Source organism: Martes martes (assembly GCF_963455335.1).
Source record: "Martes martes genome assembly, chromosome: 7".
NCBI classification, from domain to species: domain Eukaryota; kingdom Metazoa; phylum Chordata; class Mammalia; order Carnivora; family Mustelidae; genus Martes; species Martes martes.
This window is the reverse complement of record NC_137894.1, coordinates 9,678,291-9,822,469: the sequence shown is the minus strand read 5'-3', so window position 1 is coordinate 9,822,469 and position 144,179 is coordinate 9,678,291. Positions and strand designations below refer to the sequence as shown.

The window sequence follows — 144,179 nt, the reverse complement described above, 5'->3', positions numbered from 1 at the left end:
CATGCATTAACTAGGGTTCAGTACAGTTTTACATACAATGAAATCATAAATCTTAAGTATGTGTTTGTTGAGTTTTGACAAATACATATGTATAACCCAAAACTCTTATCAAATAAAGGACATTACCGTAACCCCCCAAAGTCCCCTTCATGTTTTCTCTCCGTCAATCCCCACCCACTTTTAGATTTTTTTCAAGCATAGATTGGGTTAGCCAAATTTTAGAATTCCATGTAAATTAAACCATATATTTTGAGAAGTTCTTTATAGATCTTGGATATCAGCCCTTTGTACTGTCATTTGCGAATATCTTCTCCCATTCCGTGGGTTTCCTCTTTGTTTTGTTGACTGTTTCCTTTGCTGTGCAGAAGCTTTTGATCTCGATGAAGTCCCAAAAGTTCATTTTCGCTTTTGTTTTCTTTGCCTTTGGAGACATATCTTGAAAGAGGTTGTTGTGGCCGATGTTGAAGAGGTTACTGCCTATGTTCTCCTCCAGGATTTTGATAGATTCCTGCCTCACGTTGAGGTCCTTTGTCCATTTTGAGTATTTATCTTTGTGTATGATGTGAGAGAATGGTCGAGTTTCATTCTTCTACACAGTTTCACTTACTTGTGGAGCATAAGGAATAACACGGAGGACATGGGGAGATGGAGAGGAGTAGTGGGTTGGGGGAAATTGGAGGGGGAGACAAACCATGAGAGACTGTGGACTCTGAGAAACAAACTGAGGGCTTTGGAAAGGAGGGGGCTGGGGGGTTGGGTGAGCCTGGTGGTGGGTATTGTGGAGGGCACATATTGCATGGAACACTGGGTGTGGTGCATAGATAATGAATTCAGGAACACTGAAAAGAAATAAAATGAAAAAAGTTTAAAAAACTAAAAAATAAAAAAAACATATAGTAATGACTCCTCATTTCAGCAAAATATTTTTGATAGTCAACACTATTGCTATACATATCAACAGCTCTTTTACTTGTACTGGTGACAGATTACGATACTTTGCTTATACATTCTCATGTTTATGGACCGGAGGACCGTGTCCAGTTTTTGGCTGTATGAATAAAACTATTATATTCTTCTACAAGTCTTCTTTCTCTTCTTAAATATACATTTTCATTGAGTAAATACCTACAGCGAAGTGACTGGATTTACAGGGTAAGTATATATTTACTTTTATAAGGAAATTCCAGAAACTTTCTAACGTGATCGTACTTTATATTCCCACCAGCAATATGAGAGAATTTCAGCTGCTCTATATTCTTGCCAACATTATTATTTAATCTTTCCAAACAACCATTTGGTGGGTGTGTAGTGGTATCTTGTTGTGGTTTAATTTATATTTCTTTTTTCTCTAAGATTTTATTTATTTTTTGACAGAGAGAGATACAGCAAGAGAGGGAACACAAGCAAGGGGAGTGGGAGAGGGAGAAGCAGGCTTCCCGCAGAGTAGGGAGCCCGATGTGGCGCTCAATCCCAGGACCCTGAGACCATGACCTGAGCCGAAGGCAGCTGCTTAACAACTGAGCCACCCAGGTGCCCCTAAATTTGTATTTCTTTGATGAGTAATGATGTTGAGCATTTGTTCCCACTTTTGTATCATCCTTGTAAAGTGTCTCCTGAGAACTTTTCTTCTTCTAGAGGGTGGTTTTCGTTGTTGTTGCCATTATTGTTTTATCTTTTTATTGTCAGGTTATAAAAGAATTCTCCCATACCCTCAAATCTAGTCCTCTGTCAGAAAATGGGTTTATAAATATTTCTTCCCAGTCTGTGGCTTGCATATTCATTGTCTTAATGTATCCTTTGACTAGCAGAAGTTTATATCAATATTTCTGGTAGATCCTGTGTCAGTTACAAGGTATATTTTCAAAAATTGTGTTTATTTCATCCATGTTGTTGAATCTGCCACCTTAAAGTTGTTCATAATAATCTCTCTTTTTTTCGGGTTTTATATATTTATTCAGAAAGTGATTCAACTATGGAATGATGCATTTTTAGCACTATGAAATCCAATGTCTTGAAATCCTTTCTCCCCGCAGTTCTGTTTATTACCGTGTTATAATCCTGAAGAAATTCTCTTATCTGAAGTTTTTCATGCATTCGGGTATTTTGCATGATGTCTGATGTGCTCAGTAATAAAGGCTGCAATGAAGTAGTAGCTATGATCATAACCCTCTTGTAATCTGAAAACAATTGGGACTTTCTTTTCTGTACTGACAACTAAGAAGTTATCAGGTAGTAATTGTCCATCTGTAGGCCACTGGTCACTTTTCCTGGATCAATTAGTATGTCCAACTGAACACCTGGATAGGACTTCACAAGATGGGTGGCATCATCAGCCTTCCATTTACTTTGATCTGTTCCCAAATATCCACTAAAGACTTTTTTTTCCCCCCAAGAACAGAGCGCTGAGTTGCAAATTGGAGCAAATGCTGACACAGATTTGGACTTTCCAGGATTCTTCAAAGCCCATATCAGAGCTCTGTGGCCTCCCCTAGAGTGGCCAAAAATAGACCTCCTTTAGGGGGTCCATTGCAAAGTTGGCATTTATGAGTTGGGGAAGCTCTGTAGTTACATAAGAGTACATTCTATAGTTAGTTTTCCAAGGATTTTCAGTGGCATCCACTTAAAAACCTAGCACCAGTGCCAAAGTCCCAGCTCTTGTCTTCTATAATATTGCAGCCAGGAGGGCTGTCATCTGGAGAAAGGATGATGAGGCCATGTTCAGCGGCAGCTTGATGATAACCAGACTTTGATATAAAATTTTGTTCCATGCGAGTTAAACCAGATAGCCATGCAGTGCAGGACATTTTCCAGTTTCTGCCTCGGGTGGTAAGTAGATAGCAAATTTCACTTTGCAGTTCAGTTCAACACTGTCACGTTCAAAAATGTTCTGCAATCCTCCAAATCACGTGGTGCTGGAAATCTGCTTCAGGGCCGTGTTTGTCCTGACCACTGCTACTTGCTTTTTTTTCTGCACCAAAGGACGGATGATCCTCGGCGATGGGAGGCAGGCAGGGAAATGAGCAGCAGTCGGAGTGGAAAGGTGGGGCCTCGTCATCTAAACTTATTCAGAATACTCTTATCCTCCTTGTGTCCATAAGATCTGTAGGGATAATCCCTCTTTCACTTCTGATATGGAGAACTAGTGTTTTCTCCCCTTTTTTGTATGATCAGCATAACTAGTGGGTTACTAATTTCAATCTTTTCAAAGAGCCAATTGCCTTGTTACAAAACAATTGCTTCGTTAATTTTCTTTCTTTTCTGTTTTCATTTGTCCAGCCTCTGCACTTTTATTTTTATAATTTCCTTCGTACTACTTTCTTCGGGTTTTCCTTGCCTTTTTTGTTCCGCCTATCTTCTTCAGGTCATTAATTTTAGACTTTCCCCCTTTTCTATTATAAGCACATATAGCTATAAAGTTCCCTGTGAGGCCTACTATGGTTGTATTCTACAAATGTTGATACGTTCTATTTATTATCATTCAGATTACAATGTTTTCTATATCCTCCTGTGATTTTTTTTTCTGTGATCCATGGATTATATTTCATCTCCAAATAGTTGAAACTTTCCTAGTTATCTTATTGTTAATTCCTATTTTTTTTGTTTTTTTATTTTTTTAATTTTTATTTTATTGTGGTCCAGGAACATACATGGATGGTTTCAATTTGATTTAAACTATTGCATCTTTTTTTATGACCCAAACTATGACCCATGCTGGTGAATACCATATGCACTTGGAAAAACATGTGTATTCTGTGGTTGGTGAGTATAGTCTTCTGTAAGTTCGATCAGGTTGGTTGATAGTGTAGTTCTGATCAACTGTGTCTTCACTAAGTTTCCTCTAGTGGATGGATTGATTGGTTCAGGGATAGGTATTAAAATCACCAATAAACATTGTGGATTGTCTATTACTGCCTCATGTAGATTGAGGCTCTGTTAGTAGGTAGTTTCTTTTTATCTTTTTTTCAAGTTTTTTATTTAAATTCTAGTTAGTTAACATATATGGTAAAATTGACTTAAGGCATAGAATTTAGTGATTCATCACTTACATACACTCATATACTCATATACTTACATATACTCATCCCAAGGTACTTACTTTTCTTTAATGTCTATGTCTTCCCGATGAATTGACTCTTTTACTATCATGAAAGATCCTTCTTTTTCTTGACTTGTAACACACTTTATTTCATATTAATATAGCTACTTCAGACTTCTATCACTTCATTTTTAGAGTGTATTTTTACAACATGTTTATTTAAACCTATCTGTATTTTTATATTTAAAGTGAATCTCTTATAGACAGCATAGCATTGGGTCTTGGGTTTTTTAATCAATTCTGGCAATCTTGACATATTAATTGGAGTGTGTAATTCATTAACAGTTAATGTTATTAAATATTGATTTACTGGTGATTGATGTGATTGGTGTTAGGTCCATCATTTGCTTTTTGTTTGTTTGTTTGTTTTGGTGTTTTGTTTGTTTTCTGTTTGTCCTCCCAGCTTTTTCCCCTGTTCCCTTTTTCTCTGACTTCTTTTGGAATACTTAAATACTTTTTATGATTCCATTTTAAATTATCCATTGAATTTTAGGTATGTCTCCTTTCATCATTTCCCATTGATAATGCCATGCATTAAAATATGCGAGAGAGGATAAGTTTTAAATTGGATGAGATTTTTAAATTTTGCAATTAAATGGGACAGGATTTCTTAAACCCTGTAATTGTTCAGACAAAATATGGGATGCCAAAGACTTGTTCCAATGGATGGGTAAGAATCAATCCCAGAGCAACTCGGAAGGGTGAGGGAAGAAATAAGCCATTTCTGACTGTTCCTTACTAGATCCAATGCATTTGAGAAATTTTGTATACTGCTATTTTTATTTTTTGTCATTGTTACAATCACTACAGTTATTCCCAGGTGAGAAAATAAAAGTAGTGGAAGCTGATAGTGAGAAAGCAAGAATCATCGAGAACGGCCTTAATGCCTCACTTTCCATTTGAGAAATATGTCAACATGATAGCTTCCCACACAGAGGATTGAAGGGTTTTCCCTCTGTTACGCTTCCTGTTACATTCTGGATGAAAAAATATTTTTTTTCTTTCCATGGGAACCTGTTAGAGCTATTTGAGAACAATGCCAGATCTAGACCAAAGTCTGATATGAGTGGAAATGTATTTCATTTCCTTTTTTTTTTTTTCACATTTCCCTTTTGCCGTCTGAGAAAGAGGTGAAAAAAAAAAATGACATTAATGAAACCTCTACTATGGTCCAAGCTCTGTGTATGGACTTTATGCAGATTATCTCATTCAATCCCCAAAACTACCCGATCAGGTAGTTACTATTACTTCTGCCATTTTACACAAAACATAAAGCCTACAAAATCTAGGAACTGTGTCCAAAACTGACTTAGAAGTCATTAAATCATCAGGAAATTTTTAAAAATTGGCATGTAAATAGGACTTCTAGAAATGTCTCTCGAGGCAATTCTTATACTGATGTCCAAAAACATTTACAGTAATATTTTCCACCAAGTTGTTTACAATAATGGAAAACTGAAAGCAGGTTAAATGCCCATCATTAGAAGAATGAAGTTAATTATTCTATTATTATCCCATATTATAGAACACTGCACAGATGTTGACGGATAACATTAAGTTACAAAATTACATGAGCCCAAGAGACATGTTCAAGAATATTCATCACGTTTGTACATTAACACAAATAGGAAGGAAAAAGCACAGGTTATCTAAAGTGGTTATTTATTGGGCAAAGGGGAGAAGAATGGAAGAGGATTTGTAGTTTTAATACTTTCCGATATTGCATGGTGTCATCTATAGCCTGTGTAATTTTTTAAGTATATTTATGGTCGGCATGATTAGTAGTAGGTAAAAAGACAACAAAATTGCTTTAATAGAATCCTTCTTTTTACCGCAGCTCATTTCTATAGCTAGAACCTTCCCAGACTCTGGAAAAGGAGAACTCTAGAACCAGAAGACAGCAATACTGATGCTGGTGGCATAGGGTTGGAGAAGGTAGTTCTGGGTAGCCAGATTTGGCAGCAGCCCTGCATACCAACCTCAAGAAATCTTGCACTTGACATAGTGCTCAATCAATGAGTTAAATTGAAAAGCAGGTCCATACCAGTTGTGACTTAGAAATAAAGGTTACTTGTATCATCAATAATAAGGTAAAAGTAACATACAACAAAAGAAGCCATTCTACACTCTTCAAGATAAGCAAAAACTTAAAAGTCTAATAATAACACTGAGTAAAGCCAAAACCAAAATGAGCTGTCCAACGTCACTTATAGGAATACAAATTATTACAATGGCTTTAAACAGTCTGTCGATGCCTGGTAAGGTTGGAGACAAGCCTGCCCCACACATTAGCAATGCCTCATACGTAAGAGATTCTTTTTAAGATACCCACGCAGGAATACAGATGGCAATACTGTAGTACTTATGGTGTGCTATGTCCATATGGTAGAATATTAGTCAGCAGGGAAATTAAATAGACTAGAGCTACCCATTTCAATATGGATCAATCTTGGAAAGATAAAAATGAGCACAGGAAGCATCAGCTGTATCTGCAATGTTTTATTTTGCCAAAAAAGGGGGGGGGCACTGAATCACAGAAGAAAAATAAAAGAATCTGAAATCTATGTAGAAAAATATCCATATTTTTGAGACTTTGAGGATGGATACATAAGTGTCAGTTGTGTTAGTCTCTATCTTTTCTGTATTTTTGAAGAATTTAATAGGAAGAAAAAAGACTAAAGATATAGGAAAGAATATTCTGAGAAAATACACCAAAATTTTAATGACTGTTTCTAAATCTGAAGAGTCTAAGTGACCTTAATTTTCCTTTTTATATTTTTCTATGTGTTCTATTTGTATATATGAAACATGTGTTTCATTTATAACAATAAAAGTGGGTTATCCTAAAGTTAATATATACAATTTCTGTGACATATGAGGAAAGTATGAAATACAGGTGCAGCAAAAAGAACCAGAAGTAGACGAAGATATTAACAGTTGTTAATCTTTGAAGTGTGGGTAATGGGTGGCTTTTTGCTCATACTTTTCTCTGAATACCTATTTTTCTATAGTGGGAAAGTACAGTGTTTGTGAAAGTTGGCTTACATGAAAGGTTAGAGGTCTTTTTTTTAAATAGATTTATTTATTTATTTGAGAGAAAGAGAGAGAGCAAGTAGGGGGAGGGGCAGAGGGAGAGGGAGCAAGAGAATCTCAAGCAGACTCCCCACTGAGCACAGAGTCCCACATGGGGTTCCATCTCATGACCCAAGATCATGACCTGAGCCAAAATCAAGAGCCTGTTACCTAGCCAACTAAGCCACCAGGTGCCTCGCGGCTAGAGGTTTTAAATGAAAAGAAATTCGAATAATTTTTTCCAACATTGTAAAATGTTCATGGCCCTAATGATAAACTAAGTTATGAAAAAAAAAATCTGTTCTTAAAGAAGAATTGAATTAGAGCCAGATAATTTTTAAATGAAGTCTGGTATGATAGTGCAATTTATATTGATATTCCATGAATGCTAGCTCTGCTAATCAAAATATTGAGTTAAATAGCATGAGCTATTCCCCAAATAAATTCCAAGAGTGGGGGTTATTGGCAAAGAGGGAACATAAGGTCCTAAGTGGCCCACTGACCTGAGTTGTCTCCACGGAGAAGGAAGCATGAGTCATTTAATCAATGCTGTGTCTTTTATAAATCGTCAGGAACTCTCCCAGGAAGGCTTTAAGAGATAGATTCCTTATTACCACTGATATATGTTCCAATTAAATGTTTCACATCGCCCTCCTGGGACTGCCCAGCCTAAAGGGAAAGAAAGATGTGATCCCTGCCTTCCAACTCCCACTGTCAACAAGATTCTTGCACATTAGGAGGGACTGTGACTGGCCTGTTGACTAAAATCTGTAACAGACACTGACCGCACTGCCCCAGCAATCTTGATGTTCTGCTCTAGAATCAGTGCAAAGCTCTGACCACCTTAGGATCTCCACACACCTGTGCAGAGAGGCCGCTTCCGATAGAAGAGCGATGTTTTCTTTCTGGAGAAAAAAAAAAGAATCCAGGAGAATTCTACCACCCCCTCCTCTGACACTGCTCTCCTGTCCATCCCGTTATGGCAGCCAAACCCCAGGAAGAAGCTGCCCTTACTTGTCAGAGGTTGTCCACCGTCTGTGTTAGGTGATGCATTTTCCAGAGCACATGTGTAACCAATTATCTTAGGGGATCTGAACAGCAATGACTCAAGGTGTGAACATCCAGGATTACTGACCCAAAGTGTACAAATGGAAAATACAGAGAATTGAAGCATCTCGCCAAGGTCACCTCCTTTAGAGTTGATAAGCCAGTGTGGCTGCAGGCAAGAAGAAAGAAGAAGTGAACGTGGTAGGAAGAAGGGATCAGTGCAGAGAAGCAAATGAAATACTGAATTGTTAAATTTACATCAGGTTTAGCCTTTTCTATTTTGCACTTTTCTTGGGTTAATAAGACCCTACAGACACATTTCCATGATAGCTTTATTTCCATTCCTTTAGAGGCTTCTGACTAACCACAGGAAAGGCAGCTGACCTGTTCCCTTGTTGTTCGATGGCCTCATCCTCCCTCCCCTTCCCATTCTGCTACCTCAACACCCATATAAGACATACAAGGATTTGGGTGTCTCAAGACTTTGTATCTTTCTGCTCAGCTAATTACCACCAACTGAAAAATAACTGGTCCACATACTTGGAGCAATACGGTAATCGAGCTACTAAATGCTCCTTTTGCTAATGACATGTTTTTTCAATATGTTCAAATGAGAGGCTCATTGGAAATTATTCACTTTCTTCTAACTTGCAAAGGAAAATGAAAGGCAAATTATGGCTGTATAAGCACGTGTTTGCACGGATCCTATCCCACTGAATTAATTAGCCATCTACAGAGCTATTGATGGGTAGTTCTTTCCTTCAGCCTTTGCACTTACCAGGTGGAAATGATTAAAGATTTAATTTCCTTGAGGGGTCATTTAGTTTGGAGATGTCACCTTTGTAATATAGAAGTCATAACGTCCACCAGAGAGAAGAAGAGAATAGTGGCTTCCATAAGTATTTCAACAGTGGGAAGAGAGGTAGTGGAGTCTTGATTTGAAAGGAACTCAGGCCTGCTTAGGCACTCTGATTTTTCAGATGAGGAAACTGGGGCCCAGGCAGGTTAAGGAGGTTGATCAAACTCAGTCTGCTGGTGTGTAACAGAATTGAAACTAGGAGCTATGTACTGGCCTCTCCCTGCCTCCCCTCCATCCCGTAGCCTACAGTGCCAGTGACATATGGAAGCAAGTTCAAGATAATGTGGCCTCGGGGAGGGGTGCCTGGGACAAAGCACCAATGCACTCTGGCAATTTTCTGCAAATTCTTCAATTGCATGACTTCATTGGTTCAAAGACTTTGCTTCACTCACACATAAGCCAGCACACAGAGTCCAAAAGAGATAATTCATCATTATCTTACTCTACTTATGGTGGGGAGTCCAGCCAGAATGAAGGAGAGGCAAGGTCCAGAGGAGTAAAGAGGGAGCCACCCTCCTTCACCCTCCTGCTCCCATCCGCCCAGGTTGATCCATTTTCATTACATTTCCCTTTGATGCAAAATCCTCAAACCTTGGGCGGGAAGCTCTGCTTATCAAATCTGTTCTTAATAACCCATTTTTATCTAACTTTATCTGATAGAACCAAAATATGTTTGATCTTACTATAAAGGGCACTTATCAGTCCTCCTGCTAGAACAGCACTGCCCAAAAGTGAATGGTATTAAGAGCAAAGTCTTTAGAGTCAGAAAGAAATGACTTTAAATCCCAAATCTATCACTTCCTAGCTGCAGTGCCTTACCCAAGTCACTCAAAAACTCAACGATATCTCGTTGAGCACACTAGGCTCTAGGAACTCAGATACCATCCCTGCCTTCCTGACTTTACACCTTGGAGGCATCACCAGGCACAATACACCTGTTACCCAAATTAATACAACTGTTGTAAGTGCTGAGAAGGAAGGTCCCTGGAACCACAACGGCATCCACCGGGAAGGTTTGTCCTTGTTACAAAGGTCACAGAAGACTTCCCTTAGGAAAGGTAGCTGGAGCAGGGATCAGAAGGGTCAGTGGGGAAGTGAGGGAGAGCCAGCATCCTGGGCAAGGCGCAGCACTGGGATGGGCCATGTCCGGTCTGAGAGATGGAATGTGCATAGCATGGAACAGAGAGGAGGAACACGTGGAGAGGTCCGAGAAATGAAGAGGCACCTGTGGCCATGGTTAGGAGGTTTGCCCTCATTCTGAGGGCCATGGGGGATGTAGGACATGATCAGACCCAAGCACAAACAGACCAGAGGGCAGCATGGACACCGGGACATGGGTAGAAGTCCAGTGTCGTGATTCGTGCAAGAGCTAGTGATGACACGGACAAAAGGAGTGAGCGGAGTCTAGGGGATATTTAAGAACTAAAACCATTTAAGCCTACATGATAAATTGGATCTGAAAATTGAGAGGAAGGGGTACATCAAAGCTGACTCAGAGTACTTTGGCATATAAAACTGGATAGGCGAAAGTTCCATACTCTGAAAGACAGAATTCAAGGAGGGCCTGATTGGAGACCTACACTTGTGAACCTCAGTCTCCTCACCTACAAAATAAAGATAGTAATACCTTCTTTTAGGTGTTCTTACCCAATCCAACATGGGGGGGGGGGGCGGTGAGTCCCCACACACATACAACACCAAGCAATTTTCGAACTCCGAAAGGGAATCCAAGGATTTGCCTCAATTCTGACACTATCTACCCAAGGATAGCATCAGACTCCACAGGGTCAAGGGTGACTGCCCCTACCCCCACTTCAGATGCTGGTCACAAGCCCCAGGCTTACTTGTGCTTTTGACCTACTGGCTACAGACTAGAGGTTCCAATGACCTCCTGCTCAGGTTCAGTGAATGTGCTAGAGTGGTTCACAAAACTCAGAGAAACACCACTTACTTAGGTTTACAGTTTATGTAAAGATGTGGTCAGGTATATGAATCAACAGGTATGTGAAGAGTTGCATCACATCAGGTATGAAGAAAGCGTGCAGAGTTTCCATGCCCTCCCCAGGGTACCACTCTCACCAACCCCTCCATGTTCACCAACTTGGAAACTCCCAATCCAGTCCCTTTGGGTTTTATGGAGGCTTCATTATATAGTCATGACTGGTTAATAAGTCATTGGCCATTGTCTGATTCAACCTTCAGCCCCTCTGCCTTCCCCTGAAGTCTAGGGGTAGAACTGAAAGTTCCAGCCCTTACAATCACAGGCTTGGTTCTCCAGGCAACTAGTCCCCCATGCTTTGGTTACCTAAGAGTGGTCCAAAAGTCACCTCATTAACGTAACAAAAGACACCTCCAGAACCCTTATCATGGGAAATTTCAAGGGTTTTAGGAACTATAAGCCAAAAACCCTAGAGAAGGACCAGATACACAAGGAATATATTTTGATTATTTGAATGACCAAAAATAGATTTCTTATATATCACTATATTGCCAACATAAATCACACTGCTATCAGAAGCATTTAGAAAAGGTTCCTAGAAAGTGACTGGTGTTAAGCACACACTGAGATAAATGGTACATATTCTCAAAGGCTATTCTTAATCTGGTTGCAAATTCAGGATCTCAGACATTTGTTTCTTTTCACTCTCCTTTCTGACCCTTCCTTCAAACTGTCGGTTTACTGACCAAATCATCTTAAGTAGTCTCTATTATGCCACACTAGCAAAACAGGCAAGGTAGCAGTTGCTCTTATAAACTTATCATTGTAAATGTCACTGCTACAGCTTAGCTCACAAGGGCTCACTTTGCCATTCAAGGGAAAACATGGACGGCAAACACAGTTCCCGGGATTAGCCAAATGCTCAAGCACACATGTGTTTATTAAACAAGGCTGTAGTGCTGGGTCATTTAAGGGAAACTGAAAAGCACTGCTCTCAAATGGAAGGGAGGGGAAAAAAAAAAAAAAACCCATGGACATGGCACTTTAGAGTCCATAAAGCACCACTGTGAACACTGCATCAAGGGAACCTCACACTAGAGGGGTAGGGAGGAAGGGCAGGTGTTTTCATTCTTACTTTTACCAATGAGATTAATTTAGAAAAAGTAACTTGCTCCAGCTCACAAAACATGGAAGTTGTAGAAGTGATGTAAACACAAGGCTTCTGGCTTCCCATTCAAAACACCCCTGCCAATGTCAAACCACTCAACAGAGACCCTAAAAATCATGCAGCCACTATACAGAAGAGCAGTACAAAATCAAAACTCATTTGAAATTTCATGCTGGTATTTTAGCAATTCATTATTAGTTCACTATTATTATGGCTGTCATTAACAGACAAGATGAGTTGAGTGATTAGTATATGCCAAGCCATATGTTAAACATTTCTCCTGCATGGTTTCATTGAACCTTTACAGCAACCTATAACAAGGGTGCTTTTATAAATCAGAATTATAAGAAGTACAGATGAAAAGGGAAGGCTTAGAAAATTTAATTTCCTAAATCCTGGTCTCTTTGTACAGCCACTATACTAGACCGGCATGCCTCTACGAGACATCCTTCATGCATAGCAGAGTCAAATATCCATAAAGCTAATAAAGTGAGTAATTTCACATTATCCTAATTTTTTTTTTTGGAAATTCACATGATACCTCCCATCATCCTACCACAAAAGCATGTCATCTAGTTCCCTGATTCGGTAAGCAAATAAGTATGAGCCCTTACCTGGGCCAGGTACCACCATAGAGTCTCTGTAATAGCACCTTTTCTGTACTGAGGTTCATATCTCAAATTTTGATCTTGGCTCTGCTTCTTACAAGCTAGAAAACCTTGGGCAAGTTACTCAGTAGCTCAGCTATTCAATATGTCTGTGAAATGGGGTGATACTAGTCCCAACATCATAAGGTAAGCGGAACCACATGCCTAAGCATTCAGCATGGTGCCTGGGACATGGCCGGTACTCCACACATATTTGCCATGATGATTTTATATTTTGACGATCTTCCAGAGAGCAGAACAGATGTGAGTTTCATTCTATAGAAAGGAAACTGGTTCCAAGATGTAAAGTATTTTGCATAATATCACACAGCTTGTGAATGATAAAATGAAGAAAGGAAATCGAGTCTTCTAAATACGACAGAACAAATTTTTGTCATTAATATCCCCCACAGCTCTCTAAGGAGGGAGGATCCTGGTATCCGGAGGATCTTGAAAGTAGAAGCACGGTGAATCCAAATGGCTCGTCCCACAGGGTTGAGAGGTTAAAAGACCCAGAAGATGATTCAGAAGAAGGAAGGACCAAAGAATAGAGATATGGAGGTAGCATCAGAGAAAGGGGGTGGGAGAGGGAGGAGGTATCAAGAGAAAAAGGCTGGAAAAAAGAGAATATGTCCACAGGGATTTGAGAAATTTGCTCCAGAGTGCACAATGTACCTCCCTCTTCTTTCTATCTTCAGAATCATCGTGAAGATCTAGACTGATGTGGGAAACAAAGGCAAAAGAAAAATTATTAAATATTATTATTAAATAATATTAAAAAATATTAAATTTCCTTACTACCTACAGCCTATTGACAAGTCCTTGAAACAGGCAGAGTAACATTCCTCTAGGGACTCAACTGCCTCGGTGTTGACACTTTGCTAAGGGCAAAAGGCAATCCTAGCCGGAAACCCCCTTCCTGGATCCTGTAAGCCTATTTTACCATATAAAAATTCCTTTAGAAATCTCCTTTATCTCTAAACCCCACAAGATACATCTTGGCAATCATCCTCCAAGCATATGGCCCATGGATATACATCTGAAGGATCTCATGACTGAAGTTTTATTAGGGGATAATAAATTACATTTTCCCAACAATAGTTAGCCCCCTCAAGGTCCTGGAAGTCTTGCTTCCAAAATTCCACAGAGGCTTATGCTCTCCCTAACCCCCTCCCAACTTGAAGGTATATAATGGGCCACTCCTCATGACCAAGTGTAGGTCTTTCTATCCCATGGGTCCTGTTCTCATGCTTTAATAAAACCACCACTTTGCACCAAAGATGTCTCAAGAATTCTTTCTTGGCTGTCAGCTTCAAATCTGACATTCTTTCCTACATCATAGACTACTTATAAATGCTTTGGGATGAGTCTAAAGATGTAAAGAAGAGCCAACCCCCATCTGAAACTAGTTGAGGAGTAAGCAACAGACAGCAGACAGGACCACCCCCATCGAGGCACGCTCATGGGAAAGCAGTGGGGCCCAAGCTCCATGTTACATAGGGTGGATGAAAGGTGTGTAATTAGACTGTATGTATCAGATGTGGCTGAAGACAAAAAAGAAGAAGGTAGGGAGGAAATAACTCAATTCTGCACAATCTGAGAAAATATAACCAGCAGCTATGGCTTCTAGAGTACCATTCTTAGTCTAGCCATCTTAAAGAGGGGACCCAGATCATTATTCAGAAAGCTTTCCACCCTGTCACAAAGCCTGGAAGAGAATCATACATGTAAATGCTCTCTGATGGCCCTTGAAGTGACGTACCTGATTTAGATAGGAGAAGGAATGAAACTAGAGAATGTTCATGTTTGCTCCTAGTTTCTTGTTTCACCATGCTAAACAAAGGCAGACCAGGGGGGTCCTTATAACAGACTGAAAAAAAAAAATATATATATATATAGCCCCTTTAGTTTTGTCCTTCCCTCTTTGCCAAAAATATAACTGATGAAAAACAGAATCTGCATTGGCCACCCATTACTGAAATTCAAATACTTGGTTTGTTGTGTTTTAAAATCCTATCTGCTAAGATATCATTTGCTTTTATAGTCTCTTAGCCTGGACATAGTAATAATTGCTTGAATTTGCAGGTAGTAGGTAGCAAGAAGGGTAGGGAGAGAAACAAGCCTGGGGAGGAAGGAAGGGGCAGTCAGGGAGTAAAAATAGACCAAGAAAGCTGGTCTCTCTCCTTAGAAGAATGAACACATCCCTGCCACGTCTTGTTTGGAAGAAGGCAGACTCTTGGTTGCTCCATTCAATTCTCCATTCTCTCCTCATGCCTCCCTCAACCCCATCCAAAATATATGAAATAATGGGGCACCTCAGTGGTGCAGGCAGAGAAGAGTCCAACTCTTGGTTTCAGCTCAGGTCGTACCATTTGGAGTCAAATGATCTGGGGGTAAGTCCCAACTTCTGCCATCAATTAGTTCCGTGATTCTAACCAGAACACTGTGTCCCATTTGACTTTGCTTCTTCTCATGTACAAAACATGACTATAAGTATCATCAATGAGATAATATACTTTGTACATTTCTATGAATACTTACTAACATTAATGGACAAAAATATATTGGATCAAGGATTTAAACATAAGATCCAAGACTATAAAACTCCTAGAGGAACATATAGGGGGAAAGCTCCATGACATTGGGCTTGGCAATGGTTTTTTGGATTTGGATTTGACATCTAATGTATATGAAATAAATCCCAAATTAGACAAGTGGGACTCCATCAAACTAAACAGCTTCTGCACAGCCAAAGAAGCAATCAACCAGAGTGAAACGGCAAACTGCAGAACAAGAGAAAATCTTTTCAAATCACAAGAAGGAATTACTATCCCAAATACATAAGGACCTCCTACAACTCAATGGCATCAAAACAGATCATCTGATTTAAAAATGTCTGCACTTCACCCAGCTCTCCCACCACGACCTAAAGTGGCATGTATGTTTTTGTGTCTGACTGCAGCCACAAGCCGCCCAGCCTGGGATGGCCAGTGCAGAGGCACATGAATAAAGTCTGAGTCAGGAATTCAAGGAGTCCCCCTACCTGTCCACAGAAGCTCGGGAGCTGAGGGGAAGATGGTCGGAATGGACGTGCATGCTCCCCTTGCTCGTTTCAGTTCTCCTATGTATGAGGGTGTTTCAACACCAAATGTGAGCTGGAAAAGACTATTACGAAGCAGAAGGCTGCTCTGAGAAGTTTGTGTTTCCTATGACCGATGTGCATGCATTTTCCAAGACCACACAGGTAACGATGGTGATGGAATTTCAAGGAGCTACTATAGCATGGGCAGACTATGGCCTATGGGAGAAATGTGTCCCATCACCTGTTTTTAGAAGGCCCATGATCCATGGGATCATGAAGAATGGCTTCCACATTTTTACATGGCTGAAAAAATTCGAAAGAAGAATAATATTTCATGACATGTGAAAATTCTATGAAATTATGTGAAAATTATATAAAATTCAAATTCAGCATCCATAAATAAAGTTTTATTGGAACACAGCCATATGTAATCATTTACATATCGTCTGTGGCTGCTTTCCTACTACAACTGCATAGTCGAGTATTTGCCACAGAGACCATATGGCCAGAAAAGCCTAAAATATTTACAATCTAGCCTTTTATGAAAAATGCTTCTTGACCCCTGAGCTATGACACATTACTGCTTAAAGGGTACAAATTCATTTATCACCAAGTACAGGTCAAGACAAAACTCCCTTCCATTCCGACCTGATCTACTTCATCAGCTATGAACTTATGGCCTTCATTCTTGCCCTTTTTTAAAACACATTTTTCATAGCCCTCTTCAGGCCATCACCCTGTTCAAAAGCCGTGTATATACTTTTATAATCAGTAAAATAAATATTTTAATGTGCTAATGGTTCTCCACCATTTATGGAACAAAGTCCAAAATAGTTGTGATATGCCTATGAGCCCATTCAAGTCTAGACCCCACCTCTCCTTCACTTCTGAAACAAGCATCCTGCTGCCAAGCTCCCCACTCTGCCACAATGCCTTTCACCTTCATCTATGTAGCAACTCCCTTATTACCTTCAAAGTCCACCTAAAATACCACTCCCCTTTTTTCATATCCTCAATCAGAAGCACATACTTTTTATAAACTTCTGCAAAGAGATATATCACATACTACCTTGAAGTGACTTATCGGTACGTCTAGCCTGCCCTTACCCACCATGTCCACCAGCAAGTGAACCAAAAACCAGTCTCTTCCTCTTTTTGACTCCAGCACTTGGCATGAAAAATATAACATGTGTTCATAGAATTTAATAGTAATAATAGTTATGATTCCTTTTGTGGTCTTTTTAATCTTAGTAGTTTAGAACAGGATTCTTAAAAATAAAATATAATCGTAGACATAAGACATCTCTCCACAGATTCATTCTAAGTAGCTCTGTGACCTTAGATAAGAGACTTAACTTTTCTAAGACGCAAATTTCTCATGTGATAGAAAAATAAAGATGGGACCTAACTGGCCGACTTAATCTACTTCATGGGAGAGGATGATAATCAATCACAAAAATAACAACCAGCATGAATGGCATACCTTCACATTTCTTAAGATTACTGGCTTAAAAAGTGCTTTCATAAACAAGTTATTTTATGTTGGCATAAAAAACCAAGACTCACATAACATAATGTCAGTAAAAGCTATTTATAAATTGTAAAATACACATGTGAAATACTAAGGATTTTAGTTTCTATTATAGTCACCACCTGGCATAACTCTAAAGCTCACATCCTAGGCTGTCAGAAGAACTTGTTTGGAGGGCTCATAATGCACTGCAGAGCACAGGTGACTTGATTTTGCATGGTAATGAAACTGCCTTCTGGGCGCCTCTACTTCGGCTTCCTCGTGAGGAGATAAGACAATACCTTACACATGCATGGACCTTTGATTCACAAGACACCTCCATACCCACGATCTGTTTTAACCCTCAGACCTGTCCCCACTTGAGAGCAGAAATCCCTTCTTCAGAGCAGCAAGTGACTTGCCTTAGGTCTTCCAGCAAGTGACAGAGGATTGCAATTTGAAGATGTCCTCAGACTGTCAAAGCTCTGACCTTTCCATCATTTTAAGAGCCTCTAGCATCCCAACACTTGAGGTCATCTAGTCTAACATCTATTCTAGATCATCTATTCAGAGAATAAGAAACGGAGACTAAAAAATTACAAATGACCTAAAATAACACAATTAAGGAGAAAGTTAGGAATCCAGGCAGGACACTTCCTCCTGGGTCCCTAAATAGTTACATTTTTATCTTCTGTGGTAACCAGCCTCAAAGATGCCTGCCAGTGATCTCTGTTGACACTCGTTTACACTCTTGTATCATCTCCTCCCACACTGAAGAGGGCTGACTTGTAGAACTAATAGGATATGGAGGAAGTGACAACGTGTGGTTTCTGATGCTAGGTCATAAAAGACATTGTGATTTGTGTCTTGCTTTCGTGGATCATCTGCTCTGAGGAAAGCCAGCTGCCATATTGAAAGCCATTTGGAAAAGTCCACATCCTGCCAAGAGGCAGCACCAACTTTCCAGCTGTGTGACTGAATCTTTCTGGAAATGGATCCTCCAGCCCCATTCAAGCCATTTAAATGACTGCAGCGCCTGCCAATATCTTGACCATGACCTCCTAAGAGACCCTAAGCTAGATCCACCCAGCCTAATTGATGGCTCCTGAATTCCTGACACACAGAAGTTGTGTGAGATAACAAATGTATACTGCTGTTCAAATCACTTAGTTTTGAAGTAGTTTGCTATGCACCTATAAAGCACTAATATGCTTTCCATTGTGGGCAGTAGTTTCTCTGAGGTATGTGCACCTTCTTCTCTCTTCTCCAGGATTTTCTCCCTAAAATGTAGCCACAGATCCATTTTTCAGTGGTTTCCTCAAGTTGCTCTCGGGGACATTAATCAGATGAAAGATCCTGCTTCGATAACCTGATTCTCCATGGCCTTCACTCAGCTAGATGCCCCAGAAGCTTTCCATCTTGTCCCCAAGCAATTTCCTCATGGTATACCCAGTCTAAAGCCCGAGATAAGGTTGAAAAGGCAGTGTGGGTGTCACGTACTCTTTATCTGATCTGTCCTCTGAGGAACGTGTAATAAGATCTCAGTTACATCTGCTGAAAAATTGGACCCTGAAATGATAGGATCATGATACTTAAATATATTCTTGTTTATTCAGTGCTGATCCCATGTTTCTCTCCTTTTTAAATACTTCTACCATGCTCCTGTCCTCTGTGATTTATCATCCTTATTACTGAGAAACCAAAACCATAGAAACTGGTTGTTAACAATAAACATGGAAAAAAATGTATTTATGAATCAGAACCCCTTCTTTTTCCAAAGCAAATAAATTGTGAAACCTCTCGTCTAGTCCTCCAGAGATGAGATCATTTATGCAGCTCTCCTGAGAAAAGGGGGGAAAAAAAGGGTGAAAATCCTGAATTCATCCCCTCTCTCTCCTAGGAAAATCGAAGATACCTGCCAAGAGAAAGAGAGCAAGATGCCGGCCTGTCAGAGGATGGCTACGTGGCCTCGCTTCCGGACCGGGAGCAAATGTCACCAAGTGTTTGCAGGGGAGGTGAGAAAGAAGAAGAGCCAGAAATACCTTCCAGAAATATTCAGTATTATAATGAGAAACAAACAAGCTGATAACAGGTGCTTCACAAACTTTCAAGAGTATACCACGTATGCAGAGATTTCAGTTAAAGGCAGATTCCCAAGTATGGCCTGAGATTCTGTATTTCGAGCAAACCTCCAGGAGATGCTGATGCTGCTGGTGCAAAGGCCACATTTGGAGGAACGAGGGTATGAGAGAACCATAGCTATTAGTTACGATTCTTGCTGTTGTTAATATGATCTCCACAGCAAGATGAGCTATGCCGGTAAGTGGCCGTGCTAAGGTCTAAATCCGAGATGACCTAACCTTGTCCCGAAACCCCCATCTTGCCTCTGAGAAGGAGCAGGATATGCTCAGAGCAGCAACACTTCCCTAGAGCTATCAAGTCAGTGGTTCACCAGCCCCGCCACTGCCCTTGTGACAGTGCAGCCCTGGTATCTTAAAGGCTCCAGAAAAAAATTCCAGCCGAAGAGTTATGGATTCATTATGGCCTCATCACATTATCACATGCTGAGGACTTTCCGGGTTGCCCAGAAAACATCTGTCAGCAAAGACAGATTCAATCAAAAATAAAAATTGAGGCTTAATTCAGCCTGGGGAGGAAACCGATTAACCAGAAGATGGGAGGTTAACCCCTGGGCCACATCTCAGGGATGAGCAGGAGCTGACTGTTCTGTGTTCATTAGAATCGATTAAGCACTGTCTGCCCCCGGGGATCACAGTGGGGAGGTTCTCTTCCAGGACTGATTGGGCCCAGAGACAGGGGCGTGGGGCTTAACTCTATGGCGTCTCAGGGGAGGGCTGGGCCTGAACAAACAAATATTGGGCTTTGAGGTTGGGATGATGTTGCTGAGACAGGCCTGGCAGTAGTACTTGACACTTACAGCACTTCTGAGGCAAGAGTACTTTGCATTTTTATATTAGTTTATCTTAACCATGCCAGTTGTCCTGGGGAAAAAAGCAGAGACAAATTCTGAGAAAGAGAAAGACGTGGGCCGTCCTTACACTCTAACACCCTGGCACCAGACCTTTCAGGAATTGTGTTCGTTAAAGCTGGAAGCTGGTGCGGGTGTGTCAGCAATTAGCTGCCAAGGTTGAGACCTAGTGACGTACTTGTAATCACAGCTGGTTTAAAATTGGGCGAGTAAGAGTTATAACTAATAAGACCTACTGTTCTGTCTCTGGCTCTATGTTGAGCACAATAAATGCATTATCAGAGTCAATCTTTCCCATACTCTTAGGGAGGATGGATCTGTGCCCCCTATTTCCCTAAGGACTGGGGTGATGCTCCCTTCCCTGTCTCCATAGGCAGAGTCCCTGTTATAAAGGAACCTACCTTCTCATATCAATTGAATCTTTGGTAAAAAGAAAAGACACAGCACCAGTCAGAACACAGACTTTGAGAGAGCATACGGCAGAGAAGAGAATGGAAGAGTCTCGTCGTTATTGAGCAGAATATAATTCCTCTCGCTCAGGTTGTTTCAGTTATACAAAAGCATTCAGTAGAGTACATATAAGCTTTATTTGTGAGCAGCATGCTGGAGGTTCAGACTAGTTCTGGATGCGGCTATAGTTTCTTAATAGTCCTTGTCTCCTGCCTCCACTTAGACCCGCAGCCATGTGAGGAGGGTGATGCTGGTCTGATGGCCTTCTCACGCGGTTGGCATCATGAAGCCAGAGTCTGGGAACTCAGGGAAGCCAATTAACCTTCCTGATCCTGTGTCCTCCTGTGTAAAATGGGGCTAATCCTAGTTACTCTAGAGGACTATTGAGACGAGCAGACAAAATAATACTTGTGAAAATCCTTGAGCACACTGTGCAAGTGTTAGGTATCCTCCTTCGAGCCCAGTCCCGCTCTCCTCCTTCCCCAGTAATCCTGCCCTAACTCAACTGTCTTTAGTTACGACATCCCTCAAAGGAAACTGGAAGGGACACAAGAATACCCAGAGCACACGGTACGGCCTTGCTTTCTCCAAAGGCCTTTCTCCTTTGTCTTCTCTTTCTATTGGCAACAGGACCTTTAAAGACGAGCAATGACTCCAGCTGGCTGGCTCAGTCCTTCATGCCCAGCCAGAAGTCTCTGGGAAACTGAAATGTGTCTCCTTCCAGCACCCACACTGTGAGAGGCAAGGCGCCATGAAGATGATGCAAAATCACAGACAAACCATCCAGTATGATTCTGTCTGACATTTGTTCATAAACGTGTCCTCAACAATCTCAGAAGCAGACACAAACACACAGTCTTACACACCGGCACACAAGATACGCATCCTTGATTGTGATGAGAAACTCCTGCCTTAACGCACGCGCCCTATCAAAGCAGGGTCTCCACCAGCGGGCGGTAACGGCTGGAAGGACAAGAGCTTTCCCCCAAAGTCACAGTGGGGCTATTTACCTGTGGTCTTGGACCAAAGCCCCGCTACCAAAGCAAGAACAGGGTTAGGAATGGGCTGAAGGCTTCCCAGTCTGAGAGCGTGTCGTCATCTCCGTGACTCTCCCCCAGTGCCGAAATTGGTCTTGCCTCTGGGAGTATTGACCTCAGCTTTCCTGGATAAAGGTTGTTAAAGTCATCTCGACGGGGATGTTTCTACTTGCCAGAGGACTTCTCTGGCACCTTCTGGCATTTGTCTTCCTCCTATGGAAGAAAACCTAAGAAAATGTAGAAGAAAGAAAGAGAACGTGGAACCTGCCTTTACCTATGTTTTCCGTTCTCCCAGTTTGTAATTGCTTTAATTCTGGTTTGGTTATGCATCCAAAAGAAAGTCTAAACACAGTAGTATCTCATTTATTTGCATTCCACCAAGTGATTAGTCCCTTATACAGTGTTTTATTTGGGATTTTTCTCTTCTTTGAAAGATTTTACTTACTTATTGGTGAGAGCACACACACAAGCAGGGTGGGGGGGGGAGTGGCACGCAGAGGGAGAAGCAGGCTCCCCACTGAGCAAGGAGCCCCATGGAAGACTCAGTCCCAGGACCCTGAGATCATGACCCGAGCTGAAGGCAGATGCTCAACCGACTAGCCACGCAGGCATCCCTGGGATTTTTCTATAAACAGAGCCTGAGTAAGGAATCCAGAAGGAGAAGCCTAAATACACACACGACGGAATGGAAGGAGGAAGGCAGGTAGGAGGAAAGACCAAGAAAGGTGCATTTCCAATGTCCCTGTGCAGGACAACAGTGTTGGGCTCTGTAGGGAGCCCTGGGGAGTCCATACAGCGCCCTGCAACTGAGCACTGGGGCGGGTATCCCCTGCCTCCCATCCCATCTTGGATAGGGCCACTGGGAGAGGTGTTGACTGCCCCCAACCCCACTCCCAGCCGACTGGAAGAATGCCCTGCAGCAGAAAGTAGAAAGAGCCTTGGTGCCCTGCAGGTGGGAAGCAGTGGCCGCCACACAAGCAGACGCACGACTGTCTAACTCAGCCACAGCTGCGACCAGAGGTGGGGCCACCAAGATGTGACGAGCAACGACAAGAGGGTCTGCTACACACAGACACAGATCATAACCGCCATCTGCTCCTCTCACCTCACGACTTTTGGGAAATCTCCATGGAGGACAATTTAGCAGCGTTTCCAAATGAAAAACGTACATACCGCTTGATCAAGAAGCTCCGTGATTTGCCCTAGGACTACTCTCGCTCATGTGTGAAATGTCATACGTACAGTATTTACTGCAGGAACATGTGTCACGGCAAACACATTGGGAGGAAAATAATTCAGCGTCGGTCAATATGGAACCGATCAAATAAACAATGATATGTCCATGGAACAATGGAATCATGGCGATAGTTAATAATGCTTAACAAGCTGCACGAATTCGTAACTGACAAATTAGACTGGACACTCAATTGATCAGAAACCAGCTGGCACGCCCAGAAGGATCCACAGTAGCTGAACGTCAGTCACGAATAGCAAACCACGTGACCTCCCTCTAGTCACGGTTCTGCTCCTACTTTAAAGTTGATTTTTAGATCATTGTTCAAGGAAGAGGCTCAGGCTGCAAAAGCAACCATCTTGCCCTCAATTCCCCTGGCTAAAGTCTTCTGCCCTGAGCACAGCACAGCCTTCCTATGAACACAAAATGTCCATGTTTATTTAAAGGGTGAATGGAAAAATCCACTCAGTGCACTAGCATTATGATGCATTTATTAGTAGAAGTGGGTTTTTAAATTTTTTGTGTCCCCCCCCACCCCGCCCCCGCTGTTCTGTTCTCCATTTTATTCTAGATTTTTAAGCAGCTGATTGAATTATAAAGCCAGAGTCCTGCATGTGAAAGGCCAGACCTCACAGAGTTAAACTAATTCCCCAGCAGGCCCACTTCATCAAGCAAGCTGATAACTCATCCTCAGCAGGGTTTTGCTTCTTCCTGGTAGCTCTCCTCTCAGCTTTCATATGCAAACAAAATTGCACCGGCCTGAAGACGAAGTGTCCGGAACCTGGAACACTACTCCATCTCCCCGGTGGGAACCAAGAGCCTGGAGAGCTCTGTTCAGCCCCATCCAAAACCAACCTCCCCATCTGGATTCCTGCATTCTCTGTCTTCGAAGACAAAGAAAATTCACCAAACCCGCACCCTGCCTTTTAAATCTCAATAGATTGGTGGGTGCATAAACAACGAATTCTGGAACACGGAAAAGAAATTTAAAAAATAAATAAAAATTTAAAAAAAAAATCTCAAGAGAGGTGCACCTAGAATTCTATGCTTAAAATAGTGCCTTATTCTGAAGGTGAAAGAAATTCTGGTGCTGGATTGAACCCTCCTGGGGAGTGGGTTAACAATTCAGGGTCCCTCCTACACCCACATACGTGGTCATCCTGCTTTCAGCTTCAACATGTGTTCAGCCATGGGCAGGATATCAACAGAGTCAGACGCATGCAGACCGATCAGGACATTTTAGGCTGTCAAGGAAGCAAAAAGCACTCCCTATCTGGTGTCCTGTCTGCCATTCTGCCTTTTTTTTTTTTTTTTTTTTACCCCCAGTGGAAATAAATCCCTGAAGATAAGAAGAAAACTTCCCATATCAGGATTAATTCCAGGAGTGGTGCAGATTACACACAGGGTAGGAGAAACTCTCTGTCCATTAAAAATATCGTTCTTCAGCTGGACGTTTTATGAAGAACTGTGAACAGTCCCATAAAGCAAATGCCTTTCCCCCCTGTCTTTTCCCAACCATGGAGACAAGAGTCGGGATCCACAGCAGTTTAAAACAAAGCACACGGTGAGAAGGCTCATTCATCACACTGACAAGGACTGCAATAAAATTTCAAAGAATTGGGTGCCATTCGGCAATGTTCACGGGGGCTGAATATGATGAAAACCGTGTGGGTTTCCTAGTCTTCAGGAAAGACTATGGAGCCCCAGGAGCCATGGGGAGGTTGGGAGCTGCAGAGGGAGGCAAAGGGAAAATGAGTGTACAGAGCAAAGAGGGGAGGGGCGTGTGCCGATGCCTGGTGAGGGCATCAGTCTCCAGACAGGCTTATCCTGTTTCCCTGTCTCGTCTCTGAGTCTTGCCCAGGACTGAAACAGGGACAGAGATACTGAGCTCACCTCATGAACTCCGAAATGTCCAAAGTGTAGAAATACAGCTTAGGCATTTCCTGCCTAGATCTTATAGCCAATGGAAGGGAACAGGGCAATTGTTGTGGGGTTTTTTTTTTTTTAATTTAAAAATACTATTTAAATTAGTAGAGGCAATGTTCCCTCCATGAGGACCCTTATTTTCTATTAGTCATTTGGTATATTTCAGATACATAAAACAGCCCTGTTCTTACCCATTGCTCGCTCCCCATTTCCCCCATGACACTCCACGTTTAGTTACTACTTTCCCCACATATGCATCCATACATCAGTTACATAGGTATATACAGTTGACCCTTGAACAACATGGTTTTGAACAGCAGGGATCCCCTTATGGGAAGATTTTTTTTTTTTTTTTTAAGAAATGGGACAGCAAAAGGGGGGCCTGGGTGGCTCAGTCGTTAAGCATCTGCCTTTGGCTCGGTTCATGGTTCCAGGGTCCTGGGATCGAGCGCCTCAACAGGCACCCTGCTCAGCGGCAAGCCTGCTTCTCCCTCTCCTACTCCCCCTACTTGTGTTCGCTCTCTCATGGTGTGTCTCTCTCTGTCAAATAAATAAATAAAAATCTTCAAAAAAGAAAAAAAGGAATGACAGCAAACGCCACAAGACATTTATTCACAACTGCCCACCCCAGTGTCCACAGAACCAAATGGAAGGCAACTGCCAGGGAGGTTATCCCTGCTGCCCTCTGAGCACCCCGGGAAGGCCCCCTCAAGGTCATTAGCACCCATGGGGCTGTACCAGTCAGCACTGTAGGATCCCTCTCCCCATGCAGAAGGAGTGATAGAGTCAAACACGGGGATGGAGGCCAGGACACTGGGCTGAAGCAGAACAACCTGTCCAGAGGACAGGGGTCATACTGTGCAGGGAGCCCAGCATCCTCAGCAATCTTGTCCTCTCTCCTCCCATGCTGGCCAGGGCCCCGATCACTCCTGGATTAGGCTTGTGCCCCTCCCTGCTACTGCATGCCAGCCTCTTGGCTTCTTGGAGGCCAGCTCACTCACAAATGGCTATAGCTGTCCATGGCCATGGGCAGGGGGTGCACCTCCAGGCAGAGGAGACAGCTGTACTGTGCCTTCATGCCCTGTAGCCACCTTCAGGGCCGCCCCCCAGCTGCCCACTGAACCAAGACCTCCAGACTGAGGTAAATCTTCATCCCACACCCCCTGCCACATGCCACTGCCCTTTTCCAGCCCACCCAGCTCGGTTTGCCTGCAGGCAGATTTTCTTTTCAATAAATATGCACACAGTACTATACATGTATTTTTCTTTTCCTTATGATTTTCTTAATATTTTCTTTTCTCTAACTTACTTTCTTGTAAGAACCCAGTATATAATACATGAAACATATAAAATATCTGTTAATGGAGTGTTCATGTTATCAGTAAGACTTTTGGTCAACAGTGGGCTACTAGTTAAGATTTTTAGGGAGTCCTAAGTTATGCACGAATTTTTGACTGCAAGGCATCAGTGTCCCTAACCCATGCATTGTACAAGGGTCTACTGTACTACTAATTAATACCTTCTACAGTTTTGCATGCATTTAACTTTTAAAAGATACACATACTTCCTTCTGCATTAATATTCACCCAGATGGATACAACTCCTCTAGTTTGATCTAGCTGCCATCGCTTCCCCTGCTGGTGTGTATTTAACTTGTTTTCAACTTTTCATTATTGTGATCATAAACACACTCAGCAGGGAGCCCTCCATGGGGTTCCATCTCACCACCCTGAGATCATTACCTGAGAGTCGACCGTTCAACAGGCTGAGCCACCCAGGTGCACCACTGTGATACATTTTTAGTGAAACAGTACATCTTGGAGATATTTTCATGCCCGTCCATGTTGTTTAACTCATCGTATAACATCTTCATAGCATTCTAGCTTAGGGAAGCACTATTTCTAATCCAGGCTTATTGCTGGACATTTATTTTATTTTTATCTATTTTTTCTTTAAGTAGGCTCCACACCCAGCATAGAGCCCAGTGCAGGGCTTGAACTCATGACCCAAGAGTTCAAGACCTGAGCTAAAATCAAGAGTAGGGAGCCTGAACAAATGAACCACCCAGAAGCCCCCACTGCTGGTCATTTAGATTACCCCCTCCTTTACTTGTGCTATTAGCAACCATGCTTACACTTATACTTCTCTATGGACACACGTGACAGCTGCTCTGAAGGATGGACCTACAGCTGCAGTCACTTGGTCACAGGGTGTGTGTACTTGCAACTTTGCTACATATTGCCAAGTCACTCTCCAAAGTAGCTCTACTCAGTTGCACAACCACCAGCAGAACATGAGGATATCTGCTGCTCTCCCACCTCACCTTCTCTCAGCATTGTGTATCTCCTATGTTTTTGCCAGTGGATGGATTTGAAATGACATCCCCTAATATTTATTTTCAAATACACGATTAAGATTGAGGACCTTCTCATGTGTTTATTGACCATTAGGTTTTCCTTTTCCATTAATTGTGTGTCCATCTTCTTGGTTCCTTTTCCTTGATGACCCTTAGAAAAGTCTGTTCCAAATGATCCCTATATTCTATTTACTTTAGAAGAGGATAGTCCATGGAAAGCTTGATTGAGAAAAATCTAATAAGTGAATGATAAATAAAATAGGTCTAATTAGGTAAATAATTGAAAAATCCAATAAGTAAATACAATTAATTCATGTCTGCTTCTCGTAGCTCTGGAAACTCAACAATGATGACTGTAATGCATGTGAGAGACAGCCCCCTGAAAAATGTGGTTTTCTGGCCTCACTGATAACCTGACACTGCTTCATGACCCTTGGGCTAAGGAAATAGGGAAGGAACTAACATGGTTGAATATTGACTCTTTACTCAGTTGACATATACCACTTCATTTAATTTTTGGAAGAGGAAACTGTGAAAGAAGTATTATTTCTCTCCCTTGACGATGAGGAAATGGAGTCTCAGAAAGAATAAATGTTCATCCTGAGGTCACAGACTTTGCATTCAGCAGAGCCAGAATTTGGACCCAGCTGTTTCTGCCTCTAAAGCACATGCATTTCCCACTGTTCAAAAGAATCATTATCTTTATGGATATTGTAGTTTGAAGAGAAGGTTCGTATGTAAAGTGTTAGCCATTCTCTCAAAAGTAATCATTTTTTGAGGGGGAACTAAAAACTATGCCTAACCTTTTCTGAATCCAACCATTAGAGATTTTCAGAGTCACACTGTCTCCCCACCACACCCCCAAGAGGAAACTGTGGCCATTGCATTATTTTTTGAATATTGTACATGCCCTGGGAACCGATATGCATTCTTTTCTTCCCCTTCCCTTAGACTACTTGTCCTCCTGCTAAGAGAAGAGTGGTTAGTTTTTCAGGAAACAACATCAGCTGCTTCCTTAGGGGGTTGATGATTTGACAAGGCATGCAAAGGGGGAGAGATGAATCAGGTTTTGATAGAATATAAAACAAGATTTAGTTTCAAAAAATGCTAGAATTTATTCTGAAAAAAAATTAAATCAAACCCAATGAATACATTACACATTAAAAAAAAAACGTGGTTTATTTCTCAACTACAATTGTTGGGTGGCTACAGAAGGAAGGCAGAATGAGCCTGATGTTATGCAACTGTGGGAAACTTCAGGAACTTCTAAAGTGGTGTTCATAGCTCTTAAGAGGTCTTGAACCCTGGCAAACACCCCATGAGGTTTAGGGCAAGGCATTCTTTTTCACCCTACTGGGTAGATGACCAAGGCTCCCTGCATCATTGTACACAGTTACCTTTGATGTGATTTCAGCTGAAGCTCTGCTGGACAGTTCCCACTGCCCCCTCCCACCTCCCAAACGCCTTTCTCGACTTTCTGCCTTGAGATTCTTTCTGAAGTCAAAGAAGCTGGCTCAGCCTTTGTACAGAACCAGAAAGTCAAGAGAGTTCACGTCTCTGGAGATAACCCTCAACCAACAGAAGACTGGGCTGATAAATAAATGTCCCATGTCTGGCCCTTCAAAGGGAATTTGTACAGTGTATTCTACCTCCTATTTACCAGAGCAGTACCAGTTCAGTCTTGCACACTTCTTGGCTTTTCTTCCTTCCCTCTCTCATTCTCCCTCCTCTCTCAAACCTGCCTCCTGCAATCAACTCCTAAATAAACGAGTCCTTTTCTTGGGTTCTGCTTCTGGAGGAACCTAAAGTCAGACCCCCAAATTCTCATATGTACCCCACCTCCAGGAAACCTCCTCTGATCTCTTCTAAGTATAGAAAGTGTAGCTGAACTTCCCTTTTTACCACAATATGTATTAATTTACTCTTTTTTAAAGATTTTTATTTATTCATTGGAGACAGAGTGGATGAGAGAGAGCATGAGCGGGGTGGAGGAGCAGGGGGAGAGAAGCAGGCTCCCTGCTGAGCAGAGAGACTGACACGGGGCTCAATCCCGGGATCACAAGATCACAACCTGAGCCAAAGGCAGATGCTTAAATGACTAAGCCACCCAGGTGCCCCTGTGTTAATTACTCTTTACCCATATTCTTCACTAGCTTGTGAGCTTCCTGAAGATAGGGGCTGCATACCATTGCATGCCTAGCTCCTAGCACATCTAGCACATAACAGGCACTCAGTAAATATCGGATGAATAAACAGAGACAATAATTACAGATACTGGGCTAGGTACTTGTTAGTCATATACCAAGATGAACAATATTCACAGTATTCCCTCTGGTCAAGAGGATTTAGTGCACTGGAAGTGTCAGATGAAGAAGACCAGATAAATTACAAAGCTTCAACAGAGACATGTTTTGAGCTTCAACAGAGGCACCGAAACGTTGCCTAAGCTGGACCTTGAAAGATCAGGAAAAAAGCTCTCAGAAAAGATGTTTGAGCAAAGACTTAAAGAAATCTGATATATATTAATGAAATTAATAGATAAAAACAATTAAAATAACTCACATTTATTGAGCCCCTATTCCGTGCCTGTTGTACAAAGAGCGTTCTAGGCATTATCTCATTTAACCTCTATAGGTAGATACTGAGCAATTCTATTTTCCAATTGAAGGCTGAGGCTCATGAGGTTAAGAATTTTTCTGGATTTGCACAGGCAACAAAGATAAAACCAGCATTCCAGATTATTTAATGCCCAGACTCTTAACCCAGCTTTTATTATAATAAAACTTGTTAATGAAAAAAAAAGAGTCAAATCATGGGTTATTCCTCATATGCCATGAATTCTCATGTGAAACAGCCTATAGCAAAGACAAAGGAAGCCTCAGGCAAAGAGATATGGTATTATCTTTGAGGAATGACAAACACTCCCACACACTCCTACATACCCCCAGTCATATGCTCACCCCACACCAAAGCTCACATTTATCCTTCTGTAGTTGGAGAATTTCAGGGTCTGCTTCCTTCTCTAATTAGAATGGGGTGTATAGATCTCTTTACAAAATCTTCCTAAAATATGATTCCACTTGGAATCAGCTTGTAGTTCTTCAAACCCTTCTCAACCATTTTAAGTTAGTCTTCAGAACCTCCCCACAGGTGCATCTGTGCACACTAAACGCACATACACACAAGTGCACACACATGCACACACACTCAGAAAGAGGCAATAAAGAAAGATCTCCAACAATCACCAGGGTTATACGTATAAGGTGTGATTTAGGAATACTGGTCCCTAATTAGGAGCTAATGCAAACTATTTGAAGGTGAAACTTTCAAATCAAGTCTTTGAATTTCCTCTCAAAACCTGATCAACTCTGCTGTAGAAACAGATTATTTTGGGTGTTTCATTCTCTACAGATTCAGAGTGTTGTTTTGGCAACTTCTCAGAGGTGAAATTATGCTTAAAATGATCTATGGAGAAGTCACTGTATAAAAGTGAGAGAAAGAAAAAGAGAGAGAGAGAGAAGGTGGGAGGAAGGGAAGGAGCAAGGAATGGGGAGGAGAGGAGAGGAGAGGAGGGGAGAGGAAGCTGCTTGTTCTCTAAGGGGATTCAAGGTAGCAACTGAATAAAAAAATAAATTATAGGGAAACAATATCTGTTTTCAAGATTTCTTTTCCATGAAAACAAAGGAGGAAACTTCTTAGTTTGCCTCCGTTCTGCAGGACACCACCCTGGAGGGAAAATTCCAGAGGACAAAAAATATCTTGGCCCCAATTTGAAATGCCGACTGAAGTGCGAATAGATGAAGAAACTGAGATCTTCTAATGGCCCAGAGACAGCAGACTTGATTAAGCCAGGAGATCAGGATGAAATGAGTGACTTCACTGTATATTCTTTAAGAGAACTGGCCCAGGCTCGGCAGATGGCAGGGATACCTGTCGGAGTGGCAGGCAGTTACCACTACCATTGTATCAAGGTTTGTGAATCAGATTGTGGAATGAGAACGGGGCTTCAGGCTGGTTTATCTGAGGGTAGTAAGAACCTCTTCCAGTAAGATGCTAATCCCCACAGGACTGAAGAAAGACGTGGCACTGTGTAAAACATGACCACAATTTATGGCATTTTCTGGTGGAGATCTCAGGCAGCCCCTGAGGGGTTTCACAAAGCTGTGATTCCATGTTAATTGATGCAAAGGGTGCTGCTTTCCGGATGACCTCATGTGTCTTTGAATGAGGCAGACACACCTACTACATGTGATCATATTTATTGCATGCATTATTATCATGTAGCATTTGCCGCCCTTTCCCAGTAGCACAGAACTGTTAAGAGGAGTGGCTCTGAAACCCAACAAAAACACACCCTATAAAAAAAAATAATAACTCTGGGAATTTAGTCATCTTTAAAATGATGGCAAAACACAGCACTCACCGCGAAAGGTTGCTGTAAGTGAAGGAGGCTAATGCATGAAAAATAGAGTATCGGGCATGCACTAAACATTTGTAAGTAGCACTATCATTTGCATTTTCTGAAAGCATTATGGATGGGTGTAGTAGGTAGACTTCGCTCCCTGGGCATATTCAACTGAGATTTTTCAGGCACCTATTTTGTACACGATGCTAAATTCTTCCGCACATGAGTTTCCGTCCTCACAGCATTTCTGTGAGGTAGGCATTATCATTTCTACTTAAAAGCTAGGAAAATCAAAGCTCTTGCCTGACAAAATAATTTTCCCTTCTTCACTGAGCTCTAAAGTTGTAAAACATTTGATGCGTGCTCACGTCTCTGACACATGGACACCTGCACTCCATCATACGGTGTTCAGACCTTTGACATACATGAATTTTTATAGCCCAAGCACATTCTATCTACCGGTGTTCTGATAAACCAGCTCTCCAAAGAACAAGCCCTGATTTGTCATCTTTGCCAGTTTTGGTGGCATAAACACTCTCCCCATGGCTAATTTCAAGCTACCACAGCCACCTTGGAAAAGTCTTCAGTGCTTAACAATCTGTTCTCTCTAGCCGTTATAAGGCGATGGATAGGGAGAGGTTGGTAAAAGCATACAAATTTTCAGTCATAAGATAAATAACGCCTGAGGTTCTAATGAAGAACATGGTGACTATAGCTGATAATACCATATTGTATCATGGAAATTTACTAAAATTTTAGTGTTCTTACCAAAAAAGGGGGGAAGGGGTAAATATTTGAGGTAATGGATGTGTTAATTAACTCAGAGGGAGGACTCTTTTGACAATTATACATATATCAAATCATCACTTTGTACACTTTAAATATCTTATGGTTTTGTCAATTGTAACTCAGTAAACTAAAAAAATAAAATGGGATGATAATAAAAATAAAAAATTAATTATTATCTATTAAAAATAATAAAAACAGGGGCTTCTGGGTGGCTCAGTCAGTTAAGCATCTAACTCTAGACTGTGGTTCAGGCCATGATCTCAGGGTCATGAGATCAAGCCCCGCGTTGGGATCTGTGCCTCACATGAAGTCTGCTTGAGATTCTCTCTCTCTCCCTCTTCCCCAACCTCTGTCAAATAAATAAATAAATCTTAAAATAAGAATAGTAACAATAAAAACCTATCCATTTAGCACTAAAATTTGAACTTCCAACCAGTAGTCCTCAACCTTGACTACAGTACTGTCACCTGAGAAGCTTTCTAAAAATGTTTGTTGCCAAGTCTACACTGCAGTTCTATCAGAATCTCTGAAGATGGGATCGGGTCATCCATATTTCAAAGTGCCCACAACCACAGTGGCGGGAGCTAAAGCCTGACCTGACAGATGCCTCTTTCTATCTATTGTTGGCTGTGTTCTTTCTCGCTCCGGCCCCCTGACCTTGGAGATGCAACACTGGAGCCACCCTGGCAAGGTGGAAATGTGTCAGGGGACCAGATCTGCACCAGGACAGAGCCAGCCTATAAGTCAGGCACAACCGACAGCACAGAGGAGTGAGGCAGGTGACATGAGGAGACCAGTGACTCAGAAACAAGACAAGCACCCGAGAGCAAGGAAGGAGTCCAACAGACGCAGGGAAACGGCCGAAGGAGCTAAGGGGACACAGATGCTAAGTGATGGATGATCAGATGGGGGCTGCCAAGGCTCAGGGTAAGAATCACGTAGATCAGAGATCAACCCCCTGCCCACCACTCCTCATGGTGCACCTGCAGGCAGCTTGTTGAAGTTCTCTGTGCCTCAGTTTCCTCCCCTCTAAACAAGAGCAATGTTACCTCATGTGAAAGAACCAGTGATATAAAAGAATCTATCGTGTAATCGAATTCAGTAATATTGGGCTTTAAAAATGGTCTTATCCCTGCTACAAAAGCCCATGCTGCCTCACACAGGAGAGACTGTTTTTATTTTACTTGATCCCGTTTTTCCAAGCTCAGGCTGAAAGAGATCATGGATTGATTGCGAGACCATTGAATTGACCACCTTCTTAAATATGTGCCACACTGTCATTCATCCACCCGTGCATGGCACTCTTTTCAGCTTGTCTTCCAGCTTCGTTCTTGCCCCAGTGCCGTTCTCTTTCCCAGGTGGACACCACACTCTGGTATGCAGGGTACGGACTTCCAATCTGCACATATGTTTATTCAACAGACCTTGTATCTATGCAAAGTACTAATATGGCTTTACAGTGACATGAATACCATCATCTTAGCTTGGGCTGCCATGACAAAATACCACAGATGGGGTGGCTTCACCAACAGATGTTTCTCACGATTCTAGAGACTCAAGCCCATGATCAAGGTGTTGGCAGTGTTGCTTTCTTCTCAGGCCTCTGACTGGTTTATAGATGGCGGCCTTTTGCTGTGTCCTCACGTGGTCTTTTCTCTGCGTGAGCACATACCCGATCTCTAAATTTCTCCTTCTTTAAGGACCTCACAGATTGTATTGGGGCCCACCCTAAAAACTTCATTTTAACTTAATCACCTTTTTTTGAGTCTTTAGCTCTTAAGATGGTTACCTCCCGAGGCCCTGGTGGTAAGTCTTCAACATATGAATTTGGGGGAAACACAATTCAGCCTATAGTAATCGTTGTTTTATTGTGGTGGATTATGGCAGTCCTGGCAGCCAGTGAACCACACACACACCTCCTTGGGTCCACACTCTCATGTACTCTCTTCTCCAGTGACTCCAGCTTTGGCACATAACTTGCTCTGGGTAATGGGACATGAGCAAACATGATCAAGCAAAGGCTTAATAACACTATGTGCTTTGGGGCTTGACCTCCCTTGCTGCTGGCACGTCTACTGCTACAAGTTGTTGCAAACATGAATGGGGCCCTCCCAGACAGAAGGAGCCAACATCAATGTCCAGAAGAGCAGGTGAAGCATCTCAGACAACCTTATAACCATTGTTCCAATTGCCAGCCGGCTGCAGGCAAATGAGCGAGCCCAGGGGAGATCGGCAGAAATGCCCCGCGCATCCCCACGCAAAATGGGGACTCCCAGCCTTGTGAGCTAATGAACAGCTGTTACAAGCCGGTAAGTTTGAGCTGGTTCGTTAGCAGCAACAGGTCTCATTCTGTGATCTCATTCTATTTCCCACTATTTCTCATTGAACATGATGTATTTGAGACGTTCCTACTTGGAGATCTGTTTCACTCCTTCTGGCTGCTACATGGCATTCGCCAATACACGTGTTGTACTTTACATACTCATTCTTCCAGGGATGGACAGGGCACTGCCTCCAGCTTTTTATGCTACGCATATTCTCGTAGATCCTCATCACCCACCTGTGCGAGAGGGTCTCTAGATACACTACTCAGAAATGAAGTTGTTGGGTTATAGGGAAAATGATTATTTAATCACACTAAATATTGTCGGATTGGTCTTCAGAATAGTTGTAGCAATTTACACTCCTTCCAGAACTGAAGGAGGGTCATCCAGGGGCTTTTATGTTTCTTATTAGAGCAGGAATTATTCCCTGATGGTGGCTATCTTTCGGCATGCAAGAGAAAGTAAGTACAAGTCCCTAGCTGAAACAGCAAAGAGTGGTCCAGAAAGCAAAACCTAGCTATTGCCCTAGGCAGATCCTAACACTTTCCCTCTACTTCTCTTCTTCACTAGCCTTACTCGGAATTGACACACTGTTGGGTTTTTGTTGTTGTTGTTATTATTCACCTGATACATGATCAAATTCAGCTTTCTGTTCTCTAGTGTTAGACTATCATTTTGTGACTTTTAATATTTTTACTAAAAGAACTAAGAGGTAACCAGAATTTACTGGTAACAGACAATTTTGTTAAAACAATTTGTTTGAGTTCTTTACATGGTTGAAATCATCTGAAGCTTTTTTTAAAAAGCAGTTTTTGATAACATTTAGAAAATTACATTATATTGTTAAAAGATAAATATCATGGTAGAGTATGTGGAAAATAACTGTATTATAATGTTAAGAGAAAAAAATCAGTATACAGAGTACGCAATGAATAATCACAAGTATAATGACTAGAGCATTTGCTATAAGGATATTTGTCAATACAAACTGCTTAGACTTGGGTCCTAAGGCTTTGCTAAGCAAGAAGGCAGAAGAAGTTCAGGCCCAAAGCCTGCCTAAGGTTGGGATTATTATAGGAGTTCTTTCTCACAGTAAGCATGACCCTTAAGGATAGGGGCAAACCAGATCAAAACCATCTGCCATCCTCCCACACCACAGACATGCATAGCTTAGCACAGGCCAGAAAGCCTCAGGCTACTAAGGCATTCTGGAGGAAGACACACTTACCTTTGACCTCAGGGAATCTGAACAAATATTTCTCAAGTGCAATGACCAGGAAGTTGGCAAAGATAACCAGCTGTACAAGGAAGCAAGACAACATGAAAGAAAACCAACAAAAGGAATAGACAGCAGAATTACACGCTGATTGTAAAATAACCATGACCATTACACCTACAGAAATAAAAAGCAAGCTTGAAAATACTCAGTGGCAACAGAAAACTGGAAGAAGTGATACAGTATGTCTGGAAAAAAAGACCAAACAGAACTTCTGGATATAAAATACAGAGTAAAAGGAATTAAGAGCTCAGTAGTGGTATTGGACAGCAGATTAGACATAACTGAAGGGAGACTAGGAAATAAGATGACATTTTTCTAGTGTCTGTTATTGGGGCTATTGTAACAGAATACCACAGAAGGGGCAGCTCATAAACAACTGAAATTTATTTCTCACAGTTGTGGAGCCTGGGAGTCCAAAGTCATGGTACCAGCAGATCCAGTGTCTGCTGAGGGCCTACTTCCTGGTTCATAGATGGCAACTTTTTGCTGTGTCTTCACATGCAGAAAGGGTGAGTTAATCCTCTAGAATCTCTTTTGTAAGGGTACTGATCCCAATCAGGAGGGCTTGCTCTCATGAGTTACTTAATCATCTCCCAAAGGCCCCACCTCTTAATACCACCACCATGGGGTTAGGATTTCAACATGTGAATTTGGGAGGAATGCAAGCATTCAAACCCTATAGGCACATACAACACAGAGACAGAAGGAGACACAGAAAGACTGGTGATTATAGTCTCAGAAGGGGAGGAAAGAAAATGGGACCGAGGCAATATTTGAGGAGATAAGATTGGAGACTTTTTCAGAATTGATGAATGGAACTAACTCACAGATTCAGGCTCAGAATACCCAAGCAGGATAAATAAAAATAAATTACTATCTATATGCAATATTGCCAAACTGTGACAAAAGACAAAGTGACAAAAACGAAGAAGGATGGATGGATAGATGGAAGAAAGAAAGAAAGGAAGAAAGGAAGGAAGGAAGGGATAGGTAACTGACTTCATCAGTAACAATGAAACACCCATGTACTAAAAGAAAATTAATGCAAGCCTAAAATTCTACCCTTACCAAAATTATCTTTGGAGAATGAGGGTGAAGTAAACACTCTTCAAATACTCCAAAACCAAATTCATGATCGAACATCTCACTGACAAAGGATGTAATTCAAACAAAAGGAAAGGGATCCCAGATGGAAAGCTGATGTGTAAGAGGGAATGAAGAGCAAAAAAAGTGATAAATATGTAGGTAAGTGCACACCAAATAATGTCTGGTCACATATATGCATATAAATAATGTACATATATGCATATGCATATATGTTAAAGAGTTAAAATACTGGAGAGTTAAAATACCATATAACAATAAGGTAAGGAGAGGGGAAACTGTTGAAGTATTCTAAGATCTATCAAGGAAGAGGGGAAAGAATTTTATTAAATTTTAATTTTTAATAAGCTAGGTGTGCATGTTGTGATTTCTATGGTAACTACTAACATAGTCATGGAAAAATAATAGAATGAAAATAGAATATCTAAATTAACAATTTGATACTTCTATGCATATAAACAGCAGTTGAACAGTTAAGTAAATGAATGGATACTGGGAGTCAGGTTTCTCACTGTTGGAGTATGAGTCGACAGACAAGCAGGGGAAGAAGCTAGAACGATCCATGCAGTTATGCACAAAACTTGGAGACACGAGTAAGAATTCATGTTTAGCTTAATATAGATACTTATGTTTACGTAATAGCAATATTTAGAGATATGTGTACACTGGCTAATATACACACACATATTTCTTTGCTCTGCCAGCTAAGAGGAAGTAAAAGAAATGATACTCCAGTAGCAATAAGCACACATAGAGCCATGATTTTCATTCCGAATATCATTCTCCATTAAAATGACCCAGGGCTGTTTGGAGACACGGTCAATTCTAGTATGAGCAAGGGATATACATAGGATGAACCTGGAATATCTTGTATTGCCAGAAAGTAAGGAAGTGTTCAAACACACACACACACACAAACACACGCTGATAAGATTATGTCAAGGAGACACAGGAGACAACTGAAAGTGTTACCAATGGTCAAAGATGCCATAATTTGAGCCATAAAGTAGTATTGTATTACAACCCAAAATACAAAATAAATATCCATGGAAAATAAGAGAAACATTTGTGCAGAAGGAATCCAAATAATGGCTGTAGCTACTCAACCATGAAAGAGGGGGGAGTATACCTTCCCACTGTTTAGGTACGAACATCCCATAATATGTTCCTTCCAAAGAAGACAATGTAAAAAGAAGGGAAAAAGAGTAACTTTACAGTAATGGAATGATGAATACTTCCTTAGTCAGGTAACCAAGGTCAACATCAACAGTCACAAATCACCTGAGGGGTATATACCTTTTTTTAGATGACATGATGATGGTATCACTTTGTCTCTGCAATCTTCCTCCTCAAAACCCACAGCCCCAATCTAATCATGAGAAAAACATCAATAAAATTTCCAATAGAGGAATGTCCTACAAAATACCTGACCAAGCCTCCTCAAAACTGTCAAGGTCATCAAAAACAAGGAAAGTCTAGGGGCGCCTGGGTAGCTCAGTCAGTTGAGCATCCCACTCTTGGCTTCAGCTCAGTTTGTAATGTCAGGATCCTGAGACGGAGCCCTACATCAGGCTCCACGCTCAGTGCAAAGTCTGCCTGAGATCTCCGCCCCTCCGCTCCGGCCCCCTGCTCACTCTCTCTCTCTAAAATAAATAAATGAATAAAAACTTAAAAAAAAAAAAAAAAAGAAAGGTCTAAAACATTGTCACAGCCAAGAGGAGTCTGAGGAGGCATGACAACTAAATGTAATGTGTTGTCATAGAATGGATTCTGGAAGGACATTAGATGAAAACTAAGAAAATCTGAGTAAACTATGGGCTTTAGTTAATAATAATGTATCAGTATTGGTTCATTCATTGTAACAGATGTTGCATTAATGTATAGTTTAGGTACGCCTGCATAGGTAGTAAAACTATACAGAGAAGTTAAAAAATTACAGTGATTATCCAAAAGGAAGGGAGGAAGTTGCAATCACAAGAACCATGGAGGTATTTTCTGGGGTGTTTATAATATTGTATTTCCTGACCTAAATGATGGGTATTGGTGTTAAACAAATGCTTGATTTAGTAATATTCATTAAATTTTATTAGTATATATTAACCTATACACATATGTTTTATATACTTTTATCACCATAAAAATGTAAAAAAAAAAAAAAAGGTATGAAATGCATTTCTCTGAATGGTGAGATCATGGATATTTTTTCCTTTTCCTATGTTTTAAAATATTTTCTAATTTTTCTGCAATGCTCCTAAATGCCATTTATTATTTGAGAAGAATAAACTCTACTTGTTAAAGAAGGAGAAAAAATCAGCCTGCCAAGGAGTATCTGTCTAGGAATGGTCTTTTTATTTCCAGGTACAGCTTTTTGTTGTGCTAAGAGTTGACTAGAAATTTGCCAGTTTTGGTCACTTAATTGCATACCAAATGGAAATGTAAGGTAGAGTACAATGCCTAAAAAATCTAGAAATGCTATATTATAGTTTGCCATAAGTCATTCTAATGCCTTAAAAGGTTGTTTTCATAATTCCCAGTTTGGAAATCAGCTAGCAAACAACAAAAATACAATGACTTTGGAGAAGACACAATGACCCACAGAAAAGACGGCAAAAAGTTGCTTATCATTTCCCAGCCTCCATTTAGAAGCAATTAAGCATCTGGTGTTGTGCTTTCGTTTGTAATGTCAAATACCAGAGGGGAAATTATATGTGAAATAGACAACAACCTCAGCTTGATATTGTGCAGGCATTCCAAGGGAGCCGCTCCACAAGATGTTCACCCTTACAGAAGTCTGATATTGAAGAATATTTTTGATTATATGTGACCTTCTGCAAGTCACAGAGGTCTCCCTGGGCCTCTGTGTCCTCATCTGTAAAATAAGGGCTCCAAGAAATGACTTCTAAGGACCCTCCCAGCATTACAATCTCTGGCTGAAGCCTATCCAACAGACAGGAGGCTAGGTCTTATGCTAAAATCAATGGTGATGATAATAGCATTGAAGATTCTGTAACATTTTAATCTGTAACAATGTTTTTCAATTTATGTTCATTTTATCCTCTACAACCTCTGTTTTTGGCAGAAATTAAAATGTCATTATATCTGCCTTGAAATGAGAAAGCTGAAATGAAGTAGATATTGACATAATGCAATAAAAAGTAAAATAATACAACATTCCAATGTATTCTAAAAGCTAGGACCTGGGCTCTAAGCATTCTGGACCTCGAGGTTTTTGTTGTTATTGTTTTGTTATTGTTATTTTTGTTTTTCCCCTTCTGTAAAATGAGCAGGTTAAACGAGGCTAGATGATCTCTCTGATTCTCTTATTTTACGACTACAGCAAATTCACATTCAAGTAAACAGAGATGCTTAGCCCAAAAGCAAGATCCTAATTATAAAAATAGCCTTCCCTAATCAATGGGCACCTTATAGATAGCTCAGAAAACATTGATGTGTGTGGAAATCAATGCAGAGTAATGATACCGGCTCCATGTGGTTCTTAAATCTCTCCAAATTTGCTTAAAAATTAAGTTAAAATTAAATTTAAAATTTAAAAAATTAAAAATGTCATTCTTTGTTGCATTACGCTCTATAAATTTGAATGTATCTTCTCTCCCCAATTTGATTATATACCTTGCATACCAAGCTCCATCACTAATTATCTCTTGACCCTGGACAAATTCTTTAAACTCTCTGTGTATCAGTTTCTTCATACAGTTGTTGTGGGGACCAGAATGAGTATGCATGCGTCCATGTACAGGACACAGATCAGTGCAGAGGGCAAAGTGAGCCCTGTATGTATTTGCTATTATTGTAATCTTCTTAAGGAAAAGGACACTATGAATAGATATGTTTAAATAAATGGTTATCTTATAAAGGAATTGATTTCTTGAAGGAACTAAATTCGATTAATAATAGAGGCATATAGCTCATAGAGTTAAAAACCCACAACTGCTCACTTCCTAGGAAAATGGATTGCCCTGACTTAGCAGAACCAACGAATTCAGTGTTTGCTCACACAAATACATTGACAAGTTGCTGGTTTTCATGCTTATTTTTCATTTCCCCAACACCTTTGACCTTCTTCTGACAACTACCTACACCATCTGACAACTCCATCCAGCCGGCTACCAGGAGAGCTCCTAGTCTCAGGTACCTCTCCTGAGTTAAGACAACCAAAGGGCTGACATGGGAACCTTTAAACAGAACTAAGAAAGAAAAGTCAGTCCTTGAGTGGTTTACTGTAGGATGGGGTATGCAGGCTGGATTTATATTCTACTTTTTCATAAAGGAGCCTAAAGAAATGGAGGGACCACTTACACATAAATAGGGGGAAGAAAGAAACTTTTACATGGAGAGAATAAAAGGGCACCCGGGTGGCACAGTTGGGTAAGTGTTTAACTCTTGATTTTTGGCTCAGGTTGTGATCTCAGGATTGTGAAATCCAGCCCCATGTTGGGTTCTGTGAGCACTGAGTGTGGAGCCTGTTTAAGATTCTGTCTCCCTCTCTCCCTCTGCACCTGCCCTTCTCTCCCTCAATAAAGGAAGGGAAGGAGGGAGGGAGGAAGGAAAGGAGGGAGAGAAAATCAGAGATAAAAGAAATAGAAATTGAATTCTGAGAGCATCTGTGTTTCTGATCCCAGAAACTGGTCATATTTGTGTCCCCAGGTTCTGTGAGACATCCCAGTTATCCTTGAAATAAATCCCTCTTTTGTCTAATTTAGCTAGAGTGACTTTCTTCCATTTGTACCTGAATGACCCTAAATAATAGTGTGTCCACCCAAGGCAACTACTCTCAAAGGTCATGGTTCATGTAGGTGTCATTGAGGCTGTACCCAGAATTCTGTACTTACTTAGGTTTATTTTGACTTTAAAAAGATCGAGCCATAAAAGTCTTCATCTGAGATGTAATACCCAAGATGTTCAGTTCTCGAAAAAGAAAAAAAAAAGGGGGTTTAGTGAAATTACAGGAGGTCAAAGTCTAAAGCTTTCATAAGGCCCATGGTCAGTAAGAAGAATTAACAAAAGAAGCAGATTAGCCCAGGGACAAGCTGGCTGGTTCTCCGGTTCAGCTTGAACTCCTGGCTTCAGGATAAAGTGATAATTCAGCCTCGAGTGAGTGCTGCACATTCAAGGACTCTGCCCTCTCCCATGCGGGTGCCCGACCCCGATGGACAACCGTGATCTCAGGAAAAGGAGTCTAAGATAAGGAAAAAAGAAAGACGAATAAAAAAAGACAAAGCTGCTTTTTGGGTTTTCTCAAGAAGTCTTAAGCCACATTTCCACAGTCCCAACCAGGCAATCCGAAGACTAGCCTCCAGGGTTAGTGCTGATGGAGGAAGAAGATCCCCGGGCCAGGTTTGGAGCTGTTCCCAAGAGTGACCACGTGTCATCCCTTCACAAGCCGAGGTTATGTTATGTTCTCCACTGTCCAGAAGAGTGTAAAATATTGCTCTAAGAGGCACTTTCTAGAACTGACAAACCATAATCTGGGTTTAATGGTTTCCTCCTTATCTCCACAATAAAGTTACAAAAAAAAAAAAAATCAGGAAAACTTACCATTCGAGTCATGGCAATGATTAATATGACTGTTGCTAATATGGCTTTAGACTCCAGATTTCAAAAGGGAAACTAGGCAGCCTGCCTCCTTCAGTTGCTATGGTCTATCTCACTGGCCCATCCGACTGAAGGTCTGAAACTTAAACCAGGCTGCAGAGTGAATATTTCAAGAAAACAGGAGTAGCAAAGCTTTTGCCTAACCAAAGCCTCCTAGGTTGGCATCCTGCTGTCAGTCTTGTGGCCTGTAAATAAGAACTAGGAAATACTAGCCATTAGCTTCCATTATGAAAAACAGTATTTGTTTATTTCTTGGATCACTGCCTTCAAAAGTTTGACTTCACTTGATTTTTTTAAAAAGATTTTATTTATTTATTTGACAGACAGAGATCACAAGTAGGCAGAGAGGCAGGCGGTGGGGAAGGGGGCGGATGCAGGCTCCCAGCCGAGCAGAGAGCCTGATGCAGGGCTCGATCCCAGGACCCTGAGATCATGACCTAAGCCAAAGGCAGAGGCTTTAACCCACTGAGCCACCCAGGCACCACTTGATTTTTTAAAAGTTTTTATCTATTTAATTAATCTGTATACCCACCACAGGGTTCAAACTCATGACCTGAGATCAAGACTTGCATGCCCTTCCAAGTGAGCCACACCGTTGCCCCAATTGGTTTTTTTAATTGTCCTTTTGCAAGGTGTAAAAGCCCAAAATTTCATACCATAACAAAAGAGAAGAGAGAAAGGGGTGGTCAGTCTCAGGAAAGCACTTGAGTGAAGGCGGGGGGAGAGAGTGATCATAAGAGTTTCTGTAGCAGGAACTTTCACTCAATTTAAAGACCTCCAGAAGATACACTTACTTATCTCAACTAGTTACAGGAAAAATATGTCATGACCATGTGGCCCTCTTGATATGAACTGTTGCAGTGGCTAGAACAGGGGCTGGTTATAAACACTAAGATGCATATAAATAGGAAGTTATAGCTCCATTTTAATTTCACCTGTCTTATAAGAGTTCTCATGTTAAGCTCATCAATCCTGCCTTTAAAGTCATACTCCTTCAGGAAAGAGACTGGGTAAAGAGTCTATGAAACTCTAACTCAGCCCTGCAGTTCCTCTGGGTTGGCATCGTTAGTTCCTAAACTCAAGGCTGAACCCCCAGCTCCACTACTGACCACTTAAATGACCTTGGGCAAGTCACTGAATCTCTCCAAGCTTCACAACCATCATTCAAAAACCCAAAAACAAAAAGCAAGAAAGCATAAAGGCCTAAGAGAGCTGTTATGTGCTTTCATACTCATTCTTTCAACCAGCAATTATGATTCAATGTGATAACTGCAATAAATTTGAACAAAATCCTGTGGCACAAAGAAGGCGGCACGATTGATACTGTCTGGAGGAACTGGATGGGCGCGCAGGGAAGGCAGGGAGCACTGTGCACGCGGAGGCTGGAAAGGGAGGATAGGCCCAGGTCTGGCACACTTGGAATCGAATGGGACTGCATGGGGAAACATTTTCTAAATTGTAAAATGAACATGAACATCTGCTTTATGAGGCCTTCTTTTCCTCTTTTCTTCCCTGGTCTTCCTAAAGTGCTGCTGGAAATGCCAAATCCTCCCATCAGGGTTTCACAAAGAGAAGCTTCAAAGCCTTCAAGACTGTGCTGGAGCCTCAGCTCCCCATCCTTGCCCTGGGAACCCCCCTCCTCCAGGGATGATAATATGTGCTCGGCAAAAATGTGAAGGATGATAAAGATCACTCACTTATATGAAATGCTTGGCACCTTCTCGGTGGTCAATAGATGGTAGCTATTAGCATATTTTTATTAGCAATAATGTATCCAAAGTGCCAAGATCAATGCCTGGCACAGAGGAGATGTTAATAAATCCCCTTCCTTTTCCTTGGAGATGAAAAGGGCAGCTTCTGAATTAGCATTGTTTGAAAAGAGATCAGAATTCTACTTCCCCTGATGATTCTTCCCCATCTGAAATTTCTACTCTCATTCCATAGGTTATGGGGAAATGTTTCCAATGTGTGTTTTTCAGACAAATTATCTCTATGGTCTGAATATATATTAGACACACACAGAGAGAAAGAAAACCATGCAGCATTTCCCAAACTTAAGTGACCTCAGACGACTTTCCTCTGTCAAGCGACTCAGAGAAGAGGCAGATCAGACTTTATCTGCTGGAGGCCCCTGTTGAAACTCAGGCATCCTATCCAAAAGAAGATAAAACTTAAACATCATATAGTAATAGTGATTATGTCTACAATTCAGTGTCCTTCTATGCTTAGAATGTTGAATGCATTATTTCATTTAATTAATGTTCATTAAGGTCTTAAGATAATAATGGCCACACTTAAAGATTTTTTTTTATTTGAGAGAAAGAGAGAGAGCATGAGCAGAGATGGGGGGCAGAGGGAAAGGGAGAAGTAGACTCCTTGCTGAGCAGAGAGCCCAAAACAGAGCTTGATCCCAGGACCCTGAGATCATGACCCAAGCCGAAGGCAAATCATTAACTGACTGAGCCATCCAGGTGTCCCAATACTGGCCACATTTATATAATACCTTATACTGTTAGATAACCATCATGTCATTTATCCATTGACACAGGGATCCATATGCTGGACATGTAAATCAAGGCACAAAACCAGAAGAAACACTTCACAGGGAAATTGAAAGATGCTTATGAAAAATATGATGACTATTCGGGCATCCTCTGAATTTCCTGGGCAGACCTGAAACAAGGTATAATTACCTTTGGAGAGCTGGTTATGATACAGTAGAGGGTAGAACACACAAGGAGCCAGTCTCACATCTATAAGACCCTGGGCAGCTCATACAAAAATGTTTGTCAAAAACCCTAAACAAAAGAAGTCCATTTCCTGCCTAAACTGAGTCCCTAATTGGACATGGAGCCTCTGGAGGCTAGTGATGAAACTAGTCTTAGCAATAGTGGCTTGCCACATGAGCCCTCCCCTCCTCCCCAAAAGACCAGAGACTTGCTGCCCAAACTGTCCCTAATTGGACTAAACTTGCCCAGAGAATGGGGTTCACCTGCTGCTCACAACACTTATGTAGCTATTCTCTTGTTAAACCAATTCTAGGTCCACTTCACTTACTGCTTTTCGTTTTAACAAATGAGGCAATATGGCTCCTTTGTCGGATATGCAAAGCCACACAGACACAGTCCTACAGATACAGTCCTAAAATATCTTAGACCACAAAATCAACACGGTAGGGCTGCAGCCAGGCACCATGTGTCATTGTCATTGACAGAACCTGCAGATGGCTTTGTTTTTCCTCCCTTGGGCACAGTCACACTAATATAACATTGAGGACTTTATTACTTTTCCTGCACGCTTGCTTGTCTTCTCAGGGAAGAGAGGATTTATAGGACCTCAAGAACCTCCATGCCCTGAGACCTTCCCTGCCATCACTCAGCAGGTGCCAAGTCACTGAAACCAACAAGACACCAGCCCAGGTAACTAATGCTCAGGCTGCAAAACCTCTTCATGAAATAGTTTACTGCATATGGTCCAGTGGAATGATAAGCTATCACACAGCCTCCAAAAGGGATTATGAGGAAAAGAGTGTAAGAAGTGTAAAACGATGTTTTGATGTAAGAATATTTAAAACAGAAAAATTCAGAGTGTCTCATAGACTCTGGATACAACTCTGCAAAAGTAGCTACGCAAGTGGTATTTAATAGGTAATGTGAAAGTCATTATTGTACTAGTATGTTTGAAAAGAATTTTTTTTAATTTATGGTATGCAGTCTTTTTTAATGTTTTCAGTTTGATCAACACTGTATAAGATTTTGAACATAGGAGTCATAGGTTCCATGATAGCTTTTGTAAAGTAAGGAAGTTAATAGCCATTGCTTATGTACTACATGCCAAGGGATGTACATACAATATTGCAATTAATGCTTGAAACAAAATTACAAGGTACGAACTATTATCTCCTTCCTCCAGATAACACAAAATAACTTGCTAGCCAAATGACTACAACAGACAGAGCGCTGGTTCTAAATATTTACTCCAACTGCAATAATGGGACCATACATCCATTCCCATTGTCATGTAACGTTAATGCCCCTTGACTCTGGGTCCCACTGTATGACTTGTGCTGGCTGGTGGACGCAAACAGAGGCTGCAAAAGTGTTTTCATAGCTGGGCTTGTTTCTTGCACCTCTGCCCTCACCAGCCTAATTTTCTGGTTCTAAGAAGACAGATGAAGCAGAACACCCCAGCTGATCCAAGCCCTGGTCAGCCTACCCCCTTAACACCCAGCTCTCACACTGTCCTACAGACACGTGAGCTAACTTAGTCCTTACTATTGCCCACTACTGAGATTTCATGATTGGTCATGATTTAGCATTATTGTGGCCATTGTCAACTGAAATGATGACCTAATCAGAATTTAAACTCAGCCGCTCACTCCAAATCCATAGTCCTTTCTCTGTGCCATACTAGCACACAGTCTAAACTTCTACTAAAATCACACTTGATATATGAGAAATTGGGCTGAACCAAATGGAATAATGAACAAGTTCATCTTTGTCATCTTTCTCTTTTCCCACTATGACCTCCCATGCTTAAATATTCATGACAATGAATTCTATTAAACCCATTCCAGCACAAGTATTTCCCTGAACTTCTAAAATTGGACTAGACGTGGTTGGGAATAAATTTTACATAGTAATGTCTGCTATTATAGAAACAGAATCAGAGTTGTTAAAGATATAGCAGGGAAATGGTTAAATAGGGAATTAACTAAGTAAATTGTGGTACATCCAAACAATGTAGTATTATTCCTCTGTTTTATGTATTTAAAAAGCTAAATGGGGAAAGGAGCAAGACGGCGGAGGAGTAAGAGATCGAGATAGCATCAGGTCCCATAAATTCAGCTAGAGAGTTATCAAACCATTCTGAACACCTACAAACTCAACAGGAGTGCAAAGAGAAGAAGAGCAGCAATTCTAGGAACAGAAAATAACCGCTTTCTGGAAGGTAAGACGTGCAGAGAAGTGAATCCAAGGTGATTCATGGCAAGATAGACCGCAGGGGGAGGGGCCGGCTGCAGGCAAGCGGTGGAGTCACGGAGCACAAAATCGGAACTTTTAGAAGTCTGCTCCACTGAGGGATGTTGCTCCAGAGACTGAGTGGGGGTGAAGCCCTCACGGGGACAGTGTGATCTCAGGACCCACAGGGTCACAGAAGGATTGGGGGTGTCTGAGTGTGGCAGAGCTCGTAGGTATCGGAGCAGGGAAGCCGGGTGCAGAGATGGAACCAAGGAGTGAGCTCTCAGCTCAGGGTTACCTTAACCGTGATCTGAGGAACAGTCAGGCCACAGCTCTCAAGCGGGGACCCCACAAGTGGCAGATCCGGGGAGACTCACCTTCCTCCTTCGGGAGCCTGCGGCAGGAATCTGCTGGGTTTGGAGACTCCAAATGGGGCCATGAGCCAGAGAGAGTAACACTTGGTCACAGGCCGGGTGAGCTCGGAGCGCGGCCGGAGAGCAGGGAGACGGGAGGGATTGAGCGCTTTTCTCCGAGGCTGCACTGAGGAGGGGGGCCCCGAGCTCTCGGCTCCTCCGGCTGGAGACTGGGCGGCCGCCATCTTCCTTCCCGACCTCCGAGCTCTACGGAAAGCGCTCAGGGAACAAAAGCTCCCAAGAGCGAACCCGAGCAGGTGACTTAGCCCGGCCCCTGGCAAGGGCGGTGCAATTCTGCCTCGGGCAGAGACACTTGAGAATCATGGCAACAGACCCCTCTCCCAGATCAGCAAGAAAATTCAGCCAAGACCAAGTTCACGGATCAATGAGAACTGCAAAACTTCAGAGTTAGGGAAAGCAGCACATAGAATTCATGGCTCTTTTCCCATAATCCTTTAGTCTTTCAAAGTTAAGTTTTTAAATTTTGTTTCTTATCTTATTTTTTAAATTTTTCCTCTTTCCTATTTTAATGCTTTTTGACTGTTTTATCTTAACAATACCTTTTTAAAAACCTTTTTTTAATTTTCATTGTTATACTCATATTTTTTTTACTTTTTTTTTTATTTATTTTCAGTGTAACAGTATTCATTGTTTTTTCACCACACCCAGTGCTCCATGCAATCTGTGCCCTCCCTAATACACCACCTGGTTCCCCCAACCTCCCACCCCCCCGCCCCTTCAAAACCCCCAGGTTGTTCTTCAGAGTCCATAGTCTCTCATGGTTCATCTCCCCTTCCAATTTCCCTCAACTCCCTTCTCCTCTCCATCTACCCTTGTCCTCCATATTATTTGTTATGCTCCACAAATAAGTGAAACCATATGATACTTGACTCTCTCTGCTTGACTTATTTTACTCAGCATAATTTCTTCCAGTCCCGTCCATGTTGCTACAAAAGTTGGGTATTCATCCTTTCTGATGTTATAGTCATATTTTATCCCTTCATTCTCCTTAACCTTATTTCTTGTATACATATAGGGGTTTTTTTTTTCCTTTAAAATTTTGGGATACAATTTCTTCTAATAGACCAAAATATACCCTAAATCTAGCATGGAATTTTATTCTAGTCTCCAGCCTGATCACGTTCTTTCCTCTTTTTTTTTTTCATTTTTCAATCAATGTCTTATCTTATCAATTCCTTTTTTAGAATCTTTTTAAATGTTCATCTTTACAGTCATATTCCATCTCTTCATTGTGTTTACCCTTATTTTGTATATATATAAGTTTTTCTTTCTTCAAAATTTTGGGAGGTAGTTTCTTCTAACAGACCAAAATACACCCCAAATCAAGTGTGTGGCTCTATTCTATTTGCCAGTCTAATGTATGTCTAATGTATGTCTAATGTATGTGTATGTATGTATCTAATGTATGTGTGTATATATATAAATATATACACACATACATATATATGTATACATATTTATATATATTTATATATACACATACATATATATACACACACATACATATATATTTATATAATATATTTATATATATAAATATATATTATAAATATATATTATATATACACATACATTAGACATACATACTAATGTATGTCTAATGTATGTCTAATGTATGTGTATGTGTCTAATGAATGTGTATATATATATACACATATATGTGTATGTGTGTGTATATATATATAATGTGTATATATATAATATATATTATATATAATGTGTATATATAATTTTATATATATAAAATATATATATTATGTATATATATAATTTTATATATATTATATTATATATAATATATATATTATATATATTATATATATTTTATATATAATATATAAATATATATATTTATATATATAAAATATATATTTTATATATAATATATATATAATTATATATATACACATTATATATATAATTTATATATATTTATATATTTATTTATATTTATATTCATTTATTTATTTATATTTATATAATTATAAATATATATAAATATATATTTATTATATATAATATATATTAATATATATATAATAATATATATAATAATATAATATTATATATAATATATATTTATATATATTATATATATTATAAATATATATTTATATATATACACATACATTAGACATACATACTAATGTATGTCTAATGTATGTGTATGTGTATGTATGTGTCTAATGTATGTGTATATATGTGTATATATATACACATATATATGTATATATGTATATATACGTATATATATAATATATATAATATATATTTATAAATATATTATATAATATTATAAAATATATATTATATAATTATATATATAATTATATAATATATATTATAATTATATATATAAATATGTATATTTATGTATATATATACACACACACACACACATACATTAGACTGGCAAATAGAATAGAGCCACACACTTGATTTGGGGTGTATTTTGGTCTGTTAGAAGAAACTACCTCCCAAAATTTATATATATATTTATAAAATTTATATATATATATATATATATATATTTTTTTTTTTTTTTTGCTTTTTTCCCCCTTTCTTCTCACCTTACTTTTGGGTCTCTTCTGATTTGGTTAGTGTATATTTTTCTTGGGTCATTGATACTCTTTACTATTTTGTTCTCTCATTCATCTATTCTTACTTGGATAAATGACAAGGTGGAAAAATTCACCGCAAAAAAAAAAAAAAAAAAAAACCATCAAGAGGAAGTACCAAAAGCTAGGGACCTAATCAATAAGGACATTAGTAAGATGTCAGAACTGGAGTTCAGAATGACAATTATCAAGGTGCTAGATAGTCTCAAAAAAAGCATGGAAGATATTGGAGAAATAAAATCCCTTTCTGGAGAAACAAAAGAACGAAAATCTAACCGAGTTGAAATAACAAAAGCTATTAATGAGGTGTAATAAAAAATGGAGGCTCTTAATGCTAGGATAAATGAGGCAGAAGAGAGAATTAGTGATATAGAAAACCAAATGATAGAGAATAAAGAAGCTGAGCAAAAGAGAGACAAACAGCTATTGGACCATGAGAGGAGAATTTGAGAGATAAGTGATACTATAAGACAAAATAATATTAGAATAATTGGGACCCCAGAAGAAGAAGAAAGAGGGAAGGGGACAGAAGATATATTGGAGCAAATTATAGCAGAGAATTTCTCTAATGTGGCAAAGGGAACAAGCATCAAAATCTAGGAGGCACAGAGAACCCTCCTCAAAATCAATAAACATAGGTCCACACCATGTCATCTAATAGTGAAACTTAAAGACTCAGTGACAAAGAGAAAATCCTGAAAGCAGCTCGGGACAAGAGGTCTGAAACACAGAATGGTAGAAATATTAATTGGCAACAGACCTATCCACAGAGACCTGGCAGGCCAGAAAGAATGGGCATGATATATTCAGAGCACTAAATGAGAAAAATATGCAGCCAAGAATACTGTATCTAGCTGGGTTGTCACTGAAAATAGAAGGAGAGATAAAAAGCTTCGAGGACAAACAAAAATTAAGAGGATTTGCAAACAAACCAGCCCTACAGGAAATATTGAAAGGGGTCCTCTAAGCAAAGAGAGAGGCTAAAACTAACAGACCAGAAAGGAACAGAGACTATATCCAGTAACAGTACCTTACAGGCAATACAGTGGCACTAAATTCATGTTTTTCAACAGTTACCCTGAATGTAAATGAGTTAAATGCCCCAGTCAAAAAACACAGGGTATCAGAATGGATGAAAAAGCAAGATCATTGATATGCTTTCTTCAACAAACTCATTCTAGACCTAAAGATACCTCCATATTTAAAGTAAGGGAGTGGAAAACAATTTACCATGCTAATGGGCATCAAAAGAAAGCTCTTATATCAGATAAATTAGATGTTAAGCCAAAGACTATAGTAAGAGATGAAGAAGGACACTATGTCATACTTAAAGGGTCTGTCCAACAAAAAGATCTAACAACTTTAAATACTATGCCCCTAACATGGGAGCAGCCAATTATATAAATCAATTAATAACAAAATCAAAGAAACACATCAACAATAATATTATAATAGTAGGGGACTTTAACACCCTCCTCACTGAAATGGACAGATCATCTAAGCAAAAGACCAAGAAGGAAATAAAGGCTTTAAATGACACACTGGACCAGATGGACATCACAGATATATTTAGAACACTGCACCCCAAAACAACAGAATACACATTCTTCTCTAGTGCACATAGAACTTTCTCCATAATAGATCACATCCTGGGTCACAAACCAGGTGTCAACCAGTACCAAAATATTGGGATCATTCCCTGCAAATTTTCACACCATAATGCTCTGAAACTAGGATTCAATCACAAGAGGAAAGTTGGAAAGAACTCAAATACATGGAGGCTAAAGAGCATCCTGCTAAAGAATGAATGGGTCAACTAGGAAATTAAAGAAGAATTTTTAAAAATCATGAAAACAAATGAAAATGATAACACAACTGCTCAAAATCTTTGGGACACAGCAAAGGTGGTCCTGAGAGGAAAGTTTCTCAAGGAACAAGAAAGGTCTCAAGTACATAACATAACACTACACCTAAAGGAGCTGCAGAGAGAACATCAAAGACAGCCTAAACCCAGCAGGAGAAGAGAAACAATAAATATTGAGCAGAAATCAAGGAATTAGAGCTCAGAAGAACAATAGAACAAATCAATGAAACTAGGAGCTAGTTCTTTGAAAGAATTAATAAGATTGATAAACTCCTGGCCAGACTTATCAAAAAGAAAAGAGAAAGGACCCAAATTAATAAAATCATGAATGAAAGAGGAGCAATCATCAAAGAAATACAAGCAATTATAAGAATATATTATAAGCAACTATTCACCAGCAAATTTGACAATATGGAAGAAACGGATGCATTCCTAGAGATATAAAAACTACCAAAACTGAACCAGGAAGAAATAGAAAACCTGAACAGACCCATAACCAGTAAGGAGATTGAAGTAGTCATCAAAAATCTCCCAACAAACAAGAGCCCAGGGCCAGACAACTTCCCAGGGAATTCTACCAAACATTTAAAGAAGAATTAATACCTATTCTCCTGAAACTGTTCCAAAAAATAGAAATGGAAGGAAAACTTCCAAATTCATTTTATGAGGCCAGCATTAACTTGATCCCAAAACCAGACAAAAACTCCATCAAAAAGGAGAATTACAGACTAAAATCTTGATGAACACAGATGTAAAAATTCTCACCAAAACACTAGCCAATAGGATCCAACAGTACATTAAAAGGATTATTCACCACGACCAAATGGGATTTATTCTTGGGCTGCAGAGTTGGTTCAACATCTGCAAATCAATCAATGTGATACAATACATTAATAAAAGAAAGAACAAGAACGATGTGATACTCTCAATAGATGCTGAAAAAGAATTTGACAAAGCACAGCATACTTTCTCAATCAAAACTCTTCACAGTGTAGGCATAGAGGGTACATACCTCAATGTTATCAAAGCCATTAGGAAAAACCCACAGCGAATATCATTCTCAATGGGGAAGAACTGAGAGCTTTTCCACTAAGGTAAGGAACACGGTAGGGTTGTCCACTATCACCACTGCTCTTCAACATAAGACTAGAAGTCATAGCTTCAGCAATCAGGCAACAACAACAACAAAAATAAAAGCCATCCAAATCAGCAAAGAAGATGTCAAACTCTCACTCTTTGCAGATAATATGATTCTTTATGTGGAAAACCCAAAAGACTCCACTCCAAAATTGCTAGAACTCATATAGGAATTCAGTAATGTGTCAGGATATAAAATCAATGCACAGAAATCAGTTGCATTTCTATAAAACAACAGCAAGACAGGAGAAGGAGAAATTGAGGAGTTGATCCCATTTACAAATGCACAAAAACCATAAGATAACAAAAGAAATAAACCTAACCAAAGAGGCAAAGAATCTGTACTCAGAAAACTATAGAGTACTCATGAAAGAAATTAAGGAAGACACAAAGAAATGGAAGAACACTCCATGCTCGTGGATTGGAAGAACAAATATTGTGAAAATGTCTATGCTTCCTAAAACAATCTACACATGTAATGCAATCTCCATCAAAATACCATCATTTTTTTTTTCAAGGAAATGGAACAAATAATCCTAAGATATATGGAATCAGAAAAGACCCTGAATAGCCGGAGGAATGTTGAAAAAGAAAACCAGAGTTGGTGGCATCACAATTCCAGACTTCAAACTCTATTACAAAGCCGTAATCATCAAGACAGTATGGTACTGGCATAAAAACAGACACATGGACAAATGGAACAGAATAGAGAGCCCAAAAATGAACCCTCAACTCTATGGTCAACTAATCTTCGACAAAGCAGGAAAGAATGTCCAGTGGAAAAAAGACAGTCTCTTCAACAAATGGTGTTGGGAAAATTGGACAGCCACCATTTCCTTACACCACACACACAAAAAGACTCAAAGTGGATGAAAAACCTCAGTGTGAGACAGGAGTCCATCCAAATCCTTGAGGAGAACACAGGCAGCAACCTCTTCGACCTCAGCTGCAGCAACTTCTTCCTAGGAACTTCGCCAAAGGCAAGGGAAGCAAAGGCAAAAACAAACTATTGGGACTTCATCAAGATCAAAAGCTTTTGCACAGCAAAGGAAACCTTCAACAAAACCAAAAGACAACTGACAGAATGGGAGAATATATTTGCCAACAACATATCAGATAAAGGGCTAGTATCCAAAATCTATAAAGAGCTTATCAAACTCAACACCCAAAGAACAAATAATCCAATCAAGAAATGGGCAGAAGACTTGAACAGACATTACTGCAAACAGATCCACATGGCCAACAGACACATGAAAAAGTGCTCAACATCACTTGGCATCAGGGAAATACAAATCAAAACCACAGTGAGATACCACCTCACACCAGTCAGAATGGCTAAAATTAACAAATCAGGAAATGACAGATATTGGTGAGGATGCAGAAAAAGGGGAACCCTCCTACACTGTGGGAATGCAAGCTGATGTAGCCACTCTGGAAAACAGTATAGAGGTTCCTCAAAAAGTTGAAAATAGAGCTACCCTCCAACCCAAGAATTGCATTACTGGGTATTTACCCTAACAATACAAATGTAGTGATCCAAAGGGGCATATGCAGCCAAAAGTTTATAGCCGCAAAGTCTACAATAGGCAAATGATGGAAAGAACCTAGATGTCCATCAACAGATGAATGGATAAAGAAGATGTGGTATATATTTACAATGGAATACTATGTAACCATCAAAAGAAATGAAATCTTGCCATTTGCAATGACATGGATGGAACTAGAGGGTATCATGCTGAGCGAAGTCAGTCAGTTAGTGAAAGACAATTACCATATGATCTCTCTGATATGAGGAATTTGAGAGGCAGGGCAGGGGAGTCATGGGGGGTAGAGAGGGAAAAAATGAAACAAGATAGGATAGGGAGGGAGACAAACCATAAAAGACTCTTAATCTCAGGAAACAAACTGAGGGTTGCTGGGGGGGGGGGTAGGGGGGTGGGGATAGGATGGTTGGGCGATAAACACTGGGGAGGGCATGTGCTATAGTGAGTGCTGTGAATTGTGTAAGCCTGACGATTCACAGACCTGTATCCCTGGGGGAAAATAGTACATTATATTTTAATAAAAAATAATTAAAATAAAAATAAAAAACTAAATAACATATTTGCTTATGTTTGCATGAGTTAGAGAAAGGTATGGAAGGATACACAACTGGTTGCACCAGTTGCCTGGGGGTGGGTAGGGAACACAGCTGTGAGTGAAAGATTAGCATCATTTACTTTACACATTGTATTGCTTCACTTGCTACAACAATCATACACAACTTCTAAGCCATTATATTTTTTAAATATTTTGTTTATTTATTTATTTGAGAGACAGAGAGCATGAGGTGGGGTGGGAAGACGCAGAGGAAGAGAGAGAGAGAGAAAATCTCGAGTCGACTCCACCTTGTATATGTATTGGGCATAGAGCCCAATACAGGGACTGATCAATGCAGGTGCCCCAAGCCATTATTTCTTTGAACAATTTTCTCCCCCTTTCTCTCTCTCCCCTCCTGGTACGCCCATTATGCATACATTGGTACACTTGCTGGTCTCCCACGCTTCTCTGAGATGTTCTTCATTTTTATTCATTCTTTTTTCTGTCTATTTCTCATCTTGCAGAGTCCCTATGAATCTACAAGTTTGGTAATTCTTGTTTCTGCCATGTCAAATCAACTGTTGAGCCCCCCGTTGTAAATTTTTATTCATTATGTATTTTTCAACTCCAGAATTTCCACTTAGCTGTATAATTTCTATTTCTTTGCAAATATTCTCTATTTGATATGACATTGCCGTCATGCCTTCCTTTACTTCTTTAATCACAGTTTCCTTCATTTCTGGGAACATACAGGACAAAGGCTACTTTGAAGTCTTTGGTCACTAAATCCAATATCTGGTTACTCCCACAAGCAGTTTCTATCGTCTTCTTTTTTCCCCTGGTGTGTAAGTCATACTTTCCCATTTCTTTATAGGCCTCATAACTTTCGTAACTGGATATTTGAGATTATACATTGTAGCAACTTTGGGCACTGGTGTCCCCTTCAAGGCTGGATTTGTTATTTGATTATTTTTTTTGGTGTCTGCTGGATTTTAGTGAAGTCTATTCCACAACCCCCTCCCCCTGCCCAAAACGCACACTCACTGTCAAGCCTCTGTGTTGCTCCTCAAGGAAGTGCAGATTTGGGGAATCCCAGAGTTATGCCAGAATGATGAAGGTATTGGTGGGCTCTCTTTCTCTCTTCCCCTCACTTTCCCCAGCTGTTTCTACTCCTTGCCAGTTGTTTTCAACAATGCCCCAGGGCATGAAGTGCTCTATCTGCTATTTGAATCAAATTGTGACTCGTTTGGAGGAACAGTTTCTGTGAGTTTGGGTCTGATATTTGTTCTGACCCCAGAAGGACTCCTCCCAGCTGTCTTTATTCCCCCAGTTCTCTCCTAAAAACTGGCCTGCCTACAGTTTGTGCTGTGTCTTCATTAAATCCATGAGCCTCCCCCCAATTAATTACCTTTCACCACAACCTTCTCTGCCCTTGAGAGCGTCCTTAAGTTTGAACTTCACACGGGACTGAAGAGATTAGGAGCTATCTCTCCTACGCTCTGTTTATCCCCTGGGCAAATCTCTGAGTGATTTCTCTTAAGCTGGTGATAAGGAGGAGGGCAAGCTTGGCTAAGAGTGACACTTGGCTGTATGTTCTACGCACCTGGTTGGGGTTGAGAGGGAGGTACAGCCTGAAGTCTCCTTGACTTGCCTTTCCTGGTATGGAACCAGCACCTCACAAGCTCTGGCCAAGGCAACTCCAGGACTGACAGCACACAGCGCCCCAGGAAGAACATTGCCCCACAGGTGGGGTCTGGGCAGAAGAAGGGAGTCCCTACCTCTCACACCCACTCACCTGGATCTTAGCTGGGCTAGAGTTTCCTCTTTGCTGAGCAGGAATGGTGAGAAAGGAAGTGGTCTTGATTCAAATGCTACAAACTCTGCCCTTTCTTACCAAATTTTCATAGGTTTTTCTTTTAAAAAAATGTTTTTCTTTTCACTTGCTGTTTGACCGTAGAACCTTCCCCAAAGGTTCTTAATGGTTGGGTTTTTAAAACATTTTCACAAGTTTTACTAGTGAGTGGATCAGTGGAGGTCCCCACGCTGTTGTCCCAAAGGTCTCTGTTCAATCAACTGACCTTATACAACATTTGTAATTAACGAAAATGTAAAGGAACAAGCAAAAGATCTAGAAGACTTTTTACCCCAAACCTGATTATTTGCAGGTATAGAACCTGAGGCCCCAGGCAGAGGCTTATCCTCAACCCTTCCTTTTGTTATGTCTCCCCAGAGTCGTGGCCTGCTTGGGAGCCTAGGGGGGCCCAGAAGAGATGAGGCAGGCGCAGGCTAGGGGAGGATGACGAGAATCGTCATGTTGTCCAGCTCGCGCCCCCTCGTTCGACAAGATTGCTCCCCTTGAGGGGTATTTTATTTATGTAGCACAGAGACCCAGCAAATGCCAGTTAAATCCAGCATCACTGTGAAGCCAATTCCCAGATTTCCTTAAAATTATTACATTCAGTCACTGCTCCTTCCATGTTATATTACTAAAGATAACTCTGCTTTGTTTGACAAAAATGCATCTGGAGTACAGAATCTTAAAAGAGAATGTGCCCAGATGGTCGCGGTATTTAAGGAAATACAGTTTTCCAATTTGGGAACTTGTAACCCCCTCTGATTTCATTGGTATGATTTTTCAAGCCCTCCTTTTGCCCATACACTGTTCAAGTTGCCAGGGGAGTTTCGTGGTGTAGTCATGGTAACCACGAAGCCTCACTATGATACCCACCCCCCCATACCCACACACACACAAACACACACACACACACACTTGACATGCTTTACCCACCAACCACAACTCAAACTCCAAAACTCATTTATATCCTGAAAATGAGTTTAAAATAACAAATACCAAAAGTTGTATGAACCACCACATGTTGTGTTTTTGCCACTATGTCTAATTACTATTCGCACCAAAGGTAAAAAATATAAATGGAATTTAGTAGCAGATTGCTCGCTGTTGAGGATTTCCTTTTTAATAGGAGGAGAATGGGGGATTTGTGCATTCCCCACTCTGCTAGGAGGAGAGCTGAAATTGAAGGTGGCTTTAAAGATATGCCCCTTCCTGATTGTTTTTACTTTCCTTGCCGTAATAATTATTCTTGGCTAATAATGTTGGTTTTTAAAGCAGGTAATTAGTGCTTCCAACACTGTAATTGAATTCTCTGAAAGCCAAGATCTGCATTCAACGATCTGGGTCCCAATTATTTGACCAAGAACTAAATCTCCAAGACAAGAGGCAAGAATTCCCCTGCAATTGCTTTAGTCAGGCCATAGCTGGTGTGATGTCCGGTGCTCAGGAGACCAATTTCAGGGGAACATTGATGAATAGATCTGCATTCATGGGCCACAGACCAAGCCCATGTGCAGATCTGGAAACCATGTCTTAAAACTAAGCCCAGGGGAAACTGAGAGTCTTTGGTCTGGAGAAACGTGTATGGGATTTTAAGTCTGAAAGTCTGTGTTTTATGGGAAATGATATCTGAAGATCAGGGAGACTGAAAAAAGGAGTGTCCGTAGTCAGGGAGAAACCTGCCCTAAGCATGTTCTGCCCCTCCAAAGAAGAGGAGGGGGCAAGTGTCCTCACTGTTTGTCCTGACGCCCTTCCTAACCCTGTTCTCCACAATGATAGGTTGTGTATAAGAAGCCTTCCCAGGAGGATGATCCTTATTTCCTTCTCACTCAGTTTATTATTTTCCTAGCCTGTGTTAGCTTGGGGTAGAGCCCAAGACAAAGGGAGATGTCAGAGTCGTTTATTTGGGAGAATGATTGCAGCGAGCAGGACGGAGGGACGGGGGAGGGAAAGGAAGCTAAGGAAACTGACACAAAGAGGCATCTGCAGGGACACCTGGGTGGCTCAGATGGTTGAGTGTCCAGCTCTTGAATTCAGCTCAGATCATGATCTCGGGGTTGTGGGATCGAGCCCTGCAATGGGCAATGGGTTCCATGCTCAGCAGGGCGTCTGCTTGAGAGTCTCTCTTTCCCTCTCCCCCCCGCTCCTCCCTCTCTTCTCTCTCTTGCTCTCTCGGTCTCTCTCAGACAAATAAATAAAATCCTTTAAAAAGAGAGAGAGGGAGGGAGCGAGAGAGCACGCAGTATTTGCATTCTCTAACTGGCCCTCACTCCTGGGTGGCTTACTCACACAGGATCCCCTGAGAAGCCATGAAATGTGTCTCTGAATCATCCTCCTGAGGTCAGAAAGGGGAAAGTATTTATCCTCAGTTTCTGTCCCCTGATGGCCCAGGGTTTCCCCTGCAGGGCACGGACTCCCCTCTACTTCAGAGCGGGGCATTCGTGAGTATTAAGCAGTTCTTCGGGTGTGCCGTGCTGTGGTGTCAGAAACGCCAGAGGCAGAAGCAGGAGGTCCACAGCAGGGATCTGAGGAAAGTACCGCCAGGTCACACCTGAAGGAAACTGCAGGAAAGCCTACGTGAATTGATTGCCATGGCATCGTTAACTGAAATGAGGCAAAGCCAAGAGGATTCAAAGTGGCACTCCAGAGGTATACCATCACCCCATCAGAGGAGTCACAATGAGGGCCTAGGATAGGTGGACACCGTTCTGGAATGCTTGCTCATCCCTTGGGCATGGGGTATTAAAGATCTGACTGTCCATCCCTGGTCCAGGGATGCAGATCCCCATTTCCCTCTTTAGAATTTTCTCCAACTACTCTACTGTGCTGAAGGTACACCCACTGGAAACTGTCTGCAGCCTCAGACACAAATCCGGTCTCCCTCTGATTTGTTGGGATGCACGGTGATGACCTAAGCCTATAATCTGTGATTCTGCACCTTTTCAGATTCCCCCTGTTGGAGGAATCAGCATTTCTGAATGTGCTCTCCTTCTGTCTTCCTAGAATTTCCCACAATGACCTCTTTTTTGCTTCTGTGTGCACCACCTGCTGTCCCTTCTGACCTGGCCTCGATCCACGTCCTGGCCTCCTCCTTGCCTTCTGTGCTTTTCTGTGCCTATCACCTAATTCATTTTCTCTGTCTATCCTCTTGATCCTCTCTCCTTCAGGCGAGTTTCCCTGGGGGAAAGTCCTCTATGCAGTGAAAATTACACCAGAGAACTTCATGCACGTGCGATACTGATTTTTAAGCAAGATTATGTAAATTGTGGCTAGTCCATTATCTTGCTTGCCAAAATCCCTTCAACAAAATCATGAAGTTGAATTTCTTTAATATGAGGCAGGCCAAAGAGGAAAAAAAAAAAAAAAGGAAATACGTATGATCAAATCATGAAAACATGATTCTGGAACATTCTATTGTGTCTCGGTCTCCAGCATTCCGTTCAGACTCAATGAGACCATAACACCAGAGTTTTGGAAGAGACATCAGTTTCTGCTAAACTTCACTCTGTCTTCTTACACCTGTTTTCTATGTAGGAAACCTGAACTTCCCTCTGTCATTCTTCACACGGCACATGGCCTAGGTCTCTAAGTTTCCTATAAAGTGGGTCACATTTACAGTAATTGACTATGTCTCTTAAAATTTCCTCCAGGCTGTTAATTTAGGATTTCAATCACATTAAGAGTTTCACCTGCTTATTTCTGGAATTCCACCTGGTTATTTCTGGAAGAGGTGCCATATGTTTGCACGTAAGTGCTTTTCTCAAGTTCATCTGCCAGCGTTGGTTCCCCACTTCGACGGACAGCCCTCCACAAAGCTGTCCCCAATAGCACCATTGCTGGGGTGCTGCTCCCAGCCCCACAGCTTCCCTTTCCTTGTCCCCCACCCCCAGGGCTCCCACAGAAGTCCAGGAAGTAGCCAGTGACCGATCTCTGAGACAGTGTTGTCTTCCCCACCCTTCTTTCTCCCAGGCATGGTACACACAACTGTCTCTGTTTTCTCCAGCCAGAAAGGACTCTGCTGTGCAGACTAAAGCCAGGAATGTCCATTTCATGATATACACCGGACTCGTGCTCAGACACATTTCCAGATCCTTCACCCATCTGTCTTTTCTGGTCTCCTTTCTCTGTGCGTTCATCTCTAGCTGTGGAACATTCTACAAATGGCATGGTTTCTTCAGGCCAGACTTAGTGTTCTGTAATTTTTCTACACACTTACTGGTGCTCTTTCTATCCGTTGGCTGCCGAGAATTATTTGTACTGAATAGACGAAACAGGAACCACTTTTTTCCCCCCTTAGAACTACAAATTCGAGGGAAGGAAAGCAAAAGAAGGAAGCAACTAACACTTATAGACATTGGATGAGAAAAAGGAGGCTCAGAGAGGTCTCTCACTTGCCCAAGCTCACCCATCTAGTAAATGAGAGAACCAGGATTCGAACCCTGGGAATTTCTAGCTACACATCTCTCTTTCTCTCTCTCTCTCTCTCAAATTCTGGCCTCTCTGATGATCTACGTTTATAGTTCTCATGTTATAGCTAAATGAAGTTTCTTGTCGCTATTTTGTAAATATCTCAGTTAACATCTGAACATAAATCTTCTCCATAGAAACTTCATTTTTCTTTTTTTCTTTAAGTTAGCCCTGAGCCCAGATTTCAGATTTCCCTCCACAATACGCTTACAGTTCACCTACCACTTTTTCCTTTGGCAAAAGCCACAAAGTATATCCTGTCAAGAATCTCAAAATGGAACACACATGCGTCTTCTTCCTTGCATCCTACCAAGAATCGCACTCAAAAATTCTATCTCTGGGGGCACCTGGGTGGCTCAGTGGGTTAAAGCCTCTGCCTTCAGCTCGGGTCATGGTCTCAGGGTCGTGGGATCCAGCCCCACATCGGGCTCCCTGCTCAGTGGAGAGCCTGCCTCTCTGCCTGCTTGTGATCTCTGTCTGTCAAATAAATAAGTAAACTCTTAAAAAGAAAAAATTTTTTATAATTCTATCTCTGTTTTGTTTTGTAAGCATTCCCTAGGGGATATTGTTCTTACTGTAGAAAGTCAAAATTTGGAGGGGGCCTCCCACCCATTTCTCCATGTCTTCTATCTTAAAGATGAGGAAATTGGGGTTAAGCAACCTGCCCAAGACCTCACAGCCTTTCCCCTCGATCACGCAAGTTAGGAGTAGAGCCAAGAACCTCTGGGCTTCCAAACTGAGCTTCTAGTGCATCTGACCACCTTTCCATGGTCAGTTGTGCTGGAAAGATTTGCTCCCATGAGCTCATTTAGGGTAGTGGCTACATGTTTTTAAATATGGTTAACGTCAGGGCCACCGCCCATACATGGAAGAGCTCCATCTTTGAGTAGACACATTATGAATATAGAAAACACCACTCACTTCTGCATTCTCATTTATAACACCTCATCTTCCAAGTTCCCAGGCACACCCTGAGGTTTTGCCCATGTGAAATGGCCCAGCAACAGTAAACGGGGAAGGACTCGTTAAATTAGCATGGATTAAATACCAGCTCTCTGCCAGGATGGTGGTAGGTGTGTCTACATGGGCATTTAATAAATGTTTGCTAAACCTGATCTAGACAAGTCCCCCACCAAGATTAGGAAAGTCTTTCTGCGTCAGGCAGAAGTACATTACACGTGGTTGAAGAGTTCCCTGGGCTCCCCAGCAAATGCGTTCTGGAATCATCTCTACATTTGGATGCAACTTAAAGAAAAGAGGGGAAATATGCATGGTTTTGCAAAAGCGGTCTCATTCCACTTGACAGAGACTGGGATGAAAGACTAACCAGCCCTGGAGTACAAAACTGTTTTGCATCTTCAAGGTAGTTACTGCCCTCTAGTGTTGTAGGAATCAAGCAAATAGTGTCCATGGTAGACTCTGAATCCAACCTCAAAGTATTTTCAATTAATGGCAAGTCTCAGCAGCCTTAGGAAGTCCTTGGGAAACACCACCAATAAAGAGATGCCACACTGGGGTTGACCAGTTGCAGCCCCCAAGGTTTCTACGCAGCCAATCCACACTGGTACTTCCACACTTCTTAAAATACTGAAATGCTTCTATACTGGATAGAAAAAGCTACTACCTTATGCCTCCCATACCCCCACCACCACCACCCCAGAACAAGGACTCTCCCTTGGACACCCCTCCGGAGGTCCCACCATCCAATAATGCCTTGATGCTTGGCAAAGCAAGGGACCTCCAAGACCCTGACCCAGGGCTATGGGTGCAGTGTTAGGCCAGTGTTTGAATCTATCCAGGGATTAAATATTTTAAATGTGACACTTAACTGCTTCTCACCATCTAACTACCGTGATTCTTCATCTGTTCATTCATCATTAAGCAAGGAGTGTCTATTAAATAAGGAGTGTCTATTAAATTCTCTCAACTTAAGATGACATCTAATTTGGTTAATAGTGTCCTGGTCGTCTGGAAACCTCTGTAGTCAATAACTAGTCTACCTCCAGGCTTCTTTGGGAGCGATTCAGGGGGTTTATTACACTATACTCTATGCCCAGTGATGAGGGACCAGTCCTTGGCCTCCCCTCGTAATAGCTCTTTGGCCTTTGGTGAGTTACTCTGCCTTTCTACACTTCAGGTTCCCCATTTCTCAGGGGAAAAAAACCCAACACTTACCTCATTAGGTTATAATGGCAATTAAAAGAGGTAATCTTTATCACATTCCTTGTCATACAGTAAGTCCTCAAGAAGGACTTGCTAACATGGGGATCACAAAGTAGTAGAGGTTAACATTTTCATCACCAATCACCAAATCAAATGTTTCTACTCTTTTAATACACTGAAGAACAAAAACGCTTAGGTCATCAGAGCACTTCCACTTTCCAGGGACAGTCAGATGGAAAACACTTAAAGACACAGGGAAAGTAGAGCGTGAAAAACAGGGAAACAAAAATGGCTCTGGTCACTCCGCACTCGCAGTGTGAGCTCAATCATTCCGTGGACGCATTCTCCGCACATGGCATTGCTGACAGACGTATCCCAACAGCTTTAGATGGACATACGGCAGCGGTTTATCCAGCCAGTCGTCAAGTCACCACAACCCTTGGTAATGGGTCCCTCCGCCCATCACATGCAGATTTCCTTTTCATGGTTCACAGCACGTGGCTCTGTTCTCCTCGTGGCCGTGGGTGGAGGACAGGTCAGTATGACACAGGTGTGTGAAAGACACCTGACTTTTTATCATCTCAACTTGAAGGTGGTCTGCAGAAGGACAGCAGGCTTCCAAAGAAACCCCCTTCCTCCACTGGCTGTGTGTCAGCGTTTTTCATCAACAGCAATGGTATTAGGAATGCCTTCTATCCCACAAAGTATTCTTTACAGATCTTAGGGCACTTTACAAAGACACCAAGAATACCTATCGAGACTGCCTTTAACTTTTTTCCCCAGACACCCCTGTTCCAGGAGCAAATTGCCATGGCGAACATCAGTGCCTAACCTCTATGCCTGGCAGGCTAGAAAAGTGTCCCATCCAGTCAAGGGACTGAAATAGCCACAGTGGTAGCAGTGGCTGTAGAAAAGATTCAAAAGCGCTGGCCCAACATTCAGGAAGACCACGAAGAGTCACCCACATCTGAATATTTTGACTTCTCCCCCCAAAATGGCGTGTCTCTCAGGCCCCTCTACCCCACCAGGGAATAAAAAGTCTTAATCCTGCATCATTGTTCTTTGGGGCTTGGACTTTCCAAATATAACCTACTACTTTGAAATAGAAAAAGGACTCATAAGCACAAATTGGTATGATGCAGTAAGATGCCGCTGTAAACTTCCTAATACCTCAGCCGGCTGTATGTGCGTCACCCATCACATCAAGAACAGAGAAGGGTTGACAAAAGATACAGACACTCCCTTCATCCTTCAGGTTGGGGACCTCCTGGATTCAGATGGAACAAAAATCTGGGGCCAAATCTCATGCAGAAAAATAACCTTATATACTCCTCCATTCCTGAAGATCAGCTACTTTAATGTTTGACGCCATTTGAAATGTAGCAGAATTGACAAATCTGTGTTTAACTACTTGATCAGGGTTTCACACGTATACAATTTAAAATATCTTTTAGATGTTATCCCTTATGTGAAAATAGCCCAAATCAAATATGTCTAATCCATGGCATGTACATTAACCAATAAGAGTTTTCATATCTAGATACTGTGGGAGGCATGTTTTTTAATTTTCATATGTCACCAATACCTCCCTCTTCCCCAAAATGTAACTTTAAAATGTTGAGAGCTATCTTTCAAAATAATGTGTTAAATGTTTTAGATACACATCAATATCCTTTGTATGCTTCACTCGTGACAGCCTAAGTTCTAACACGCATCTCAGCAATGGACAATCTATATTCTGTTTGCAAATCTTTGGGGTACCCGGGTGATACATTCGGTTGAGCATTTGACTCTTGGTTTCCACTCAGGTCGTGATCTCAGGGTCATGAGATCAAGCCCCAAGTCCGGGGCTGTGCTCAGTATGGAGTCTGCTTGGGATTCTCTCTCTCTCTCCTTCTGCCCGTTCCACTCATGTTCTTTCTCTCTCTCCCAAATAAATAAATAAATTCATCTTTAAAAAAAATATTTGGTTTATAGATTTTTTCCACTGTAAAATATGTACACTGTAGGTTTTTATAAATTGTCCTTATGAAAATCATTAGTATGAAGACCAGCAAATCAGGATCAGTGATCCAATCCAAACGCTTGTTCACCTTGGGTTTTCTTGACTCAAACTGACCACTTGCAAATTGAAAAGAAAGCTATATCATAAAACGCGTTTTAAAGTTTAGTTTTATCACTTTCAAGTATGTTTGAGGTTGATGGAATTTTCTCTGTAATTTTTTGGGAGAAATACGTTAATAAATAAGAGTCACTTCTTATGTGTTCATCTTTAGCTTACTACTTGTTTTTCTGATTTTTTTTGAAAGCAGTCTTTTATGATATAGTTCGAAGTCTGAGTTCCCTGCAAAGACATTTTTACGGGTCTTTTGTTCATGTCCTAATGAAATCACACAGGCTGGTTTTGAGAAATCGGAATAACTGAGATTATATATTGTATATAAGAAGTGGAGGATGGGACAGGGGGATTGAGTGACAGTCACTAATCTAACAGACGCCCCCTACCCTTGCCCAGCAAAATAATCAAATGTGGCAGCCACATTAACTTGGGTAGAGGACAGTCCCTTTCTGAAGGAATAAATATTTATCATCTCTGAAATTTTAAAAATCATTTAAGCCAGCAGAACCAGAGGTGCACGGACAGCTAAGTCTGTGTTTCAGGTGAGGTGACAGGGACTCAGCTCCTGGCTCAAAATTTCCAGAAGGTGTACTAACAGTCGTGCTAAGGAGAGCCCCTCTTCATTCTGTAATTAGCAATGACATAACTTTTATTTCTTCAGTTAACCTTTGTGGATAGCTCTAGCCTCTGTTTCATTTCATCATTAATCTTTTTAGGAACTTCATTGCTGTCACCAAAACCATGCATATAAATTTCCTCCCCATACTTCTGCAAATTAAATAAAATGTGCTTTAGGCTTGCCTCAAATGCCAAAGGATTTATTTCCAAAATATTCCTAGGGCTATGTCTGAACACAGCACAGCTACCCACAGAAGCACAAAGCACTGGATGGGGTCAAGGAAGAGGGGACCACTTAAAGATAGAGACCTGTGACCACAAGACCCATGGGACCCATTCTGTAAATACATGTTGAATGAGGTCTAAGTACAGAAATTTATCCCACTCTGCCTTTCTCTTACTTAAAGGAGAAATCTCTTCACTTTTTTCAAGAAACATTTCCAAACCAAGTTCAGATTGACCATCAGCAGGTCAGGGTCACACCTAGGTGTATGTCTTTATTACTTCCCGTGCACCCCTAGATTGGAGAAAGCTTTTTGAGTAGCAAAGAGAACCAATATAAGGTCTAATGGATTACAATATGCCACAAATATATTTACATCTGTAAAAATCATTACATCATGGAAACCGGAAAAACAGCTCATCAGCCCCAGGTGAAACTATGTCCACCCTCTGGTGACCCTAGGAGATTATTAGAGGCCTACAAATAGACATGGGCTCGTAAGTTCAAGGCCTGAGTGAAACCAAGCAGTTTCTAAGGAAGGGGGTAGTTTTATTGATGTTCTTCAGTTACTGATACACTGCCACTAGGTGACTGTCTCTGAACTTTAGGAAGATGGCGATCATTTTTCATGAGCTGCTAGCTTTTGTGAGTTTCTGTTTGGGCTGGATTTAAGTGATCGGGGTAATAGAGCTTCCCCAACAAATCAAATTGGCAGGCTGTCAATGCTGCTCAAAGTATGGCCCAAGGACGGACACCATCCATATCACCTGGGAGTTGTTAGAAACGCGTGTTCTCTGTTCTCACCCCAGCTGGGGTGGAGCCCAGCAGTGTGACTTTGAATATCCCTCCAGGTGTTTCTGATACACACTAAAATTCAAGAAGCATCAGCCATCCTATCCTTTCTCTCCTCCTCCCTTAATGCTAGGATCCTCGATTTGGAGGAAGGATGGCCATGTTCACAGGTTAATGACATATTTTCCAGTCATTTAAGGTCGATGATATACATATGGCAGGAACTGGAAAGAAGGTCTAAGAGAACAGTTTCAAGGGAAGAGTGCTTTGCCGGGAGGTGCCACCCCTTTGCCCTTTGTCCTTTCTTTTGCTTCCTGCCTGAACTGTGGATGTGAGGACAAGCAGGAAAATTGCCATTCCGGTCCCTGAGGGAGCCTCATGGAAAAAGTGCACTAAAAGTTGAGGAAGCCTAAAGACAGGAGTCTGTTCCCAAGAATCAGATCACAAAGCCGCCGTACTAGCTATGGCTTTCTTTCCTCCAGATTTCCTTAATACAGGAGAGAAGTAAAACTTCAACTTCTTACGAATGTACTGTAAACCTGCTGGTTGAGGTTTTCAGCCGTATGTTATCCAACCTAATCCCAACCAAACCCCAAAGACTGGGTCAGTGTTGGTTCAGATGCCCCCTAGATGAGCCAACCGTGAAAGTGGACACCCCTTTCCTGGGACTATGGGGAGCCTGGCTCACTACTCAATGCCCTGCTTGCGTGTTCCAGGCCCCCATCCCTTCTTCCACGTACAACCCTCTGCAAAGTCAATGAAGTAAAAACTGAGTACTTTCTGGAGAAAACGAGTTCAGGTGTCTTTTCCTTTACCTGGTTTATGAAGATAAGAAATGAGTACACTCTCGGAGGAAAAGAGAAACAAGAAAGAAAACAATGAGATTCAGAAATCCACAGTTGGCTGGTAGGGAAATGAGAACCTCCTTACAAGCAGAAGGTCTATTTTACCGATGATAAGATCATCGCACGCTGTTTTTATTGCCAACTTAATAACCATCCTGCCCATTCGCCGTAAGTAGAAGGAAGCAGGAGGCAGGAACGGTGACCAGGGTTTTCACCAGTGGATCCCAGGGCTTAGCATGGAGCCTGGCACACAATATGGGCTCAGTAAGGATTTATTGAACACATGAATGAATCAGTGACTAGATGAATTAATAAATATCAACCTTTTCATACGATGATCCTTCCACTTACTCCAGGTGAGACAATCAAGTGAGTTGTCTATGTATGGCCTCTGGGAATGGAGGATAAATGTTTGTCTCTTCATCCCATTCCTCAGAGACTCAACGGGAGGTCCTGCAGTTAGGAGATGGCGGACTGAGAGTTTGCTCCAGAATTACAGAGAGAACATCACTGCAGGCCTTGTAACCCTCTCCCAGTGCTACGTGTCTCCTTGGTCACACCATCATCTGCTCTTTCAAGGTCCCCATATGCAAAATAAGGTGAAAGAAAGGGTTTTCAACATGTCAACCCCAACGGATCCAATTAACTTAGGAATCCAGCAGACACCTTACTGTCTGGAAATAACCTCTAGCTTCAGTTCTTAAAGGTTTGTTTATAATTATTTTTATTATTATTTTTAATGAGCTAATACAAGGTAGCAGGGGGACCCTGGGAATGGGGTTGTCACATGACCTCAGGTGCATGTGCTATAAACTTCACAAACAGGCACACCTTTTTCACTAATTATGTCCAATAAAACAGAAGGTCAGAAATTAGCATCAAGAGATGACACAACACAGTTGAGGCTGTTAAAAGTAATGGCTCCCCAAATGGGCATCATAAAATACATCATGAACTGTGAGTAGCTTTGCCTCACAAAGGGGAACCTCAACCTTCCACGCCACAAGGATGCCATCGGGAGTCTCTCAGGGTAGAACATGAAATGAAAAAGAAGTGCCTGGCCAGGAATGCTGTACGTTATCCCCCAATGACTTGCCACGGAGACTATTTTTAAAGAAACATTGATCTCAGCAGGCATGACAGCATTTAAGAAGTGGCCAGGTATACCAGCGTCAGGCAATCCTTCACGGACGGAGAAAGGCTGCAGAGTCTGGCTGCACTCTTTACAAAGGCCGATGTGATAGATGAGACCAGAACTGCCCTTGGTTGGTTAGGTGGTTGGTTTAAGGAGCCATAAAGGTCACGCAGAAGTTAGAGCTTGAAAACCAAATGGAATCAACCCCCCGAATTATGGCAGCCACCTCAACACTCAAAGATTAATCGGACATGAGATTTACAAGATTCCTCTTCGCTACAAATGCAGACTCTAACTGCTTTGTAAATTTCTTCAGTGGTAGCTGCTCATTAAATGGTATCATCCCATTGAAAAATAACGTTACAAGGGATGCGGCCATCTCTGTTTACACACTTCCCTTGAACGAACGGAGCCACTGTATTTCATATGGCCAGAATACGGAAAGTATGTTACAGATGTGTTACATTGGTCCTCTCATTATTGATGTAGCCTTTATGTTAGGTAACTCCTATAAAACACTGAGAGAAACGTTAATACACAATAGTATATTTATATATTTATGGGGATCAGGGTGTCAAATCAGAGTTGACATGTCTTCCTTCCCTGCAAAGAAAAAAAGAGTGAATAAAGAGGTAGGAGACAAGAGAAGCAAAGTCAACATTTTAACCATTAAAACTGATCTCAGATCCAAGGTGGAAAGGTGTAATGTTTACTCTTTCCTCCTGTATACCCGTTACTCCAGAAAACAACCACAAGAGGGCCTGAAGCTGTCCTGGGACCAAAGTGTTTCCCCAAGGCCGAGAAAATACTCCATGGGGTTATCATTGTCTCGCTTCAGTTTTTGGAGATGTCTGGTAGAGAACGTGTGGCACTTGACAGCACTGAGAACACTGCAAACCAGCTTGAAGCATGAGTTCTTACAAACTGATGCCAACTTGGCCTCAGCCAGTCCACCTTCAGGGACAAGAGCTCATAGCCCACTGTCCTTCCATTCTAGATAGTTCCAGTGCACGAAACCTTCCTTTTCTGTGTTGTCAAGACTTCGGCCTATTGCTGACCCTTGCCAAAGCAGTTTTCCTGGGTTCCCCACCCCACAGCACCTCACCCCCACTCATGTTCCAAACATCTCAGAAAAGAATTTACCTGGAGCACTGAAGAGAAACATACTTGACATCCACTGCATGCCCTAATTCCCATGCCAATGACATCTGTTTTCAAACATCCTGAACCAAGACACACAGCATAGACTTCTCATGGGAACTGACCAGGATAACAAATACAGATCATGTTTTACAGCTAAAAGAAATAGAAAGAATGTACACTTTGGACAACTTTGACTACACTTCCCCATCCCTTCTCAATCACTCATCTTGTCCACTGTCTTTTATTCTTGCCTATAAAGAGAACCCCAGAGACCCGGAATCCTTCTGTTGTTTCTGGGGGAGCAGCAACATCTAATGCCGGTACCCACGGTGGTGAGCTTGATTCACAAGTGATCTGTGTAAAAGAGAAAAGTAACTACTCCACCTACATGAAGGAAAGTGCCTGGGTTAAATGAACTGTACAACGTGAGTTTGCAAAGTGCATCCTCCTGACAGCAAGTTAAATGGCTATAAGATATTGTGTTTGCATTTCATTCAATCAGACCCAATTTCCTGGGACCCCAAACAGCAGCTCCTCCCAAAATATGGCTAAAACACTGGCAAATATTTGCAGGTACCATTTCTGCAAATTAAACCCAGATATAGCTATGTACAAAGTTAGTTTACAGAATACCTATCGCATTATGTTTCTTTGACTAGATCAAAACAGGAATAAATAGCATCCTTAAATTTACCACCTAATTGTCATGGAAAACTTAGGACACTTGGTTGAGGGGAGAGCAGATTTCTATAGATATTGCTCAAATATTTGGTTTTCTATATTAGAGTATCTTCAATGCTATCGTGCCAATTTTCAAATGGACCATAGGCTCGGTGATACTTTTAAATGCAAAAATATAAGTATCCTGTAGTTCAGCCCAATATTTATGACTCTAACTTCCTGGCAAGTCAGTTTGTTAGGTCACCAGGCTCTGAGGAACTTTATGGAGGAGGAACGTAAACGTTTCTCACCCTCAAATTCATTTTGAAATGCAAATAAGTCCTTTCACCTCGGTAGGGGGAATACACACTCCTTGCTCAGCATGTGCACCCACTAGACGTTGTGATCCTTCTTCCCCTGCTTTGGGCTGGGGAGACCCAAAGCCAAGAACACAGCTCTGAGATTCTGAAGGTGATTCAGGACACCCCCAAATCAGTCACCTGAGTTACAAACATATTGACGGGTCCTAAACTAGGAGTCACAAAATCAACTTCTCCTCCTGTGTCCTCTGGACAATGTCCTCTGGACAGTGATAGACAGGAAGTATGGGTGCACTCAAGGTTCCTGGATAAGGGTCTTCCAACATCTTCTCTCCCCAGAGGTTGTTCACATCAGGACCTGTTCTCGGGTCTCCGGCAGCCGAAGAGCGATCAGGCCACCCCCAACAAGAGACGCAGCAGCCAGAAGAATGGGGACCACTTTGGTTATCCCAACAAAAGAAGAAAAGATGGTGTTTCCCAGGATGGCACCAAATTTGCATAATCCATTAAGGATGCCAAAGGCTGTCGCCCTGTAAAAGAAGAAGAAAGTAAATCATTCTAAAAGATGAACCAGACCTCCTTGGATGAACAGGACTGGGTCCTTTCTTTCCCTTGTTGTGAGGGAATGTATAGTGAAGATGTGGGAGGGGACTTCTGTCCCTACACATGAAAGTCAAACATTCTCATTTTAATCAAATTTGGAAATACAGAATAACATAAAGATGCAGAGATATATAACCCCACCGCTGAAAGACAATCACCACTGTTCACATTCTGGAGTATTGCCTTCACACTTGTTTCTTTTTCTTTTCATATGTAGACTACATTTCCCAGATTCCCTTGCTTCAGAGTCTGGCCATGTGACTGTTTTTAGCCAATGGGATGTAAGTGCAAATGGCAGCTCCTGAGAAATTTCCTTGAGAGATGTCATGAGTGGTACTTTTTGCTCTTTTCTCTTCCATTTTTCTTCCTTCCATCCCACTTCCAAAAATGTAGATGGTCTCATCTTGGCCCATGGCAGAGCTCATGAAAGGGCAAACAACAAGATGAAAAGAGTCTGTAGTGCCTACTCTGGACCTCTACAGGAGACAAAAAGGAAATGCCTACCTTCCCAAGGCTGCAGTTATTTGAGATTTCTGTCACCCATGGGAAAACCTAATCCTAATTTTTATCCCCCAATTACACTTCTGAGGAGCAACTATTATTTTTTTTAAAGGTCATTTATTTTTTTTAGAAATCTCTACCTCCAACATGGTTCTCAAACTCCCTACCCCAGTAATCAAGAGTCACTTATTCTACTGACTAAGCCAGCCAGGTGTCCCCTCAGCGGTAACTGCTACTAATCATCTGTCCTTTCTTGACTCCATCTGTATACAGAGACTATACTCCCAGCACCAGCTCTCTTCAAATGAAGCAAAATATTTCTTTTTCATATCACAGGTTTATTAAGGATATGTTTACATTTTTGTACATTAAATTTTTTTACATTTTTAAATCACTTTATATATAAATAGCCCCCAATCCCAATCTTTTTGTTTCCAGAATTTTCTTGGGTATTTTCACATGTGTATTTCTCTACATGAAATTCCCAAAGTTGTCCCAAGTTTCCAGAGGGAAGGAAAAAAATCTCATTGAATTCTGAATGGATTCGTTGAAGTTAGAAAGAAACAAAAGAAGATTTGAAATTTGTGTAAGAATAAATCTTCTTAGAATTTCATAAAGTATATCTTGATATATATATAAAACTTCTGTTTCGTCTTTCAGTAAAGCTTTATAGTTTTCTTCACATAAGTGTTTCATTTTTCTTATTATTCCTTATATTCTTATATTCCTAGACAGTTTATGATTTCTGCTATTACTAAATGGAATTCAATTTTACTTTTAAATTTTTAGATACATTTTTAAATCCCATATGTTAAGTTAGTTTTATTATTGACCACAGTATCAAATTATTTTACTGTTTTTAGCAGTCTCTTTAGTTAATTGTCTTGAGTTTCCTAGATGTAAATCATATACCATGGAAATAATGATAATTTTCCTCCTCTTATTTTTTGTAAAACTTAGAAGCTCTTGGTTCAGGGGAGAGGGGCTCCAAATATAGAATGCTGTGCTTTGCCATAGCTCTCCATATTCTAATACCTCTGTCACCAATTTGGGGAATGTCATTAAGATTTTTTTTTGCAGAATTTCATTTACCTGACTTCACACTCCTTTTGACCATAGGGCCACTTAACCTGCCATCCTTAAAATTCACAGCTCCCTCTCCATAAGGAGGGATAACTGCTACATAATGGCTTTGACTCTATGCCTTTCAACCAAACCTCTTCCCATATGGCTTGCACAAGAATACAAGTAAGTGCTGGGCACTCCTACCACGTTCTCTGTAAATGCCCTAGACCATCAGGCCTCATCCCCCACCTTTATCTGCCCTTGCCTCTCCCCCACCCTTTGCTTATCTAGTTCTTCACCTTTTTGCCCTCTCTCCCATTAGAGGCCTGTTCTCACCTCTCTTTGGAGTGCATGGTACCTATGGGTTCCCCCGCATTCCTCTCTCCCAAACATGGCTTATACTTGTCCTTTGTATCTAGACCCTCTCCCCACCCCATCAGGCTTTAGCCTGCTCACCTCCGTACCTATGCCAACCCCCGTGCAGGAGAAACTCAACCACCAAAGAGATGCTTGCTTTGTCCATGAAACACCAGAAGACCGAGGTGGCTGTGAGGGAGGATGTTGGGATGGGTAGACTTCTGGCCAAAGAAGTCTGAACAAGTCCCAGAGAGAACCCCAGGGAAGAACTGACCTCTGGTTGGTGGGATACAGCTCCACCGTGATCACATCCAGAGCATTCCAGGCGGCAATGCTGGTCCCACAGAAGAGGCACTGCCAGCCAATCATCGCAGACTCGCTGTTGCCAAAAAACAGGAAGAAGCAGCAGACCGCCGAGATCAGCATGGAGCCACCTACAGGGGCAGGACGAGGGCAGGGAAAAAAAAAAACAAACAAACATGAAGCCCATGTCTTAAATAAGACTGTCACCCACAGGCCCTTCCCCTCTCCATCTTCACAGATGCACCTGAAGTAACAGGTTCCCTCAAGTCACAGGCCCATTTCTACACGGAGAAAACACAGCTCCCCACAGGTCCTCCAGCTGTGGGGTTAGAGCCTTCTGCATGGGTCATGTCACCAGGGTCATGTCACCAAAATTCTTCCTGGAAGAATTTTGAAATCTTCACTCTGTGGTGCTGCTCAGCCCAGAATTACTGGGGAGGAGGCTGAGGAGACATTCCTTGAGAATGTGTTATGTCCCAGACATTATTCTGGACACCTGAAATACATCAATATCAAAAAATCCTCATGGAGCTTACGTGCTATTGAGAACAGAACTGTAAATGAGCTGCAGAAGAACACCTGAAGGGCCCTGCTGTTTATTCCCCATTTATCCCATCTCCACCCCAGACATCTGATCTACCTTCTCAGCCTTGCCCTGTGCCCTGAGAAGCAAACCCCCAGGGACTGCATACCTGTGGCTCCCTTGTCAGCTGGGAGCAGAGAGGGGTTGGAGTATTTCTTCCTGATTCCCAGCCTATCTCTAAGCCTTTTTTGGCGATGGCTGCATCCCCACCCGAGGACTATAGTTCCTTCCAGGAGCCTCTGCCTCCATGGTTCCAGCTCTCCTTGGGCTCTTGTGAGGGCTATCTTCTCCCTGAAATCCTAGAGGCAGTACCTGCTGCCAGTTTCACTAGCATCTGGGGGGCTCTGCACCCACCCCCGACTCTAAAAGCCACATCCCATGCATAAAGTCTCTTCACTAGCACTATCTAGGGTGGATTCTTTTTCCCACCAGCATTCTGACTGATACAGCTCACGATAAAAGTTCTCACTGAAAGAAGGCCATGTCAAACGCTGCCCAAATCCATTCCATCCAGACCAAAGAGCTTGGGGAACGTGGAATGGATGCAGGGCGTGAACCAGAACTATGGCTGGAAATGCAGTGGGAATAATCCGAAGAAAGAAAGAAAGCGGCTTTCCAGACACCCAGCTGGGAAACAGACCAACGGTCCTTCACGGGCATCAGGACGCTGGGGGACCCGTTGACAGGAAGCCATGTTGGTGGCCTGGCTTCACCCACAAGGACCTCTCTGATGGGGATGCCTCTGGCTAAAATCTCAGACCTGGAGTTGCCAACACGGATGTCAAACCCTGCTGGTGAGCTGGGACATGGTAACTGTCGCCTGAATTCTGCTGATTCTGGGAGGGGGCGGAGCTGTGAGCAGGTCACCTGGTAACATCTTTCCAAACAGCTAAGAAGGAGATAAACATCTGTGGGGCCACAAGTGCCTTGGGACCTATATCACCTAAATGCATGCTTCCCTCAAATTGCCCAAGGATGGTGTCTAGTTTACAATAAATGATGACAAGAGTTTACTGAATACAAAATCTTACCATCAAATAAATCAAGTGACAGTCAGAGAACTGACCTCTCAACTACGTTAAGTAATCCTACTATAGATCCCTGTGACCCACTGTACTTCCACACTGTTAATTCTCATTTCCCTTGTGATGGAGAGGCCTGAGTTCAAGTCCCAACTTCCCCTGTGTGACCTTGTGCAAGTCTCCTAAACTCCCTGTGCTGCCTCACTTTCCCTTTCTGTAAAATGTTGACAAAAAATAGTACCTACCCCACCGGGTTATAGAGCGTTAAATATATTAATATTTACAAAATGCTTGGCAGGAAGCCTGACCTATAATCCATGCTTTATAAGTGTTTGTTCAATGAAATTTCTAGTTTATGTCTGTCTCTCCCAATAGATCATTTGCTCTGTGAGCATGAGGGTGCTGTCTGTCTCGGTTGCTGCTGCCTTCTCGGTGTCTGCTACACACACAGCCTGGCAGAGAGTAAGTCCTGCATATATTACCGCTTATCGAGTGAATAAATGAGAACAAACAGCCTCATCAGGAAAATTTCTACTTTGTTGTTAACAAGACATGACTTCTACCCTGGAAATAGCACAGCAGAGTACATTTTATGCCCCGGCAGATCCAAGAGGAATTTGTCTGAGGAAATAGTTCTTTTCATTCGTGGAAAGACTATTTCAAAACAGGTCACCGACATCCCGTTGAGATATTTATTGAGCATCTAGTATGAACCACGTACTAAGAATATCACCGTCGGTCCGCCTTGTGCTAGACCTTCTACTAAAGAAGGAAGAAGGAACTGTCTGTGCTTTTAACAGTGCAGCTCAGAACCAAAATACAGACATGAATAAAAGAGTAGGCTACAAAGAATGAGAAATAGTAGTTCTAGCTGTCCAGTTTGGGGAATGTGACAGAAATCAGTTCTGATCTGGGATACATTCATGATGTCAAGACGGGCTGCAGTGGCTGCAAAGGGGATGTCTGCTCTCCGGCTGCCCTGCCCCCTCCCCCTGCCCAGACTAAACTCTGCGTCTATGGGGGAATATGTGGCTGTTCCGGGGGGCAGGCTACACCCCCGCACATGTGTATCCACCCCACCCCCATAGACCCTGCCTTCCCAAAGGTGTCCCAGGCTACCCCCAGGGCTCAACCACAGTATTCGCTGTTCAACCTGGGGCTGGAAAGGTCCGGGGCAGAATGGCAGAAACATCACCCATCTACTCTCACACACCTTATCACATTTGAGCAGAGGTTGGCATTACTTTCACAATTGGAAACAGAACCTCAGAGAAGGCAAGGAAGGTGTGCAGACTCATAAAGCAAATGCTGGTGGAGATGGCCACCTAACTCTGAGCTGCTGGTCTTGCACAGGGTATAAGTGGGCTGAAAAACTCAGGCATTGAGGACTGAGTCAACGCTGCCCTTCCTTCAGGGGCTTCAGGTCTAACCAGGGCCTCACCTCTGACCCAGGAGACTGTTCTGTCTGTGACTGTGATGCCAACCTCACCACACACAGCATTTCTTGTGCTGCCCATTCTAAATATTCATGCTACTTTTACAATAATAATACTCCACGAGCCCCACACTGGCAAGAGCTCCCTTTGCTGAGCTCTGATTCATTTGCTCTTCTCTGACAAAACGACTATGTGATTTATTTTATTCCCCTTTGAGCTTCCCTGCTAGGGAGTTGGTATTAATTTTCCTGATCGGCTACATCCCAGAACAGACCCTTCACGGCATGTGTATCAGTGTGTTGTTCTCGTCCCCATGCTGGCCTTACAATTTATATATTCCAATATATATTTTCCCTGGCCCTGGGTGTACATGTTTTGTTTCTTATTTTCCATGCATAGCATGTGTTTCTGTAGCAAACTTCTGTGAATCCTGGTGCAGTGAAGCAAGTCATACGTGAAAACTTCTACCATTTTTGAGAACCTACAGGCACCAAGCGCTCTAAGATGCTCTGGCTACATTATGCTCAAGCCTCACAAAACCCGACCAGCTAGTTACAGGTACAGATATGGAAACTGAAGCCTGGAGAAGTAAAAGAACATGTCCCAAGTCAGATAGCCTCGAGCTGATAGGACTCAGACATGAGTCTGCGCACCTCCAAAGCCCAAGTGTCATCACTATGAAATCATAATAAGCAACGCAATCTATTAAAAACCCATCAGATGAACCAATGTTCACTGAAGAGAATTTTATATATACTTTTTGACAATAATCTTACAAAGCGGGTAGAATGGGTATATTTAATATCCCTACTGAAGTGCTAATATTGTGAGTGACTCTCCCAGAACCGCTCAGTCGGGAAATGAAGATGAGTCCCTGACCTGGACCATAGGTCTCAAACTACATCCGTGGAGTCCGGGGGTTTTGAAGCCTTGCCTGCCTCCCAGGCTCCCCAACTAGCATATCCCATCTTACCTGTTTGGTTTCCAGCACAAGATTTATTTAAGAAAAAGAAAAAATCCTCTCCTTTAATACATTTTGAAAGCCACGATCCTCACCTACTGGAGGAGATGCGGAATCCCTAACTACTCACCGATCATCTTGAGCCTTCCGACTCTATCCATGAGCAGGGCAGAGATGATGTTGCCAGGCAGGACAGACAGACTGCCAAGGAAGCTGACGAGGTAAATCAGGAAGTCATTATCCTGCTCAAAGTCCATGTGGCAGCCCTCCTTCGGCGCCAGAAAGGTAGTGTTGATAAACCGGCAGTTGATGAACTTATGCTTGTAGAGGTCTGGGGAGAGAAGGATACCTTGAGTTCATCTACAGTGAACAGGGGCTGGGGAGAGACGGGGCAGAGGCAGAGATGGAGTCACACCCCTTCCGAGGGCAGGCTGCCCCAAGTCTCTGGCAATCAGACAATCTCAAAGTCACGGTGACGTGTGGCCAGGTATGGATGGAGAGAGAAAATCCTAACAAGGCAATGACTGCTTCAACTTCCCAGAAGCAAAGGGAACTGAAGTGAATGCTCACGGAGACGCACGTCTACACACATCATCTTTCAACCAGGAAACCGTCCTGTTTCTTTCTTTCTTTTTTAATTCCCTTTTTTTTTTTAAAGATTTTATTTATTCCCTTGACAGAGAGAGAGATAGCAAGAGAAAGAGAGCATAAGCAGAGGGAGCAGCAGGCAGTGGGAGAAGGAGAAACAGGTTCTCTTCTGAGCAAGGGGCCTGATGTGGGGCTTGATCCCAGGACCCTGGGATCATGACCTGAGCCAAAGGCAGATGCTTAACCAACTGAGCCACCAAGGTACCCCAAAACCATCCTGTTTCTATCAATGAGATGACACCAGGGTCCACACCAAGGCTGGGCCATTCTTCCGAGGCTACCCAACTTGTGTCCAGAATTGGGTCTGGATTGAGGTGAAACATTCCAGAACCCATGCAGAAACCTGAACATTCTTCAAAATGAAAAACGTTCGTGGGGCCCCTGGGTGGCTCAGTCAGTTGAGGGTCCGACTCTTGATTTCAGCTCAGGTCATGATCTTGGGATCCTGGGATTGAGCTCCACATCAGTCTCCGTGCCCAGGGACTGTCTGCTTGGGATTCTTTCTCAGTCTCTCCACATGCTTGTGCTCTCTCTCTCTCGCTTGCTCTAAAATAAATAAATATTTTTTTAAAATAAAAAAAATTAAATTAAATCAAACTAAAAATAAAATTAAAAACCATTTGCTCAGTAGTTTCCAGGGTAGGGAGCAGGAGAGATGAATATGGAGAGCATAGAGGATTTTTAGAGCAGTGAAAATACTCTACATGGTATGATAATGGTGGATATATGCTGTTATACATTTGTCCAAGCCCAAAAAATGTCCAACACCAAAAGCGAATCCTCCTGTAAACTCTGCACTTGGGATGATTATGAGGTGTCCGTGTAGGTTCATCAATGGTAACAAATACACCACCCTCGTGAGAGGATATTGATAATGGGGGAGACAGGGCCAGGGGACTGTAATTCTATGGAAATCTGTACCTTCTTTCTAATTTTATTTTAAACGTAAAACATCTCTGAAAAACATCAAGTCTTAAAAAAGTATAAACCATTTGCTTTGGACCTAGTTCCCAAGTCTTCTGACCCCTTCTAACACCCGCTATCCAAGCAGAAAGAGTGCATAAGGAAGCTCTCGGAAAATCTGGGTTTTGGGACCTGGCTCTTCAACTGACCCTCCTTAACCTTCTGTAACCTCCGCCTATAAAATTAGAAAAGTACACCCGATTCTCTCCATCACTTCCCAGCACTGACATTTCATGAGTACAGGTGTTTGCAAAAATCCCCACGTGAGCGTTATGCAAAGAGGCATCATTAAAACTTGAAAGAAGAAACTAAAAGATGCATCCAGTTTTAATGACAAACAGGCAATGTATATGCCTTTTTAGGTTCAGGCTAAAAAAAAAAAAAATTACAAAGCTACATCTTATAACGGATCACTTAGAGACGGAGGGATATTTGGAGGCCAGAGAATAAACATTTTGAGGCTGACCTCACGGAAGGAAAAGGTATTCTTGCATCAGCCATGGTGCTGAGGGTCGGGAGAAAGCAGTAATATTGGCACGATGCACAGAGTCCAGTGGAAAGATCACAGATTTCAGAACCAAACAACTCAGGAATGAATCCATGCTCCCTCAGCTTGCTAGCTGCGGCTTGGGCAAGAGCTTAAGCCTGGGTTTCCTGAGCTATAAAATGGGATTAATTGCACATTTCTCACTGGAGACAATGTAGATGAAGCCCCTGGTAAAGCTGAGGTAGTTTCCTTATGTCTCAACTCCCCTTGGTGTGTTATTAACCTATGATGAGAGTAGTAAAAGTAATGAGGAATGATAGAGTGGTGGGATTTTGTGAAAATTTTTTAATCATGGAAATCCGAAATGGTGTGATTCGGAAATATGCCTCTCATCTCACTTTATGCACAAGACTTGAAAAGATACAATTTTCCCTCTCCCTTTATTATTGTGAGAACATGAACCTCGCATTGCGCAAGATTCAAATTACGTGAGGTCTTTGAGAACGCGCTCCATGCATAAAATGCCGCCTTCCTGAACTGTTGGCTTCCGAAATGCTTCCCACCAAAGACCTGTGGCATACAGCATCGGAGATGCTTGGGGTCAGAGCACCTCACCCAGAACTTCTGTTTCCACTTCACATAGGATAACACATGCAAATTACATTGGTAAAGATGGTGCAACGAATCCGTGCCATGCCTCGGGCTAGAACCCATTTCTCCGACCTGATGCTCAGTAACCACGTCCATGTGTACCTTCCTACTCCTAAAGCTTATGACTGAGCACTTTGCTTCTTTTTTTTTTTTTAATTTTCAAATTTTTTAAATAAACATATAATGTATTCTTAGTCCCAGGGGTACAGGTCTGTGAATCGCCAGGTTTACACACTTCACAGCACTCACCATAGCACATACCCTCCCCAATGTCCATGACCCCACCACCCTCTCCCTACCCTCCTCCTCCCGGCAACCCTCAGTTTGTTTTGTGAGATTAAGAGTCTCTTATGGTTTGTCTCCCTCCCAATCCCATCTTGTTTTTCATTTATTCTTTTCCTGCCCCCCAAGCCCCCCACGTTGCATTTCCACTTCCTCATCACAGGGAGATCATATGATAGCTGTCTTTCTCCAATGGACTTATGTCGCTCAGCATAATACCCTCTAGTTCCATCCACGTCGTCACAAATGGCAAGATTTCATTTCTTTTGATGGCTGCATAGTATTCCATCACATATATATACCACATCTTCTTTATCCATTTATCTGTTGATGGACATCTAGGTTCTCTCCATAGTTTGGCTATTGTGGGCATTGCTGCTATAAACATTCGGGTGCACGTGAGCACTTTGCTTCTTAAGTAAGGCCAGTCCACCCTTGATACCGTGCACTCACACCACCCATGTTCTTACCTGTGTTGTAGAAGACGGTCGATTCAATGGTGCAGTTTTTGAAATAGGTATCGGTAGATGTAACATCTTCAAAATAGCACTCGTCAAAGAACGTGTCCTCGAAGAGTACATGTTTAAAGTACATCTTTGTGAACCTGTGGGAAAGACATTAGTCCCTGAGTGATTGGTTCTGAGAGAAGCCTTGAGACCAAAATGAAAAGCATAGAAGGGCAGGAAAAGGAGAACTTCAAAAGAAAGAGTGCTGAAACATTACTTTCCTAGGTTAGTTCCCTATTCCTTAGCTGGTGTTTATAAAGGAGGAGGACACCGGGAATGTGGAAACTTATCTGATCTGGGTAGACACAGGGGGTACGAAGAAGCAGCCCGGTGATTCCCAAACGTAGTCATGGACCTTCTGCCTCAGACTCATCGAGATATGGACAAGCTACTGTGAAATGAAAATACTGATTACGTGGCACTTTATGAGGAGCTTTAAAAATGTACAGGTCCGGGGCTCCTGGGTGGCTCAGTCAGTTAAGCATCTGCCTTTGGCTGAGGTCATGATCTTGGGGTCCTGGGATGGAGCCCCACCTAAGGTTCCCTGCTCAGCAGAGAGTCTGCTTCTCCCTCTTCCTTTGTCCCCACTCTGGCTTGCACATGCACTTTCTCTCTCTTTCTCAAATAAGTAAATAAAATCTTGTTTAAAAATGCAGGTCCCTCTGCTCCTCCTAGTAGGTTTGGAAGCAATAGATTTGTGAGGGACTGAGAATCTTCATTTTAAAAACTTCCCCGGGGCGCCTGGTTGGCTCAGTGCGTTAAGCCTCTGCCTTTGGCTCAGATCATGGTCTCAGTGTCCTGGGATCTCAGTGTCCATCAGGCTCTCTGCTCAGTGGGGAGCCTGCTTCCCCCTCTCTTCTCTGCCTGCCACTCTGCCTACTTGTGATGTCTGTCTGTCAAATAAATAAATAAAATCTTTAAAAAAAAACAAAACTACCCCAACAAAGATTTGGAGCGATAAGCACTTTCATTCACACAGAGGGCAGAATATAATTGTTGAAGCCCCTTTGGAGAACAATTTTGCAAAATTTTGTGTGCGTAATGGCATTGACCTAGAAATACCACCTCTAAGAACTGACCCTATCTATACTTGCTCATGCATTCAAAGAAATACATTCACTGATGCTCAATGCAACATTTCTTATAATAGAATTGATCACTAGACAGATGATGGGTGGGTAGGTAGACAGACAGAGAGATGCCCACACAGTGAAATACCATGTGGCTGTTACAGTTTTTAGGTAAATGCCTTAATATGGAACAATCTTCAAGGTATATTGTTAACTGAAAAAAAATAAAATGCAAGCTGTGCCCATTCATGTAAAAAAGTATATGTACCATATGCCTCCAAATGAATAGAATATACCCAAGAGTTACACAAGAAACTGGTAGATGTGTGGCCCTGGGAAGTTTCAATGGGATAAGCTTCATTTTTTTCCTTTATACCAAGCATACATATTACTTTTTCACTAAAAACCAAAACAAGGATGGAAGCACCTAGTGACTATGAGGTGCAGGCACATTTGGGAGCCACTGTTCTGCTCCAACTCCTACATGAACGTAATAGGAAAAAATAATATTACATTCAAAACCATATACTGACATACGTTAACATCATCCTCTGCGGGACCTTTCCCAAGCTTGGCCAAACTTTTAAGCTAGAAGCCTTGGATCTGTTTCCATGTGTGAAGAATTACAACTCATTCATTTGTCTATTCATTTATGCATATACTCAGTCTTCAGCAAAACTTAGGTATATGGTATTAGGGGCTATGCATACAAAGAGGAAAGACACAGTCCCTGTCCTTAAATCTAATTGGGGGGGGGGGTGGGAACAAACAAGCAAACAGACAACAATTCAGTGGGAGTCACTGTGATAGAGGTGGTACAGGCTGCTGAGGGTCATTGTCCTCTTCAGAGCCACCACATGATTCAGTCCATGATCACAGATGATGACCAGGTCTCCTTTCCCTTCATGCTATACTGTATTCTGTTAACAACCCTACTCTAGAGTCACCTGTCATGAGTAAGAACACCTAATCAAGGGCTTCTCAAAGAGAAGTCCCAAGAACACTTGCATCAGAATAAAACCAAAGGTTGTTATGAAAGATGCAGTGTCCTATATTCCTAGACCCCTTGAACCAGAACCACCAGAGACAGATGCCAGATTATTTAAAAAATGTGAGGGCCATTGGTCTAGAGAAGCCAAATTATTTTACAGAATTTTTCATAGGGTCAGATTTGCTACAGACTTATAAACAGGGGCCTCCAAAGGCTGTCACTGCACTCTTCAGATTTCCATGGATATTGCTAAGACTTGTGCTACAGGAAGATGTCTTTGATTTCAAAATTAATGTAATTTGTAGGCTGGATATGTTTACTCAGGAAAGCTATTCCTGGAAGCTGTCTCAGGTTTTGCCTTTTTAAATATATCCTTCTCTTTAATATAGCAATACGTTGCTGATGTGGCCCTCAGATATATTTTAATGTTCTGCCAGGGGTAGGTGAGGGAGCAGAGCCATAAATCATAAAGGGCCTGACGTAAGCAGACCTTAAAATGTATCTCCAAGTGAGTTATAAAAAGCCAAAGTTATAAAGAAAGAGATAAAAGGAGAAAGGACCAAGGCATATTTTATGAATCTTTATATAAACCATCCCCTATCTCTAATTTATATACTGAACTGGTATGAGCTTTTTCATTCAGGAGAGTTCAAAGGCTGCAAGAAAAGTTAGAGCAAGTGTCTTATGGAACTTGTCCTGTAAGAAAACAGGAGCCATTGGCAATGCAGAATCTACGGTAGGATTATTACACAAACACTTGATGTCAGTTACCCTCAGTCCCAATGGTTAGTCCACCAAATGGCAAACTATGCCAAAAATTATATCTGTTTGGTCCCTGTGTTTTACTTGATGGCAACCTCAAGAAGCTCGGTCTAATGAAAGATAAATAAGAAAACTGATCATTAAAATTTAGTGTGATAATTATCAAGATGGAGGTATGTTCTAAGATCACTTGAAAGGGGGCACTTGTGATCCAGTTGGGAAAAGCATGAAGTGATCTATCCTGAAGGACCAGTAGAAGCTTTCCAAGCAGAGACACAGAGGAAGTGCAGTCCAGGCAGAGGGAACAGAACATGCAAAGTCATGGAGGCATATTACCTACACCCTTTAATTGCCTCTTTTGAAAACTAGAGAGCTCTCTTTCAGATAAATTAAATCACCCTTTGGGCAGAAAATAAACAAAGGGTACCATTCTCCAAAGCTTCCATACATATAGCCTACTATCTTAAGCCTTCCAGCTCCAGTAAAATGAGATAGAATGGTTTGGAGGAGAGCTGGGATTCTAATCGCTTCTCGGACTTCGGCTAAGATCAAGTGGAGAACTGGAATTCTGGTCTCTCACACATGATCCCGTGTCAGGTCCTAGCCCGAGGTAAAGCAGAGCATAAAGAAGAGGACTGTTTGCATCAGAAAATATATGCTTGGACCTAGTTTCTTTAAAGAGAGGAGAAAAGTGAATGCTCCATACAACTTGTAAAATTCTCCAGTTTCGTCATTAGGCCTCTCCCCCACTCTCCATAAACCGATGAGTGGAGTTCAGCTTTCAGAGATCTCAGGAAACTCTTTCCTCCTCTCTAGGTTGGCATTTAAAAATCTTGAAAGTAGGGGTATTGAGGAGGTGGTTTTTCTAGCTCTATATGGTTCTATAAATGAGGCGTGCCTTAACTGTGTTGCCTGAAAAGAAATAAAATAGTGGATCTAGGATATGGCCATCTTTCCTCTCCAAATGATGAAAAAAAATTTTTAAATTTATTTGACAGACAAAGATCACAAGTAGGCAGAGAGGCAGGCAGAGGGGGGGTGGAGGGGAAGCAGGCTCCCTGCTGAGCAGAGAGCCCGATGTAGGGCTCGATCCCAGGACCCTAGGATCATGACCCGAGCAGAAGCCAGAGGCTTTAACCCACTGAGCCACCCAGGCACCCATCCAAATGATGAAAAATTATATTTCAAGGAGAATAAGAAGGATTCATGGACATACTGGTGCCAATGTCAATCCAACAGACTCTCTAAGAATGTACACGCTTGTGCCTCAGTGAATCTGCCAGTAAGCCCGACCTCCTTCCTTCCTTTTCTTTTACATTCCAAGCTACCCAAGTGCTGAAATCACAAAATCACATCTAGTCTGTATTACAAAGATCCCAGCCCATGTACAGCCTTTGGGAATAAAATCTTAAGCAGAATTATAAAAATAGAATTGAGTATAAGAGAGAAATAATAAAGAGAAAAGCAACTATTAATTTACAAGAGGAAAAAATAGAACAACTTCATATACAAATATGGTTGTAAACATCCTAGATAAGACATTAATTTAAAGATGCTAAAATCCTTCCTTCAACTGTTAAGTGGATAAAAATGCATTACTACATTTATACCCTGGAAGAGTATTCTGCCATAAAGTAAACTGTTAAATGTGCAAAAACATGGATAGATCTAAGTACATATGCTAAGTGGAAAAAATGGGATTAAAAAGCTTCATATTACAGGGTTCTATTTATGCCACAGGGAGAAGAGCATTGGTTGCCAGGGACTGGGGGTGGAGTAAGGACTGACCACAAAGTGGTGTGAGGAAATCGGGGAGTAATGGTATCTGGATTTTGGTGGCTACATGACTGTATGCCCCTGGCAAACTCAAAGAACTATACTATTAAAAGGGTGAATTTTACTATATAAAAATCATAAATTATACTCCAATAAAAAGGAGGTCCCAACAAATTTTTAAGTAATAATAGCTATGCCCCCCCCCCAAAAAGTTCAAACACTGACTAGATTGACTCAACACTCCCACACCCTGTAAGTGCTTACCAAAAGAGATGTACCCATTCCTAAAAGGTCTCTACTATCCTACATATCTGACTTTCAACTAAAAATTATAAGACACACAAAGAAGCAAGAGTGAAACAATATTATTTCAAAATAATATTTAAAAAAACAGAAATAGAAGGGCACCTGGGTGTCTCAGTCATTAAGCATTTGCCTCCCGCTCAGGTCATGATCCCAGGGTCCTGGGATCAAGCCCCACATAGGGCTCCCAGGTTGCCAGGCAGTCTGCTTCTCCCTGTCCCACTCCCCCTGCTTGTGTTCCCTCTCTCGCTGTGTCTCTCTCAGTCAAATAAATAAATAAAATCTTAAAAAAAAAAAAACAGAAGTAGATATTACATCATTGCTGGAACTATTCGGTAATTTAATATAACTATCATTAGCATATTAAAGCCTTAATGGCAAAACTGGTTAACATGCATGCATGATGGACAATTCCAGCACACAGATGCAAACTATTGGAAACAGTCAAAAAGAAATACTAGAAATTTCTTAAAGCAGTAAAGCAGATTAAGAATACCTTTGATGGACTCATTAGTAGAATCATCATATTTAAGGAAGGAATTACTTAGCTTAGAGAAGAGAAGTTTCCAAAACGAGAACATAAGGAGAAAAATAAAAGGGAAACCCCAGAAAAGAGGCTCCAAAGACTTTGGGAAACTACCAGACAATCAAAATTGTGATTGGAATATAAGAAAGAAAAGACAAAGAACATTTGGCATAAGACATATCTGAAGGGGTGCCTGCGTAGCTCAGTTGGTTAAATGGCCAACTCTTGATTTTGATCTTTGATTTTTGGTCTCAGGGTCATGCAGTCAAGCCCCGAATCAGGCTCTGTGCTCAGCTTGGAGTCTGCTTGAGATTTGCTCTCTCCGTCTCCCTCTGCCCCTTCCCCTGTTCACATGTGCACTCTCTCTCTCTCTCTCTCAAATGAACAAATAAATCATTTTTTTAAAAAATAGATATTTGAAGAGATAATGGCCCAACATTTTCTAAATTAATGAAACAGGTCAAACCACAACTCTAAGAAGCCCATAGAACCTCAAGAAGAGGAGGAGAAGAGGAAGAAGGTACACCTAAGTACATTATATTCAAACAACTGAATACCAAATATAAAGGGAAAATTTGGAAGGGAACAAGAGGGAAAAGTCACATTACATTGAGAAAAACAAATTTAAGAATTTAGCACTCTTCTTATAAGAAATTATGAAAGCTAAAGACACTTGGGTGAAATATTCACATTTCTGAAAGAAAAAACTGCCAACCCAGAATTCTGTACCAGCAAAAATATCCTACAAAAAATGAAGAATACTTACAAGATAAACATTGACAAAATTTATTGCCACCATAACTTCACTAAGAAATAGTGAAGTTTCTCAAGCATAAGGAATATAATCTCAATTTACATTTGAAACTTGGATCTTCATAGAGAAATGAAGACCTCTAGAAATAGTTAAATTACAGATATATCTAAAAGACATTTTTTTCTTTTTTAAATCACTCTAAAAGCTCATTGAGTGTCTGAAGCAAAAATAGTAACAATATATTATGTTCTTATAGCATATGTAAAAATAAAATGCATGATAACAGGATAAAACATGAGAGAAAATGAGTGTGTTCTACTGTAAAGCTCTCACACTACATGTGAATTTACTATATTATTTGAAGATAGACTGATTAATTAAAGATGTATATTGTAAGCTCAAGACAATCACTAAAATTTTTTAAAAGATGAGCAAATAATGAGCCAAAAGTGAAGGTAAAAGAGAATTATGAAAATAATCTAAAATAGAGCAGTAAAAAAGTTTAAAAAAAAGAATAGAAGAGAAGAAACAGAAAATAGCTAGCAAGACAATAGAAAAAGAAGATCCCAATTACATGCTATCTACAAGAAACCTGCTTAACTCTAAAAACATAATAAATTAAAAGAAAAAATGGAAATAGTAAACACCAATCCAAAAAATACTAGAAATTCAATATTTATCTGATAACATCAGATAAACTAAACTTTGAACAAAGAGTATTATCAGAGAATAAGAGATGCATTGCATAATGATAAAGACTTCAATTCACCAGTAAGACACCTGTGTATAAATATAAATGTATATGCACCTAACAACAGAGCTTTAAAAACAGAAGTCCTACACCATACGGACTGCATTATCTGTCCGTAACATAAATATATACAAATGATCAACAATTAACATCATTTTGTGGGACACCTTGGTGGTACAGTCAGTTTAGCATCCAGCTCTTTCTTTAGGCCCAGGTTGTGATCTCAGGGTCATGAGATCAAGTCCCACATTAGATTCTGCACTCAGCTGAGTGTGGACCTTGCTTGAGATTCTCAATGCCTCTCACTCTGATCCTCCCACTTGAGCTCTCTCTCTTGCTCTCAAATAAGCAAACCTTCTTTAAAAATAGCATTTTGACACTTAAAATGCATTTCTAAATAGTTTTGGAAATGAAGAGTAAATATTACCTTAACATATAAAATATATATTAGTAAGCATAGAAAGTTATTTGAAACAGCTAAAGCAAAATTGGAGTGAAATGTACCCAATTCCATTCATTCACTTTTTTAGAAAAAAATCAAGAAATATAGTAAAGAAACTAATGGGACATAAAAAGGTAAATCCTAAGAAAGAAATGTTAAAGGAATATTATTATTTAAATATAAGATGTGCAAAACTCCAGTAAGATTGATTATAAAATAAGACCCAAAGCACAAATGAGCAGTATTAATAACAAACAGGGAGGATTTACTATTGCAAATCTAATAAAAACTTCATAAAGCAATGGTATGCAGAACATTGTGACAATATATTTAAAGCTTAAAAGAAATAATTTTCCAAAAGAAAATTGAGCACGCTCAAATATATCAATGCCATTTAAAAATAAATAGGTAATCAAAACCTTCTGCCTCAATTAATGGCAAGATGATATGTATGTAGAGGCTAGCTTTACCAAACCTTCAAGGAATCAACTACCCCTATCTTAACACAGTTTGTTTCAAAAAAAGGGGGGGCCATAAACTTGGTACCAAAGTTGAATGAGAACAGTATAAGGAAAATATACACCAATGTCACTTAATCTTACATAATACACTAGCAAATCAAATTTGTCAATATATTGCCTTGAAAAAAAATAACAATGAATTAGTAAGACATATCCCAGGAATCACATACGGTTGAAACCCAGAAAAACCATTATTTTACTATATCACATCAGTAGGTCAAGGAGAAAACCACATAGTTATCGTAATAGATGCAGAAAAACATTTGACAGATTCAATACATACACTTTCATGATAAAGATAATCTCAGTATACTCAAAATAGAAGAGGATTTCCTTAACTTTCTAAAGGCTATGATTCAAAAACATAGAGCAGATGCCATACTTAAGAGGGAAACACCAGAAGCACCCACTGATGTCAAGATTCCCTTTAGCACTGCTCCTATCCATCACCAAACTGGAGGTCCTAATCAACACAACACAATGAGAAGAGAACACAATTATAGGGGTAAGAAAGGTGGAGGTAAGGCTGTCATTAATTTTTGTCAGTGTGTCTTCCACATACAGGAGCCAAGCAATTCTATCAAGAAGCTATCAAAATGATGAAGACTGGGGCCAATGTGTTAGATCCCAAAAAATCATGTATAAAGGAAAAAGGAGGAAGAGGAAGCAACGAAAGTGGAGAGAAGCCAGAGAGGAGAGGGAGGAGGAGGAGAAAGAAGAGAAGGTGAACGTCCCCCACAACAGTACCGGAGCAATAAGGCATCAGCAAAAAGCCTTACAAAATACATGCAAGATTGACTTTTTTTTTTTAAGTAAACTCCACAGCCAACACGTAGCCCAACTCGGGACTTGAACTCACAACCCTGAGATGGAGACCTAAGCTGAAATCAAGAGTTGGACGCTTAACTGACTGAGCCACCCAGACTCCCCCAGATGGGAACTTGATAGAGAATTTCATAAACCATTATGGAAGGACATCAAAGAATGCCTAATTCAACAGAGAGAAATACGATACACAATGATTGGGAGACCCTATATTCGGAAGATGTCCCCCAACGAAGCCAGACATTCTATGTCATTCTAATCAAAATCCCAACCAGCTGTTTTTAGTGGGATTTTAGAACTTGATCTTAAAATTCATCTGAAAAAGCACAGGGGCAAAACCAGCCAAGAAAAACATTAAGAATGCGGTGGAAGATCCTAGTCCTCCTGGAAACACAACAAAACAATAAAAGTTAACAGCACTGGAGTCAGTATGGTAAAGGGAGAGACAAACAAAACCATGGAACCAAACAGAGAGCCCAGAAACATAGTGATACATACGAGGAACCCTGACTTACCATAGCAGTGTGATGGCATACCAACAGGGAAAGATGGGAAATTTTACAAATGCAGAAACAGTTGGTTATTCACCCAGGGGGCAATATCAAAGAATTCCTCTCCCATAGACAGAGACCCCCAACCAGGTAAATTAAGGCCTTGAATGTGAAAAGAAGCTTTAAAAAAGAGAAACAAATGATGATGACTTACTTTATGACCTAAAACATGAAGGATTTCTTAAATAAGAGCCAAAAGGCACACCCCCGAAAGGGAAAGGTAACAAACTTTGCTTTAAATATACAGTATCTGCCCAAAAAAGGGTTCCTGAAGTAAGCCACAAGCTAGTCAGAGAGCCAAGGGGAGCCTGAAGAGGTACGACTGCTAAAATGTGATGTGGGGGCCTGGGTGTGATGCTGGGACGGAGAAAGAACAGTGGGCAAAAGGAAATATGAGTGGGGGAGGGGGGAGTCCTGGGATAGAGCCCGGCGTGGGGCTCTCCGCTCAGCCGGGAGTCTGCTTCTCCCTCTCCCTCTGCCCCGCCACCCTACCTGTGTTCTCGCTCTCTCTCAAATAAATAAAATCTAAAAAAAAAAAAAGGGGGGGGGGAATCCAAGTGGAGTATGGACTTTCCTGATATGTCCTGATATTGGTTTAGTATGTAATCAATGTGTCTTCGTCATATAAGATGTTATAATAGAACAAACAAGGCACAGGATATACAGAAGCTCTCTGCACAATCTTTGCAATTTTTCTGTGAAACTAAAACCGTTCCAGAATTAAAAATTTATTTTGATAAAAAGAAAAACACAGGAAATTTTCAAACATTATCATGAACACTTGTCTTTTACTTGTCTTTAAACTCCTAGTTTAAAGAACTCATACTACAGACTGAATGTTTGTGTCCCCCTCAAAATCCGTTACGTTGTAACCTAATCCTCAGTGTGATCGTATTAGGAGGTAGGGCCATTGGGAGGAGTTAGGTCACGAGGGTCATGCATGGGATTAATGCCCTTATAAAAGGCCCTTATAAAAGGGGCCCCAGAAAGCTCCTTCCTGCATTTCTCCATGGGAGCACAGAGCAAGAGATGGCCGTCTATGAACCAGAAAGAGTGTCCCCTCACCAGATCTGGAATCTACCTGTGCCTTGATCTTGGACTTGCGGTCTCTAGAACCAGGAGAAATAAATTTCTCTCAGTCTGGGGTATTTTGTTGTTACAGCCCAAACAGATGAAGATATTATGCAAATTAATGTGAAAATGATTATCCAATAAATAAGAGAAACAAAGCCCATGAACAGGTCCAGAAGAAGAAACCTGAAGGGCCAAGAAACACAGGAGGAGATACTCAGTCTCACCGAGACTGGAGAAATAGAAGTTAAAGGACAAAGAGATACCATGTCACACTCCTCCGTCTCACAAACTAAGAATGGCCCCCATTGTAGAGAGCCAGGCCCTCTCATCCCGCCCAGCGGGAAGCATGGTTAGTACAAGGCTCATGGAGACCACTGCCACACAGAAGCTGAAGACGCTCACATTCTTCCATCCAGCAATTCCACCTCTAGCCCTCAGGCTAGACAAATTCCCCCATAAAACCCCTTATTGCAGTATTACGTGTAACCGCCAAAAATTGTCAATGACGTCAATGTCCGTCAAAAGAAGAACAGGGAACACTCACATAATGACATTTAAATTAGTGAAATTGAATTATGTAGCTATGATAACCAATGCAAAGAGTCTTCAAAACCTTAATTTTAGGGGCACCTGGGTGACTCAGTCGGTTAAGTATCAGCTCAGGTCATGATCCTGGGGTCCTGGGATCGAGCCCCTCGTCAGACTCCCTGCTCAGAGGGGAGGCTGCTTCTCTCTCTGCCCCTGCCCCCACTCATGCTCTCTCGAGCTCTCACTCTCTCTCAAATAAATAAATAAAATATTTTTTTAAACCCTACTTTTTAAAAAAGATTTTATTTATTTATTTGACACAGAGAGAGAGAGAAATCATAGGCAGGCAGAGAGGCAGGCAGAGAGAGAAGGGGAAGCAGGCTCCCTGCTGAGCAGAGAGCCCAATGCGGGGCTTGATCCCAGGACCCTGAGATCATGACCTGAGCCGAAGCCAGAGGCTTAACCCACTGAGCTACCTAGGTGCCCCCAAAACCCCTAATTTTATACAAAAAAAGCTGCAAAATCTATAGTATAATTATAATTTACATATACAACATAGTATGATATTTATCTAAACTCCAAACCATGTAAAAAGTACTGTACAATATTTGTCAATATAGACACACGGGAAAAGTATAAAAACACCCATCAGTGTAAAACACCAGGTTTATTAACAATGGTGGTCATTATGCTTTGGGAGGGAGAGAATCCCATTGAGGCTCACCGAGCGAGTAATGTTTAATCTATTTTAAAATCTGAAGTAGATATAGCACAGCTTATGATTTTATAAAGCCAGCTGCTCTGAAGCACGTTGTTTCCATTATTCTCTATTCTCTGCATATTTGATGTACTTCACAGTGGAATAAAAAAAAGAGAGAGAAGAAAGGAGACAAAACGATGTTTATTTGCAGAGGATGAGATCGTACACAGTCACAAAGGGGGAACTGTTGGGACTAATGAAATAGCTTAGATACCGAATAAACATCCCCCAATGAATAGGATTTCTATTTATTTGTAATAACCTGAGTAAATGTTTGATGGGGAGAAAGCAAGCCAATTTTCAGTAGCCAGAGAGGTTATAAAATATCCCGGAAGAGTCTCCACAAAGATCTTTGCAGGGCCTAGATTAAATGAGAGATTTGATCAACTCTGAAGCATGAGGCATGTTATCTACCAAAATGACGGCTTTCCGATGTGGAACCAGAGACTTAATGCAGGTCAGAGATGCTCCGCTAGTCTCTGGCCATCAAGGCTTGAAACCCCAGTCCCTCAAGCTACTTCCCCAGGCCTGGAAGCCCGAAGGTGCATTTACACATTTCCCACCTGTGGTGGCTTCGTGGGACTTCACTGCCCTGAAACAGACCCAGGGGAGGTGAAAAAAATTCTTATTTCTGCCTCGCTGAAAGGAGCTTTGAACAGTGTGGGTGACGCTCAGTGTGATGTATGAAATCAACCTTCTTCTCTTTTCTGCTACATCACCCTCATTTCAGGGTTCAATCCCCTGACCTTCTGTGAGAACTCATGAGACAGGTCCTATTTTTTTTTCCCTGATTGTCTTGTATCATACTCTTCCCCTGTCCTAACCCTCACAGAAGTTGGCCTTGCCGAGCAGAAATGTCTCCCCAAGCAGAGAGGGTAATTAACGAATTAGTTTACACATGCTCTCAGACAAAACAACAACAACAACAACAACTATCCTGCTTTCAGTTATCAGTATGAGAAGCCTGGCCTGACATTTTGGCTCAGCATTTAGAATATGAACATTGTCTCTTGTCTTTCTTGCATTTTCCAAAAACTTACGAGTTCTCAGAGCCACCTGGTCCCATCGGATGCACCAGGAGGGCTGCGGATGGTGCTCGGGGAAGGGGCCCAAACCAATCTGTGTCCTTTCATTTCTTCTCGGGGCCAAAGGGATTGTCTTACAGCAGGATGCAGTTTAGGCTTCAACGGGTTCTCCTTTATTCACAAACTGTGGGAGAAGTCTGAAGCTACCTACACCAAACTCATTGACCCCCATGTGCGACAACCAATAAAGTAAATAATTTCTATTTAAATTTTAAATTAGCAAAGCGTGGATAACATCAGAGGAGGAATACAGAGCACATCTGGAGACATGGGCCACCCCAGCTGAAGTGAACCCTCCAAAGAGGGTTGGGTATTTGAAGATGAGGTGCTTTCTAGCCCATGATCAGCAGGTGGCAGCATGATCCAAGAAAAGAAACTCAGGTTCCTTCATTCCTTAGCTAAGTTTCAAGGTTCCTAATCTTCCAAGGAGAAGAACAACATTTTATTCAATTTGCTGGGGGTTAAGTGATGGGTTTCACGTGATAGTGGTTGTACTTTTAAGACCCATTAGTTAAAAAACAGTGAGAGGCATCTGGTTGCCTCAGTCTGTTAAGCATCTGATTCTTGATTTTGCTTAGCTCCTGACCTCAGGATTGTGACATCAAGCCCCCAGTCTGCCTCCACGCTGGGCATGGAGTCTGCTTAGGATTCTCTCTCTGCCCCTCTCCCTGCTCTCTCCCTCTCTCCAAAACAAAACAAAACAAAACAAAGAAACCATATAAATGGCCAGTTAAAATGAACTCACTGCAACTTCTGAAGGAATTTATATTCGAATAATTACACAAAAAACAACCACATGCTCTTGAAATACAGAAACGTGGCAGTGTATCTGTGCGTGCAGACTATTCACATCCACTCTTAGACAATCCTTGGCATGCCTGTGCATCCCCAGACCCTTGGCAATAACCGTGTGGTCCCAGGGGTTGGGGGGAGGTCCTGGGTCCACAGGAGACCACCGCTTTCAGGAACACTTGCTGCCGCCTCATTCCCACCCAGAAGCTTGATAAAAGCTTCCGGCGGCTGAGAATGGTTAAAAGAACAGAGTGGAGCAGACGTTCCCATGTTTTACGGAGCTAAATCTAAGAACTACAAAACCAGCCTGTTGCAAACCATAAGGGCGCTGCCATTGCAATGAACTTTATAAATTATTTTTTTTTAAGATTTTATTTATTTATTTGACAGGCAGAGATCCCACGTAGGCAGAGAGGCAGGCAGAGAGGGAGAGGAGGAAGCAGACTCCCCGCTGAGCAGACAGCCCGATGCGGGGCTCGATCCCAGGACCCTGGGATCATGACCCGAGCTGAAGGCAGAGGCTTTAACCCACTGAGCCACCCAGGCACCCCGGGAAAGACATTTCTATTTATGTAGCTGTATGATTTGGGCAAGTTACTCAGCCTCTCTGAGCTTCTATTTCCCTCCCTATACAACAGGAAAACATATGTCTTACCTCCTGGAGGCCTCCTTCATTTTTGTGAGGATTAAGTGACATAGTCTATGAGGGTGCTTAAGGCAGCTGCTCACACCTAGAAATGTTTTCCAATGTTGGCTGCCATGGTTATGATTATGAGCCTCATGATCAATGTCATTCTATGATCCTTATTACTAACACCGTAAGAGAGTAGCAACGAACATTGGAAACTTCATAAATGAGGTCTCTTTTACTGAATTCATCTCTGCAGAGAATGGGGTCACTTCATGGGTGACATCTGGCCATCCATAATGTCCCTTCATTTTCAACATTTCCAAAATGTTCTTTGGGCAACATTTTCTTCATTGGCAATGTCGGCACAAGTTCTCCCCACTTAAACCGAAGATCCTCGAGAGGGAGAAATCCCGGGGTAACTCCCACCCACACCTGCTAGCTCGAGCAGCCATCCCCGGAGTGGCCACTCTCAGAAGATTTTGGTGACCAAAGTGTCTACACAGAGGCTACGTGTATGTGTGGGCATGTGACTGTGTAGATGTTTGTGACTGGGTTTTGCGTTAAAAAAATATATCATCTGAAAGCCTGAATTCCTTGTCCACTCATGCGTGTCCTAACCTTCCTCCCCAAAGGTCTCATATTTGTAGAAATAATATTCCCCCTTTCTCTCACACTTTCACGTCCTCAGTAACAGTGAGCGTCTGCTCGGGTGTGGCCTGTTGGAGCGATATGGACTAGCCTGCAAGAGACATCCTCCTACTCTCTCGGACTTCACCCAGACATAGGCTCCTCTCCTAATGTGGCTGACAGTCACGGGCCGGGCCACTTCACTCAAACACATAGGTGAGCACAGGGGTCACGGGAGACCATGCACTGCAGGGGGGATTTCTTGGTGTTAATTCTTGTAAAGAGGTGGTAAATAGGGGGTAGTTTGTATCACTGACACTGAACTGTCTGGGCTGTGGTATTTCTGATGTCACCATGCAGCTGACCTGATGAACTTGCTAAGTAGAGTCAAGAAGGGAAACGGGAATAAATGTTCAGCTTAGTGAATAATGTGACCTGGGGTCAACTTTAGTTGACTGTGTCCTGACCCACAGGCGGGGCGGGGTGGTCCTATAGAGGGCAGCCTCAAAGAGCCATTCTTAAAGCCCAGTGGGGGGGACCGCCCATCTCACCGGTCCTAGGAATAGGAAGAGAAGTGAAAGGGATTGAGGAGGCAGCCCCACAAAGATGTGGGCAGGACTCTTCCAATACACCACTCATTTTTCCCCTAAGGAACAACACTCTTGATGGCAATGGGCCATGCTGATCAACCCTTGGAGGTAATAGTAGGTCAAAGAGTAACATAAGGTATTGTCATATTATCCTCTGCCTTTGCTTCTAGAGATGCTTCCAAAGATCACAGGAAAAGCTCAAAAACCAGACAGTAGATTGGTATGGGGTTCTCAACCCTCTGGGCCCTCTTTCTAGGCAGGCAGCTGGAGGAGGACACAGCCCTGTGCACCTCTCCATGAAAGGTGTGAGGCCTCAGGAAAATTGGTCTGACTGCCTCTCCTCAGTCAAATGTCTCTATCCTTGGATGAATAAGTTCTAGTCAGATGATTAAGGATGACTGGAGGCCATCAGGCCTGGTTGTGTCTCTGAGGTACTACAAGAGCCTTGGAGCTCATTCACCTGCCATATTGAATTCTCTTTCCAATGGCTCCTCTCCCAAGAACAGTCCTCACAGACCACCCCCCCCCCCCGATCTGGGGAAAGCTCATGGTCTTTCACTTACTTGTCATTCACAAGTTTCCCACGTTGGTGAATCTGATTCTCCATCGTGAAGTTGATGGAGGCGCCATACACGTGCTCACCGAGAAATACTTTCATTTTGGACTTGTATGCTTCATCTTGAAAATACCGGATCATATCAGGGAACCAAACTGTCAGTCCATAGTAGCTGTAAGAGAGAAGACAGAATATTTGAGCAGCGATAGGCAATTCTTTCGTGATCAGAGTCTGCATCCCTAATGTGACATAAATCAAGCTCATTTTAAATGTATAAATATGGTTCATTATCAGAAATTAAGACAATTACTATGTACCATGCTATCACTCCTCATATGAACAGATTTAAGGGGAAAAAATCATGACCATCTTCACAGACTCCAAAAAGGCATTTGATTAAAAAAAAAATTCATTCCTGATTTAAAGAAAAAAAAACACAATAGATTGGGAATTGGTGGGCACTTCCTTAACATGTAAGAAAATACAGACCTCAGCTCAAAGGTAGAACCTCACTTCACGTGGAAAGAGTAGAGGCATCTTCACTCATGTCAGGGACAGGACCCAGACACCTATTATCACCACTACTCTTTACCACCACACCATAGGGCTTAACCAACTTGGTTAGACAGGAGAAAGAGATACAAAATTGCAGGGATACAAAATTGCAAAGCAAGAAGCAAAACTACCTCCACCTGCAGATGATCTGACTTTATACCTGCCGAACTCAGGATCATCAACTCAAAAAACTGGCCACTAAACATTTAAAAAAGATGCTCCATCCCACTCATAATAGGAAAAATGCAAATTAAAGCCACACCATTATCATTCTCAACTACTGGGTTATAGGTCAACAGATGCTCTCATACACTGCAGGAAAAATTGTACAATACCACATGGAAGAGAAGGCATTGTCCAAAAAAAAAAAAAATCACTGTTGGATTTACCCCCTTTGATTCCATAATCCCATTTCTAGAAACCTATTCCATTGATCAGCTCCCTCAAGTTCAAAGTTGCCTACAAACACAATTATTCATTGTTCAAAATGTCTTAACTCTGAAGACTTCCCAAGAGTCTAGCAATAAGGCCCTGTTTGAAGACAGTGTGGTGCTACACTACAGAAAGCTACGTACATGTATTTCTCGGTTGTTTCAACATTTAAAATGCATTACCTAGCCAACAAAATTAAATCAGGTATAAGTAAATAGGAACAAGACATATTTTAGAACTCTCAGTGAATTGAATCCTCGTGTCCACCATCTTTGGCTTCTGAAATGTTCCCTCTGCACTTTGAATAAGTCGGGGGAGGAGGGTCCGGCTTCCTCTTCACTTTACCCATTTGGGTTTCCATGAATAGGTACTGAAAGAAATCAGATCTCCCCATGTGCCTCCATGAATCAAAGAGGTCATTAGACCCCATTTCATTGCCTTTGGGCACAGGTGTTGGTGAACCAAGAAGTTCACAGATGAAAGTTTTAAATCTCATTGACAGTTCCTCACTGATAATAGCAATTAATTGAGTACTTACTTAGTGCCAGAAATTAATGCAAGCACTTCCTTTATACAGTAAATAACCTCATAACGCTTTTGGTGGCTTACGTGGCATAAAGAGGGTCATGATATTTGGAGGTGTGTGAAATGACTCTTCTACCACTTAAGAGAAGAGCCAGCTAATCACCATTCCCATCACACTCTATCTTCCTTATTGTAGGGCATAGTGCCACAGAGTCTCACTGTTTTATCCCATAGCCATAGTGCCACTGACAGCTGACCACTCAGCACTCGTTCCCTACTTGTTACTTGAAAACTAGATTTTGTTTGGGTATCAATCCTCAGGAAAGCTAACAGTATATCTTTAGCCCAGACACAAACCCTGATTAGTCTGCAATCACTGGGAAATCCCATCCCCTTCACCAGGAAGTTTGGCACTAGGGGTGTGACACACATCTGGCTAATAGAGAGAAAGGCTGCAGGGTTTGTGCGGGGAGAGCTCCTGAGAAAGTTTTCCTTGCTGTTACAAGAAGCTCAGAGTGAGGCATCCTCTTCCTCTTTGGGACATTTTCCCACATTGACGGGATGCCAAGAAGCGCACAGGCATCTGGCAGCCACCAGGAGATGGAGCCTGGGGCTGAAACCCCTCGTGGAGATTGCCTCTCTATGGGATTCTTGTTACAAAAGACAAGACGCATCCTTGTTGTAGAAGCCATGAGAGTGGACTGTCTTTTACTTGCAGCCAAAAGCATCTAGATTCTAAGAGTTAGAATGAATTGTAATCTTTGCTTTATAGAGGATGTGCTGGAGGCTTAGGGAAGTTAAAGTGGTTATGATAGAATTTACCTTAAAGCCATGGTGAACCAGACCACAGCCAGAATCAGCGTGTTCATCCTGTAGGGCCCCATCACACAGTAGAGGGCATTATCCCACACCTGTAACCCACACACAGAAGGGTTATTAAATCAAGAGACTTGTGACTTGAAAGAGCTCATTTCTAGGATTTTCTGATAAATTTCTTAGGACCCCATGAGAGAACGGACAACCATGATCTCCCAGAGAAAGCAAATCTGTTCAAATAACAAAGCCTCTTCTCTTCTTACTGCTTGGCCTCTGCCTCTAACATAATAGCCCTGGAGCATCTTCCCTGGCAACACAATCATACATCATCAAAAGCACAATGAGTTGGGATTTCAAAACACTGGGTAACCTTGAGTAGTGAGCTCTGCTCCTTGCCTGTGGGAATGGGTGATATTCTCAACACTTAACAACCATTCAACCATTCATCTGCTGTCTCGGTGCTTGACAGCTGAGTAGGCTACAGGAGGCCCTTCTCCAGAGAAATGGACTTGCCCTTCATGGAGACTTTCTCAGAAACCACCAACACACCCCCAGAGGGCCATCTACTTCACTCATTCCTTTCTTCCTACAGAATACGCAAAGAGAAGAGGCTAGAGAGAAGGGTGTTTACTAAGAGTAGACATTTCACCAGTGTTCAAAATCTCTGCCTTGGGAAGGAAGAGCAAAGAAAAGAAACTAAGGTTTAGATAAGTCATGGTGACATTGGCTCAAGCAACATGGTGGGTGAGAAGCAGGCACAACTGTGTCCCAAACGTTCCAACCAGGCCACTCCCTCCCCATCACACTGCCTTGGGTTGATGGGGGTGTTCATGGTCTTTATCCTTCATCCACCGAAGTTACAGGGTTCCAGATGTCCTCCCTCTCATCTCCCACATGTTCCCAATCATACCTGCTTGAAAGTGGTGCTGAACCTGACCAGCCAGCGCTGGTACCAAGTTCCTGTTGAACTTTGGATCTCAATGAATTCATCCATTTGCTTGGGAGTTTTGATGTGGGAAACCTGCAAAGCAAAGATGGTCTAGAGAATCGTAACCCCACTCTGTATCAGGCTTTGCAATGTTCAATTAATGTAATTAATTTTATGTCACATAACAAAGGCTACAGGAGCCTTGGATGACCCTCTAGTTCTGTGTTTCTTAACCAAAGATGTACATGGCCTCTCTCAGGGAATCTTTCTCAGGGAGATATATCCCCCTGCAGACAAGATGAATCCACCTTTTGACTAGATGATGCTTTTGAGAAATTTGTATTTGCCAGTGATAATATGCTGAATTACCATGTATATCTGATTTGCCCACAGTAGAGTTGACCCCACCTTAAAATCCACAAGTCTGTCCTTAATAGGTATTAACAATTAACATCACAGAAGTCTAGAACCCATGCAAGCAGCGGTGTGTGTGTTTTGAGGGAGGAGGTTGCCTCTTAAGATTTTTTTTTTCCTAAAGATTTATATATTTTAGAGAGAGAGTGAGGGAGAGAGAGCCTGCACACGAGCAGGGGGAGGGGCAGAAGGAGAGGGCAGAGAGAGAATCCTCAAGCAGACTCCCTTGAAGACATCCTTCAAGCATGGAGCTTGAAGCAGGGCTCAATCCCAGGACCCTGAGATTATGACCGGAGCTGAAATCAAGAGTCAGCCACTTCACCCACTGAGCCACCCAGGTGCCCTACTACCTAAGATATTTTTAAAACACACCAGAATTGGAGAAATCATGTCCTCCTTGCTGTCTCTGGCTTTTCTAATGGAAATCAAAGAAATGGGGAGTGGGGATAGGGTTATACAACTCAGCTCCCCCCCACCAAAGGGCCCCAGAAAGCATTGACTTGTCCAGTGTCAGCAGATAGCCCCAATTGGCAATCCTGACTCACCAAGACAGTGATTGTCAAGTTACCTAGTGTTTAAAGCAACCACTGGATTCTAGAACTAACCATCATGTTAAGGAGATGGTTAGCCAAGTTAGCAAGGTCCATGCTTGCAGACTTATTCAGAGGAAAATGGGGGAGCACACTCAAAAAAAAGAAAAAAAAAGGTCAGAATTTCCATCACCCCTTCCAATGAACTTTCGTCTAGGGGAAAAAAGTTTTAGTCCTACAAGCATCTCCATCGCTTTCTTCTGCCATCTGAGAAGGAAGGAAGGGGAGAAACAGAAGGAGATATGGAGATGAGGCTGGCAATGCACAAGGGGAAAAACAGCCCTTGGGTGTGGGCAACAGACTCATTAACTCTGAGCATGAGGTCTAGGATGGCATGGCTGTGCTCCTCTAAACCCTAAAAACAGTAATTCTTAAACTTTGGGGAGGGCTGGGTGCCCCCTTTGAGAGTTTGATAAAAGCATCCATGTTCTTCCTGAAAGTGGAGGTAGGACAGCATGCTGAGAGCCTCCTGGGCCCGTCCTACCCTCCGCAGGTGTGCCTCCTTCACAAATCTCTCTGCCCGGGCTCTGACAAGGACCCAGGGGAGTGAACACACAGGCCCTGCAACAGAACTCTTAGTTGGAGCTGGGCTTCCTGCTATCAAACACCTCCAGGGAGCCCAGGAGCCCTGGTTGCAGTCAAAAGAGGCCACAGGGCAAGGCTGACATCAAATCAGGAAGCATGTCAAAAATCATACTCAAAAGCATTAAGAGATCCACTCAAGTGCAATGTTTTTCCTTTTGGTGCTCCTAGGGAAAAAAAAAAAAAAAAAAAAAAAAAACAACGTTCTATTCCCTAGGGATTTGGGGTGGGTGAATGGACAGCCTCAAGCAAAATTACTCTAAATTACAATTAACTAAGATACTGTTTTTGATGGGGCCTATATCAAAATATGGCCTGTGTTCATCCCAGCCCTGCAGAACGTTTTACTGGAGATACCTGCCAGGTGGCAGATCAGAAGCCAGTGAGGCAGCCAGCCAATGGGCTGGCTGAAACCTAGGGCCTCGTTAGGGAGGAAGAAGTTTTCCCAGCTCCTCTAAGCATCTCAGGCTGTGTCTGAAAATGTAACTGACAAACACAGATCAACAGGAGAAAAGCCTACACATTTTATTGAATTTTAACACAGACGAGGGAGGCTTCCAAAGAGTATGAAAGCCTGAAGATGTGACCAGAGCAGAAAACTCTGACACCTTTGAGGCCACGAACCAATGAGTTTGTGAAGAATTAACATGACAAAGGGGTGTGGGCTTAGGGTGGTAAATGGGGAAGAAGTAACTAGGAAGAAAGAATTGATTTAACAAGGTTTGCTGATGCAGCCTCCTCGACCCTCTCCCGATCTCTGGTGATAAGAACGTCTTCTTTCCTCCTGGTACAGGGACAGTCACTTCACACAGGAGATCTGTGTGTGCATATGTGCATGTCTGTATACATGTGTCTATGTGTCTGTATAACCCACCACAGACATCTACATCCTTAATTAACATCTTTCATCTGGACTATTTCTGTTAGTTATGCTTCTTAATAATAAATGTTCGTGATAAAAGCACCGGTCCCATATTTTAGATATTTTTAGGAGCACTGGAATTGAGGGAAGTAGGCCATTGAACAACAACAAAATGTATTGCTTGAGTTAATTTAAGAAAAAATATGTCACGTAATTTTTTAAAAGATTTTATGTATTTATTTGACACACACACACAGAGAGCAAAAGCAGGGGGAACAGCAGAGGGAGGGAGAAGCTGACTCCCCACTGAGCAGGAAGCCTGATGTGGGTCTCAATCCCAGGACCCTCAGATTACAACCTGAGCCAAAGGCAGATGCTTAACCGACTGAGCCACCCAGACACCCCTGTGTCATAATGTTTTTGAATGATAGTTAACATCTATACAGCCCCTGCTTCAAGGCAGACAACTGAATCCCTACCATAACCATACTTGCAGATATTATTATCCTTCTGTTCCCAATAGACAACCTGAGGCAAAGGGAGTACCCTGCCTAAGGCCACACAGCTAGAAAGTATCAAAACTGGGATTTAGGCCCAGACTGTCAGGCTCCAGGATGCAGATTCTTAGCTACGTGGTCCTGCCACATGGTTCTGCCTGAGAATCAGGGCTTCTAAGCAGCAGTGAACAAGGACGAGTAAGCTGTCCAGAGTCAATGGCAGAGGCCAAAGATGCAAAAGCAGTGAATCAGAGTAAGAGTAAAGGTTAACCCAGGAGGGCTTCCTAGTGGAAATGGATTTGAAGTCAGCCTGAAGGAAAGTTATCCAAAACAGGCACCCACCAGGGCAGGCATTCCTCCCTGGCTATAGAGCGTGGTCGGGGGAGCACAGATCCTGATACCTAACAGGACATCTCCATGGAAATCACCGCTCACTAGTTTTTCACTATTTAAACTAGGAAGAAACAAAATTCAGGCTAAGCACCAATGCTGGTAAGGGTGGAGGAGAAAATGGCTATCCTGTTGCCTGTGGCACAGTAGACGGGCACAACCTTATTGAGATGTAATCATGTAATCTGGCAATACAACTCAAAAGCTATACAAATAATAGTGCTTTTCAGCCACTCATTTTATTTCTAGGAGTCTATCTTGGAAAACAAATCGAAAACATGAAGGGAAAGGAACTGTGTGTGTGAAAATGTTCACTGTGACAATATTTATAGGAACAAGGTAATAAGACGGGGTAAATACATTTCCAGCATTTGGGACATGTTTGGGAAGACTGTGTTAACGTTCCCAACATTAATATTGGCTAAAAAGATAATTATGAATGCCACGAGACAACATACAGAATGTTAATGAATACTCTTTTAAAAAAATAGATAGAGGGGTGTCTGGCTGGCTCAGTTGGTTAAGCGAACAGCCCTTGATTTTTGGCTCAGGTCAGGATCACAGGGTCGTAGGATCAAGCCCATGTGCTAAGCGTGGAGCCTGCTTAAGATTCTCTCTCTCTCTCCCTCTCCCTCTGCCCCTCCTGCCCTGCCTATCTATCTAAAGATAGATAGATAGATGTAAATATATGTACATATCCTTATCCCCATATAAACACAGCTAGTTTTTTCTTTCAGTGTGTTTTTTTTTGAACAATTAGTGGTAACAAGGATATCTATCAATCTGAACAAATAATTAGGACACAATAATAGGAATGTCAGGGGTTTTATTCTCCCTTTGGTAAGTTCTCTTTGTCAAATTAATATAGTATCATAATAATATAATAAAATTCATTTTTTAACAAGCCAAAAGAGTATAGAGGGGAGACCCCCTCCTGTTGGCATGGGTGCCACACACTCACCGTGAACACCTTCTCGGGGGTCCCCTTTGCCCTCATGTTGGTGTCGTGGACGTGCTTGAGAATCATCCAGGCTTCGTCATGTTTGCCCATCTAGTGAAAGCAAGGAAAGAGGCATAAGAAATCCTTTACTGACAAGGGGTGGAAACCCTACGGGGGGGTGTCCAACCCTAAGTGTGAGGTGATTAGACTTGGACACACTGCCACCCAGGGCTTGGGAAGGATTGGGACAAGTCTCTGTCTCCAGCCCATCAGGAAGGATACTAAGGTAATGCCTCCAAGGTGTATACACACCATTCCCATTCCACAGTACAACACACCTAGTTGTAAGGTTGAGTGACTGCTGGGTGGGATGCACGTTCCTCCCTGACCAGAGGAAGCAAAGAAGCAACATGTTATGGATTGAATCGTGTCTGCACGGCCCCAGAGACCTCAGAATAGGACGCTGTTTAGAAACAGGGTTGCCATAGATGTCATTAAGATGAGGTCATCCCGGAGTGAGGTGGGCCCCTAATCTAGTTCGACTGGTGTCCTTATATGAAGCCAGCATGTGAATGCAGAGACACGGCAGGACAGTGCATGAGATGACACAGACAGGAAGCCAAATGAGTCCCAACAAAGCACTGGTAGCTGGAAGAGGCAGGGGAGGACTCCGCTACAGACTTCAGAGGGAACGTAGCCCTGCGGACACCCTCATTTTGGACATCCAGCCTCCAGAACTGTGATGCAATGTCTGTTCCTTGAAGCCACTCTGTTTGTGACAAAATCCTTTGTGTCAGCAGCCCTAGAAAACTCATACACCACAAAGGGTAAATTTGTGAGAGATCCCAGGTTAAAGAAGAACTCCCTGCCGTGTCTGTTCCTGACAATGGGACACAAGGGAATTTGACAAGGACGATCACTCTGTAGAAAGATCTAGAAGGAGACATATGAGTGGACTCAGAATGAGAGGTGTAGGAGACTTTGAGTCCTATGGCTCCTCTGCGAGCCCCGCCTGGTCTGACCCCTGCAAACACAAGCGACCCCCAAGTTGGAAGGACTCTTCTTTCAAGACACCAGGAGCAGCTTTCCCGTGGGGAGGGGTCCAGGATAGTCAAGAGTCCTGATGGGCTTGGGGGCGACGCACCTTTTCCCACAGATCTCACTGTAGCAACTTGAGAAAACATCCCACAGCTTTGAAGATCTTCTGGAGAAGGGGGTGCTGGAAGTAGCCTCAGGAGGCCCCCTCCGCCTCTGACAGTCTATGAATCCAGGCCATGCAGCCATCACAGATGGCACTAAAGCCAGACGTTACGATGGTCCAGGCGGGCTGACGTGAGGGTGGTGTGCAACATGCAGGCTGGAGTGGGGGGCAGCCAAAGGGCTATCGGTCTCACACAGGGTGGGGACGGGGGCTACTGACTCACCTCCAGCAGGAACCTCGGGCTCTCTGGCATGAACTTCAGAGCCACCAGGGACACGGTGCAGGGCAGCGCACAGATGATGACAAACACTCTCCAGCTATGGTAGTGGTAATTGGTGCCCATGCTGAAGCCCCAGCCTGTGGAGAAGCAGTCAGAGGATTTCTGACATGACCTTAGAGTGACCTGAAAGCACCAGCTCTCAAAGGAGGGCACAGAGCCTCACCCACGGAGCAGGTTGAAATGCAAACCCTTGACTATTTCCAAAGCTTCTGAGGCAGAAGTCTGGAACAGGCACGGGAATGTGCATCTCAACAACCCCCCAGGGCTGGCCAGGCCTGACATTTATAGGGCCTTGGGTGGCATCCCATATTTCTCTATTGTCACTGAAACTTAAGCTAACAAATTGTTAATAACGAATGTTCTATCCCCTTGCCTTGACAAATAAGGATCTGGAAGGCCAGGTTGTGACCTATCCTTTCGAGACGAGACCCCCTTCATTTCTTCTCCTGGCCCCTCCCACCAAGTGAAGGGCCTCGTGCTCATACATGTGAACCCATCACACTCCACCGCAGTGAGAATAGGTGTCCTGGTCACGATTCTTAGAGTTTAGCGGAATTCTTGGGTTCTGAGTACCCAGAGCATGATTTGGATGGAAAGGAGGGTGATCATACCTCAGGGATCCCTTGCCTTCTAGGAAGGAAAGCCAGATCAGGGCCTTAGGACCGTGGGGTTCCCTCTTCCCACGTCAAAGGGCAATACTAGCTCCAGGTGATTCTAATGCCAAGAGTTCGAGACCACACTCCAAAAAGCGCTGTCAGTCATAATATAGGCATACCTCAATTTATTGTGCTTTGCAGATTTTGCAGTTTTTACAAATTGAAGGTTTGTGGCACCCCTGGGTCAAGCAAGTCCATTGGCGTCATTTTTCCATCAGCATTCGCTTACTTTGTGCCTCTTTGTTATATTTTGGTAATTTTCAAAATATTTCAGACTTTTGCATTATTGCATTTGTTATGGTGATCTGGGATCAGTGATTACTACTTGCCAAAGGCTCAGATGATGGTTAACATTTTTTAGCAGTAAAGTATTTTTTTAATTAAGGTATGTACATTTTTTTTAGATGTTATGCTATTGCACACTTACTAGACTCCAGTTTGGTATAAACATAACTTTTAGATGCACTGGGAAACCAAATAATTCATCTGATAGTTGCTTTATTGTAGTAGTCTGAAGCCAAACCCATCATATCTCCAAGGTATGCCTATATTAATTTTTTTTAATTTTAAAAAGACAGGGCTTCTAAATTCAAATGAATGTTATCATCATGGAAATGAAGAGAGGATTAGCTCCTAATTAGCATTCTTCATTGAAAGCATTTTTTTTTTTTAAGATTTTATTTCTTTGAGAGAGACAGAGTGTAAGAGAAAGAAAGCGTAAGTGGCGGGGGACGTGTGGCGGAAAGGCAGAGGGAGAGAGAGAGGCAGACTCTCTGCTGAGCAGGGAGCCTAGTGCAGGACTCGATCCCAGGACCCTGGGATTACGACCTGAGTGGAAGGCAGACGCTTAGCTGACTGAGCCACCCAGGCTGCCCCATGAAACATTTCTAAAATACATTTTTAGAAATTGCCTCTGGATCTGCAAAACATTATTTCAAATATCCTCATAGGTCACAAATTCCCTCTTTTAAGGAATGGGTAGCACAGTGGAAAGAGCCTAAATTTTCACAGTCACGGGGATCAGAGTACAAATCCTGGCTCTCTCACACCATTACTGTGTTGGGGGTTTTCACAGCTATAGACGGCAGATAACACCACCATCACAGATTTGCTAAGTGCAAAACCTTCTGACAACCAATAATAATTCCTCTGCTTTGAGGATAGATTTGATTTGCTTAGAAACAGCTACATGATATTCAGTGCCAAAGTTGTTGACTAAAATAGATGAGTATAAGCAAAGATGAACAAAATAATTGTTTAAAAAAAAAATCCAAGGTTATGGAATGCCTGGGGGACTCAGTCAGTGAAACATCCGACTCTTGATTTTGGCTCAGGTCATGATCTCAGGGTCGTGAGGCTGAGCCCTACATGGGGCTCCACACTCAGTGGGGAGTCTGTTTGAGATTCTCTCTTCCTCTCCTCTTGCCCCTCCCCCCACCCATACTTTCTAAGTAAATAAATAAATAAAAATAAAATCTTTTAAGAATAAATGACAAGGTGGGATCAGGAGGGAGACAAACCATAAGAGACTCTTAATCTCACAAAACAAACTGAGGGTTGCTGGGGGGAGGGGGGAGGGAGAGGGTGGTGGGGTTATGGACATTGGGGAGGGTATGTGCTATGGTGAGTGCTGTGAAGTGTGTAAACCTGGCAATTCACAGACCTGTACCCCTGGGGCTAATAATACACTATATGTTAATAAAAAATAATAATAAAATAAAATCTTTTAAAAATAAACAAATAAATGATCAGATCATCCCAGGTTATACAATGACTTAGTTTTCTCATGCCACTCCAAGTAGCTCCAAAGAAAATGCCAACAGCACTTTTTTTTTTTTTTTAAGACAAAACTGTATAAATGAATGCATTGATTTCTAAAGTTTGGAGGGTAATCATTATTGCGACATGAAAATCTCTATCCCATTTCCATTTACTATCTGCAAAGCACAATAAAATGGGATATGTCTAGATGTAAACATATACCATGGGGCCAGCTGGGTGGTGAGCAGTGAATGTCTTGAACGCTTTGTTACTCTCTTTGTGTTTCAAGTCCTTCTACTTGCCCTTGACTCTTAGTCCATTGCACTTCAACTTGCTCTACTTGCCTGCTGTTTCTGCTGGTATCTCCTAGTCTGTGCAACTCAAGGGCTCGCCAGGGGGAATCTTGGGTAGGGAAACGTGGGACTGAAGCCACCATGACACATTTGGCCACACATCATCCAACTTTCTCAACCAGAATCAAACCTCTTTTTGCACAGCATGCTCTCCCTGGGGTTTGTTGGTTTTCATTTCAATTAAAAAAACCTTTCCTTTCTCCTGACAGCAGCACTAGACAGAGGAAGATAAAACCATAGTACTATTTACACATTTCCCCGCTCATGTCCAAAAGCTACTGTGATCAACTTGACTTCTAATTATTCCACAGAAGTCAAGTTGATCAAAACTACATAGCAGTCAAACTCAGGTGGATAATGAGGAAAAGAGAGAAGAAGTGGGTATGTTTATAAAGTATGCTGCCTAAAACAAATTTTTCCTTATCGTAATATGTGTAAATTATCCCAAATACATTACTCCCTCATGCCTCTGTGGTTTTTATAGTGATCTTAATAATCTGCATTTATTGCATTCATGAGGTAGTCTTTGGGACCTTAAATTAAATAAAATTAAACAGTGCACTGCTTCCAAATATATGGAACAACTATTAATTTGGAGACAGGGATGGTTCTGTTCACTGATCTTTTAGCTTGCCCTACTTTTCTCTGTCAGGATTTCACAAACAGCTGGTGGTGCTGAACACAATAGGCATTAATCTTTCATAATATATCCAATTTTTTTCTGGGCTGTGACCGTGAGTTCCCAGGAAAACATTCTGACTTTTGTAATTTTCTTTCTCAATGACTCAGTCACCCAAATTCCCGGTACCAAGACCTCCCATCATTTCATCCCTGCAAAAGCAATTAAATGGGTTGCATAAGCCGTACACAAACACCAGTCTCCTTTCTGTAGTTACCCTGGCATTTGTCCCTGCTGAGTGGAGGGGTGTTAGAGCATTAATGTCTTGGGCACATTGAGAAATATTATCAAATGTCTGGTTCAGTCTGGATGAAACATCTGGTCCTGGTAAAATGAGGCCTAAAGTAAATAATCACTCCTGTTACACTGTGATTCTAGTCTATCATGTTTCTCGGGTGGGTCCCCCCTCCCTGCCCAGCTAGTGCTTGTTTCAATAAAGCCTAATTGCCCAAGAGGCTTCCCTCTTTAAAAGGGACATAAAAGTCACAGATTTCATATGCAAACAGGAGAAACATCCTATCTCTTTGGGGTAAAATATGGAATCACAAGCCCTGATGTCAGCCAGCAGCGGCCAGCGACCAGCCACATGGCCCCTCTGCCATGGGCATCCCATTCAGTCTTGGCCAACACGCTTCCAACCTGAATCTTTGTATCGCTTCCTTAGCAACCATACCCCCGACATGGGTGTGTGCTTGTGTGTGCAAAGCAAAGTGAAAAAGTGATACAGCAGGTAGTGACTATTGTGAGTGGCCCCTACCATAACACCCGGCACCTTGTGGCCTCCACCGTCTGGCAGACACATGGCCTGGGTGGGACCGACTTCCCCCACCCCAATCCGTGCGGGATTTGAGGAAGGAAGTATCCAGACACCAAACTAATCAGGACCCGGCATCCTCTGGGGTGTAGCGATTAGTTGAGGTGGGCATATGACCTAAGCTGAGCCAGTGGGAGTCTCCCTGGTCCCACCCGAGGGCAAGCTTCTCTTGGGGAGCAAGCAGTCTGCAAATAGGTCGCTGACGTTGTTGATGCTGCAGAAAAGGAAGCTATCTCGAGTGCAAGGATTGTTTTAAACGTATTCTCAGCACTCCCCTTTGCATCCCAGGAATTACTGAGCATGACGGCTGGCACGAGCTCTACATTTTGCTTCCTCCCCTCTTCACACCAGACAAGATGCAGCGACTGGTCCCCAGTCACACAGCACCACTATTTTGGCTCTGCTTTTGTTAAGATTTTATTTGTCCCCCACGCCCCCCAAAAATATTTTTTACTCACTTAATTTAAATGCGGAAATAGTTTCTTAGCACTCACTCATTGGGGCCAGTTAACAGTTGTAAATAATATAGCAAGAATTAGGGGAGGATAAGTGATTCCTCTGACCCATACAACCAACAGCACGATACATGGAGGGTGCTGTGTGTGTAATGTGTGCCTTTGGGTGAAGGGCAGAGCGCAGAAATGATGTTAGGGGTAATATGATTTTGTATCTAAAATGATGGAGAACTGCTTTCGGTGACAGGATTATCTGGGAAACGCTTCAGCTGTTTATTTCATTATTCCTATTCTCATTTCCTCTCTGTTACTTGTACAAAACCCAGTGGGTTCTCAAAGACTAAACAGGGCAACGATTACTTTTCCCAAATCCATTTCCTCTACTTTCTCGCACACAGCAAGATTACATCGCCAAGGGTCCTTGGCAGTAGGGGTGATCATATTACAGATTTGGGGCCCGTGGGTAGTAAGTAGGGAAGACAGGGTCCACTTTGCATCCTATTCTTCGAAACCTCCCATGTACAACTGTCTATGGTCTTTCTCCAAGCAGAGTCTTTTTTTTTTTTTAAGATTTTATTTATTTATTTGACAGACAGAGATCACAAGCAGGCAGAGAGGCAGGCAGAGAGAGGAGAAAGCAGGCTCCCCGCCGAGCGGAAAGCCCGATGAGGGGCTCCATCCCAGGACCCTGGGATCATGACCTGAGCTGAAGGCAGAGGCTTTAACCCACTGAGCCACCCAGGCGCCCCCCAAGCAGAGTCTTTAGTCACATGGAGGAAGGAGTCTGAGCCCCAATATTACTGATGGAGGAAAGCCACCTGCAGATCAAAACATTCGCCCTACTTTACAAGTGGGGAAACTTTTATTGTGTTAAATCACTGAGATTTCAGGGTTGGTCAGATTACCAGCATAATGCACCCAGGGTCACATTCACTAATAGAGTAGGCATTGTCTACACCAAAGCTTCTTCTTAAAGGTGATGGAGACTCCATCACCTCCGAACACACAAAGAGAATAAGATTTCAAACAAGGACACCAAGGAGTTCCATGGGTAGAGAAGCACTGGTTAGCTTCAGGGCAGTTGTCTGCAGGATTCTAAATGAGAACAAAGCCTACACCCAAAATCGTTGGTTTACCGAAAAAAATTTTGAAGGATGTTAATGTGCATTTATTGCCCAGGATGCTCAAAAGACATAATAATCAAATTCAAAACTGCTGCCTTCTCCCTACTTTACTCTTAACAAAACCAATTGTGAAAGTAAGCGTTGCCAGGTCTCTGTCCAGAAAATCCGGTTTTTGCAATTACCCGGGATAATAAAATTGTCCCGGCTGAATCCAAGACCTTGTCTGTAAGGGCTCCTCCATTTCTGCGGCCAAACAAGAGTGACAGCAGGCACTAGAGTGGAAAGTACACAAGAGCTCTGCATGGGGGCAGGGGGCAGGCAGAGCATCAAGATTCAAGGTCATCCCAGGGATGTGACCTTGATGACGTCATCAACATCTCTTGGCTTCTGTTACATCATCTATTAGATGGGGTCCCTGAAGCCTAACTGCCTAACTTGCCTGGGGGAGGAAGGATGGGGAGATAAAGATCAACATTCTTTCAAATAAAAGGAGGGAAAGAAGATGGGGCCTGGGTGGCTCAGTGGGTTAAAGCCTCTGCCTTCGGCTCAGGTCATGATCTCAGGGTCCTGGGATCGAGCCCCGCACAGGGCTCTCTGCTCAGTGGGGAGCCTGCTTCCTTCTCTTTCTCTCTCTGCCTGCCCTTTGCCTACTTGTGATCTCTGTCAAATAAATAAATAAAATCTTTAAAAAAAAAAAAAAGAGGAAAAGAAGAAAGGAATGGAGAAGGAGGGAGGGAGGAAGAACAGATTGTATTATTTCCAGAGAGATGTGTGTATTGAAATTAGTGAGGTGTCTCCAGGTTTGGAAGTTCTATAGAAAGATCGAAGTCATGTAAGGGAACTGTGTGTGAGAATGGGGAATGATGCTAAGGACAGGAGATGTTGTTGGAGGCAGGTACCATAGTAACAAGGGCCCCTGGGCTATTTGAAGGCTGGGCACTCACCATAGTGTGGAATGATGGTCCAGGCCATGGCAGACGCATAGATACCCCCCGTCATCCAGAAGATGCCCAGCCAACTAAGGTGTTCTCCTCGCTTCTCCCGAGATAAGAATTCAGAAAAATAGGCAAAAACAATGGGCAGGGCACCCCCAATCCTACATAAAGAAAATGCCAAAAAGAAAGAATCGAGTCATACGTTAAAAATGGTCATAGCAGAAGCCTCATCATACCCCACCCTTGTGAATTTGAAAGACCTGCCCAGCCAAGGCAGGGTCAGGTTTATTTGACCTCATACACTGACTTTACAACCTTTTTCTAAGGTGTAACCTTGGTATAATATCTTTGAAGTCAAATACAAAACTCAGTCCAAGGTTTTCTGAAAGTACCACTCAGAGCTCGAGTAGCAAGGTGTATGGAACCCTGGTATGCCAGGGTCCAGCAAAGCCCTACATGTACGTACCCTATGCCTGAGAGGAGTCGGCAGAAGAGGAAGGCTCCATATCCCTGCACGAAGGAGGAAAGAGAGGCGAAGGAGGCGTTGAGGGCCAGAGACATGCTGAGGACTCTCTTCCTCCCCAGCTTATCAGCCAGGCCCCCCAGGACGAAGGCCCCGGCCATCATTCCTAGGTAGACTATCAGCCCTGCAGGAGTGGGGTGAAGGGAGAGAAGAGAGGGAGGAAAGAAGAGACAAGACATTAGAAACCACGCAATGTGCTAGAAAACCCGATGCCTATTTTTATGCACTCTAGAAATTCCGTGTCCCAGACATAAAAGGTGGACTCCAACAGATGTTCGTGGCAAATTGGAAGTGCTATACAAATTCAAATTCTTAAGAACGTTATCCCAAAAAATAGCCTCACGGATTGATACACACGCGCACATGCTAAAACGAATCAACCACAGCTCAGTCTGATGCACCTTTCTTGAAGATGGGTCTTTACAGGCGTAATCTGCAGAAGGCAGTGTTGTCATTTTATTTTTAAGCAAAAAAGAGTGTTTGTGTTATAAAAATCCTTACCTGCAGGGGTAAGTTTAAAGAGAGAATTTCCAGGAAAAAATGGCCAAAAGGGTGTAAGGAACATGGGAAGGAAGAAAAAAGTACAAGCGTAAAACAGCAATTACCAACAAGCCTGGCTATTTTGTTACTCCCCAAAGAGACCTCCTCCACGCTATAACCTACATTCAGCTTCCTTAGGGGAGTGCAGAAGAGACTAGCAATGAGCCCTCCTTTCTTTAACGTACGCAACTTATACTTGCCTTCTAATAATAAGATCCGTTCATTTAAGATATCATATATTGTTATTGACATGTTTATGGTATTCCAATGAAAGTCAGCATCCTCACAGACGTGGCACATCTCCAGAAGCACACAGACAACTCCTTCCTGCTAAATAAGCTTTCACTAATTGTCAACAATGGTGCTGAGTGCATACGTGATTTACTCTACCTGTGAAGGAAACTTTGCAGACCATCCTTCGCCAGGAGAAAATAGCTGAATACAAATTATGGAAGAATCCTTTCCCCAGCCTTAACTGTAAATCGAACGAACCGTCTTTCTCAAAACAGAAGCCTCTGGACCTGCAGATTTTTTATTTATGCAGATGTGTGCCAAGAAGGGTCAACACAAAGCAAAGAGCTTCAATTAGCAGGTTAATGAACTTGAAACTGGTCCCCAAAAGGAAAGATTTGACTACGCTCTGTTTTACCTTCCCCATGACAGAGTTCCTTCTTTTATTGTCTGATTCTATGAGATGAAAAGAAAGTATAACTTTGGTGTTGTCAACGGTCTTCACAAAGATTTTCTTCGCTCACCTGGGTTGTAACCCTTAGCCTTATGTTATGGAAGATACTATTTCCTTTTACATTTCCATCCATGCTGTTACTTCATGGAATATGTCCAGGAGTCTACAAAGTATCTATTAAATATCTACTACTAAGTAAGCATTCTTGTAGTTACTGGGGTTACAGTGGGGTCCAAACACATGAAAATCCCTGGCTTCAGAGAGCTTACATTCCAGTTGGGGGAAAGAGATAATAAATAAATGAGTAAAATATACAGTTAGTGGGTGACTGATAAGAGTTCTAGAGAAAAATAATATGAAGGAGGGAAACAGGAAGAACCAGGGTAGGAGGTGGCAATTTTATTTTTTTTTTAAGATTTTATTCATTCATTTGACAGAGATCACAAGTAGGCAGAGAGGCAGGCAGATAGAGAGAGGAGGAAGCAGGCCCCCCGCGGAGCAGAGAGCCCGATGCGGGACCTGATCCCAAGACCCCGGGATCACGACCCGAGCCGAAGGCAGAGGCCTCAACCCACTGAGCCACCCAGGCGCCCAGGAGGTGGCAATTTTAAAGAAGATGGTTCAGGGAATCCTCTCTTAGAGGGACATTTGGGCAAAGACCTGAAAACAGTCAACCATGGGGATGTCTAGGGGAAATTGGTGAGCCCATGCTCTTGGTTCTGCCATTTCTCTGCATCCTCGGAGGACCCACGGAGAAGTAATAGTGTGAGTGTCCCCCCTCCACCCTATTTCACCAGTCTCCCAGCTCAGAAAATGTGGTGAGCAATTTCCCACTAATATTAGGTCACCAACACTTGTGTTTCAGAAAATGAGTCAAGACTTGCAAATACAACTCATACTATGTGTCATGCTGTGTCGTAATAATGTGTGGGTCAGTGTGCCCTGCTAGACTATGAGTCTATCTCCGATCCAGCCCTGACCAACAAACGGTCTCCAACATCTAGTTCCCTGCAGTCTCAATCATGCTCAGTTCTTTGCCATTGTGAGTCGTGTCCAGCAGGATTGCCTTACTCATTGATGGGGACTTACATCCACCTTCTGCTGCCATGACCCATGCCCACCACATAAGCCTGAGTGAGGGTCAGGCTGCAGCCTCCCTGTCACTTTTACCTGTGGTTCCAGTCCACACAACTGGCTTTGTGCCTGGTCCTGAGATCCTGATCCCCACTCTGGTTTCCAATTAGCATCTGATACCCCAACCAATTGGAAAAGACCCAATCTCTGTCCATGCCTAACCAGGTCCTCCCTAAGAAAGAACTGGATTCTACTTCGTCTGACTTGGTAACCCACTTAACATGATGGCCATAGTCAGGAGCCTCGTATCTGAGATGCCCTGTCCTTTGTCCCCTTTTAGATGGACCACAGGGATGTCACCACCAACCCAACATAAAGTAGGATTTTACATAAGCCCTTGCACTTGGTAATTTAGACCTCTAGACCAGAGCAGAGAGGGAACATTTCTTTCCAAGTTAGGACTGTTTAGCTTCCAAACTTTGTTGGCCTCAGCTCAACACCTTGTCAAGAATTCCCGATACCCCATTCATCTTAAAGAATGATACGCTCATGATACATGGTCAATAACATTTGGGATAAAGAAATAGATGTTGAAAGGAAGAAAGGAAGGGAGGAAGAGAGGGAGAGAATCTTGCCCAAATTACAAAGCAAATGTTATGGGTGCTTTAAATGGGTGAGTAATGCGGTAATAGATCATGAGAGCCTAATATATCACATCATAGCACCAAGGTAGCACACACAGAGTGAGCCCCCACCATTAGCCTGGCTCCCTTGAAGTATCTCACAGGCATTGTTGGTCCCACTTAATGCTCGCAACAACCCAGTAGATACTAGTGTTCCTGCTTTATAAAGGAAGAAACTGATTCACAAAGAGTCAAAGTGGTTCCCCAAGGTCACATACTAGTGGGAGTACCAAGATTTTGATCTGGGAATTCCAACCTCAGAGCTGATGCTTTAACTACTACGCTTTACTGTTCTTTATAGATAAGCACCAGACAGATCTCTTGGCTCTGGATTAAGTTTAATCTTTCCTTGTTTGCTCATCCCCAGAATGACTTGCTAAGTGGGGCCTGGTTCCTTCCTTTCAAGACATTAAACAATACATTTTATGATCATCTCCTCCTGGTGAGAAACAATGTTCCAATAAAGGCATGTGCTGGGCATTATATAAACACAGAGAAGGAACACAGCCTGGATACACTTCGCTCAGTGTGGGAAAGTTTCCATAAGAAGTCGTTGAGCTGTGGGTGGAGAACACAGAGAAGCTGGTCACGTTTCCATCTCGGTGGTGGGGGGAGTGCATCCCAGGCAGGGGCAGGCAGCAGGTGCAAAAGACAGAAAGGCAAAAAGAGCACTTGATATGTTGGGCAGTGGCGCCCAAGTAGTTCAGTGTGAGTAGAGCAGAGTGCACCTGGGGGATCCTGGTGAGGCACAGAGGTGAGACAGTAGAGCGGAGACCACCTCATAAATGGCTCGTGGGTGTGTGTCTGTGTGTGTGTGTGAGAGAGAGAGAGAGAGAGAGAACACCTATGCATCTTTGGGTGCATGCATATGTAGTTATGTGTGTGCACGTGGCTGTCTGCACCACGTGTATGGGTCCATACATCGGGAGGAAGGGAGATGAGAAGTCAGAGGAGTGGTCAGGAGACTGGCTGAGAACCAGTCTGCACACTCCTTACCCTGGTCCCTCTCCAGGGAAAAACACTAGCGGCCAATTAAAGTTTATTTTCCTTTTCTCAATAAAACTATCCTTAGCACTTCTCAAATGTTACTGCGCACACATAAATCATGGGAGGATCTCATTAAAATCACATTTTGATTCAGCAAGTCTGGTGTGGGGCCTGAGAGTCTGCATTTCTTTTTTTCAGTTGAGAGAGGCAGAACACACGCAAGCCAGGGTAGGGGCGGTGCAGAGGGACAGGGAGAAAGAGAATCTTAAGCAGGCTCTGTGTAGGTGTAGAGCCTGCTGAGATCATGACCTGAGCCAAAATCAAAAGTCAGTTGCTCAACTGACTGAGCTAACCAGGCATCCCTGAGATTCTGCATTTCTTTTTTTTTTTTCCTAAGATTTTATTTATTTATTTGAGAGACAGCATGAGTAAGAGAGAGAATGAGGCAGGCAGAGAGGCAGAGGGAGAGGGAAAAGCAGACTCCCAGCTGAGCAGGGAGCCCGACATGAGGCTCGATCCCAAGACCCTGGGACCATGACCTGAGCCAAAGGCAGACACCTAACCGACTGAGCCACCCAGGTGCCCCGAGATTCTGCATTTCTAAAAAGGCTGGTGTTGCTGATCCATGGACCACACCCTGAACAACGGGAGACCAAAGCACACGCATCTTCCTAGAAGCACAGTAAGGGGTAGTGATGAGAATCCCAGCCATGGAACCCCCAAATCTCCTTCACTGGTTGTGAGATTTGGGAGGAAATTCTCGCACCCTCTAAGGGCCTTACCACCACACGTGTAAACTAAAGACTAGATAATTTCCAAGCTGCCTTCCTGCTCATCTGTCTTTTAAAAATACAAATCATGAACAATGATGTTGTGTGGCTTTCGCAGGAAGCACATGTTCAGAGTTGAAAAGTAAACCCAGACACACGTTTGATTTAAACTATTGTGAATGCCACAGGAGACATGTCTAGGGACCATGCGTGGCCAGGGGCCAAAAGCAGCTCCTAGGTCACCAGTGTGCAATCTCGGCCATGAACATTGTGTCAGTTACGGAACTATCGTCACTCAGCCCCGAAACCACCCTTCCAGCCCCTAGTTTCTCCACAAACACCTGTGCGTGGCCCACCAGGCGCTGCTAGGCCTTGCCAATAGGGGGCACTAGAGAGAGACAGAAAGGCTGAAAGGCTGGATGGACCGCGTAGGGGACGTGTGCTTTCTGTTCCCATGCATTCCACCCCCGCCTCGATCACCAGGCAGCAGCAATGCCGTGCCACACGGGAGCGGCTGGATCCAATCAGCAGAAGCAGCCACATCCCGTCCTCCCCTCCTCTCCCACACCAACACCAGCTAGCGAGGGTCCCCTCTCTAGAGATCTGAGTTACAGCTCCGTGAGCTCCCTTCTCGGGGCTTTTGAGGTATGATAATTCCATTCTCTTCCCTCCATTCCCCCAGTACCAGGTGGCCGCTGCAGCTTGCCTGCCTTCACTATCTCAGTGTACTTTATAAACACAGGGCGCTCACCCCACTCATCATTTTTTATATTAAATTCTCTCTGTTCCAATAACTAGTTATGAGTTGTGTCTCCTGACTACGCCCTGACCGAGGCAGACACGTCAGCAAATTGATGCAGCATAGAGATTGGATATTGAATCCAACACCTTCGCTTTACTAGCTGAGGATGCCGAGCCCCCGATCAGGGCAGAGACTGTCCTGCAAATTCCCTGCTGGCTCAGGAGCCGCGGGCACCTGCTTCCGGGCTCCTGGCCCCGAGCCTGGTGCTACCGTCCAAGGCAGGGGAAGAACTAGAAAGAACAGTAAGAGTTCTTCAAAATGCCGTTGCAGGGGATCAGAATATGCCTCCCCCCACCCCTCCCCCCAAACGTGCTGCTTTGGTCTAAGGATAATTTTGAGCTGAAGATGGTTGAGAAACAGCAGACCCCAAGGGAAAGCTCTCTGCCCTCCTGCACATTTGCCTAAAAGCAGGCTTAGGCTTTTAATCCCTGCAGGCACTTACCAGCCCAGAGACAGCACCAAGAGGGAGCCACAGAACAGTCCTTCCTGAACAACTTTGTCTTCTGTGAGTTTGCCCCGTTTGCCACTCAGGGAATCCTACCAGCCCTTTCCTTCATCTCCTTCCTCCCCTGCAAACGTACTGCTCTTCGTGAAGTTGGTAAGACCAAAGTCTTAGCCTTCCCTTTGAATGACTCCTGTGTCTGGGCACTGCCCGTGCTTATAAACTGTCTTTTGTCAGTTTAATTCGAGGGGCCTGCAGCCTGGGACAGCTGAGGGAGGAAGGTTTTTCTCCTCGGCTCTTGTTGGCGGGCTCTGATGAGGAAGAGTGGGAGGAAGAAGGGCCGATCCACAGAGAAGAGATACATAAAATCAACAATGCCTCTGAAATGGTTGTTCTATTAAACTCATTTAAAATCCGTCTTTAGCAGAGGAAATTAAGACAATAAATTTGGATAATTGAAATGCAATGGAGTTATCAAGAATTACTTCAGCACGAAGCAGATAAGGGACGAGCTAGAAAACTGGAAACCCTATCATTCTTCAGTTCCACTCCACAACCTCGCTGGCATATTAAGGAAATGACCCCCAATCCACAAGCTTTTTAAGGAAATTAAAAACCAAAACTGTTACTTGCAGAGTAGGGGGGGGAGGGGGATGAAGGAGGTGGATGTGGGAGGGTGAGAAGGGCTTTTAATCCGTGATAACACCGCAGAGGAAATGAAATATGCCTCTATGGAGGGAGGAGGAACCCACATAAAGGAAGAGCCCAGTCTTGAAAGCAAGATGATCCAGCCCTGAGTCCTGGCTCCAGGATTTACCCACAGCAAGACCACGTGCAGCCCATTCAGCTTCTCTGACCATTGCTCCTTCTTCGTAAAAGTCGGGTGATAGTGCTGGTCTTGCAGGGTTGTTAGGCTGACATGGGATTACAGCTGATTCAAAGTACCTAGCAGGATGCCCGGCACAAAGTAAATGCACAATTAATAAAAGTTGCTACTGTGGTTATGAGCAGGGCTGCAGAAAACCGGCTGAGGCCTAAGAAAGCCACAGGATTAGAAAAATGAAAAAAAGATGGTGGTATTTTAAAATCAAACCAACCCTATATGAAAGGACAGAGACTAGCAGAAGAAACTTATTTATAGCAGCATGCCCTTTAAAAGCGCCTCCCTCTCTCCGTACCTGAAGCAGGAGTCAGGTTTCAATAAAAAGCATTTTTTTTAACTAAAATATTTTTCAAGTTTCCTCTAATAAAATTTCCCTGGGAATTGTTTTTTTCTTTTTCCTGACTCATAGTTAAGCTGCCAGATTGTCATCTCCTTCGAGAGGCATCCCTGATGTTCCAAACTAGGACTCAACCAACTTCTTCTGTTAAAGGGGCAGAGAAAATATAGTTCACTTGTCAGTAGTTTACTTTGCAGATGTCCTGTGGTCTCTGCAAAATTGTCTTCTTCTTCCTTTTTTTTTTTTTTTTTCACAATCCTTTAAAAACGTACAAAAATGGGATGTAGTTTCCGGAACCCCTGTTCCAAAGGAAATTCTGTCCTCCCTGCTGGTACTTCAGCAACATACTGTTCCTTCCTTCCTAGCACATATGCCTGTTTGCTATTATATAGCAACATCGTCCAATCCCTCAGACCACAGACTCCTGGAGGAAGGGACTGTGTTGGTTTTGTTCGAGTCAAATTCTCTCTGTGTCTCTAGTGTCCAGCTCAGAGGCTAGCACACGGTAAGCACGCCATTAAAATTCATTTGAGAAATAAACATAAGAATTCATAATCACTATAGAAAAATCTGAAAAATTAAAAAAAGTAGAAAAGTGAACGCAAAAACTGTCCACCCCAAGGTGGTGTTACCGCCTGTGTTGGTCTTTGTGTTCTACCTGTCGACCTACAAGGGCATATTCTGTTTACCTAGTTGAGACTAATCTGTATTGGAAGTTTTTCCATTTGATAAATAACTCCACAAAGAACATCTTTGTGTATATGTCCTTGTCCGCCTTGCTGGTCATTTGCTCAGAATTGATTCCAAGAAATGAAATCATGAGGTCAAAAGGGCTCAGTGAGTTTGTGGCTCTTGAGACACGATGCCAGAGTTCTTTCCCAAGAGCTCATATATACATATCGACCTCTTGGGATCTCTAGAGATGCTTTTCGTGTAAACGCAAAGCATTTACGTTTTGCATCAGAGGCAACAGGATGAAGTACATAATTAACCAAAGACAAAAAAGCCATTTCTAACTTTTTTTTTTGCTTGAATACATAGAAATTAAATGCATTAATTATCCTGGGAGGATTCTAAGCTCTCTTTCCCTACAACCACTCATTTACTGGACTGTGCTTTGTAGGGATCAAAATCAGTACCTCCCAAATAACTCTCTCCATTCCATTTCTTTATTATTCAGCCAAACATACCTTTTTTTAAAGATTTTATTTATTTATTTGACAGAGATTACAAGTAGACAGAGAGGCAGGCAGAGAGAGGAAAGGAAGCAGGCTCCCTGTCGAGCAGAGAGCCCGATGCAGGACTTGATCTCAGGACCCTGGGATCATGACCTGAGCCGAAGGCAGAAGTTTAACCCACTGAGCCACCCAGGAGCCCCCCAAACATACCTTTTTAAAGGGCAATATTTTCTTGGACTAGGGCTTGGGAGGTTAATGTGCTAAAGGTTTAACGTATACAGGAATCCCCTAGTGAAGTCTCACTTGGGTATTGAGTAACAGAAGACCATCAGGTTATCTATCTGCACACCTCCACGTGATCAGATGCATTAGGTGAAATCAGCCGAATACTGTGTGTGTACGACATGTGGATGCTTGGAAACTTCTGGGATGAATAAACACTTTCTTTTGGATCTGGGTACTTGGCACAGAAAAGGTTTGGCTTTAATAACTTGTCAAGTAAAAACCAATCTGGCAATCATAATGTTTGACTTTTCTAGTACTTTATGTGTCTAAAAAGCTCAAGTGAATGAATCTTTGGAAGCAGGTTAACTTTCCTAAACTATTGAAAGGTGGAACTTTTCCCCAAATCTCATATAACATATTTATTTAGAAACAAATGGGCAGAAGAGAAAGGAAGGGACAAAGGAACTAGTGTCTGTTTAGGTCTACTACATGCTAAGTATTTACGTAGTAGGTGACATAGGTAATAATTTTAAATTGCCATTCCAACAGTGTGAGAGAAGTATTAATATCTTGATTTAACAGATGAAGAAATTGAGATTGAGAGTTTTCCTCCCTGACCACAATTATTATCTAAAATATCTAAGCTTTCTGACACATGATGGAAGAAACCCAGGCTTGCAGGTGAGTGACTCACCAATGACCCAGATTACAGAGTAACCCCCAAGAGAAAATACACCGGGACTATTCATGGACACTTGGGTTAAATAAGACATTTGTCACTCTGGTGGAGGACACATCACACTCACTCACATCTGGCCTTCAGCTCAGGAGAAGCCACAGCCCTATGAGTAGAGCAGAATTACCTGGAAATTCTAGGTTCTATCTAAGACCAACAGGTTCAAAGACAGAAGTCTGCAGACAGACTGGGAGTCTGAGGAACAGAAACCCCTTGCTTTAGCAACATCGTGTAAGGGCAGGACCTTAAATCAGGAAGGGGTTCTGTCTCCAACCATACTTATGGGAAATAAAGACCCTGAAAGGCAGCCTGGAGACTTCACCATCGCAGTGGTGTGTCCAAGCTTACGCCAATATTCTGGGACAACCCATGAGCCTGTGAGGAGACCAGGCCTCAGATCCCCAGCCATGTCTTTGGTGAGTGGAAGACAGGCCCACAGCCATGGTGGGAGCAAGGGCAAAGAAAGGATTCAGGTCATTAGTAAGGTTTCTGTCCACTAGCCCTGGGGCAAAGCGGTACCTGGTACTTCCCTCAATCTTCTCTCACATGGAAACAAGAAGCATCAAGAAGCATTTCCTGAAAATACTGTGAGAATCTTGAAATTGCCTTGTTCACATACTACCACACTAGAGATCTCTTAGAAAAGCAAAGCTTCCCTTCATGTACCTCCCACAGCAGGTGAGAGGAGGTGAGGCAGGTGATGGAAGGTGTCACCTGGGCTAAAGCCAGTGACACCTGGCTTTAAGAGGTATGACATCTCTGACAGCTGTCCTGGTACTGTGCACATCTCAGATGTGATCATGACCCAGTGAGACTCAACGATCCCTCAGCCATTCCATTAAAGACCAAGTCAGAGCTGCCACTGTGGTCATTTCTAGAGGGTGGACCGGTCCAGGAGAATCAGAATAAAGCCAGTTATGGAGAGCAGCCAAGAGCCAGAAGCTGAGAAAGGAGTAGATCAGGAGAGGAAACCCAAGTCTTTGAAATAAAATTTATTAAGCCCCATTCTCTACATGTCAGGGAACCTGGAATAGGGTCATAAACATAAATAAATCCTAACCCTCTGCTTTCAAAAAACTCACAATCTAATGGAAATAAAGAGGTAGGGAAATGGGGAGTGGTGGATGAGGGCAAGGGCCAGAGAAGGGAAGTAGCAAGAACTCTGGCAAGCTGATACATGGAAAGAGAGTGATGGGTGAGCTTGGCTGTCTTGGAAGAGGCAGATGACTAGTGGGACAAGGGAAGGGCTGAGTGTCACACCAAGGGATCAGAAAACTATGCAGCTGGTTATTGGCCGAAGTCAACCCACAATCTCCCAGAATTTAGCTGCCTTTTTTGGTACAATCACTCTGCACCAAAGTGGGCCACCTTGTCTTCAAAGGACATTATCTTCTATGTTAGAATAGAGTTGATTTGCAGCCAGCCTGGAAAAGATCTATCTTCATCTCTGGAAACACCTGGATATGTGGCTCTGACTTTGGGGCAAGATAGGGGCAATGGTATTTGTGACAAGCTCTTTAAGTCTGAAACTCCCCTGGCAACCCCTTGAACCAGTTTACTGATGGTTTTCAGTGGTATAACTGGTTGGTCATCCCGGCTTGATCACAAGACCAAAGGGACGTGATGGCCCCTGGGGGAATTTCACCCTTGAGTTCTCACAGAGTGAAGATTTCTTGAAAAGATCTTGGTGATTCAATATGGAGGCAGGTCCATGTGGGAATAAGGAGGACCCTGGAGAGAGTGCTTGAATGTTTCTTAAATCCCCAGTGCTTGCCTATATGATCTTCCTGCATCCTTTGCTTTAAATAAAGGCCTTATATAACTATACTCAGTGGAGACTTGTGAATCCTCTCAAATATCTGAAATGATGAAATCTTTTTACCGCCTGACTCAAGGATTGCAAAATCAGAAGCCTCCAGGGGCCAGGTCAGGAAGTGAGGATAGTCAGCCAAGCACACCTAGTAAGGAAAACATGCCCATCTAAAGGGAGCAGCCATATCCAATGTTAGCCAACTGCTGTGTTATGGAATATAGATGCTGTTTCAAGGATTTCAAAAAGCAGAAAAATCTGGATTTCTAAATAAAATTCTTTGCTTTTTAAAACACTTTAGCAGCACAAAGGGCTGATATCCAAAATCTATAAAGAACTTCTCAAACTCAACACCCAAAAAACATAATCAAGTCAAAAAATGGGCAGAAGACATGAACAGACACTTCTCCAGTGAAGACATACAAATGGCTAACAGACGCATGAGAAAATGTTCACTTTATTAGCCATCAGGGAGATTCAAATCAAAACCACATTGAGATACCACCTTACACCAGTTAGAAAGGACAAAATTAACAAGAAAGCAAACAACATGTGTTGGAGATGATGTGGAAAAAGGGGGGCCCTCTTACACTGTTGGTGGGAATGCAAGTTGGTGTAGCCACTTTGGAAAACAGTGTGGAAATTCCTTAAGAAATTAAAAATAGAGCTTCCCGATGACCCTGCAATTGCACTACTGGGAATTTACCCCAAAGACACAGATGTAGTGAAAAGAAGGTCATCTGTACCCCAATGTTCATAGCAGCAATGTCCACAATAGCCAAATTGTGGAAAGAGCCCAGAAGCTCTTCAACAGACAAATGGATAAAGAAGATGTGTCCATATACACAATGGAATATTACTCAGCCATCAGAAAGGATGAACACCCAACTCTTGCATCAACATGGATGGGGCTAGAGGAGATTATGCTGAGTGAAATAAGTTAAGCAGAGAAAGTCAGTTATCATACGGTTTCACTTACTTGTGGAGCATAAGGAATAACACAGAGGACATTAGAAGAAGGAAAAGTGAAGGGGGTGAAATCGGAGGGGGAGACGAACCATGAGAGACTGTGGACTCCGAGAAACAAACTGAGGGTTTTGGAAGGGAGGGGGGTGGGGGGTGGGTGAGCCTGGTGGTGGGTATTAAGAAGAGCATGTATTGAACAGAGCACTGGGTGTTAAACGTGAACCTGACTCTTGGAACACTACCTCAAAAACTAATGATGTACTGCAGGGTGACTAACATAACACAATAAAAAAAGAAAGAAAAAAAAAAGCACTTTAGCGGCAAAGCAATTATTTTCCTCCAGTGTTTGAGAAGTCTGTATGGAAAGAGAGCTATACAGGTTTTAGTAGAATGTTAAGAATGTGAATATTTATATTTTCATTAAAATAAAATGTTTCTCATGGTTCGGATCTCTTCATTTTTCTATTCCTATGACAACTTGCCTTAATTTGGCATTTGCCTTTTTATTAGGTATCAATGACCCCCTGGGTAGTGCTGTTCGATGCTCTTTTTTTTTTTTTTTAAAGATTTTATTTATTTATTTGACAGAGAGACGGAGAGCACAAGTAGGCAGAACGGCAGGCAGAGGAAGAGGGAAAAGCAGACTCCACTGAGCAGGGAGCCCAATGCAGAACTCGATCTCAGGACCCTGGCGTCATGACCTGAGCCCAAGGCAGCCGCTTAACCGACTGAGCCACTCAGGCCCCCCAATGCTCTTTCTCACCGAGGAGTTTTCACACTGTTTTTCTTGTTCCACTTAGTATGTTCTTTATTCATATCTTCGCATGGGTGACTTCTTCTCATACTCCAGGCCCAGGCTCCGAGAGGCCTTCTCGGATCACCCATTCATAGTGATTCTCCTTTCAAAGGTGGAATCAGGCCAGTTAGAAAGGCCATGACATATATTCCAAGTAAGCAATGCTGACAGCATGGGCCCAGGGTAGTAGGCAGCAGTGCGAGGGGTAAGAAGTGGCTGGATTCTGGATGGGTTTTAAGGTAGAGTCAAGAGAATGGATGGTATTTAAAGCAGGGATGACCAGAACCTCCAAAGAAAGGTCGACAGAGAAGAGATCTCAGGACTGAGTACTGAAATGTTCCAGGGTTTAAGGATCAGAAAGATGAAGAGAAGCCAATAGCAGAGACTGAGAAGGACCAGCGGGGAATGAGGGGCAGACACCAAAAAAACTAGAAGGTGTCCTCAAGGCTGAACATCAGTAGGGCTGGAGAACTCCACAGAGTGAGCTGGAGACAGAAGAAGGGGCCTTTGGGTATTAAAATATGCTTAGAGAAATTGCTCCCCTATGTACACATTCAACCTTAGGGAGTCGATCATAGTTAATTTAAGATGGCCATCTTCATCCAATTCCTCTTGCCAGTGATTTATTTAGGGAGAGAAATAAGACATATGGGGATATTTGTCAGAGCCCTCTGGGCAATATTTTTGTGCCTAATAAAAGCAGAAAAAGCACTTTTTTGCCACCGTCTCTTATTTTCTGCTTGCAAAGCCCATATGGGAGGATGGAACGCTTAGAGCTACAGTGATCACCTTGTGACCATGAGGGAAAGAGAAGGAGAATGACAGAGATGCCGGGCCTTATGCCCTGACATTAATGAACCACTGACCCACCCCTAGAACCACCTAATTTGGGAATTCTTGATAAGTAAATAATAAACATCTCTAGGATTTGAAGCCATTGTTGTCAGCAACTGAATGCATCCAAGACACATGCTGCCTCCTAAAAAAGAAATCAGAGATAAAAGACCATCTGATTGATTTATATAGTCTTCCTTAAGAGCGAAAGACAAGTCAACCTGGTATAGAGCAAAGAGCTCTGTGCCAGATGTCAGGGATCCCAGGCCCCACTCTCTGAGTGTCTGACCTTGACCAACTCACCTGCTCTTGGGGCTCAGTTTCCTCTGGTTAGACACGAAGGGCATGCTAGTTTTCCTTTATCCCTTTCACTTCGAATATTAGATGACTCCATAATGTTATAATTAATGGCTTATGCCTTATAATTTGTCATCATATCTCCTATCAAGGATAACCCTTCCCTTTCTGGGGACCCAAGAGAGGTAAGGCAGAGAGGCCAAGGAAAGGATAACACTTCTCTGGGTCATATCCCCTACATATCCCCGGCAGACTCTGAGTCAGCAAAACTCCAGCAGTGAAACAGAAAATGCTCACTCCGCACATTCGAGCAGCCCCAGCTACCCCCATGGAGTGGAAAGTGTCCACGTTATGTCGTTCAGTGGACCCCATGGGGCATGTCAGAGGTGATTACAATCCCAGGACCACCTATCTGACTCTCCCTTCCCTCATCCCTGCCGGGCTACTATTTAAGACTTTTTCTGGAAACTAATACAATGCTCTGCAAAATGGAAACCAGCTCATCTGGGCTTGTGCAGCCCATGATTTATAAATAAAGAGGGATTTTTACAACCACTGGCTTACAAAGGACCATTTTAACCCACTGAGCCACCCAGGCACCCCTACAAAGGACCATTTTAGTTGAGCTGTTATGAACTCCACATCGGACATGATTCTTGGCAGTGCGGGTATGGGGGAGTTCTTTCTGCCTCTGCTGCTCTGGTCTCTACAGGGTGTAGGATCATTCTTTGGGAGCCTTTCCATGACCTAATACAGGAGGGCAGCATGGCTCTTCACTCTCCGGACAGCCTACTTGGGCTGATGGCCTATGCCTCAGGGACTGCTGTGAATCCCCAAAAAGTCTGCACCTGCCTTTCTGGTGCAGCTGGTTGGGACGTGGACTACATCCTGCTCTCACCAACAGAGAGAGGCTGTACCCCACTCCAGCACTCCCATGGGGACCCCATGCTTGCATCGTACTGGAATGATGTATCTCATTTAAGAGGATTTTTTAAGGTTAACGGCACCTAGAACCAACTTCCATGGATGGGAAAGCAAAGGAAAGGAGAAGCAATAGACTTTGAAGTCAGACCTAATCACTGGTCTCAAGTCCTGGATAGGATTTGAGTAGTTAGTAGTAGTGGTAGTATTACTAACTACTTTTTACAAGTTCAGCCTCTTGGAGCCTAACTTTTCCCATCTGTAAAATGCTGAAAACAATGCTTTCTTGGCAGGTTGCTCTAAGGATGAGAAATATCATACATAAAATGCCTAGTCCGGAATGGTTGCAAGGGAAGTTGTATTATCAGATTATAGCCCTTGGTGGGAGCAGTATAATTATTATGATTGACTTTCAGATTAGAAGAAAGGTCACAGAGGTTGTACCAGGCACTGGGAAATAACTGAATTTTTAGCACTGGTTCTCCTTTGGCTATGGATACACCCGTGCCAGAGAAAATAACTGCCCAGCCTCATCACTAGAGAGCAGCCCCTGGTGAAGATGAGTGGCAGCGACTGACAAACAAGACAGGAAAATGGCTTTAGGAACTGAACAGTGGGCCAGCACGGGGCATTTCTAACATCAATTTGCTTATCATGCAAATGGCGGATTATTGCTCTGGCCACCCCTTGAGGGGTCATTTAAAATTCACAGTATCCATGAATGCCCCTCAAGATCTGTAAAGCACTGTGCGAAAGGAAACGTGATTTTCAGGTGCAACCCCGTTTTTTTCATGCTGATCAAGGTGCAGGTGAATATCCCAACTATCATCACAAACATAAGAAGGAAGCCTTTCGGGGACAGTTTCTACGGAGAACAATAAGCAAAACCCCTGACCTCTCAGCAGCTCCTACTACCTCTGAGACTCTGTAAAATGCCTAGTTCCGGAACCTGGCTGCACCTGGAATCACCAGGGAGCTGCCCACCCACAGAGATCCCGACCTAATTAATCTCGCTCGAGCAGGGCCTGTCTGTGTAACAGCTCCTCAGGTGACCTCATGGGCAGCCAGGGCTGAGAATGCTCATCTAGAAGTGGTTCTCCGCTGGAGCCAATTCCTTTACTGCCACCCACCCCACGGCACCCCTCCCTGGGGGACCCTTGGCAACATCTGGATATACTTTTGGTTGTCATAAGTGGGAGCTGGGTCCTTCAGGCATCCGACGGGGTCAAGGCCCGGGATCCTGCTAATAGCCTTGAATGCTTAGGACAGGGCTCCAGAGCAAAGAATTATCCAGCCCCTAAATGGCAATCATGTTCTCTCTCTCTCTCTCTCTCAAATAAATAAATAAATAAATATTTTTTAAAAACACAGTAAATCTCTGACTGTACCGCACAATATGGCTTAACAATATTTCTGGTCCCTCCTGCTCCCTGCTCTCCAGAACCTTCTCACTCCCCCATCAGGAGATAGGATCTATTTCCCCTCCCTCTTGAAATGGAGAAGGTCTTTATGTCAGCCTCAACAAATAGAATGCAGAGGAAGTAACACTGCCTACCTTCTCAGACTTTGTCACAAAAAAACCAATATAGATATATACACACACACACATACAGACACACAGATGTATGTATGCATGTATGTATGTGTGTGCACATATGCGTGTGTGTATATATAGAAAGAGATATATATATCTCACATCTTCTTTATCCATTCATCAATCAGTGGACAATTGGGCTGCTTCCATAATTTAGCTATTGTAGATAATGCTGATATATAAACATTGGGGCACATGTATCCCTTTGAATCAGTGATAGACACACACGGGAATATTACTCAGCCATAAAAAGGATGAAATCTTGTCATTTGCAACGACATGGATGGATCTAGAGAGTATTAAACTAAGTGAAATGAGTCAGTCAGAGAAAGACAAATAACCAGATGATTTCACCCATATGTGGAATTTGAGGAAAAAAATGAGGAAAGGGAAAAAAAGAGAAGACAGAGGCAAACCAAGAATCAGACTTAACTATAGAGCACACACCCACGGCAAGCAGAATGGAGGCGGGTGGGAGGATGGCTGAAATAGGGGTCAGGGATGAAGGAGAGCACTTGTCTTGATGAGGAGGGGGTGTCACATGGAATTGTTGAATCACCATATCACACACCTGAAACTAAACTACACTATATGTTAAATAATGAGAATTTAAATAAAAAACTTAAGTGTATGGCTTTTGCTTGTCTTTCTCTCTCTCTGAATAAGCACCTTGGCCACCCTGAGCCAACAAGTATGAAATCTAGCTGTCTAAAAGCTACCATGTTGGTGTAGAGAGACCATAGAACACAGCCCCCAGTTGGCGCCAGCCATGCCTTGATTCCAGCCATGATTCCAGCTCCACCTTCTGGTTGCCCCAAGTAATGCCACGTAGAGCAGAGGCCAGATGTCTGCCCAGACGGCGGGTTCATTAGCAAAGAAAATCATGAGAAGGTTTTGTTTCTACAAGGAATATATGTTTGTTTGTTTGTTTGTTTGATGCACAGCAATATACAGCCAGAACAAAGCCCATGATGATTCTGTGAAAGATCCATGCCAGGTACCCCTTGATTGGACCCCTGATATCAAAGGCTTTATATACTTTTACAGGGACTGGGCTACTTACATATTGAGCCCATGCCCAACCCTGCAACTTCCCCTCCATCTGTAATAAGTATGTCTGTTTACTTAAGAATTCCCCTCATTCATTCCTGTTGTATTTTCCATGGGACTCTCTTTCTTTCAGTCAGCAGGAACCTGAGAAGAGTTCACCATAAATCTACCAGCTTAAGGAGTATTTTTGCAACTGTAGAGAAACATTGGCATTGGTGGACCCAATGCAGGCAAAGGAGGATGCCATTGGTTTGCCCTACGTGTCACCAGTACTAAATGCAAGGGAACAAGGGACTGAGATGCCAACAAGAGGGTGTCCTTTGAAAACACCAAACACAATCCTGAACTACCTACCTTTAACATCATTCCTTTGAATGATTTTTTACATATAACTCGAAAATACCTCCATGCGAGCTGAAAGGGCATTAAAAAGAAATGTGAACTCATTCGTCAACGCGTAAGAGCGTGGAATCTCAGAGAAAGACTTCAGAGCAGCCTGATCTCAGGCTCCAGTCTTTACACGGTCTTTGTTTTCTTCATATTTGGGCCAGAGGGATAATATTGGATGTGGCATTTCAAGCTCCCCTGTGCTGTTTTATATTTCATATCTCTTGTGTGAGCTCCAGTTCTGCCTTTAGAATAAAACTCATTGATCTGTGTCAACTACACTTGCGTTAAAAAAGAGCAGAGCACTGGGTGTTACAAGCGACTAATGAACCATTGAACACTACACCAAAAACGAAGGATGTACTCTATGCTGGCTAATTGAATTTAAATTTTAAAAGCAGAATGTAAAACTGCCAGAAAATAAATTTAATTATATACGTGGTACAGCTGGACATTAAGTATTGCATATCTGTCCCCTCCCTAATTTTTAACTTCTTTAAGTGGACGTCAAAAAAATAAAAGCATTTTGCTCTGTCCTGCAGCATGCAGACAGGCCTTGATAGACTCATCTATCCTCGAAATGTTCTGAACCACATTCTGAAAACAAGGAGTTACTGAAAGCCCTGGCCTTGCATTGATTTTCTTTGATATACTGTTCGTAAGGAAGTTGTGGTTTTGAAAACAAAGTAGTTTTATTCCATAAAAAATACTTCTTAAGCCCAAAAAGTAGTATGCAGAGTTTTCCTTCTTGTTTGATAATAAACTACCAAGACACCCTTCACATAATAACGCTAATAAGTCAGCACACATATACAAAAGAACAAAATTCACTCAGTGCTATGACTCGCCTGCTTTGTGCGGCCACCGAGCAGAGGGAGTCCCAGGCACGTGATAATATTCAGTAGTTTTTAAAATAATAATGAAGGAAGATTTTCTTCTTTTTTAAAGATTTTATTTATTTAATTGACAGACAGAGATCACAAGTAGGCAGAGAGGCAGGCAGAGAGAGAGAGAGAGGGAGGAGGAAGCAGGCTCCCCGCCGAGCAGAGAGCCCGACGCAGGGCTCCATCCCAGGACCCTGAGATCATGACCTAAGCCAAAGGCAGAGGCCTTAACCCACTGAGCCACCCAAGTGCCCCAAGAAAGATTTTCATTAACAAATGAATGCATTCTCCTTGTCTTGAAGGAAAATGACCACTTGACACCAAACAGAGCAGAACCTTCAATGCTAACATTTTCACAGACTTTTTCTTCCCCAAGTGAGACAGTTCTGGATGAGCGACCCACTAAAATGCAGCACTTGAAGGAGCTCAACTCTCATCTTTCTAATGTGGAGGCCAAGAAAAACAAGGCTGTACCCATCTCGAGTCTAGCCCTGACATAAGTGCAGCCATCTTGATGCTCCAGATTATCACAAAATATTTCTTGGGTTCTGACCTACTCAGGTTAGCACTTTAAACAGTCCCTCTCCCCTTTAATGATTGACTTAAACCCCTGGACTCAGCTGCCTCAGTCTTTCATAACTCCCCTATACAGTCCCCAACTGATCAATGTTGACCCGAGTAGGTAGGGACAACTCTATGCCCCTACTCAGCAGGAAGAAGTTACAGAAGATGAGACCTTCCACCTTCAACCTTAAAGATTTAACGGTCAAAATTGTTCAGGGGAAATGTGGAGACCAATAAAATCAAGGCCATCCCACCTCAGGTTTAGCCTTAGCATAAGTACAGCCATCTTAGTTCCCGCGGCCATCTCAGACCCCTGTGCCCAAGGGCTGAATTCCCCACCCCACGCCCTGCTTTAGTAACCCCCACCCTGTTTTGGTTCCAGGAATCCCCACCCTGCTTTAGTAACAGGAACCCATAAATACCCCTGCCTTAACTAGGCTCGGGGTCCAAGTCCCTACTCCGCTGTGCCGGGTATACTTGGGCCCAAGCTTAAGCTTGTCAAATAAACCCTCGTGTGATTGCATCAGTGCTTGGCTCCTTGGTGGTCTCTCGGAGTGAAAACTCGGGCACAACACTAAAAGCTCAGGAGAGAGTCAAGAAGAGAATGAGAAGACAAGTCACAGATTGGGAGAAAATATTTGCAAAAGACACATCTTGATAAGGGATTGTTATCTGAAACATGCAAAGAACCCTTAAAACTCAACAAGAAGGAAACGATCTAATTTTAAAAATGGGCCAATCACCTTAACAGACACTCACAGAAGAAGATATATGTTTGGTAAATAAGCATGTGAAAAGATGTTCCACATGGTGTGTCCTCAGGAAAGGCAAATTAAAACAACAAGGAGACACATCTACAAGAATGGCCAAAAACCAGAACACCAACAGTGCCCAATGCTGGCCAGGGCATGGAGCGACAGGAGGTCTCATTCCTTGTTGGTGGGAATGCAAAGTGGTACAGCCACTTTGAAAGACAGTTTGGCAGTTTCTTACAAAACCAGACGTATTCTCATTATATGATCCAGCAATCACACTCCTTGGCATTTATCCAAAGGAGTTGAAAAACCTATGTCCACACAAAAATCTACATGCAGATGTTTACAGCGGTTTTATTCTAGTTGCCAAAACTTGGAAGCAACCAAGATACCCTTCAGTAGGTGAATGGATAAAATAAATGGATCCCAAAACTGCGGCACATCCTGACAGTGGGATCGTAATCAGGACTAAAAAGACATGAGCTATCAATCCATGAAAGGACATGAAGCAAATTTAAATGCACATTACTAATTGAAAGAAACCAATGTGAAAGGGCTACATACTGTATGATCTGACTATAGAATATTCTGGAAAAGACACCACCTTACGGAAACAATTAAAAAAAAAAAGTCAGTGGTTTCCAGGGATTGGAGTTGGGAAAGGGCTGAGTGGATAGAGTACAGAGGATTTTTTAGGGCAATGAAACTACCTTGCATGATACTATAATAATGGATACATGTCATTGTGCATTCATCCAAATGCATTGACTGCATAACACCAAGAGTGAGCCCTAAATTGAAAGTCAAGTACAAGTTTTGGGTGACAATGATATGTCCACATAGGTTAAACAATTATAACAAATGTATCACTCTGGTAGGGGGGCTATACTGGTAATAGGGGGGAGACTAGGTATGTGTAGGGGCAGAGCCATGCGGGACATCTCTGTACCTTCCTCTCAATTGGGCTGTGAACCTAAAACTGCTCTGAAAAAAATTAAATCATAAACACACACAAGCATGCACATGCACACAGACACACACAGACACACACACACACACAGGGAAGGAAAAAGACAAAGAACTAGGCTAGCACAGAAGAGAGGAAGCCTTGTCACCAACCAACGTAAGGCAGCTTGACCTTAAAAGCCTGCAAAAAATAATTTGGCCTAAAAAAATATGCAATGTCATCAACTGAGAAGATCTAGCTCTGAATTTAGGTGGTTTATCATTACCAAGCCATCAGTTTAGTACAGTAACAACCGTATAATAAATGATAATAATAATAATAACAACAACAACGAAGATATCTTGAGCATCAATTATATGCAAGCCCTGTTTTAGGCAAGTTAAATGCATAGAACTCATTGAATCCTCCCAATACTCCATAAAGTAAATCTCGTTGTCATCTCCTTTTTGCAGACAAGGAAACCAAGGCACAAAGAAACTAAACCACTTTCCTCAGATCACGCTCCTAAGAATTAGCAGAGCAAGGACTCAAACCCAGGGTGCATGGAGCTCCATTACGTCACTGCAACTATAACTTGTCACAAATGCGGGGAAGGAGAATGTCAAGATACAAAATAGCAAGACCTAAGAGTTGTCTAGGCTTTGTGCAGTGCTGGCTGCTTTACCAGCTTTATCTCATTCAGTCCTCACAAAAAAAAAAAAAAAAAGCTTTCCCCTTATTCCATCTATGGGAAACTCAGAGAATTTATGACTTGCCCAAGGTCACTAACTGATCAATGACATAGCCAGTGGCCAAAGCCTAGTGGCCAGACTCCAGCACCCACAGCATCATTTCTCACACCATGCCACCCCTCTGTTGGAAGTAACCTATGGTCCTCTAAACAATCTACACAGTGCTTGATGACATGGAAAGAAGTCCTACCCCGTGGCACGACCTCTTTTCCAAAGACCGTGTAGGAGAGAAAGGCAGGATGGCGGAGTAGAATGAGAGAAGACTTTGAAATCAGACAAACCTGGGTTGAAATCCCAGCTCTAGCAATTACTGTGTAACCTAGAATATAGATCTCTGAGCCTATTTCCTGACATGTACAAATGGGGTGAAACTCCTCTAATCAGTATGGTGACCCTGAAGGTCAAATGAAGCAGTGTGTGGAAGTGCTGGCCCCTGGAGACCTTCCCATCATCTTCAGCCCTGGATCCATTTCCTCGACCACACCGGGGGGCCCATAAGTGCATAGGAAGTACATATCTGCTCGGGTAGCCTGCCTGCCCTTGGGCTGAGTCATAATGTCTTCTTGGCAACCCCCGAAAGAAAAATTGCACAAATACGAGCTCTCCAGATTAGGACCACATTCCCTCGACTCCCAGCATTTGTCCTGGGAGCCATCAGGAGCTCCAACCATACCACAGCTCTGTTAATGAGGTTGCCAAGCAGCGGGGCAGCAGAGAGACCAAGAGGGCATGAAATCATTACTGACATCGCCAACTTGGCCTAACAGGGACCCAGGGTGTCAGTTGAGAATACCGCAAAGCAAATTAAGGGCTTGCAAATGTTTAGATCAACTGGGGACTGTATGGTTTGGTTTGGGGCTTGGGTTTGTTTTGGTTTTTGCCCTTACCAAAAAAAAAAATGGATTCAAACTTAAAAGCACATAGCAGAATTTTTAAAATAAAGATACAATTTAAAAAAGCAACTAAAATTCTAACGGTGTTTAAAAACTTCGGGTGATAGCTTTGCTCCTTAAGTCATTCCTACTATTTGTACATACTCAATCTCTTTCAGTTCCCTACTGGTCATATATGACACAGTTTAATCATTTTAAATGGCCCCTTAGTTACACATAAGTGGATTAAACAAATTTTTGAGAGCTTCCAGGAATAACTCTCTATTGCGGGTGTTTTCTTTATTTTATATTCCAATCTTATTCAGAGTGGCTTTAAATCAGGGCTGGCAAACTATGGCCCATAGGGTAAATCTGGCCCTTTGTCTTTTTTCATAAATAAAGTTTTATTTGAACACAGTTAGGCCCATGTGTTTGTGTATTGTCTATGGCTGCTTCTGTGCTACCAACACAGACTTGATAACAGAGACTGTTTGGATCTGCAAAGCCTGAAATATTTACTCTCTGGGCCTTTATTGAAAATGTTTGCCAACAATTGCTTTTTTTTTTTTTTAATTTATTTATTTAGTGGGAAATTTAGCGTGAGTGAGAGGGGCAGAGGGAGAGGGAGAGAGAATCTGAAGCAGACTCCAGGCTGAGCTCAGAGCCTAAAGATCTCACAACCCTGGAATCAGGACCCTGAGATCAGGACAGGGCTGTAACCAAGATTTGGATGCTTCTGAGGTACCCCTGCCAGTCCTCGCTTTAAAGTGAGTCCTAGGGAAGAGAGTCCTACAAGGTATTTCATAGCACTTATCTCTACAATAATTAAATAACTCTCTGTGTCTGCTAATGCCTACTTGTCCTGCTGTGTGTCAGTCCCTTGAGAGGTCAGGCCTATGTCTCTCTGGTTCAATATTTTCTCCCCAAGGACTGAGCACAGAGACTGGCACACAGTATACACATAATAAATATTTGTTGTATAAATGAAATAAGTTGCTAGAAAGGTTTTGAATTCTTAAGGATTCTTAAGAACATGACTCGTAGTAAGTTCTCAATAATTGTATGTTTGCTAAGTAATCAATTGCATGGACTTTACATCTAGAGAATGGGTTTGTTTCCAAGGCATTGAATGACCAAGACAAATCCTTGTTTGTATTATGGTAAACCTCTTCTACACCACACCATCGGTGCCATCTTCCCTCTAACTTCACAAAATCCTCTTTGTCTCAGGCCCTAATATCTGAGGCTTGGCTCTCATGGTGCCAGTCTCATTACTGATTTGCAGGGCTGGTCCTCCATCCTGTGGAATCCATCTGTGCTTCACAGCATGGTTCCCGATGGCCTGCAGGGGATCTGGGGGTAAGCTCAACCCAGAGTGCATCCCCAAGGTACGTGGGCACTCTGCCCACTAACACTTGCATACAAGAGAAACTGGGAACAGATGCCACCAGATTCTACAGAGAGAGCTGGGAGGAAGAAGCCTTCTGGCCTACCACTCACAAAATGTATTTGTCATTTGGATAGGGAAGGTGGTTTAATATGAAGATGAGAGAGGTTTCGCCCTCAAAAAGGCAATAAGCTTTGGAAAAAGAACCAAGAACTTTAGAGTTAGAGAGACTTGAGCAAGGATCCAAGTTCTTATACTTATTAGCTGGGTAAACTTGAGCCAATTAATATTCTCTGAGATAAAAATGCCTTAAAGACAAATGGAAGTAAAGTGAGAGCTTTGCAAGGACATCGTGGCAGACGGAAGGTGCCCAATGGTGACAGGTGCTATACAAAGTTTACTGCTCTTTCCCCTTCATAATTTAGTGCCACAAAGAGAATGATCTTTGGAAATTTCTACTTACCAAGCATTCCTTTTTTGGAGCTGGACAGACACATGTCCTTCTCTGCACTGGGCAGGACAAAACTCACCACAAACACCTCCACTCCATCAGCCATCAGAGCCAAACCCAAGACGAAAAAAAGGATCCACTGGAAACGCCCATGTCCACACTCATCGATGATGTTCTCGTACTGGTGGGCCAACTGCTCCTCATCCTCCATCCTCTCGGCCATCAGGTCAGCCTGGCCCCGAAGGCCATCTGCCCTGGAGGGCGCCATCTTGGCTTGCTTGGCCTTGACATCATCTGGGTGAGGGATGCCCTGGTACTCGCCCTCATAGATCTCATCGTCCTCATCATGGCCTTCTGTAACATCACTCTGTGCGTCCTCCTCTGGGTTGGACTCATTGCCACGGTAATAGCCATCACTGGCGGCATAGCCCTCATAGTTGTCCTGATACTTGTAGTCATCCATCCCTTGGGTCCGGGACTGCCGGGTCGCCTCTCGAGCTATATCTCTGGCACCGTGGTAGAGGTTTGGGTTGTTTCGATAACCATCATCCATTATATGTTCAGAGGCGTTAAAGGTAGAATCTGTCTGTGTGACTTCTTGGGCGATTCTCTCCCTTGTCTCCCAAACAGAGCAGACTGATGCAAAGACAATGCAAGTATCTTTTCACGCCCAATATCTATTGGAAGTCTTTGGAAAGTTCCAAATTCTGGTCTGGTCTCCTTCAGTGACCCAGCAGAGTTGTGTGGGGAGATGTTGATTAGAAATGGGGCCAGCTGTTTTCCTTGACAAGGAGCCCACAGGACTTGGTAGCTTGCTAGCAGGCCTGATTTGTTCTGCTGTTGGAGGTTATGCCCTGGGAGCACAGAAAAGGGAGAGAGGAGTGTCACAAAATACGGAAATTCTGAAAATACTCTCAGAAGGAAACAAATATGTTTACAAATGCCAGCGCTTCAGGTACTAGGTGGAGGAAATTTTGATGAGACGTTTACATTCGTATCAAATGAATAAGGACTGAATCCGTGAGACAAAGGAGAAGAGGAGAAACAACAGTGGTCAGAGAGGCCCGGGAAGGTGCTGAGTAACCTATGAAAGGGGTCAACTCTGACAAAAGAAGGAAACAGAAAGTAGGCAAGGGATTCTCAATACGAGACGATTTTGTGTTACGGGATTTTCTGTTAGAATTTATCAAGCCGGGGCGCCTGGGTGGCTCAGTGGGTTAAGCCTCTGCCTTCGGCTCAGGTCATGATCTCAGGGTCCTGGGTTCGAGCCCCGCATTGGTCTCTCTGCTTGGTGAGGAGCCTGCTTCCCCCTCTCTCTCTGCCTGCCTCTCTGCCTACTTGTGATCTCTCTCTGTGACAAATAAATAAATAAAATCTTAAAAAAAAATTTATCAAGCCTGTGGCAACAGGGCATGTTTATTACAGCTCAGCTTCTGCTAGAAAAATGCCAGCTTTTCTAACTTTGTTATGAGGTGGCTGTGCGATTTTATATCTAGAACGCGGTGGCAAATCTCCAGGACCATTTCTCCAAAGGCCTACCTCACTTTGAGACTCAGCATTTTGGTTCAAGGGCCCCTCTGATCTCGTCCTTGGCTTAGCTAGGGAGGAAAAGCTGTTGAAGACCCAGAGGTAGAGAGCTTGATGCTGCTATATCAGGGCTATGTGACCATGCTTACTTCTCTCTGAGGCTCTGCTCTCTCATCTGTAAAATGGGGATAACAATAGTAACTGACTCATAAGGTTGTTTGTAAAATGCTTGCGACAGCATCAGATCTGCGTGGGAAATATTATTTTAGCCCTGACATGATTATTGCTCTTTTATTTTCCTAGTTCCAACTGTAGAAACCAGGACCCAGTATTATCAGAGCCAAGGCCAATCCCCGAGACCACCTGCTGATTCTCATGCCCAGCGACTGGCGCCCTTTGTCCCAATCACATCCTTTGAATCTCAGTTCTCACAAGGTTTGGAGCCACCGCTACATGAAGCCTTCTGTGTGCCAGAGATTGTGCTCGATGTGTCACCTCCCTTCTCCCTAATCGTCATAAGGATCAGAACAAGAAGAAAGTATTTGTACTTTCATTTTACAGATAAAGAAACCGTAGCTCAGCTGGAGTTAGGTCAAGATCAAACAGTGAGGACTCAACGCCAGACCCACCAATTCCCAAAGTCGTTCTTTCCATGGTCCCTATGCTTCCCAAATGCTGTTCAGAGGGACTGTCACATTAGATCACCTGGAGAGCTCTAGAATGCAGATTCTCAGAGCATGCAGAGGGGCTGGTTCAAGCTCCAGGGACTGAGTTTTCACATAGCTTCCCGGGAGGGACACGGAGACCCAGCTGCTCCCTGTGCAGCCCTCAGGGGTGGAAGCAAGGCCTCTCCCAGACACCTGACCCCAGTTCAGCTCTCTCTGGCTGTTGGACCCCGTCACTGGGGCCACCAGAAACCTACTCCCCAGCTCAACTCACCTGCTGTTGTGTATATGTGCCTTCAACCTTCATAGGCTTCCCTGTCCCATCTGAAATCCACACAGCAGATGCCACACCACAACAGACAGGACACACTCATCCCCTTGCCCCACGCCTGCCTGCCTGGCTCTCCTCACCTTCAGCCCTGGACAGACTCTAGCTCTGGAACTCATGTGACTCAAAAACAAAACACATTTTTTTCTGGGTGGTGCTGGAGACCAGTAGTTCTCAAAGGTAAGGTGGGCCAGGGCCACAGGGATTTGAGGGACTTATTAGAAATGCAAATCCCAGGACCCCCTCCTCCAAAGACTTAGAACTTGCAGAATGGTAGGTGGGACCTTGAAACCTACATTTTACACAAACACCCCAAGGACTCCAATGGACAGCTTTCCCAGGAACAGTGTCGTAAGAGCCAGCAAGAAAGATTTACTAAGGACTGATTCTCACTTTATCTTTTCAGATTTTTTACCATCCCCAGTAAATAAAATTGTATTGGACCATGCTGGCCTGAACCATGTCAGATTAATATTCTTAATCTGTTTTTATTATATCCATTTAGGAACCACAGGAGGAATATAAATCACATGTAAACAGCATGAGAGTTTTGCAGAGTGCTATAAAAAAAACAGGGAAAGAATGCCAGCTGCCTGAGATCTGGTGTGTTATTTCCATCCTGGGGGCTCTGCAAAGAATGTCATGAACCAGAAATGATAGATTTGCAATTCTAAAAGTATATGTGGAAAATGTCATAAGGGGCAGAGGTCCTGGGACTGACTTTGTAAAAAGAAGATCTCTGTCGAAGCTAATTCTACTCATCTGATCCTGTGAAATGAGCTTCTGCAGATGGCGAGGGCAGTCGAGTAAGGAGGAGCCACCGTCAGGTGTTGTGGGGTTGTTTTCTCTTCCATTGAGAAATGCCAAGTTATTCTTCCAGCAAAGCATTTTCCAGATAATACAACCATTAATCACTTTCAACGTGAATCCCCAACAAGGTATATTGAAGCACTAACCTCCCAGTGTCTCAGAGTACGACCTTATTTGGAAATATGGTCCTTCTAGAAGTAATTGAGTTAATATGAGATCATTAGGGTGGGCTCTAATTCAGGATGACTGGTGACCTTATAAAAAGGGGAAATTTGGACTCAGACACCTATCTGAAGAGAGGGAAGACGACATGACTTGGGGAGAGCGCCATCTACAAACCAATGCCTGAGGCTACCCAAAGCTAGACGAGAAGTGTCCCTTATTGCCCTCCAAAGGAACCAACCCTGACTGCGGATTTCTTGCCTTCAGAACCATAAGATGGTGGATTTCTTTGTTTAAGCCACCCACATTGTTGGACTTGGTTAAGGCAGCCCCAGGAAATGAACTAACTCAACAACATTAACAAGCCAAGTGTTTATCCTCTAACCAGCCATAAGAGAATAAGCATGAGAGCAACTATTGACTGAAAAGCAATAACTGTGTATCCTCACAGCCTATCATGAAGCAAAACCATTCTCTCCATTTTATAGATTCAGAAAACTGAGGGTTAGGGAGGATTAAAGAAGGTATCCAAGTTAACACAGAAAACCAACCATCAGGGATTGGATTTGAAGCATGTTCACGGAGAACCTTAGGGAGGGGGTACAATGGGAAGAGAATGGACTCCAAATAGACAAGTTAAGGTCACACGCCCCAATCCCTGCAGAGCCAAGAGTGGCATCAAGCCTCTGACCCTCAGGTTAGGCTTTGTGCGCCCATCCTGCATGAACGTCCCCCAGGATCTCCAGTGTTTCAGGCAATGTGATAGATACGACATGACCTGAGCCCCATTCTCAAGACATCCATGCCTCATGCAAGAGTCCTGCATGCAGTAATAAAAATGACAATCTTAATTATTAATAATAGTATCTTTTATTTATTAATAATAGTATCTTTTATTTATTGAAAACTTGCCTTGTGGCTTTGTCCCAGGTACTAGGCTAAGAGGTATCACGTGTATCCTGTTTTTTTATTCAACCCTATGAGGCAGGGGCTATTATTAAGAACTCATTTCACAGTAAACAAGACTGATGCTGAAGACATCACAGCTGTAAGCTCTCCCAAGGAGTTCAGAAGAGGGACGGGTCCTTATGGGCTGGGATGTGCTAGAACAGCATCCTAGAAGCTGGG

General features: G+C 42.5%; 1 protein-coding gene and 1 pseudogene across 4 annotated transcripts; both read right to left on the bottom strand.

The window, feature by feature from the left end:
- Window positions 1–2,086: 2,086 nt before the first annotated feature.
- LOC308346071 (S-formylglutathione hydrolase-like) lies at window positions 2,087–3,055 on the bottom strand (annotated as a pseudogene). Its single transcript has one exon. The product of its transcript is annotated as an S-formylglutathione hydrolase-like (transcript).
- Window positions 3,056–72,702: 69,647 nt separating this feature from the next.
- SV2B (synaptic vesicle glycoprotein 2B) lies at window positions 72,703–140,037 on the bottom strand (the record flags this gene model as incomplete). Of its 3 annotated transcripts, XM_080809475.1 has the most annotated exons (12): window positions 72,703–72,886; window positions 75,157–75,316; window positions 79,318–79,518; window positions 82,689–82,822; window positions 98,647–98,811; window positions 100,974–101,062; window positions 101,878–101,988; window positions 106,192–106,281; window positions 107,595–107,728; window positions 114,438–114,589; window positions 114,895–115,075; window positions 139,572–140,037. In XM_080809475.1, the coding sequence occupies 12 exons, from the start codon at window positions 140,020–140,022 to the stop codon at window positions 72,703–72,705; spliced, it is 2,052 nt and encodes a 683-aa protein (XP_080665601.1). The 3 variants fall into 3 exon arrangements, with proteins under 3 accessions (XP_080665601.1, XP_080665602.1, XP_080665603.1); XM_080809476.1 differs by lacking the exon at window positions 79,318–79,518 and having other exon boundaries at window positions 139,572–140,022; XM_080809477.1 differs by lacking the exons at window positions 114,438–114,589; window positions 114,895–115,075 and having other exon boundaries at window positions 139,572–140,022.
- Between the last annotated feature and the right edge of the window lie 4,142 nt (window positions 140,038–144,179).